The 142,766-nt window shown below is 49.4% G+C and overlaps 3 protein-coding genes and 6 non-coding genes across 12 annotated transcripts; all 9 read right to left on the minus strand.

Annotated features, from left to right (window-relative positions):
* Nucleotides 1-19,791: 19,791 nt before the first annotated feature.
* On the minus strand, nucleotides 19,792-47,245 carry TBRG4 (transforming growth factor beta regulator 4). Of its 4 annotated transcripts, none has more exons than XM_039524429.1 (11): nucleotides 47,113-47,245; nucleotides 44,850-45,341; nucleotides 40,749-41,072; nucleotides 38,029-38,200; nucleotides 34,486-34,643; nucleotides 33,745-33,855; nucleotides 30,684-30,828; nucleotides 28,420-28,665; nucleotides 27,171-27,282; nucleotides 25,240-25,354; nucleotides 19,792-20,078 (listed from the first exon to the last, which is right to left on the minus strand). In XM_039524429.1, the coding sequence occupies exons 2-11, from the start codon at nucleotides 45,270-45,272 to the stop codon at nucleotides 19,977-19,979; spliced, it is 1,908 nt and encodes a 635-aa protein (XP_039380363.1). In that variant the 5' UTR covers nucleotides 45,273-45,341; nucleotides 47,113-47,245; the 3' UTR covers nucleotides 19,792-19,976. The 4 variants fall into 4 exon arrangements, with proteins under 4 accessions (XP_039380363.1, XP_039380361.1, XP_039380362.1 ...); XM_039524427.1 differs by having other exon boundaries at nucleotides 44,850-45,348; nucleotides 47,114-47,236; XM_039524428.1 differs by lacking the exon at nucleotides 47,113-47,245 and adding an exon at nucleotides 46,585-46,957 and having other exon boundaries at nucleotides 44,850-45,348.
* LOC120399728 lies at nucleotides 21,174-21,296 on the minus strand. The gene has a single exon (XR_005595326.1). It is a non-coding gene; the product is annotated as a small nucleolar RNA SNORA5 (small nucleolar RNA).
* LOC120399723 lies at nucleotides 27,629-27,766 on the minus strand. The gene has a single exon (XR_005595322.1). It is a non-coding gene; the product is annotated as a small nucleolar RNA SNORA5 (small nucleolar RNA).
* On the minus strand, nucleotides 29,574-29,711 carry LOC120399726. The gene has a single exon (XR_005595325.1). It is a non-coding gene; the product is annotated as a small nucleolar RNA SNORA5 (small nucleolar RNA).
* Nucleotides 34,959-35,088, minus strand: LOC120399730. Its single transcript, XR_005595328.1, has one exon. It is a non-coding gene; the product is annotated as a small nucleolar RNA SNORA5 (small nucleolar RNA).
* On the minus strand, nucleotides 39,509-39,648 carry LOC120399724. The gene has a single exon (XR_005595323.1). It is a non-coding gene; the product is annotated as a small nucleolar RNA SNORA5 (small nucleolar RNA).
* Nucleotides 43,954-44,091, minus strand: LOC120399725. Its single transcript, XR_005595324.1, has one exon. It is a non-coding gene; the product is annotated as a small nucleolar RNA SNORA5 (small nucleolar RNA).
* An 11,683-nt stretch (nucleotides 47,246-58,928) lies between the features above and the next one.
* LOC120399451 (tigger transposable element-derived protein 4-like) lies at nucleotides 58,929-59,948 on the minus strand. Its single transcript, XM_039527696.1, has one exon. The coding sequence runs from the start codon at nucleotides 59,946-59,948 to the stop codon at nucleotides 58,929-58,931; it is 1,020 nt and encodes a 339-aa protein (XP_039383630.1).
* Nucleotides 59,949-80,571: 20,623 nt separating this feature from the next.
* Nucleotides 80,572-82,137, minus strand: LOC120398984 (cyclic AMP-dependent transcription factor ATF-4-like). The gene is made up of 2 exons (XM_039526811.1): nucleotides 81,779-82,137; nucleotides 80,572-80,816 (listed from the first exon to the last, which is right to left on the minus strand). Exons 1-2 carry the CDS (start codon nucleotides 81,993-81,995, stop codon nucleotides 80,587-80,589), a joined length of 447 nt encoding a protein of 148 aa, XP_039382745.1. The 5' UTR covers nucleotides 81,996-82,137; the 3' UTR covers nucleotides 80,572-80,586.
* Nucleotides 82,138-142,766: the final 60,629 nt, after the last annotated feature.

Raw genomic sequence — 142,766 nt, forward strand, 5'->3', positions numbered from 1 at the left:
TTTGTAACCTGTCCTTTAAATCGGCTTCGGTACCCAATGACTGGAAGTTAGCTAATGTAACGCCAATATTTAAAAAGGGCTCTAGGGGTGATCCCGGCAATTACAGACCGGTAAGTCTAACGTCGGTACCGGGCAAATTAGTTGAAACATTAGTAAAGAATAAAATTGTCAGACACATAGAAAAACATAAACTCTTGAGCAATAGTCAACATGGTTTCTGTAAAGGGAAATCGTGTCTTACTAATCTATTAGAGTTCTTTGAAGGGGTCAACAAACGTGGACAAGGGGGATCCGGTAGACATAGTGTACTTAGATTTCCAGAAAGCCTTTGACAAGGTCCCTCACCAAAGGCTCTTACGTAAATTAAGCTGTCATGGGATAAAAGGGAAGGTCCTTTCATGGATTGAGAACTGGTTAAAGGACAGGGAACAAAGGGTAGGAATTAATGGTAAATTCTCAGAATGGAGAGGGGTAACTAGTGGTGTTCCCCAAGGGTCAGTCCTAGGACCAATCCTATTCAATTTATTCATAAATGATCTGGAGAAAGGGGTAAACAGTGAGGTGGCTAAGTTTGCAGATGATACTAAACTCCTCAAGATAGTTAAGACCAAAGCAGACTGTGAAGAACTTCAAAAAGATCTCACAAAACTAAGTGATTGGGCAACAAAATGGCAAATGAAATTTAATGTGGATAAATGTAAAGTAATGCACGTTGGAAAAAATAACCCCAACTATACATACAACATGATGGGGGCTAATTTAGCTACAACGAGTCAGGAAAAAGATCTTGGAGTCATTGTGGATAGTTCTCTGAAGATGTCCATGCAGTGTGCAGAGGTGGTCAAAAAAGCAAACAGGATGTTAGGAATCATTAAAAAGGGGATAGAGAATAAGACTGAGAATATATTATTGCCCTTATATACATCCATGGTACGCCCACATCTCGAATACTGTGTACAGATGTGGTCTCCTCACCTCAAAAAAGATATTCTAGCACTAGAAAAGGTTCAGAAAAGGGCAACTAAAATGATTAGGGGTTTAGAGAGGGTCCCATACGAGGAAAGATTAAAGAGGCTAGGACTCTTCAGCTTGGAAAAGAGAAGACTAAGGGGGGACATGATAGAGGTATATAAAATCATGAGTGATGTTGAGAAAGTGGATAAGGAAAAGTTATTTACTTATTCCCATAATACAAGAACTAGGGGTCACCAAATGAAATTAATAGGCAGCAGGTTTAAAACAAATAAAAGGAAGTTCTTCTTCATGCAGCGCACAGTCAACTTGTGGAACTCCTTACCTGAGGAGGTTGTGAAGGCTAGGACTATAACAATGTTTAAAAGGGGACTGGATAAATTCATGGTGGCTAAGTCCATAAATGGCTATTAGCCAGGATGGGTAAGAATGGTGTCCCTAGCCTCTGTTGGTCAGAGGATGGAGATGGATGTCAGGAGAGAGATCACTTGATCGTTGCCTCTTAGGTTCACTCCCTCTGGGGCACCTGGCATTGGCCACTGTCGGTAGACAGATACTGGGCTAGATGGACCTTTGGTCTGACCCGGTACGGCCTTTCTTATGTTCTTATTATGTTCTCTGCACTCATTCCTTGTCCCCAGCCAGCCCCAAAGTGAAACCCCTCCAGCTCCTCCTTTCTGGCCTTTGTCTCTTTCCCGGGCCAGGAGGTCACCTGATCTCTTTGTTCACCTTTAGCCATCCCCTTGCAGGGTGAAGGGCCCCGGCCATTTGTTGCCAGGATACAAAGTGTCGGCACTTTATGCACACTGGAGACTTAAGAAATGCATAGGGGAAACTGAGGCACCCACACAGTATTCAGAGGAAATATTAAGAACAGTCCCACTTCGTCACACCCCCTTAGGGGGGCTTGCCCCACAGTTTGGGGACATTGGGTATAAAACTAAAAGCCAGAGACAAAACACACTGGAGCTGACAGCAAACATTCCGGACAACGTTATTATCACAATCGCAAGCAATCAGTCAGCTGGGCCAGATCCTCCCCTGGTGCATCAATGTAGCACTGCTGACTGCAATGGAGCTACCCCAATTTACACCAGTCTGGCAGCGTCTCACAGGTGCACTTCAGATGTGGCGGGAAATGCGTCTGGAAGCTCCCTTGGAATTCAGGCTCTGCTGCATCCAGCTTCCTTGGGCAGGAAACGCGAACGGGCAAGAACCTGCTGGAAGCCGTCCTCGCTGTACAGAGAGCGATGGTGGAGCCCTCACACTCCTTACAGGAGACCTTGTTTTGGTACCAACTTGTACAAGTCACAACCCAGTATTTGGTGGCTGACTTTTACTCAGTTACCTCCTGCTTTGATAGACCCATAGGCTCTTTATGAGAAAAAACTCTCCCCAGAGCCACTCTCCAGCATGGATTATGGTACTGAGCCAGTAAACACAGGTCTTGCAGGCACAGATAACCGGCTGCATGGCCTTTGCTGCTGAGATACTTAGGACTTAGGATCTGTACCAGGTACCTTCCACTGACTGGGCCCACTGAGATGCCCTTTGGCTGCTTGCAGCTCCCAGTACATGTGGGATGGGCCATCTGAACTGAGCAGGACTTGAGAGGTGAGCTCTTAGACTTCTCCAGACTCCTCTAGTAGACTTGAGTTGCTTCAGAGAGGTTCCTTTCTGGTCAGAAGCCCGTAGTGTCACCAAATGGTGGCCAGCTTGATGACCAAGAGCCTTGTCATCCAACCAAGAGGTTGGTCTTTCTTAGCCTCAGCACCCTGCCATGGTGCATGACTTTCCTTTCAAATGTCAATAGCTATGGTTTCCAGCGTCATGTGGCTATGCCAGAGAAACATTAGACCCCCCCTATGGGGGGAGGGATAGCTTAGTGGTTTGAGCATTGGCCTGCTAAACCCAGGGTTGTGAGTTCAATCCTTGAGGTGAGCCATCTAGGGCAAAAATCTGTCTGGGGGTTGGTCCTGCTTTGAGCAGTGGGTTGGACTAGATGGCCTTCTGAGGTCCCTTCCATCTATGATTCTATGGTAGAGAGACCCTTCTTGTTATGTACACACAGACACCTTAGGTAAAACATAGAATACTCTTGCTGGAAGGTTGCAATGTAGCATGACTTTGTTTCTTAGAATCCAGAACCCTAAGACACAAGATCCTAAAACCAGAGAGAGACAAAGAAGGCTGCTCCCTAAAGCAGAGAGGAACAACTCACCCCTCCTTACTCTAGGCTGGTTCTGCAGACTGATAGCAGATGACCCAGATCTCAAGCTTCCCTACAGAGCCCTCTAGCCTTCAAGCAGGATCAGGAAACAAATTAAGACAATACAATAGCTTGTAATTTTAACACAGTTTTCGGTACACTACACTTGTCACCAACATGTCTGTGTGCCTGGACAGGAATGATTTTCTAGATCGTGGGATATCTTTCTTCTTTGCTGGAGGACGTGGCAACCTTCCACTTCTAGAGGAACTGGTTAATGGCTAGAAGAGCCAACGACCATTGGATGAGAACATGATGCCACAGGCTACTGTATTATAGGTCACAAGACCCAATGCATCATTCAGTTCTTGAACCCCCCTTGGTGAGGTGGGAAACTCGCTGAAACAGCTCTTTGGTGACCCTTTGATCAGAGACATCCTGATGGCACATTCACTGGTGCACTCACTTGCACCAGCCCTTCAAGGAGTCCTCATCTGAGTCTCACTGACTCTGCACAGCGACACTAGCACAGAACTGGTGTCTTCATCCCCTGAAGGTGTTGCCTGTGTGTGGAGGGTGCGCTTGGGGTAATGCACTGAGCTAGACCTCGATTCGAGGCCTGGATTCGATTCCTGATTCTGCCACAGGGTTTCCACCTGACCTTGGAAAAGTCAGTCGGTGCCTCACTCCCAATGATTTCAATGGGAGTTAGGCACCTAGATCCCTCCACACTTCCCCGCCTGTAAAATGGGGCTACTAAATCTGTCTTTGACGGCCTTTGTCTAGTCCAAGCATCGGGGTGGAGGGGGGCCCTGGCTATGTGTCTGTCCACTGTGTTGTCACTGCCCCATGTGCCCAGTGTTCTCCTAGTATAATGCACCTCTAGATGCTGCTGGACTACAAGCATTGGCCTGCTAAATCCAGCATTATGAGTTCAATCCTTGAGGGAGCCACTTAGGGATCTGGGGCAAAAGTCTGTCTGGAGATTGGGCCTGCTTGGAGCAGGGAGTTGGACAAGATACCTCCCGAGAGCCCTTCCAACCCTGAGAGTCTATGAACAGCCCCTCATTGTTAAAGGGAATGATTCTCCATTTCCCTGGTGTCACTTGTCACGGAAAACGCCTCATTACTCCATAGCTTTTCCAAGACCGTGTCCGTGATGTATTTCCCACAATCCTCTTTCACTTCGGGCCTTCGCAGTGGCTTTTCTACTTATCTAGCACATTGTAGGAGAGCGTCTCCCACTCCCCTGGTGGGGGGCAGAGACGTATAATCCCTTTACAGATGCGGAACGAGGCACAGAGAGACTTGACTAAGGTCACACTGGAAAACTGATGGCCAAGACAGGAACTGAACCCAGGTTTCGTTCGTTCCAGTCCAGACCCTTACCCATAAGCTTACCCCCGGCATACCTGGGGGTAATCCACCCCTGCGAACTCATCATGTTATTTGAACAACTCTTCATCTTCGACAGTGCAAATCCTCCCCGTTGGCTTCTTCGGGGGGCGCTGGACCCACATCCGCCGCCCCGCATGGAAAAGCCCCATAGCACTGGATTGAGAAGGGACAAGCCAGCGAACAGAACTCGAGAGCAAGGAGCTCGCTGGCTGCTAAACGCTGCAGGGGGAATTCCACCCCAGCCCTGTTTGAAATCAATGGCAAAACTCCCGCCAACGTCAACAGGGACTTTCACCCGCTAGGTTTGTACAGAGGTGGATTAAGATTTATTGGGGCCCTTGGCACGAAGAACATTTGGGCCTCCCACAGCCCGGGGAGGGGGGCCAGATTGGCTGGAGCCCGGGGGCCGCGCGTCAACCCACCACTGTGTACAGCAAGTTCCTTAGAACCTTCTTTAGCTTTGCTGGGGCCCTGCTGGGTTTCATCCCTATTCAACTCCACAGGACTTTCTGACGAGGGACGCGTGGGCCCAGGTTCAATCTCCTCTGCCGACACCCCACCCAGGCGTGCAGGGTCACACGCGGTGTTTAGGCTGGCTGCATTCAATAAAGCTGTTAGCGCTGTAATTCCCACGACGCTCGGCTCTGCCTTGCTCTGGCTTCTGCAGCCCAGCTAGCCACCTCTGCAGCTGCCGCTCCTGCAAGCCAGAGCTGGAAACCAGACATCTGACGGGGCGGTGTGATATTTATGACCCAGTTCTGGTGGATCAGCCGTACCTTCATTCGGCTCTTTCCTTCAGCAGCTCACCCAGAGGTTGCAATGCAACAGCCGCCCCCGTACAGAGCAGTGACGCCGGCGGCTGAAATAACAATGACACGGCTTCCAGTTTATAGTGACAGTTTGGGCTCTTTCACACCGTGATCATTTCATTTGCAGTATGAGCCTCTCCTCACCAAACCGCACGCGCTTGTGCTAAACTGCTGCCTGCCGTCACAGCGTTCGTAAGTGTCATGCCTGAAACTTGGCACTGACCCCACAGAGCACCTTTCAAAATGCTTCCCAAAGGTGGGGCAGTATTCTCATTTTACTGGGGGGGGGAAACTGAGGCACACAGCGTCGAAGAGACATGACCACGGTCACACAGCAGGTCAGTGGCACAACTGGAAAGAGCTCTCAGGCCTCCTGCAGCAGTGGCAGAAGTGCCCCCAAAGTGGGGGCGGGAACAGGTGTCCAAACTGTGGCCCCACCGCTCTGTGCTGGCCCCCCAAGACTCTGTACCGCTTCTTCCCTCGAGGCCCTGCACCTTTGCAAGGGGGGAGGGGTAGCTCAGTGGTTTGAGCATTGGCCTGCTAAGCCCAGGGTGGTGAGTTCAACCCTTGACAGGGCCATCTGGGGCAAAAATCAGTGTGTGGTCCTGCCTAGCAAAGGCAGGGGGCTGCACTCAAGGTCCTTTCTAGTTCTAGGAGATAGGTACATCTCCTATTATCAATTATTTGCTGCCTCTTCCCTGCCCCCTGCTTGCTCCCCCCACCCCCCGATCACTCGCTTTGCATCTGGTAAAAGTGGCAAGGTGGCACTTGCATCTGGTAAAAGTGGCACTGGGAAGTGCCCTGGCTTCCCAGTGCCATGCTCTGAGCACTAAACAGCACTTGCCTCCTTTAATAATGCATCGAGGGCAAATTCCCAACTGATGTAAACTGGTGTCACTTCACTGACTTCTGAGCTGATCAACACCAGTTAAGGAGCTGTGCCATTAGCAAGGGTGGGGGTGGAGTCTCCATCGCTGGCCAGTTTAAAATCCAGACTGGACGATTTTCTGTGAGATCTGCTGTAGGAATTATTGCAGGGACATCCCCTGGCCTGTGTGACACAGGGTCAGACCTTGGGATCTGCAACCTCAAAATCTAGTCAGTTTCAAGCATGAGTTTATTGCTAGTATTTCTCTGACAAGGGCGCCCCACAATCAGGACTGGGGGGCTGCAGGAGCGTGGTCATCGTGGGGTTAACTGGGTTGCCACAGTATGAGAGGATGGAGCCGTGTGCCACCCCCGCCCCTGCCTGTGTGTCAGTCTGTTGGGATGCCATTGACCACCGCAGCAAGGGAGTTAGGTGGAGGATCAGGGCCTTGGTTCCCCAGCCTGCAGTCCTGTGAGCAAAGGGTGATTTTTGTTGTGCCGAGCGGTTCCTTTACAAACGGAGCCCTGCAGCACACACCCAGGAAATCACAGTCCTTGCTCCACAGAATTTACAGCCACAACAGCCCTGAGCCTGGAACAAGCTTAGCCCAGATGGAAGCCAATTAAAGGCAAAAGCTCCCAGATCTCATTCTAAGCCAAGAAGCAAGGCGGTCATAGAGGAGGGAGGCTGAGGGTAAGAGCAATACAGGCATGTGGTTACATAGCTCTTACCCGCTGCTTTTCATCAGCAGCTCTCAAAGTGCCATTATCCCCATTCTACAGGTGGGGAAACTGAGGCACCAAACTTTGCCATGACTTGCCTAGGATCACTCAGCAGGCTAGAAGCTGAGCTAGGACCAGAACCCAGCTTTCCTGGGTCCCGAGCCAGCGTGCTACATTGCTGCCCTGCTGGGTAGGGCTGATTGGCCAAACTTCAGAGCCCCGAATCATTTCCCATTTCCCCCCGTCATTAAAAATGAATCAACATTAGCCACGCCCCTTCCCCTCTCTAGCCCAGGTGCCGCGCGTCCCATGGCGCCTCAGGGCCAGTTTTTGTGGCTTTACAGTGGCCTTTGGCAGTACTTTGCCCCTCCCCCGTTGCTGTGCGAACGACGGTCAAAGCCCCACTCAACCCACAGGATCGTGCAGGGGAAACAAAACCACCAAGTGCTGCTACATGTGCAGAATAAAGAAACGGCGCCAAAAAAATCTGCAGCCCCTCCATCCTCCCGTCTCTTTGAGCCTCTCCGGGGCTGCCTGGCACGCTGGGCGGTAACCAGCGAGGAGGGGGATGTTTGACGTTGATGGGGTCCCTTTGCAAAACGTGCCGCCAGAGGAGGAAATGCAAAGGCCAGGGCAGCGTTCAGGCAAGACTGGGCGAAAGCTGGGGAGCTGACAGAGCAGAGAGCGAGGGAGGCCGTGCTAGGTGGCGTGGGCTGCAGAGGAGCAGGCCCTTGCACCAGCCGTGGGCAAGGAGGGGCAGCTGATTCTTGATAGACTGAGGGAGTGGGGTGGGGGCTGGTTTGTGGTTATGCCAAAGCCCATTTCTAGTCCTCCAGCTGTGCAGAAGGAGCCTTCAAACAGCCCCCGATAATACCCCCTGTGCAGGTGGTTTCTCAGCCCGTGGGAGGGCTCTTTGCTGGCCGCCCCTGGGTTAAGGGGAGTCTCAGGAGGTGGGGCGAGAGCACGTTGCCCTGTGGCTCTTCTCTGAGCCGCGCTGAGGATGGCACCATGCACAAAGCGCGCTGCCGTCCTACCAGAGATCTCACGATGCACCCTCCTGTCTCCGGCGGGCGGGGCCCACGCTCGGCGCTTTGCCTCTTCGCTCCACCCGGGCCCAGCAGAGTCTGCTGCAGTTGAGGGGCTGATGCCATCATGGGGGCCACCGGGGGCCTGCCCTGCCCTGATGTCAGGGAACCCCGGTGGGGAGAGCTGGGTGGGGCAGATTCTCACCCGACGATCACACCAGGGCTGTTTCCGTATGGGGCCTGGAACCTTATCTCCCCCATATGCCCAGCCTGTGGTACATATCTTAATGTCAGGGTTGAAAGGGGGTGGAGGGCTCTGGAGACCGGTAGTGGTACCTCCAGGACCATGAGGCTTAACCATTTCCAGACTGTGGCCTCCTTTTCCTTGCTGGGAACCCCCATCCGCTCTGCTGCTCCTTTCCATCTAGCCAGGGCCCTCCTCCGATTTCATGCCCCCCAGGGTGCGAGCCCCTGCTCTAGGGCATTGGTTCCCTGGAGAGGTTGTTACCATGTGACGGCTGTGCCACAGCCGCCATCAACTGAGTGGGTGGGTCTCCACTCAGACCCAAAGGCCTGATCCAAAGCCTGGTGCCCACCGGGACAGGTGCTCACCGCTCGAACCCATGCCCGCCCCAGCACGGCAGCAGCCTAGGGATGGGTCTGGCTTGGGGTCAGAACTTTCCTGCAGACAGGGGTCCCTCTGTCACAGCGGCTGTGCCTGTGTCTAGGGCTTCATTCTCCAGGGCTGGTAACCTGGCGGAGTTCGCCAGCCCTCGCTGCATCTGGTCCCACGCTGCCGCCCCAGCTCAGCAGCTTGGGGATTGTTCTCCCGCCGCTTTCACCGGCTCACTCATCTTTTGCATCATCCAGGGCCTGCAGCTGCTGTCGGCTCCCTAGCCCGGCTTGGGTTTCTCAGCTCTCTGTTTCCCAGAGCGCAGGGCCTGGCTTCTCCCCTTACCTCCATGGCACGGCAGCGGTGTTTACCCTGGCTGTCTCAGCACTGGGGTGCACTCCCTCCCCACAGCAGAGGGGGGGAAATGGCTTTAGGAAGAAGGGGGAGAACCCTTTCCCTTGGGTGGAGGAGGGGCAGTCTTTGTGCCCAGCGGCTCCCTGCGGCTGGTCTGTCTCCTTTACACAGAAAGGTACATTCCTTGGGCAAGTGAAACAGACGGAAAAACAACCTTAAAGGGACAGTGTCAGGTGAAAAATGAATGTCTTTTACAAACCTCAACTCCCTAGCCTGTGTCACTAACAGGGCCGCCCAGAGGATTCAGGGGGCCTGGGGTCTTCGGAGGCAGGGCCCCCCCCCCCCACCGCTGAATTGCTGCCAAAGACCCGGCACTTCGGTGGCAGGTCCCGGAGCAGAAGGACCCCCCACCGCCAAATTGCCGTTGAAGACCCAGAGTGGAAGAAGCTCCGGGGGCCCCAGGCCCTGCGAGAGTTTTCTGGGCCCCCGGAGCGAGTGAAGGACCCTGCTCCAGGGGCCCCGAAAAACTCTTGTGGAGGCCTGGGGCAAATTGCCCCACTTGCCCCCCACCCCCTCAAGCGGCCCTGGTCACTAACATCCTTGGGCTAGTCTTGAGTAAAGGATTGTAGGGATCTGATCTGATTGTCACTGTTTTTGCTGCAGCTTAACTCTGAGCGTCGGCCAGTTTGAGGTAAGGCGAAGAGACTGGTCAGTTCAGGGGTCGGTAACCTTTCAGAAGCGCTGTGCCGAGTCTTCATTTATTCACTCTAATTTAAGGTTTCGTGTGCCAGTCATACATGTTACCGTTTGTAGAAGGTCTCTTTCTATGTCTATAATATAGAACTAAACTATTGCTGTATGTAAAGTAAATAAGGTTTTTAAAATGTTTAAGAAGCTTCATTTAAAATTAAATTAAAATGCAGAGCCCCCCGGAGCGGTGGCCAGGATCCGGGCAGTGTGAGCACCACTGAAAATCAGCTTGTGTACCACCTTCAGCACACGTGCCATCGGTTGCCTACCTCTGGGTCAGTTTCACTTTTCTAAGGGGTTACTTTCACTTTCCTTCCTAGTCAGTTTCACCTGCCAGTTCACTCCCACTGGCAGGAGGCTGCAAGGTCAGGGTTGCAGAAAATGCCAGGGAAGGTTATTCCTTGCCAAGGGACAGAGCCTGCTTCTACTGACATCAATGGGACAACAGAAGGCCTGGGATATGGGGCCTGATCCTGCAAAGTGCCGAGAGCCCTGAGCGCCACTGAAGGCAAGCCCACCAGCTCCCTTGGCAGTACGTGCCATTGCCACACTGGGCTGGGAGTTGTTATAGGCCTACGCTGCACCCCACAAGAAGGTTTACACAAGTTCTGCTATCGAGGCTCAACTGTATTGGATAACTTATCTCTAGATGACGAGCTTAATTCTTGCATTGGAAAGGCAGCTACCACATTTGGCCAACTGACCAAGCGTGTGTGGGATAACAGGAAACTGACACTGAATGCCAAGGTACGGGTCTACCAGACGTGCGTTTTGAGCTCACTGCTCTCTGGTGGCGAGAGCTGATCCATCTATGGCAGAATGACAGAAGGCGAATCATAGGCCTGGAAGGGGTCATCTAGTCCAGTCCCTTGCACTCATAGCAGGACCAAGTATTATCTAGACCAGGGGCTTCTGTTGAAGTGACTGGCCAAATCCCACGGACGGTGGGTGGGTGCAGCATTGGACCCTGGGTCTAGCCTGCGCTTTGCTTGGGTTGTTCCCTGGGGCGCTGTGTGTACCCATCGCCGGGGCGGCGTCCCTGTAATAATGCTGATTCATAACAACGGTGGCCGGGGTGATGAGTCAGCAGCTGCAGCCAGTGGGGTCTTTTCCTCGAGGGACGATGTTTATAACAAGGAAGCAAATCAGTTAAAGTACGCAAGAAAGGGAAGAGAAACTACCCAGCCTGGGGTTCACCCAGGCCCTATGATTCTTTCCAAAGGCACCTTCCCCTGGCCCCCCCGCTGCTAAACCCTTTGATCGCTGGGGTCTGGATAGTGCCCATGCCCAGATCATCAATACAGGGCATAACACCCCCCCTCCCTGCCCAACCTGGAGTCTCCTGGATTGTGCTACATGCCTGGCGTGCGGGATTTGTAATAACCCATTCAGCGCCAACAAGCTGAGGTGGGCTCCATGTGTGATTAGAAGTGGGTTCCTTCTGCGTTCCTCGGCGGGCGGGCTTGGGGGCGCCGGGGGCTGTGTTATCTGGGCAGGAGAAGCCCAGAGAGGCATTTGCTGCCCTATATGGACGCGCGAGCCCGCCTCGTTTGTGTACAGATCGCCTCCAGCTGCGCGCTTGAGCATTCTTGAGCGCGTGGGCTGCTGTGGCACTCACCACCTCGCGCAGGGGTGGAGACTGCCACCTCCCCGCCATGGCAAGTCTCCGATCCCTGGGGGCCTGCTGGATGCTTGGCATTGTCCACCTCCCTGGGAGGCCCTTATCTGCTAGCCTGATGAGTGCTGCCAGCCCCTGCTGTCATGGGAGCGCCTCCGAGCGAGGGGAGCGGTGCCAGCGTCTGGCTGGGATCAGTAGAGGCGTCAGGGCTGGGAGCCTGGAGTGCTTCCCAAAGCGCCTGCTGGCTATGAACGGGGATGTGCTCCAGTGACTGATAGACAGGGATGGACCCCCGGGGGCTATGCTGGCCAATGCAGAGCACTGGCCACCCGCTCCCCCACCAGCCCCGCACACAGCCCCGAGGACGCAGGGAGCATCCAGCCTTTCAGCGCTAGGCCACTGGGTCAAGCCTACCCGCACCCCTCTAGGTCCTGGGGATGGCAAACGGGTGTCAGGGGCACCCCCCTGCCCTTGCCATATTGCCAAGTAGGGAGGGGCCCTGGCTAGGGAGAAGGTTGAGAACCACTGCTCTAGCTACTGGTACCACGCCCGTCACCGTAGCCGCTGAGCCCCCCAGTGCACGGCGGGAGCTGCTCTCTGACAGCAGCTTGGTGGCCCTTGTGGACCATGAGTCTGGTGGGTGTCAGTCCATTGCCAGTTGCACAGGTGCCTGCATCACCCCCAGTCGCCTTCCTTGCTGGCTGCCTCCACCGAGAGGCCCTGCCGGGCTAGCGGAGATCCTCCTTTAGCTCGAGGGCTGGGCCCTGTGCTTTGGGAACCCAAGGACAGGGGTTCAAGCCCTGGTGCCGCTACAAAGCCCTCGCTGGCCCTGGACTGCTTAGGTGCCTTGCGCGAACTGCCTGGGGGGTGGTGAATTTCGACAGGCTGCCCCTGTCCGAGGTGTCCATTGCAGCCGGGAGTGGGCGTGTAACGCGAGCAGGGAAAATAAACCACTGGCTCTTCCTGGTGTCAACCCAGCCTGTAACCATAGAAACCTTCCTTCCCTGGGTCTCCATGGTGACAGCAAGTGAAATCAGGCTTCCAACAGGCCGATTACAAAGCAAGGAGGGGAAGATGGGAAATCTTTATGATATCCCCCCCCCCCCCAGCCCTTCCTCCCATCAAAGGGGGGGGGGCAGGGGGTGGAGTCCAAACCACATGGCTGACACCTCTGGAGACCACAGGAGGCTGTTGCACCAGCTGGGGGTTCCCCTCTGCTTGGAAAGCAGCTGGTCTGTCTCAGGGGTGCCTGTCCCAGCTCCCGCTCTGCAGAAGGCCAGGGCGAGGCTGGGGAGAGCCCCGTGCACAGTTACGCTGGCTTGGGTCCCTTCCCTCCCCCTGGCCCAAGGCTCAGCAGAGGGGAGGCAAATGGGCCTGGCTCTCTCCTCTGGCCTGGAAAGGAAAGGCCCCCTCTGTCCAGCCAGGGAGCTTTCCCTGGGCCGAGTGAGGTCGCCGCTGCTCCAGCCGCGTGGGCTCTGGTCCCTCCCCAGCACAGCTCCCTGCCGAGGACGGTGCTTTTGGGGTCCCTGGCTATGGCCTGGCTCGTGGGTCTCTCACAAGGAAGTGGTGCCTAGCGGACTGAGCACGGGACTGGGAGCCAGGAGGTCCTGGCGTCGAACGCCAGCTCTGAGAGCGAAGTCACCTCACTGCTCTGTGACTCAGTTTCCCTGTCTGCATGCTGGGGACCCTGACCCAGCCGGGGCTCACGGGGGGGGAGGGGCTTTCCCCAGACAAGCCCGCTGAAGAGAGCAAGCACTAGGGAAGCTAGAGGGTGCACTCTTTGGGGAGCCACCCCCATCCCAACAGGGCCCCCTCGTTCCCCCAGCCAGTTCCCCACCAAGCTGGCCCTCTGCCCTCCTCACGCCAGTCAGAGGGGGCCCCTGACCCCCAGCTCCAGCGGCCCCCCCCCCAGGTGGGCCCCTGGCCCCCAGCTCCAGCCAGCCTGCTCCCAGCTGGGTCCCTGCTCCCCCCAGCTCCAGCCAGCCTGCTCCCAGCTGGGTCCCTGCTCCCCCCAGCTCCAGGCAGCCTGCTCTCAGCTGGCCCCCTGCCCTCCTCACTCCAGCCAGCCCCCTCAGATGGGCCACTCACCCCCCCCAACTCCAGCCAGCCCCCTCCCCAGCAGGGCCCCTGGCCCCCCCAACTCCAGCCAGCCTGCTTCCAGCTGGCCCCCTGACCCCCACCTCCAGCTGGCCTCCCCCGGGGGGTCCCTGGCCCCACCTCCAGCTGCCCCCAGTTGGGTCCCTGCCCCCCAACTCCAGGCAGCCTGCGCCCAGCTGGCCCCCTGCCCTCCTCACTCCAGCCAGACCCCCTCAGATGGGCCACCCCACCCAACTCCAGCCAGCCCTCCCAGCAGGGCCCCTGGCCCCCAACTCCAGCCAGCCTGCTTCCAGCTGGCCCCTGACCCCATCTCCAGCTGGCCCCCAGGGGTCCCTGGCCCCCACCTCCAGCTGCCCCCAGTTGGGTCCCTGCCCCCCAACTCCAGCCAGCCTGCTCTCAGCTGGGTCCCTGCCCCCCAACTCCAGCCAGCCTGCGCCCAGATGGCCCCCTGGACTCCTAACTCCAGCCAGGCCCCGCCCCAGCCAGGCTCCTGCTCCCCCAGCTCCAGCCAGCCCCCCAACTTGGCCTCTGTTTACACTGAAAAAGTTGGCTGCCACAGAGCTCAGCCTCCATGAGGACTGAACTGGGCTGCTGCTGCCGGCGGTATGCAGCAGGGGGCGCCAGCGAACTCCCTCCACCTGCAGCACCCAGTGGGCGTCCGGAGGGCCTGATTTCAGTGGAAATGGGGCTTTTCCAGTCTCTGACTTTCACCCAGATCCGTAGGATTGTGCCCACGGAGACAGACAGAGCCATGCCCTCGAGCTGAGTGTAAGGCCTTGCTTTGCCTGGACAATAACAACAGGGACAGTGCCTCCCCACCCTCCCCGAGCGCTCCCAGTGTTTTACAAAGATGGGCACGCACCCCTACACCTGGATTGCAGATGGGGAAACTGAGGCATGGCATGGCATAATGAGGAAGCGCTGGGGGCCCCATGAGGCTCTTGGGGGTGGGGGCACAGACGATTTACAAATCCAATCAGCTGGAAGATAAATGAGGGAGAGACAGGGCCCCAGCTCTGGGACAGTCCTGAGCTGGGGGAGGGGAATTCTGTGAGATCTGAGACTCCTCACTTGCCTCAGTAACAGCCTGCTGCAGTGAGTTCCACAGATCAACACAGAGAGACGAACCCCTTTCCATGACACAGGATGAATTTAGTCACATGGCCTCTTGTTCTTGTGCAACGGGCTAATCCACAGGCCTTTGCTGTATCTGCATTTCTAATGCACCTGGCCAGATCCTCAGCTGGCGTAAATGAGCATAGCACCAGGCTCTGACCTGCTGGCTCGAGCCACGCTCCTCCTCTCTATGTGGTTTAGTGGGCCAAGTCTGGGGCCAGGAGCCCCCTCCCACTGGACTGACTCACTGTGTGAGCTGGGGTGAGTCAGTTTCCTCAGGGGCCTCGTGTGCAGATATGATGGTGATCCCCGTGCCCTGTTCTAGTGCTGCGCCACCCATGGATTCACACAAGAGCTGTTGCTGCATTGTTCCCCGGCCCCTTCTCAATGCAACCAAACCAGCCCTTCCACCCTTTCCACCCCGGCTGCACGCACACCGGGCGGGTTCACTGGCTGCCCACAATGGGCCCTAGTTCGTGCTCAAGAGGGAACGAACAGAACAGGGCAGTTATTGAGTGGTCCATCCTGTCGCCCTGGCCCAGCTTTTGGCAGTTGGAGGGAGGGCCAGAACAGATGCATGGCTGAACAGCATCCTCAGTCATCCCCTTGCACTGAAAGCAAGGGGCAGAATCCCAAGACAATGGGGCTGAACAGGTGTGACTGGGGGTGGACTTGATGCTGCAGAATTTTTATTGCCAGCCACGAGACAGGCTGAGCCCAGCTCGAGCCTCCAGGACTGGCCCTGTTTTTCCTCTGGAAGTGCCTGGCTTTTTGGTGGGCCCCTTGTCGGAGAAGAACAGCATTTGAACCACCTCCGGGGAAGGGCTGCATCGAAAGCCTTAATGAACAGGAGGCACGTGGTCTCCTTTGTGCACTCCCTAGTGACAGGTGAGCTGCACAGGAAGAGAAGCAGGTCTGGGCCCTTGATGGCGTTAGGATACAGACAGGTGGCACGAAAGGGTTGGTTTTTAATTGTATTTCTGCCTCCTGCCCTCTTTCAAAGACAATTGGCGCTGGGAATGACCGGCCCCCACCTCCTTCTAGCAGGGCTTTCATTTGAGAAAGCGCAGGGCCAGCTGTTACGAACGCAAGCGGGAGACACTGTTGCAATCAAAGGGGGCAACTTTACCATGCTCGTGGACCCACTTTACCTTGCCGGCTGCCTCCTCTGTGTAAGTGTTGGCAGGGAGCACAGATAACGAGTCTGTTTTACCCCATTGTATCTAGCTAAGGATCAAGACTCCTGACTCCCATTGGGGCTGGCGGTAGCCTCGGTCATTTCGGAAGTGTAGTGATTGTGCCCACGCTGGAACTGCAGCAAATGGAGCTTTGTCCAGCGCTCGCCTGCTTCCCTGGCGTGAGACCGGCAGGACCCAAAGCTCCCGCCATCATTCTTAGGCTCTCTTACAACCTGTCTCTTAACAGGGCCTCTGCAATGCAGGATTGGCGCCAAATTGCCCCAGGGCGTGGTCGCTTCCATGCCAGAGCTGCAGCATCCAGGCCAGCGGTTGGTGCCACTAAGTAGCACTGACTGTTGGACCCTCCTCTGTGACTCCTAGCTGAAGCAATTAGGCCATTTCTGTTTGTAACGGGCTCTTGTGAGAAGGGTCCCTGAAGAGGGATGGGGCCAGGGCCGGGGTCGTGGGCACAGAGTGGAGCTGGCTGATGGGGAGCACCATGGACGATGCTCTTTAGCACTCCGGTGGAACGCGGTGGTCGTGTAGGTGCAGTGGTGAGGAAGGTTAGCGCCCCCTGCTGTATCTTGGCCTTTCCTTGGCCTGGTGTTCACCTCCCACGCTGTGGTATTTGGGGGGCGAAAGGGTCAGTGGAATGTTTGCTTGTTTGCATTTTAAAAAGCCCCATTTCCTGTGGGCTTTCAAAAGAAACCCAGGGAGAAAGTTCGACTGAGCAGAGGGGTCATTTACAAATGGGAAGTTCTGGGCCAAATCTAACCAGCCCAATGTCCCTTTAATTGATCTCTGCGGGTGTCAATTCCCCCTGAGCTCAGCAGGCTGGCCTGAAGCCTCGACCCACGGAGACCCATATGAGCCTGTAGGGAAATGGGTGGCCAGTCTGGTATGAATTGCTAGGTAGAGTCCTTGTCTGGGCTCACCCCTTCCTTAGCTGTAGTTGTGCCTGCCGCCCTGTGTTCAAACGCTCGCTAGCGTCTCTTCCCTTCAGCGGTCTTAAACGAGGTCACCCCTTAGCGAGCCCGCCAGGCTGGAGAAGCCCTGCAGCTCCCTGAATCACGCCAGCCCCATGGGGCCCGCGGTGCCTATTTCCTCCCTGTGGTTTCTCCATCTTTCCTCTTATTGCCTCAGAGCAACCCCCACCCACTACTTGCTGCCCAACCCGCCCAAACAAGAGGTCCCGCTACTCCCCCAGTAGCTACAGGGTGCTATGGCAGGCTGAGCACGTCCCTTCTGGAAGGCAGAGCTGGGGGGCACTGGCCTTTCACTGACTCCCCTTTCCAGCCCCAGGGCAGGCACATCCCAACGGCCTCATTGCTTGAGGCATTTGGGAGGAAGCCTGGAGGAGCAGACTGCTGGGGACACCCCTGCACTGACCCTGATGGATGGACATCACCCACCTCCAAAGCCCAGAGGCTGCCACCGCAATGCCAGTTTGTGCATCTCTCCTCTGCCCAGCTGCTTCTGCACAGTAGCTTTTGGACCACGACTGTGCATCCGCACCTGCTACGCGCCATGTGCTTGTACCAGTGCATGCTGGGAAACTCTGGGCAGCTGCCTCAGCAGGGGATGTAGCATGTGACTGACATGCAGACAGAGCAATGCACACAGCAGAGAGCTGGAAGGCAGCTGGGCTGGTTATGCTGCAAATTACAATGTGTTGGACTGGTCCGAGAGAGACCCCCACGGGGCAGCCTGGCCCAGTGGCAGGCATGGAGCATTGTCAACAGCTGAGGGTACCATCAGCAACGCTGCGATTAGACATGAAGCATGTTTTGAGCCATTCATGCCACGAACTGGCTCCCAACTCACCATAGTGGGGGCAGGCGTCTATGGAGACTCAAAGGGTGAAATGCTCAGACAGAACCTATTAGCTTGTCCAAGTCCAGATGGACAAATCCCTCTTGGCTCAGCTGATCTCAAGCCCATTGGAAATGTTTCCAGTCCAGGCCTCACAGGAGCCCAGGGTCCCTGCAAACTCTCCCATGGCACTGCAGCCTGGTAAACTGGGCTCCTCTTCTGGCACCGACAGCTCACCAGGGATGGGAGACGGTTCCTGCTACAGGCTGGCAGTGGGATATTGGTGCGGGGTTCTGCATTCAGCACCCTCGTACGGGGGTTTATTGTGCTCTGGGCATGCAGGAGTGAACGTGCAGCCCCCACTCGGCGCTGATCCAACCCAGGGAGCAGCGCCAAAGCCAACGCTCCAGCAAGGAAAGGATTCTGGATCTGAACGCAGCAGAGGGGGGATAGAGATGTGCTGCCGCTCAGTCAGCTGGAAAGTGACAGCCCCGGGCAGTGATGCTCAGCAGCCCACGGACCCCAGGAAGCACGCCAGGTTATATAAGCCCTTACATAGAGAGAGCGGCTAGTTTGGTATTTCTTTGGAGCATGAGAATTCAGAAGAGCCCATTCCTAAGGACATGTTCTGCAGCAGCTGTGATACGGGAGACTGGGGAGAAATCACCCTCCTGGCTGCTGCTCTCTATCTCCTACACTAACGTGTAACCCCATTTTTTCCACAATCACACACAACTCCACTGGCTTATTTTCAGACCCAGCTCAGATTTACTGTCACACATATCCCTGAAGGCACCTGGGAGCATGGGAGCTGGTCGGGCCACAGCTCTGTCTGGTGGAAAGTGTCAGGGGATCTTGAATGACCACCTGAGCTTGGTTTTGTACTTAATCCACAAGATAGAACCTGCCTCTGGATTCGACTCAGAGGGATGAATGCCATGGGTGCTGGGCCACTACCGGAAACAGGCAAGGATCCTTCTTAGAGGTCTGATCTCCCACTAATAATGCACCCGGACTCTGCTCAGTGCATGAGATCTGCCAGCCCAAGATATACATTCCTGCAGGCCTATCGAAACCTCACTGATTCTGCTGAGGCACTCTGGTTCAGTGAAAGCTACTGATCCTGATTGCTGAGAAGAGCACCTCCATCCCCTTTGGTGGACTGGGTTAGGCCATGCTCATGCCCCCAAGTGCCGATGGCTCCTATCCCCTCCGCAATGGCCACAACCACATGGCTGCTGCCTGGGGCAGGCGGAGACCTTGTCACGGCTTTGTTAAGACGAGCCAGGTCAGCCTGATACCACGGCTTGGCTGAAAAGAGCTTCCAGTGAGGGAAAGTGCCACCTGGAAGCCTGCCCTGCTCAGTTCACGATCTCCAGGGCCTTCCCCTGCTAGCAAGCAGGCGAGCGCTGATTAGGAACCAGAGCAGCTAATGGGCTAGGAATCCTGGGTTCGAATCCTAGCTCCTGCCCTTGACTTGCTGTGTGACCCATGGCAAGTCACTTCACTGCTTTGTGCTGCAGGGGAGATGAGGCTTAGTTAACGTACATAAAGCCGTGAGATCATAACATGAAAGGTGCTAGAGGGCTCCAGTCCAGCCAGGGCTTCTAGTAATACACTCAAAGTCTGGGATAAGCCATTAACAGCAGCCCAGGAGGTAAATTCACTTCTGCTGAGAGCCTGCATAGGACCTCGTGTTTCCCCCCTTCCCCGAGCTGGAGAGCAGCAAGGGAGAAAGCCCAGCTGTAAAAGGAAGCTACCAGTGGAATGGCTCTCAGGCCACAAGCAGCTTCTGCTTCCATTTTACACCGTCACCCAGACAGCGCTGAGGGCGGATGGTTCCGGGCAGCATCCTCCAGCGAGCGGAACAGGAATAAACGAACAGTCAGAAGGTAACGAGAGGAGCTATTCACTGTCTGCATGCCCCTCCCCCTGGCCTCTGATCCAAGAAGTGGTGCTGCTCCCACCAACCCCGTTCACCTCCTGCCAGGGACGAGCCCCCACACCAGCCTCTTGCCTTCGCTGAGAGCTCGCATGGTGCCAGGCCCCTCCTGCAAGCTCATTAAACAGCTCTTCCAGGTCCCATTGTGCTCCCCTGGTGTGCAGGGACTGGAAAGCAGCCCCCATCCGCCCCCTTCACGAGCACACGGCCTGTATGGGGAGCAGCCCGAGAGCTAGCCGGGCGTGCAGGCTGTGACACCCCCCCCACTGGTGAACATGCAGTGGGGCCGCGGGGCCCCATGCAAGCTGGCCTGTACAAGAGGGAATTTATTCCAACACATATTTACATACACAACGCTACCCGCACCTCTGCCTTCCTCCTCCCCACCCCCGAGGAGCATAATGCCCATTCACAGCAGCAGCAGCGGCACTCCAGTCGACTGAGGCAATGCCGGATGCGAACACCAGAGCCCATCGTTCGACGGGTTCAAGGGTCACTTAGCCATCTCTGCCCCCACGGCTTTGTTCATTTTGTCCTGGAGGTAGGCTGTCTTCTGCCACTCCGATTTCAGCTCCAGAAACTCATAGTAGGGAACCTGCAGCGGAAGAGGGCAGGAAGCGGGGTCAGGATTTACACTGGGGCGACCGTGCTGATCTCTCTCAGGGCCAGCTTGCTCGGCCCTGGTGCAGAGTGGCAGGACTGATCAGCAATCAGCCAGGTGATACTGACCAGCCCCAAAAAGGGAGGAGGTCCCTGCAGTGGGGTGTCTAAGGGGTCACAGCCCCAAGCCTGCCAGAGAATCCTCCAGACACTGCCAGGGATGCACAGTGGCCCTTGGGACACCCAAACCCGCTGGCCTGAGACTGCCTGGCTCTCCTCCGGGAGTGTGGTGTTAGCAGAGCACTGGGGGAGCTACAGGAGGCAGCCTCAGCTTGAAAACAGATCCCCCCTCCCTAGCTGCCTCAAGAGCAAAGATACAGCCCTTGGGAGTCTCAGCAGGAGACTCCAGCAGGACCTAACCTGCCTTGAGAGGCAGTTACAATCAGCCAGTGTCTCCAGCCCACTCCAGGGAGGGAGAGCTCTCTGGCCACCTCGCTGTCTGGCGCTGCAAAATGTCCGATGGGAACCAGCGTGTGTGTGGCTGGCCTGGGCTAATGGTGGACGGTATCTAGAGCGCTCAGCACCCTGCAGCTCTGCAAAATCTCCTATCCCAACAGCGGTCACGTAACTAGACAGTGCATGGAGGACTAATGACCCCACATCTGAGTCCTCCAATGGGTGGCAGCTGCACCAGCTAGACTCACTCACCGTGGATGCAACACTCTTCAGCACATACTTTTAAAAATGCTTAGAAATAAAAATCAGGGTAGTGCTGGACGGAGACACGAGAACCCAGGTGCATGTGTGCAGAATGTACTGCACTGGTAGCCTCCGGCCAGCCAGCAGGGAGCAGTCTGCAGTCAGTCCTTGGCCCTTCTGCCAATTCTGCCACAGAGGGAGCTGCTGTCGCGCGTAGGTTCTACAATGCGGACGTGGGTTTGCTAGGAAAGGGGCTCAGATACCCAACCTCCTTTCATGCAGGCCACCAGACAGCTGTAACAGCTTCCGCGTGACGCAGGCCACCCCTGTTCTGGCAGCTGTAGGAACACTTCCTTGTTTCAAAGCAAGATCAATACTGTCTCCCAGCCCACACCGGCTGTAGCGTATTTGTATCCCCAGCACCCAGTGGTAGAGACGTGGGGCCCATGAACTACAGATGTTGCTGTGGCAGCCGACCAGGGCAGGGGTGAGTACTGAATTTGTCAGGGCTGCAGGGCAAATACCCTAATTGAAAGTGACGTTTCCTGGCTACCCTGTGTAGGTTCTGTGTTACTGTATCACTGTCACTGGGAGCATCGCTACTGCTGCTGGGGTCCCCCACCAAAACGGTGCAAGAGAAGCTTGGGAAGTGTGCAGAGCGAGCAGGCTGTTCATTGGCAGCTGGCCGCCTGCTATTATTAACGAGTAGTTTGGTAGCAGGGCCTCTGGGGCTGCCAGCCTCTGCCAAATCAGACACGCTGGAGCCTTTCATATACCTCTCCACACCAGGTGGGGGCAGCGTCCTACCCTGACGATTGAAGGTCGTGTCTGTTGAAGGCTCTGAAGTCATTTGTATAAACGGTAACTTTGCAGGTGGCCTTTATAACTCTTCAGCTCTTTAGAGGCACAAAGTGCGACAACCAAATGCCAACTATTATTAAATGGATAGGCAAACGGTAATAGGGGATCACTGCAGCCACTTCTGGGGTGCAGCACAGCAACAATACACAGCTAGTAGCGATGAATACAATACCCCAGCCAATTAACATCAGAGAGGTAACTATCTAAAGCAGAGGAGCTAAGATGCTGACTCTACAGTAAGAATCGGGAGCTTTAATGAGCACAGGATTAGGATCTGCTCAATTTCATATTGGACACACAGCATTTCAAAGGTTGCATGGTCTATTTCGTCTCTTCACCCACCCACTTTCTTATCCCTTCCCCACAGGCCCGTTCCCCACTACCAGGGCAGACAAAACTCGGATTTAGAAAGGAGGACAGAAGAGATGCTCGGCAGAGAGGGATATTTAAACGTGCAGCCGTGTGGAGAGGGTGGAATGTGTAGCCAATGCCGGGAGCAGCTAGGCCAGGTGGGGATGACACACACTATGCAGAATGCAAGTCACTGGTCTATAGATCTACCAAGGAAACCAGGGCCCACGGCAGCACAGCTAGAGTCAGTGGGAATTTTGGCACTAGTTTCAGATCAGGTCCTGCCTCAGGCTGTTGATATTGGCCACAAACTGGAACGAAGCTGACTCTGCACTTGCTTGCTCTGGGATATGGTCTATTGTCTTGGCTTTAGTAGCAAGTGAAGGTGGCTGGTGGGCCCAGGGAGGGTGCATGAGGGGAGCGCCGTGTCTTGCTTTCCTGAGCCAACATCGCTGCAGTTACTAACAAGCCTCAGAGCGCCGGCTTCCGCAGCGCCTCCTGCTTTCCCAAGTGGGGGCTGCAGATTGCAGTCCCTGGAGCAGCAGTGGGGAAAGGCACTGAGCTGGGACTCCAGTTCCTGGTTGTGCCACCGACTTTTCCAGAGCCCTGGGCAAGTCCCTTAGTCCATGTGCCTCAGCTGCCCACTGGGGCGAGACTCCCTGGCCTGGGCTCTGCAGCAGCTCAGACTCAATGATCAGTATGGTCCCTTCTGGCCTTAAATCGCTGTCTCCATAAGGGGGCTGAGAGAATAAACAATGACTGAGGAGCACCCGAGCGCTAGGCCAGACAGGCACCTTGGCAGAAAGGTATTGAGAAAACAGAATCCTATCGTCTCTGCCTTTGGATCAGCAGCTTTCACCTCCAGCTGCACTGGAAGTGTGGGGACGAGAGCGATCCCTGGGGAAGGGATCTAGTCATTTACACCGGGAGAAAACATTCCTGCTTGGTAGGATTCCCCTTCTATATACAGCTCAGGGGAGCCAGAAGCTGCAAGGAGCTGGAAAGGCCTCCAGCGCGTGGGCAGGACGAGAACAGAACAGGCTGTGGAGAAACAGCAGGAGTTCCGCTGTGCTCCTCAGACACTTGGCGTAAGTGTCGCACCGAAGGCAGGTGTTGCTGCGGTGCCTAGAAAACTGGGGAACTTTGACAAACGTGGGGGCGGGGGGAAGGCCCAGAGCAGAAACGAGCCTGCGGCGAAAGGGGGAACAGGCTAATGTCTGGTTCACAGAAACAGTAATACCTTGTATTCAGCTAGCACAGGAGGATGGGAAACCCTGCGCTAAGTCACACAACAGCCCAGGGAGACAGGAGCAGTCCCACTGTGCAGAAGAGTTGATTCCTGGGGGGTTATCAGCCACCACTGGGGGTAAGAGGCAGATGCAGCGCCCCGGATCAGGCCATGGCTGACAGCAGCGCGGTATGTCTGCACTAGTAGCGCAGCTGCACTGCCCGCGGAGACAAGGCCCAAAGCAGTGACTCACCCAGCAGCACTGAGGGAGAGGAGGTCAGCGCCAGGGTTAGGCCTGTGGCGTTCCTGGCTCCCAGACAAGGCTGATCAAGGGCCAGCTACTTTGATGGGCTCTCGGGTAAGTGCGGTTTATAGACTAGATGTTCTAGCCAGGGACAGGACCCCATTTCTAAGGCACCTGGCACCTCCGCTGTGCCCAATCAATAAACAAAACCCCTAACAGCTTCCTCACGCCCAGGCTCACGGCTGATGCCCAGCGACCCCTGCTGGCCAGAGTTAAAAAGGCAACGCCCCAGCATTCAGCCTCATTCGAACACGGCTTGCAACGGCCCCCCTCTGCTTCCGACCTTTTTGCTGGGAAGTTTACACCTGTCCTCTCCAGAGAGGGGTGCTGCCAGCCCTGGTCCGCAGGCAGGCCTCCTGCCAGATGGATCGATGGGCACGAAGAGGCAGGGCTGACATTTCACTTCACTGTCGTCTCCGCCACTGCCCCATCTTTGGGGTCTAGAACAATGAGTGGCCCCGAGAGGATTGTTTGCTGATCCCAGGGGGCCGGAGCCTGGGCGACCTACAGACCATCTCTCTGGGCACGCAGGGGTGGAGACAACACTGGGTGCCCCACCCATCGCTCTAGTTGCCTTGACAGGCTATGTTTCAGGCTGTATGCTTGGAGCTCTGCCCCTCCTCCGTATGCTCTCGCTATCCTGAAATTAACAGAGTCCCAGCTGCTGCGGCCAGAGGCAGCCTCACTGTTGATTATGGCTATGCAAGTGTCTCCAAACAGCAACAGCTGCAGAACACCCCGCACCTGAGACACACACCGGACCTCACGCAAGCACCTCCGCAGCAGAGTCTTCTAGTCAAAATGCCCCCAAGCTGAGCCAAAGCACCTCCTTGAACCCACTCAGAACAGGGGGTCCCCAAGATCCACTACCGCTTGGAAGCATGCGTGTGGGGGGGTAACTTTCAAGTGACGGTGAGTTTTGGGTGCCCAACTGGAGACCCCCTGCAGAGACTTCATTCTTCAAGGGTGGGTGCTCAGCACTTCCTGGGAAAAGGCCCCTTAAACTGGACATTTGATAACAACTGGCCAAGACAAAGTGTTAGAGGGAGCTAGGTAAGGTCACATCTCCCCAGACGTGCAGCACAAACAGCAGGGCTGCTCCCCTTTGGACGTTGGCCCCTACTGCTGATCTGGGGTCCGCTTTAATATCACTTCCAGGAAGAGACCTAGGCCATATAGCCCCTTCCTTAGTCACCACGTGCAGGATGACTCCCTACAGCCCGGTCACTGGGCTCTGGCTACTCCAGTTTGCGGCTCCTCCCCGTCTGCCTGGGAAAACTAGTCCCCAGATCTCCCTGGCAGGAAGTTCTGGCCTTCATCTCATCTTCCTGCATTAGACTGACCCCCTCTCCTGCACCAACCTAAATAATCCCACCCCTTCGCGCTCATTCTGTCAACCTCTGTCCCCGTAGTCAGCTCTGAGGCCAGGTCTCTTGTCTATCCAGCTCCTAGTCCCCCTTCAGATCAGTCCCTCAGGCCCAGTGATGGTTTCGGCTGCTGTCTTTCAGGTAACTCGTGCAATGAATCTGGATCACGGAACGAGGCCACATTCCTCCCCAGGGGAGAGGGAGACTGGAAGGGCTCCTGGCTACCGTACACCACTAAGATGCATGCTGTGCTGTCTGACAGCTGTCGGGTAACGGAGGTCGAGCCCCCATTCACTCTGGTATTGGGAGCCGGGGGAGAAGGCATCGGCCCTCGCTGGCTACTCACATCCACGATCAAGAACCCGGCGGCTTGCACATGTCGTCGGGCCATGGCGAAGCGGCCCAGCAGGTCCTTGCTTCTGCTGCTGAAGTTTGGGAACTCCCACCTCAGGAAAGCGATCCTGCGAGAGAGACGCACACAGAGGGAATGGGGTTGAATGACTCAGGAGCGGGCGCAAGCTCAAATCTCTCACAATCTAGAGCGCTGTGTACCCTGGGCTCAGCGGGCAGGACACTTCGCTGGCTCTGGCTCTGAGCGGCTGCCAAAGCTCCAAAGGAACAAGCACTTGGCAGCGCTAAGAGGAGCCACTCTAACCAGCTGTGACTGCGGACTGCTCTGGCTCGGACAGGGCACAAGCGCTGGCATGCTGGATCAGAGCCCCGGCCCAGCGACTGGTGTCCATTATCCTGCGTGCAGCGGTCACCAATACCTAACGCTTCAGAGGACAGTAACAGGAGCAGCACAGTTGTGCAGGGCTGCATGTTTGGGGTCAGGAGCAGCAATGGCAGGGGTCAGGGTCGGAGAGATTAGTTCAGGATTAGTGCAGGAGATCAGAGGGCCCTTGTCTGAGCATTTATAGCCACAAGCACTAGGCCCAGGAGATGACTCAGCCCTGTGATTTGTTTGATGTGTGTGTGAATATGAACGCTGGAGAAAGGTGCTAGAGCAGGGGTAGGCAACCTATGGCACGGGTGCCGAAGGCGGCACGCGAGCTGATTTTCAGTGGCACTCACACTGCCCGGGTCCTGGCCAATGGTCTGGGGGGGCTCAGCATTTTATTTAATTTTAAATGAAGCTTCCTAAACATTTTAAAAACCTTATTTACTTTACATACGACAATAGTTTAGTTCTATATTATAGACTTAGAGAAAGAGACCTTCTAAGAATGTTAAAATGTCTGACTGGCACGCGGAACCTTACATTAGAGTGACTGAATGAAGACTCAGCACAGCACTGCTGAAAGGCTGCCAGCCCCTGGGCTAGAGTAATTTAACCACAGAATAAGTCCAGCAACGATGTGAGAGGGCAGTTTAGTCCCCATGGGCTCTGTTGAGGGGCCAGTTACAGCGGCAGACTGAGGTGGACACGGCTCCACGTGGCACTGGACGCAGATCGAGCCAGCCACTACTGCCTGGAGCAGTGCTTCGGACCTTCGCCTCAGCCTCCATGCTCTTGCCGAGCCCTGGGGCGCTAAACCTTGCAGGCCCAAGCAGGTTAATAAGGAGAAAGAAAGGGGCCTTGATGCTAGGGAGCCTGCCCTGCCCGATTAGCATCAGCACCTTCCCATACAGCCCCCGCCCTCTACATCGCCCCCCCGCTTTCCCTAACAAGGGAGGCTAGTGGTTCCGCTCACAGCTGCTGGGGCTGAGCATGGACATGAGCTGGGGGCACACTCATTCCAGCCTGAGCCGGGGAAAGGGCTATGGGTCCCCCCACGATCCCCAGCTGAACTTCTTTCCCAGTGGCTGGGTAAGGGAACTTTGAGATGAAGATGCTGGTTATCCCGATTGGCCTGTATCCTGTGTGTCTGTGGGGACTTCTAGGGAGGAGGGAGAGGTGTGTGTGGAGGGTACTCAGAGGAGCCAGGCAGCTTGAGGAAGGCACCTTCTGCACCAGCAGCTCTGATGTTCCCATTCCCCAGAGTCTGTGGCTGCCCCAGACTCTGCTCACAGCGCCCATCTCCCTTTGCCCGAGTTTCAGTGGTCACGATGCAGCCACTGCTGGCAGTGAGTCTGTGCCATGAGCTGCAAGGGAGTCAATGCACCTGTTTTGCTTTCACGACGGCAAGGTGAGAAACATCTCACCTCATCCTGAGCGCGCACACACACAGCAGCCTTCCCCCCTCACTCCCACAGGGCTGGGGCGGGCTTAGACCCCTTCATCCTGGCCTACATGGCAGCAGCAGGGCCTGATCTCTGCTGTGGCTAGGCACTCACCTCCTGGTGCCGCGGGGTGGGGGTTTTGTCCCTTCTGACTGGAGCAGGTGGGGGGCAGCAAAGTCCTTTATGGGGAGAGGCTGATTATCGCTGTTCAGCATCATCTCGGCGTCTACACAGGAGAGAGGGGAAACCACAGGGACTCCTGAGGCCTGGCAGGCTCCTGATTAGCATCGAGTCACATCCCCAGGGAGATCTGACGATGCACAACGTGCAAAGCCTTGCCTAGGCCCATCGGCTCACCAGTGAGAGGGTGACACTAACTGGCCAGCCATGGGTACAGCCCGTCACCGAGCACCTGCCCGGCTACCAACCTACCCTGGACAGAGCTACATTCTGGCTTTGATTTGCTAGCCAACGGCAGTGGGTCCAGCAGGGCCATTCCACTGTGTCTTATGCTCTGTGTGGACGGTGGGGAGCTGCAGCCACACCCAGCAGCCCCTCTCCTAGCTCACGGCAGGTGTCTGTAGCATGATTTTATCCCCAGGGTCCAATGAGCGGGACATGGGGCCCATGAACTACAGGTGTTGCTGTGGCAGCCGGCTGGGCCAGTGCCCACCATGGAGAAGACAAGCACTGAATTTGACATGGCTGCAGGGGGAGGGGAAGCTGCAGAGTTCTTGGGTGGACCTGACAGCTGCTGTTCACACAGTGGTACGGGAGGATGGGGTGTTTCCTGCCGAGCAGCTCTGCGGGCTGGGACGTAGGGACTGGTCTGGCCGACCCAGAGGGGAGACAATTTTCCATCTGCCTTGTTGCTTCCCCGAGACAGTCAGGCACATGGCTGAGACGCAGCATGTTCCACCCACTGTTAAACCACCAGTGATCCAGAGCCATGGAGCTGGGGAGCACGGCAGGACAGAGCCTGTCACCCCTGTAGCCAGGGGGTAGAAAGGTCACATGCACTGAGGGCCTCATCTTAGTACCCATCACAAAGCCAAAACCGTCTGGCACCATTAGCTGTCTCTGCTCAGGACTGGAATAGCAGAGTGTGCTGGGGGTCCGGAGGGAGGTGCACTGGCAGGGCGAGGGGGCACCTCACACTGATGCCCACGTCGGGAGGGAGGTGCACTAGCAGGTGATGGATCAGTGGGCTAATGGGGGGGCTGCATCAGGACTGCCACGCAGTGGGTGAATGTCAGGGGGGGAGTTTACACGCCATGTGCCCTCTGGACAACGCAGCGGCTGCCCAGTTCATTAGCACTGACGTCACTGCAGCCTTGGGCTCGGGTCCCAAGAACACACTCACCGAGCTGCCAGCCATAAATGGTGTGTACGTTGAACCGCCTGTTAACCTCGTCTTTGGCCACCCCGTTCAGCACCTCCTGCAGGCTGCTCTGTAGCGGAGTGACCTTCCTGCCCCCTGGCGGCTCCGGGGCACTCAGGGCCTCTGGAGGAAGGAAGGGCCCCTGGTAGCCTGGGCACTCCAGCCTGGCGGCGGCGTTGATATGCATCAGTTTGAGCCTGTAGTTCTGTCCTCTGGGCGTCTGGTCATCTGTTGGGTGAGAAGGGCAGCAATGGAGACCCAGCCCAGGGGAGGGGCCTGGACCGAGGGCTCAGCCACTCAGATCTCCTAAAAGTTCAACTCGGTCCACTTCGTAGCAGGAGTCAGGGCTGGTGGGCCTAGCCCCACATCTGCCACTCGGAACCCGACCCTGCAGGGCCCACAGTGACGAGTGGGATTATACGCTGGGACTTGCCTGCGACAGCAGGGACCACATTCGGTGACCCAGCAGGTCCCATCCAGCGCTATGTCCTGCCAGAATGATTAGAACAGGTGCCGAACAACCTCCACCCCCCCACTGACTGCAACGAACGCTCAGTACCTTGCAGGGGGGCACCTACCCCCCGCTGCACCTAGTGCCCGATTGCCAGTGACTAGGCAGTTGCAGCTTTGACAGCACCAAGCCTGTGAGACGGGCTTTGAGAGAGAACCCCCTGGAGCGCGAGGAAGGGACATGCACTCTGCCTGGCACAGGGTCCTTGAGGCATGTGGGGTAAGATCCCCGTGCCCAGATGTGATTCAATGGCACTGGTATGGCACAAGTGTTATCACTGCCCCGTGAGTCCCCACGTCAGGAGAAGCTCTGTGCTACAGAGACCTGAGCACACAGACCCAAGCGTACCCGGCCATAGTTACTCCAAGAGGGAGCGTGCCCAGTGTGTCACGTCATCCCTAGCAGCAGAGCCAGCACCACATGGGAACCCCCCTGGGCAGCACCACTCAAAGGACGTCACCCTGCTAGACAGACGCCCCCTGTGGCAGACTCCGGAAGTGGCTGTTCTAACTAGAGGCCGCTGCCAATCCCCTCTGTGGTGTACTCATGCTGAGAGGGGCTCAGGGCCTTTCAGATTGCTGAGCCGGCAGAACAAAGCTTTGCAGCTTTGCAAACCTCAGAGGCTGGGTGTCTGTAGCATGATTTTATCCCCAGGGTCCAATGAGCGGGACGTGGGGTCCATGAACGACAGGTGTTGCTGTGGCAGCCGGCTGGGCCAGTGCCCACCACGGAGAAGACAAGCACTGAATTTGACATGGCTGCCGGGGGAGGGGAAGCTGCAGAGTTCTTGGGTGGACCTGACAGCTGCTGTTCGCATACGTCCTTCCCAGACTTTAGGATTCAGCGGGAATGGGTGGGTGAGTGCAGGACAGAGCAGCAAACTAGCCGTTCCACATTCTAGAGCTGTGCTCAGACTCCAGCGTCCAGGACAAGTCCAAAATCCACAGCTGGTGGCATCCAACCACGCCTTGGTGAAGAGTTACCCACATCAGGAAAGCATGCCCAGGGCTGGGCCAGCAAGGGGGGCAGTTACAGGGCACCAGAAGGACGATGTGGGGCCAGAACTGGAGTAGCCCAGGGCTGTAGATCATCAGGGATGCCCCCTGGCAGAACACTCTGGGGAGGACACACTCAAGCCAGTGCTATTGGCACTTCATTTTCATGAGCATCACACTCACTTCCACCCCGCTCCCTGTCACACCCACAGACCCAACCGCGAATGCCCAGCAGAGATTAGGAGCTAGTGCTGCTGGGTTCGCCACAGCCTGGCTGCTGAATTATTGCTGTGCAGGAGCCATCAGCGCTTTGATGTGCTTCCCAAAGAAGTGGAATCCCCAGGACTCTCTTCCAGCCTGTCCTGGGGGTTAGAACAGGCAGCAGCGAGGCCTGCTCCCCATATGCAGCCCAGCCTGTGGGGAGGGGAGACTGAGATTCCATCCCTCATTCAATCCTTCACCTCTCTGCTGAGCCTGTTACAACAGGGCCATCTGGTGGTGGATTTCTGACATGACCTCTGTTGGCAATGGAACTGAGACTACATTCATCCCACCCATCATGGGATGGGCAATGACCGTCACCTGGGCCAGCAGGAACTGACAACCTGGAGGACAAAAGTGCAATATTCCCATTCCCGATCCCTTGAGCTCTCAGGTTCCCCTATGTCTTAACCCCCCGCCCTCCAGTCCCCACTGGCAGATGCAGGCACACCCCACGTCCAAGACACATCTACATTTACCTAGAAGCTGGCTATAGAACGGTGGGGCCAGCACGCTTTGCAGGTAGGGAGTCTTCGCCTGCTGCAGCACGCACAGTGACCACACCAGGTCTGTCAGCAGGTGCGGGTCCAGGCTGCCCAGTTGGTCACCAAGCTTCTCGTGGACCTGGGGAAGGAAAGTCACAAGCTGTCAGAGGGGTTTCCTGGGCTGGGTCTTTCTAGCTCTGCCAGGAATTCAGAGGCCACTGGACCGATACCTGGGTGGCTTGGCCTGAGCACAGCTAGTGAGAGACATCGTAGCTAGAGAAACGCTTCTCCCAGCAGAGGGGGTATTTGCAGTCAAGGGATTTTTCTCATTTTGGTTCTTTGGAAATGTGGACGTGGGCTGCCCAGCAAGACTCTCTCTGCATGGTACATGCTCTCTAGGGTTTGTTATTGTAGGGTTGCTACTACCGAGGCAGCACACACCACTCATTGTACGCTTGCTGCTCTCTGAAGGGCCACAAATGCGCTACAACCGGAGATCCATTTTTTGTTGGCCAGACAGAACCAAGGGCTGTGGGATGCTTCAAAGCCACACGTGTGAAGAACACGGCCTTCGCCCAGGAATGAACGGGATGAGAAGCCTTGCGTGCCCTCCCTGGCCACAGTGGAGTGCCAAGCATCATTATCCTGAGAACATCTGGATCACTGTGTGCTGGCAGGATGTCCCTCTGGGTTCGCAGCAAGCAGCAGGGCTTCTTACCATTATACTGAGGTTTTGTAGGCAGAGGCTTTCATAGACTCCCAGAAATGAAGGGCTGGGAGGGACCTCAAGAGGTCATTTAGTTCAGCCCTCTGCACTGAGGCAGGACCAAGTCAACCTAGACCATCCTGACAGGCATTCGTCCAGCCTGTTCTCCAAACCTCTACTGACAGGGATTCCACAACCTCCCTTGGAAGGTACTCCAGAGCTTAACTATCCTTAGAGCGAGAACGTATCTGCCTTGTTGCAGATTAAGTCCATTTACGTCTTGTCCTGCCTTTGGTGGTCAGCATCCTCGTTATAACAGACCTTAATGTCTTTTTAATAAGCCAAAGTTGGTAGTTTATGGCTTAACAAACCGCCTCTTTAGAGAGGCCTTCTAATTCTGGTGTCCGTGACAACCCTGCAGACCAGGGCCCTCGATCAATGCACACAACAGGCATGGGGTGGCAAGGCAAGCTGCCCCGGGTACTGCCCTGCCACTGTGCCTCCCCCTTGCCCTGGAGAGAGACCCCATAAGGGTGAGTGACCCCATGGAGACCAAGCAGGGGCCCCAGAGGCTGGTAAGTGAATATGGAAGAGAGTGGGGGAGCGGAACAGACCAGAGGAGGACTCCTGGAACTACGGACCTCAGACTCCAGGGAAGAGATCACTTTGGTATCTGACAGCTCAGCAGATGGTACAGAGACAGTTAAGCCTGTGGGCAGAGCAGGCCAAAGGACAGTGGGGGAAACTGAGGCGAAGGTGCTGCAATGCCACATCCAGCCAGGAGGGGCTGTGTTGAGGCAGCAGCTTTGCTACCGGGTGGCTTAATGATCTAAGCATTAGGTCAGAAATGCCAAGACTCTCTGAAGCCTCCGGTTCAAAACCCAGCAGAGTCACCTCAGCACTGCACTCCCTGGGGTGAGGAGCTACACATCAGGCCGTTTGCTGCAGAGGTGATGGGACTAAGAGGTAGCTGAGCTCCTGCCTGCTCTGTGGGAACAGGTAGAGAACACGTGGCCTAAAACCTATACTTCTGCCTGTGTGTAACCTGCTCTCATGGTGCACCTGGGAGCTGGGTTAGATTAGCCAGAGAGCGGAGTTTGATTAGCTCGGGGTTAGACTGGCCAGAGAGCGGAGTTTGATTAGCTCGGGGTTAGACTGGCCAGAGAGGGGAGTTTGATTAGCTCGGGGTTAGACTGGCCAGAGAGCGGAGTTTGATTAGCTCGGGGTTAGACTGGCCAGAGAGCTGGGTTAGATTAGCTCGGGGTTAGACTGGCCAGAGAGCGGAGTTTGATTAGCTCGGGGTTAGACTGGCCAGAGAGTGGAGTTTGATTAGCTCGGGGTTAGATTAGCTCTTGCTCAGAATGCTCCTAGGATCATCCATGCCTACCTAGCAAATGAATTGCAGGCACCGTGCTGCCTGGCTTGAGGTGTGCACCTGTCCCAGCTCTGAAGGGCACAGGCAGGCGTAGCAGGCGAATCACGGCATGCCAGAGACCCGCAGGTGAGCGCACAGGCACTGGGGCCTGGTCTTTCCTCTCACTACAGGGGAGGGCAGTAAGACACTAAAAGCTCCAGTCCCCACAGCCCAGATGTGCACCTCTGGAGGGCTGTCATAGTCCCATTGCATTAAGTGATTATGCGCCTATTGCCTCTGGGTTTATTACATACACTGGTCACCGGTACAGGCAGCAAGGAGAGCCACTCTCCCTCCCAGGCACCTGCGTCAGGATGACGTAGCCAGGAGCGGGTTACAGCCTACCTGCCTGTCACGTCTCAGCAGGCGACTTAAGGGAAGGGAGAATCTTTCGGGGGTGGTGGTGGGGGCTTTTTCCTTGCCTCTCTCTGTCCCCAGACAGACGCACCCTTCCTTTAAATCCCTGGCCCAGTCCTATGACAGGCAGGTTTGCCCGTAACCCTTTCCTGAGGATTGTTTTACCCTATCACATCATCCATAGCGTGGGGCCTCCAAGTCAATGCTTGGCTGAAAACACTGAGCCTGGCACTCTGACATACGCAGCAGGACGGAGCACGTGCCGGGGCCCTGCGGGGATGCCCTGCTTCCTGTTGGCAAGAGCTCAGATCCCAGGCCTTCACTGAGCAAACGTGAGCATGTACTCAAGATGACCTGCGGTGCCCCCCGGGTTTGGACAGACTGTGTTCTGGGAGATGGGTGTGTGACTGCGGGGCTATGGCATGGCTGTCCTGTTTCCTACAGAAGTCAGAGCTGGAGATCTTCTGGACACCCCTAAGTCTGCAATCTCAGATGTCTTCAGGGGAGCTGCAGCCTGGCAGACCTGGCCCGGTTCTGATGTAGCCTGAGGGCGTGATGGGGGACGCGAGATATGTTACCATGTTATAGAAGTTCTCGCTGTGGCTGGGCTGGAAGTTCAGGCGGGCGAAAGACAGGATGACGCTGCACAGCTGCAGCACGGTGAATCTGTCGGCATTGTCCAGGGTATACTGGAAAGCAGAGAGGGAAAGCGGTAAGTGTAAACCCGAACGGCTCCAAAGCAAACACTGACACTGACGCTTACAACATCCAACCCACGGACAGCGCTGCCCCGCTGACGCAGGGCGGAAATAAGCCAAATGGCCCCTAGCGACCTGTCAAGGACTTTGTATTAGCCTCCAGCACTATACTGAAGGAGCACAAAGATACGGGGGTGTAAGCATAAACCGAGATAGGCAGAATACCTCAGGTGAGGAAACGGAGGCACAGACAGGTTAATCGGGGCTGAGCTGGGGTTAGTTGCCGAGCAGTCCGGGGCTCCCCTCAATGATCCCCTCAGCGTTAGCTGCTGCCACACCAGGCAGCCGTCTGCAGCGAGCCAGCTATGATGTGCCCCACACTGTGACCTCCAGCATAGGCGAGACATTTAAGCCATTTTTACTGACACCTGCTGTCTTGCACTTAGCCAAGTCAAAGAACTGCGTGCGCTACCACTGAGCAAGGCATCAGCTTGGTACCACAGTGCACAGACTTTACAAATACATCTCAGCATCGTTAACCTACCTTACAGCTGGGGAAACTGAGGCAGAGGGGCCCAACAATGGCTGTTTCCCCCTTTCCTTCCCCACTTGTCTCCTCACCTGAGCGAAGGCCTCGAAGAGGGGCAGGTTGAGCCACTTGAGGTAAGCGAAGGACTTGATGCAGCGCCCCACGTCGCCATGAGCCATCTTGGGCACATGGGCGTGCAGGTCTGACGCCATCTTCTGGAAGACCTGGGTCTGGTGGAAATTCAGCTTTCCTTAAAGAGGCAGAAGAAATCAGCAGCTGCTGAGGAGGAGTCAGCCAGGAGCTCCGAAGCACTAGTGGGAGCAGTGCAAGGGGGGAGCAGGACGTCTGGGGGGTAAGGCACAGGGGGAAAACGAGCAAAAGCATCAAGCCGTATTCCTGGAGGGGAAGAGGCTCTGTGTGAATGCTGTGCCCTCCCCATCTCTAAATCAGATCTTAGCTGCAACTACAGAGAACCAGGCCAGGCCTCTGCCCCAAGCCCATCAGCCTCTCTTGATCACCAGGCGGGGCTGAGACGGGATGGGGACTAATGATGCTGGCCTGTGCTGGGTGTCTGTAGAAGATTTTTATCCCCCATCTCCAGACAGACGTGGCAGGAATTACAGGCGCTTCTGTGGCAGCTATTTGGGTCAGTACCCATCACTGAGGAAGAGCGCACCGCATTTGACAAGGCTGCAGAGTGCTTCACACCTGATGCTAGCCTGACTGTAGGCTCATTAACAAATACCCAGGGGCAGCATAAATCCCGTAGAAGTACTCATGATATCCACATGAATGCTGAGCCAGCCCACCAGGTGAAACTTCCAAGGGGAGAGTCAGACAGACAGCCCCAGAGAGGCGCATGGGGCCCTTGTGTTGGAAAGGATCAAGCAGCACTGTTACACTGATGTTGGTGTAATCAAATCAAAGTACTAGTGGGAAGAGGGACAGTGGGGAGGGATAGTTCAGCGGTTTGAGCATGGGCCTGCTAAACCCAGGGTGGTGAGTTCAATCCTTGAGGGGCCCATTTAGGGATCTGGGGCAAAATCAGTACTTGGTCCTGCTAGTGAAGGCAGGGGGCTGGACTCGATGACCTTTCAGGGTCCCTTCCAGTTCTATGAGATAGGTATAAGCTCCATATATTTATTTCAAGAAGCGTGGAGACAAGGCCCAGGAAGCAGGAACGTTGCAGTTGTTAGCTCAGCTCTCTTGGATTCCCTCTCTGGCACGTCACTTAACCTCCTGGGGCCTCAGCTGCACCAGCTGCATAATGGAGATACTAGTCTATTTCCCCAAGTCTGTTATCAATGTAGTTCAAGTGTCTGCAAGATGAAAATAATTTGAGACCAAAGTGCCAGCATGTTCCTTTGCCTTCCTAATCATATAAACAAATCCACATGCACCATTTCAGAATGCAGAGCTCCAGATAGTCCCATGCCGGTGGGTGAATGTCCCTACAGTTCTGCACTGAGGGACAATACTCATTTTAAATTCTTCATTAAATCCAAACAGCTTTCTTCAACACACAAAGGAATTCCTTGGCTGAGGAATAAATTGGCTGGAAGCTTGAAGTTAACACTAAGCCATATCTGAAAACAAAATCAGGACTTCGGGTGATGGATGCTACAGAAAACAGGGAGCTAAAGAACCATCATCATGGGTGAGGAGTGTTGTGGGCAAAAATCCCCAGAAACAGACAATACCAGGGGAAGTGAAACAGTGTCAGATGGGCCAGGAGAGCTCTCCAGAAGACAGGGAGGGGAGAAGAAAAACCTGTGAAAGTCCATCAGAGTGATACTGAATCCTGCCAAGTTAAAAAGTTTGGAAAAGAACTTAAGTTCAGTTATGGTCAGGGTGGCAAACTGGTACCTAATTACTGAACCGATCTGCTCCAGGAGTTTGAGTTGTACCTAAGCTACATCTGTTATCTCTGCAGAACCACCGCAGCTCTGGGAGGGTGAGCAGGACTCTCTTCTGGCTCACGCCAACAGAACCGTTATCTAACTACATTCTAATGGCAGATTTCCGTGCCAATGTACGAACCAGCAAGAGCCCAGTACGACTCCATGACTGTAGGTATCGTATTTGTTCAATTCCTCACAGATGTTAAGGCCAGAAGAGACTAATCAATCACCCAGTCTGACCTCCAGTATAACACAGGCCAGAGAATTTCAACCCACTCCCCCTGTACTGAGCCCAAGAACTTGTGTTGGACGAAAGCATCTTCCAGAAATGCATCCAGTGTAGATCTGAAGACATCAAGAGATGGAGACTCCACCACATCCCTTGATAGTTTGTTCCAATGGTTCGTCACCCAAATTATAGGCGAGATGATCTAGTCCAGACGCACTGAGAGAAGCAGGGAATGCTCCGAATGCCATTTCTACTGTCGCTTTTTAGAGTATAACCGCCCCATCTAGGTTGCCCTAGTTCAGCCAGTTGGTCATGTGCAAGTCAGACAACGAAGTGGCTGCTCAGCTGGAACCAGCCTGTTTATAGAGGGGCTCGTGTCACAGTTTTACCCGGTAGAAGGATACGCTGCCCATTTGTCTGGACTGTTACCAACACGAAAGCAGCGTTTGTGATGTCCTGCAGAGGACGAGAGGCAAAATGTCTGCAGAAACCATTAGCCAGCAAGCAGAGGCCAGAGAACTAAGACACCCATTATTATATCAATGGGCGTGTTACTTTCTGCTCAAATTAATGGTGTTTATACGTAAGCAAGCTATGAATAGGGCCATTATTGTGACGGATCAGAAAACTCTGATCGACTCTGTAGCTTGCAAACAGAGATATGCAAGTTAAGACTGAAATACATTGGCCCGCCATATCCAAGAGCACAGGCGGAGACCTACTGTACTATGTAGTATATTAGCCACTGGATAAAACAGTATCACTTTACAACTATTCCTGAACTAAGACTCCAATGGGGAGAGATCAAATAATTTTGTGACATCACCCCTTTACGCCTAACTCCATCTGGGCAATCCAGTTCGTTGCCAATCCCACAACCACAGCACTTCTGACCTGTTGAAACAGGCAGATAGTAAGGCTTACACCTTTTGCGGGTGGGGAAACGGAGGCACATAGGTTAAATGACTTGCCTTTGGTGACAGAGGGAATCTGCTGCAGAGCTGGGATTAGAATTTGGGAATTTCTGGCTCCCTACTGTGTGCTCAGAGGCCTCTTTCAAACGGGGTGGGTTTAAGTAGTTTTCTACGAAAGCCTCTGTTGCTCGAAGTCTGTGGTAGGTGTGGATGGTGACACTTAATGCACTATTGGAAGGTGCTCTGATACGAGGGTGATGAGCTTAAGAAACTAAATAGAACAGAATGCAAAAGCTGAGTGTGCTGGTAAGGGCTACGTTGTAACTGACAAAATCAATTCCATTGCGGGTGTGTATTAGAGGTACCAAATAACTCAACCGTTACCTCCCCAAAGCTGGGTCAAGAGAGGTTTCAACCCAGTGGGTAAAGTTATTTGTATTCGAATGTATGAGCTTAGAATTCTCAGCCAGGACGGCATCGCTATGATAGTGATGCGCTAAAGACCTCGTTCAACGCAAAGACTGTGCTGCACTGGACTCTGCTGGTGGGATACTTGACTGAGCAGTTCAGGGGATGGCTGGACTCACTTACCATATGCAAAGGCCAAGTCCACCAGAACGCTAGTGCTGAGGGTAAAGTGCTTCTGAACCAGATGGTAGGAAATGGCCCGGAGCAGGGGGACACAGCGCCGGTTCTGGAGCGCTAAAGCTAACGCCACTTTCCGAATGTCCTCAGCAGTGAATTGCTCGGCTAATTCCAAAGCCTGCCAACAGACATTAAGCACAGAGAGTAAAGGTGGGATAAAGCTATTTACACGATGAATCACTTACATATCTGGCACATTTCAAAGTATCTTACAAAACAGCCTCTCAAAGATCGTCCAGCACTGAAATGCAGCCACCTCTGGAGAAGAACATAGCAGATCACAGTAATAAACAATATGAGGTATGATGTGAAAACCATTGTATCCAGAGGGGAGAATTAAAGGAGGCAGAATTTAATTACTTCTGACTGAATGCGGTCAGGGTATCAGTGCTACACTGATTACTATTGCAAAAAATACTATGGGACCTATTACAACCACAAGTGGCCAGTATGGACTCAATACAGGAGTAACCGGGTGAAATTTAAGAACAGCCATACTGCAAATGGTTCATTTAGCCTTGTATCCTCTCTTCCGACAGTGGCCAATGCCCGATGCTTCAGAGGGAATGACCAGAACAAGGCAATCATCTAACGATCCGTCCTGTTGCCCAGTCCCAGCATCAGTCAGAGGCTTAGGGACACCAGGGCACAGGGTTGCATCCCTGACCATCTTGGCTAATCCCTGGGGGAGCCTGACCATTTATTTCTACCCTTTGTTTTCTGTCTTTTAACCAGTTACTGAGGACTTCCCTCTTGTCCCAGGACTACTTAGCTTACTTAAGAGCCTTTGGTGAGGGACCTTGTGGGACCTCTAAAAGTCTAAGTACTCTATATCCACTGGATCACCCTCGTCTCTGTTTGTTGAACCCCCTCAAACAATTCTAATAGATTGGTGAGGCATGATTTCCCCTTACAAAAGCCATTTTGACTCCTTCCCAACAAATCAAGTTCATCTATCTCTATCAACAAATCATGTCTGATAGTTCTGTTCTTTAATTCAGTTTCAATCAATTTGCCTGGTACTGAGGTTAGGTTTACGGGCCTGTAGTTACTTGGATTGCCTCTGGAGCCTTTTTTTTTTTTTTTAAAAGACCTTTCCTGTGCAGGAGAGGAGACTAGATGATTGAATGGTTTCTTCCGGCTTTAAACTCTCAGCATCTGTTAACATTTCATCCAAAAGACAACAGCACTTTAAGGGTTGATGCCGGGCTCAGTCCCATGGGATCTGAGCATCTAAACCAATGCACCAGCAAAGCGAATACTGACACAGGAGAAAGAGTTCCCTCTACTGAATCACTAACACCATTTCCCGGTGTTTCCCTTGGAATCTCACTTATTACTAACCTTACCCCGGTGTGTTTAATTTGCTATATGGCAAGATCCCAACCCAACCAGTCTAAACTGTGGTATTTTTATTAGCATGTAACAGTGTCTGTAGCAAATATTTATCCCCAGGGTCCAGAAAGAGAGAGACGTGGGGCCCATGAACTACAGATGTTTCTGTGGCAGCTCTTTGGGCCAGTACCCACCATGGAGAAGGTGAGTACTGAATTTGACATAGCTGCGGTCAAACAACCTAGAGACCTCATTGGTGGTTTCAACCTGGGGAGCGTTTCCCCAGCCCAGATCACGTGCCTGAAGGACATCTAGTAAGCATCGGAGCAATGAGCTAATCTGCGGACACAGGCCTGCAGAGCTGTGATTCACAAGCCATCCGATTCAGAACCAGGCTGAACTGGAAGGAGAGCAGAATGGAAAGGGAACATTCCTTTTCTCCCCATCTGTCATGACTTAAAGAGGGGAGTCTCAAGGCAGCCTGCCACCACAATGAGCAGATTCTACAACTCTGTGCTCAGATCTCAGTGGAGCCTGGCCCTGGGGGTGAGGCAGGCTCTCTACAGTCTCTCACTATGGAGTCATTTCAGTAAAGTAAACCACAACAGTTCTCTCCTTAACCTCAGACCAGATGGGTGGTTCGTTTGGCTTGTCATATTCAGGATCACTGCTTTAAAAAGAAATCATTATGGGGATGGTGGTGGGAAACCATTCCACATCAGAAAAGACCTATGAGGCCCCTGAGGGAACACGCTGCCACGGATGCCTGACTTGCTGTATAAATGCCTACAAGGGCTTATTTGTGAGTAGATTTTTTAAATCACTTGACAGCCCTAATTTTGCTAAACTTTTTCCTTATGTATCCTGCACATTTAAGGTAGTTTATTTAAATAAAACATGTAAAGTTCCGTTTTTGTGCATTTGCAATTAAATTTGACTTTCCATCCAAATAAAGCTTGACACAAACTACAAGTAAAAAATGAACCGTCTAGGAAGTGAGAAATGCATCATTCTCATGTAATAAATGTAAAAATTAAGAATCTAAATACACGTAAATTAAGCTGTATCTGGTTCAATATCTGTGTATAGATACAGTTTATCCTCCTGGTTAACAAAAAGAAGCACCAAATTTGGTGTAGAGGTCGTATTTAGTTGCAAATCAACATGTTTCAATGACTACTAGCCAATGAAAATAACTAGGAAAGTACAAAAGGAAAGCACAATTAAAATTGCTGATTTAAATCATGATGAAAATTGGAGATTTAAAAGGATTTATTTAAATCAATCCACGCTGCAGGAGACTCTTAGCATGTCTGAGCTGCTGCCTATACCTTGTCCTCCAGCCGGTCCATCAGGGTCTGAGAGAGGTGCCCAACCTTCACCATCAGTGCCACCACAGCTCTCGTGTCCCCAATCTCCGTCCAGCGCAGCTCCAGGTGCTTCACCACGTCACTCAGCAGCTCACTCTGATCCTCTGCCTGCTCGCTGGTTGCCAAGTACTCTGCCAGGGAAGCAATCTGCCTGAAGTTCAAGCGTCTCAACCGCCAGCGCACCTCCTGCTTCACCGATCTCACCTCTCTCTTATGCCTCTCCAGCCCCAGAAGGTAGAGGCTCTTCAAGAGGGGCAACAAAGAGCTATTCCAGACCCGGGAAAGCTAGGCAGCAAAGAGGAAATATGGGAATATTGTTAGGTACAAAGGAGGCTGTAACAGAGCGAGAAGTGGAGTGAGACACTAGAGGATTTATCGGATGGAATCAATCATCCAGCATTGGCAAATGCCAGACGCTCCGGAGGAAGGCACCTCCCCCAAAGAGTGGTTTTAGTGCTCTCGTGTCTACACTCCACATTCACTGCCCCTTTAACTTCAGCTACAGCCTGCGGGTTTCCCAGCAGCACGAGCAGCTGCTATGTCCAGCCCTGGTCTGGAGATAGCAGTGGTGCTCTAGTTTTCCCAGGGCTGAGCTTTCATCGCCTTTAGGGTCAGTCAACATTTCTCTCTCTTTTTCCTCTGTGTTCAGACCAAACTCCCCCACCCCCTGCCCGTGTACATTCCACAACTGCCTCATGATTCCAAAGGCACAGGGCACTTGCAGTTCTTCTCCAAAGAGAAACTGATGATGAAGCGGCTGACAGGCCATCATTCTTATGCTTCCAGATCTTGACTATATGTGCACGTTCCAATGACCTAGGTCACCTACAGGGCAGCATAGGGCTATCACTGCTGGGCCGTGGGGTCAAATTAGCTTTTCTCACTGGAACTGCCAATGGGCAGCTGGAAAAAAAAATCAGAAGCCCAAAGTTCCACGGATGATACTCTAGATTCTAAAGCACCTTTCATGCTGAAGAATCCCCATGGGTTGTGCGGAAAACAAAGGAAATATCACCAAATTGCAGCCACCTCTGGGGTGGAACATGACAGCTATTTATCAACAGTACAAAACAGTTTAAGGAAAGGGAAGAATCACTTCTCAGCTTGAAGCGGAATCAAGGGAAGTAGAATGTAATGACTCGGATAGAATTTGGCCAGGGTGCTCTACCAGTGCTCTGGTAAATGGTACCACAGACATTGTAATAATCAAGACTTCAGTCTTACGACTTGTCAGAAACTGGGCGTTTTTTAGTAGCACAGCAGCCTCTCAGAGCCACCCTTTGACACTGCCTCAATGACTCAGGGTAATGATCACAACTGTAGAATAGGAATTCTTAGAGATCTCAGAGTGGTTTGCAAAGGTTCTGTAAACAAGTATCACCCATTAGGCAGCTGAAGAAACAGCTCATGACCTACCAAAGATCACACAGGTCATTGGCAAGCCAGGAACAGAATCTCAGTATTCCCACTCTCAGTCTCGTGCCCCATTCAGCCTTTCATTACAAATCACCAACCCCCTTTCTTGCAGCACCTTGATACCGAATTCCATTGAGAGACTTCTGTCCAACTGCTGGCCTGGTCCAATCCTGCCTGTCTTTTGATAGCTCAGGGCTTGTCTACATGGGGTCTTACATCAGCTTCACTTTAGTTTGGTTGCATTAGAGTGTCTTGTGCCCACACTCAACCTTTTTTTTTAATCAAGTTATTTAGTATCATAGTTGGGAGCAATTAATCCTCTTTGGAAGAGAAGTTAACTCCTCACTGCAGTGAGTTTATTTGCTTTAAGGTTCATGTGGACAAATTCTTAACTATTCCGGTGCAGGCAATCCTCCCACTGCCACCCCACAGTGCACTGCTTCACACCTGGATTAGCCTGCCTGTGGATCTGTCTGCGTGCCTTCCATTGCTCCATGGTCATCTCGACCAGACCCTCATTTAATGCGGGCACATTTTTGTCAAATGCAGGTGTGGCACTTTTTGATACCAGTAGTGGGTAGCATAGAGCTGTGTGGCATAACAAAGTAATGTGAATGCCACTCAGTTAATTTACATAATGGCCATACTAGGTCAGACCAAAGGTCCATCCAGCCCAGTATCCTGTCTTCCGACAGTGGCCAGTGCCAGGTGCCCCAGAAAAAATGAACAGAACAGATCATCATCACGTGATCCAACCCCGTCGTCCATTCCCAGCTTCTGGCAAACAGAGGCTAGGGACACCATCCCTGCCTGTCCTCGCTAATAGCCACTGATGGACCTATCCTCCATGAACTTATCTAGCTCTTTTTTTAACCCTGTTATGGTCTTGGCCTTCACAACAAGGAGTTCCACTGGTTGACTGTGCGTTTGGTGAAAAAATTCTTCCTTTTGTTTGTTTTTAACCTGCTGCCTATTAATTTGATTTGGTGACCCTGAGTTCTTGTATTATGAGAGAGAGTAAATATCACTTCCATATTTACTTTCTCCACACCAGTCATGATTTTATAGACCTCTATTATATCCCCCCATAGTCATCTCTTTTCCAAGCTGAAAAGTCCCAGTCTTATTAATCTCTCCTCATATGGCAGCAATTCCATAGCCCTAATCATTTCTGTTGCTCCTTTCTGAACCTTTTCCAATTCCAATATATCTTTTTTGAGATGGGGCGACCACATCTGCATGCAGTATACAGGATGTGGGTGTACCATGGATTTATATAGAGGCAATATGGTATTTTCTGTCTTATTATCTCTCCCTTTCTTAATGATTCCCAACATTCTCTTCACTTTTTTGACTGCCACTGCACATTGAGTGGATGTTTTCAGAGAACTATCCAGAATGACTCCAAGATCTCTTTCTTGAGTGGTAACAGCTAATTTAGACCCCATCATTTTATATGTATAGTTGGGAGTATGTTTTCCAAATGTGCATTACTTTGCAATTATCAACATTGAATTTCATCTGCCGTTTTGTTGCTCAGTCACCCAGTTTTGTGAGATCCTTTCGTAGCTCTTCGCAGTCTGCTTGGAACTTAACTATCTTGAGTAGTTTTGTATCGTCTGCAAATTTTGCCACCCCACTGTTTACCCTTCTCCAGATCTAAGTGCACCAACAAACTAATCCAATTTAACATTCCCGTGTAGGAATGCTCTTAGGGCGAGATGCTTTAGTATTTCTACTGATCTATACCAGGTGTCTGTAGCATTCTTTTATCCCCAGGGTCCAGTAATAGAGACACGGGGCCCATGAACTACAGATGTTGCTGTGGCAGCCAGCTGGGCCAGTACTGAGCACGGACAAGGACAGTACTGAATTTGACAAGGCTGCTGTAGTTTAAGACTAGGTAGTGGAGAACATAATGTAAGGTGTGAAACCCAATCTTACTCTTGTTTAGCTATCCTATCATTTTACTGAGATTTCATTGGGCTCATCCAGGGCTCCATGTGGCTGTTGAGAGCTGGATGTGGATTCACTGAAGTGCCCAAAGGGGGAAACTAAAGTTCTTAACATGGGTACAACGCTGCTGCTGGCACTGATCCGTCCAATTCAAACTTTATTAATCCTTGTGCTGCTGTTCACTACAGCCCTTGTGAAGACAACAGAATTTAGCAGGGCTGTCTGAAGCACCATCGCCTCGTGTCACCAATAGGGGAGGAAACAGCAGGATCTCAATAGAGAGACTGCAGATTGGTAAGGCAATGTAGTGTCTGCTCGGCTATCACCCCAATTCCTGCCTGTGCCCAACCACTGGGACGCATAGCACCCACAGCCACTACAGCCTTTGAACACCCAGAAATAGAATATCTAAGTAATGCTGCATTTTTAGTTGTTTCTAGTGCAATATGTATTCTGCCTTTTCTGAAAGCAGTCGGTCACTCTCTCTCTCCCTTCCATGTGCTCTGTCTCTCACAGATGGAAGTTAGGAGAACCAACATCATGTGACCAGCCAACTCTGCACAGGCCACCAGCTAGGGATCTTTGGGAAATTATGTCTCATCAAGTGTGGTTAAAAGCACCAGGCAAAGGGCACTTTCTACGCTTCTCCTCCCTCTGAGAGCGCCCACCCGCAGCATCATGGGAACGTACCTGGCTATTCAGAACGTTGAGCACTTGCTGGAAGCGACAGTCCTGCAAGATGCTCTCCGTTTCTAGTTTTTTCTCTGCCACGAGTCGGGAGAGTTGGATGACCACTGCGGAGGCCTGGTTCCCATTTAGAGAGTGATGTTCAGCCACGTGCAAGAGATCTTCAGGGCTAGAAGCTGCTTCAATGAGTTCATCAATCTCTCTGTGCTCCGGATATCGGCTGTACACTTGCTCCTTGACTGAGAGTTTGTCTGTTTGCCTGGGGAGGCTTGAAGTGTGTAATGAAGCGAGAGCTGCCTGAGGTAGAGCTCTTGCTATCACTGTCTTGGATGCTGGTGCTAACAGAGAAGCTGGGATTGCCAGGGGCACGAAGGTGGTGCCACCAAAGAGCCGCCGACAACAGCGCTGCACCAGTCTGGCTGCCATGACACAGCTAGATCTCTTGGGAGGGAAGAGGAGGGGGACGAAACTGAACTGGGGTCAACTCCACATTTCAGAGGCCCTACAAAAGGAAAAAACAAAACACTTTAACAAAAGTATATTTAAAAGTTAAAAAAGAAGAGGGAACTGGATGACTCTAGGGCACAGAGTTTTCCACCAATAGCCTGGTTTGAATCTAGCCCAGGCCGGTAGCAACCGAAAATCATGTGTCACATAGGCTATGACTACATTTGTAGTGGTGTGTAGTGTAGACATACTACATACCCCGCTAGTATGGGTAGAAACAGCAGTGTAGACAGTGAGGCACTGCTTAGGTAAGTAGAGTACAGACATGCCAGAACCTTAGGGTATGTACCCTACATAGCTCTCTATACACCCAAGCAGCGTCTCCCACTTCTACTCTGCTATTTTTAGCAGTGCAGCATCCTTGCTGCCAGAGCCTTTCCCTGCTGCCTCCCCTCTACCAAAGCCTTTCGCAGCCATGTGTAGCTACACACCACCGTGGGGAGGCAGCCTGTTTTTCACTATGACACGTAGCTACGTCTACCTCACACGCTGCCGCAAGTGTAGACAAGGCCTTAGGGACATCAACTGCTCTAGAAGATAAAGTGTAGTCTCGTGCTGGGAACTGTCAATGAATTTCAGCCCTGTTTGTTTTACATTCATTCATGGTATTTATATAGCATCATTAAGGTATGCGAATGCAAGAAACACTTCCTTTCATTTTCACTCATTTATCCACAAGTCAGTCTAAGTCTTAGGCACTTTATCAATAACTTATTCTAAATTGAGAGCAATTGGGGGAATAAAACCCATGAAAATTTAAAAGTTCCCATTAGAAGTTACAATGAAAAATCTAAGGTTGGTATTAACTCCCATTGGCGACCACTGACATCCATCATAGGAGTGTATCTACTTCCTATCAGTCACTGCAATACCTAGGCACTGCCACATTACTGCTCCATGGCTTGGCTCGGAGCATGCTCATTTAAGTACCGTATTTTGTCACATGCACATTGCAGGCACAAAACCCCGGTGGTACTTCTGGGAACTGGCTACTAGTCCTGCTGAAGCCAGTTGTGAAATCACTGAGAACAGCCCTCTTCTCCCCTGACGCACAGGCCAGCTCCTCTGGGGCAGCAACAGCACATGGGGGCTCACACCAGGCCCAGTTCTGACGGCCCCCTCTGAACCGGATCGCCCACTTCCTGGCTCCTACTGATAAGTTTCATACCGAGGCCACAGCTACACTGGGGCACTTTGCCAGCCTAGGAAGACCAAGATGTGATTTACTCACAAGTTAGACACAGCTCTAGGGGCGGAACTCTGCTTTACCCCGTATAACGGGTGTCCACCCTCGGGGCTTTTCCCGGCACGGATCGCGCCCCGGAGTGACACCGCTTCGCTAGGGAGAGTCAGTCGTGTAGACACAGCCCGAGAGGACAAGACAGGCCCCACCGGGGAGGGAGCCGGGGCAGGTGAATGGCACCAGGGGGAGGCCCAGGACGCGGCACACAGGGCGGGCGCAGGGCTGTGCCCCACGCGGGGCGCTGAACGGCCTCCCGCTCCCACCGGGCGGAGCGCGCGGGGAGGGAACCGCCTCCCTCGGCTCGGCCACAGCCCGGCCCCCGATTTCTCTGCCCCGGATACACCCTCCCCCGGCCGGGAGCCGGAACAGCCCCACGCGCGGCGGGAGCCGGATCCAGGCCGGTCCGGGGGGGGGACCACCCCCTTCCCGGTGCCGTGACCGGCCCGGCCCGGCCGCCCCGCCCCCCGCGCCAGGGAGGCGGGGCCCCGCGGCCCAGGGCCCGGCCGGAGCCACTCACCGCCCCGCCAGGCTGAGCTCGGCCGCCCGCACCCGGGCAGAGAGAGAGAGCGCGGGTGAGCGGCGCGGGCCGATCGCGTCACTGCCCCCGCGACGCCCCTCCGCAGCGCCCATTGGCTGCCCGTGGCGGGGGAGGGGAGGGGAAACACGCCACGGGCGCCATTTTCACTGAGGGCGGCGGCGGGGCGGAAGCCGGCGAGGGTATTTCCGGCCGCCGCCTGGGCGTGGGCGGGAGAGTTGCGTGTGGGCGGGCTCGGGAGCGCGTCGCTCTGCTCGGGCGCCATTTTGGGCGGGCTGGAGACAGGGCTGGGCGGGTGCTGCAGCAGCAGCTCCCTCAGATGGTGCTGGAAGGCGGGGGAGGGCGGAGATATGGTGCTCTGGGCTCCCTGGGGAGCGGGGAAGCGCCTCTCCCAGGCGCGGGGGGCTGCGCCCGGCAGTTTCTGGTGTCTAGGGTGCAGGGGCGTGGCCGGGCTGCGGGGGCCTAGATGGCCCCAATCGGGGGTGTCTCTCCAGTCTCTGGCTGTTGGGGAAGGAGAGGGGCTAGTGTCCAATTTTGGCTGCAGCAATCCCTGGGATGTTGTAGGGCAGGTGCAGGGCCCTGCAGGCCACCTCTGCACGGCATTGGGGGGGAGAGCTTGGGCTGCCCACAAATTAACTCTATGTAAGGTCTGGCTGCCTATGCCACTCCTTGCCCTGTAGTATCTGCACAGCCGCTCAAGTTATAGATGCTCACGTTCAAAGGCTAGGGAGACGTCCCGCCACCCTCTGCCAGACACATAGAAAAACATAAACTCTTGAGCAATAGTCAACATGGTTTCTGTAAAGGGAAATCGTGTCTTACTAATCTATTAGAGTTCTTTGAAGGGGTCAACAAACATGTGGATCCTTTGGATTTTGAGAACTGTTAAAAGGACAGGAACAAAGGGTAGGAATTAATGGTAAATTCTCAGAATGGAGTATTCAATTTATTGATGGGAGAAAGGTGTACAGTGTGGAAAAAGCAAACAGATGAGGATACTGAACTATACTGACTAGTTAAGACCAGAGCAGATTGAGAGAAAGAAAAAAAGAAAAACAAAAAAAAGTGATTGGGCACAAATGGCAAAAAAAAAAAAAAAATGTGGATAAATGTAAGTAATGCAGTAAAAAAAAAAAAAAAAAAAATACAAACATACATAACACATGATGAGCTTTAATTTAGCAGAGTCAGGACAAGACAAGATCTTTGGAGTGATAGTTCTCTGAGTTCTGTGCACGCAGTGCAGCAGAGTCAAAAAAAAAAAAACAGGAGGATTAGGAATCATAAAAAAGGGATAGAGAATAAGACTGAGAATATATTCTATATTCTAGCACTAGAAAGAAAAGAAAAACTAGAGCAAAAAATGGGTAGGGGTTTAGAGGGTCATATGAGGAGAAAGATTAAAGAGGCTAGGACTCTTTTCAGTGAAAAGAGAGAAAGGAAGGGGACATGATAGATATATATAAAATCATGAGATGTTGAGAAAGTGGATAAGGAAAAGTTATTTACTTATGAGTTTAAAGGGGACTGGAGGGGACTATGACTGAGTACTAAGTCCATGGCTGGCCCCAGGAGATGGTATGGGTAAGAATGGTGGTCCTGTGCCTGTCAGGGAGGGGATGGGATGGATGGAGAGAGAGAGAGAGAGATGCCCCTTTAGATTCTCTCTCCAGGGCACCTGGCTGGGCACACCACTGTCTGACACAGATACTGGGCTAGATGGACCTTTGGTCTGACCTGGTACGGCCTTTCTTATGTTCTTATGAAATAGATGGATTTTGGGGTGGGACACTATGGGAAGCTAGTGATTTTGCTAACGAGGTGGAGGTCCATTTTTCCTAAATGGACACGATCTAATGTGCAGAAAGGAACAATTTTTAGTACTGCCAACTCCAAATGTTCAAAAATCATGTCAGGCTCACCAAAAAATCGTAAGATTAGCTTTTAAGGCATTAGGGTATATTTAAAAAATAGATTTGATGGTCTTTTAATTTGCCTTCTGCCTTTTGAGCCACTAGGATGTACTGGGATCACATTTTGAGGTTTTCTCCACAGCCATGAGGGTTAGATATAACACATTTACATTGTACATAATAAAAAATTATCTTATATTTGTCTCATCTAAAAAAAAAAAAAGCATTTTTTTGGTTAGTGATTGCAAGGTGTCATATCAAACATGTACACAGTTCCTGTCATGTCACTCGCCACTATCTTTGCTCTACAGTCTCTCGTCATTTAAGATTTTTACATGCTGACTCTTGCTAACTAACATTCATTAAGATCTCTTCAAATCCTTGTTAATTATTTACTGGCTTCCACAATATCTATCTTTTTATTTAAGAAGGAAGGTTGAAATCATCACATATCCTACTTGACTCTAGAAACTGGGGCTTTAAGGAAAACAATTATTGAGACTCATGACAAAATCATGAGAGTTGGTGACTGTAAGAGCCTTTCAGCTGTAACTTCTATTATCCCGTGTTCATAATTAGCTGTTACGAGTAGTAGCACTTCATGTCCTGTTTTCAGGCTTCTATCAAGTAACATGTCTGACAAATGTTAAGTGGGGTTGATTCCAACCCTTAGACAGCAGTACTACATAGAAGTACGAGCTGCTGTTACAAGTATTTTACACACTGCTTGCATGCTGCTGGTCTCCTATCCTTTGCACATTTGATTATTTATGTAGCAGTAGCAACCAATGGTGCAAGTCCCCACTGGGGCCCCTTTGTGCTGACAAACAATTAGGCTAAGATTCCCTACTCAAAATTTACAATCTAAAAAGATAAAATCGATTAATGGTGGTCAGAGGGTACAACATTCAAGCAAACCAATAGGTACCACTTGCTATTTCCATTTTGTTTTTAAAGTTCTTGTTTATTTTACATTTAGGGGTGTTAATTTTATATTTTTTCCTGGTGCTAGAAAATCCTGCCAACTGGGCTTAATAAACAGAATAACTCCTGTTCTACACAAACACCTCCCATTTAATCAGCCAACTAAAGAATTTGCCCTTTAAGGAAATTCCATTGACTACCCTGGGGGTAGGCAACCTATGGCATGTGTAACAAAGCTGGTATGCGAGTTGATTTTCAGTGGCACTCACACTGCCTAGGTCCTGGCACCGGTCTGGGGGGCTCTGCATTTTAATTTAATTTAAATGAAGCTTCTTAAACATTTTAAAAATCTTATTTACATACAACAATAGTTTAGTTATATATTAGACTTCTAGAAATAGACCTAAAAATGTTAAAATGTATAACTGGCATGCGAAACCTTCAATTAGAGTGACTAAATGAAGACTTGGCACCCCACTTCTGAAAGGTTGCCAACCCCTGGACTACCCACTATACATCTCATTCAATGTCTGTGATATCAGTCAGTGTTCTCTCATTCTAGAACTGTCTGATTATTTCCTCTAGGGAAGCACGTAACACTTGTTTTTATTGATACTTATATAATTTGTAGTTACACTTAAAAGTAAAGCAGTTTCTCATGTGCCCCCACCCCTCTTTTGTACTTGGCCTGATGATCCTTAGATCTGCAAATTCTTAGCGGGAGGCCAATTCCCTCACTGGATATTACTTAAAATGTGACTTTTAAAGAAATTCTCTTACAAAAGGTGTTTTTTTGGTATTGATTCTGTGGGAAACTTAATCTCATCCTTCACTGAAATCTCCCTCACTAGTTTTAGTTTGATAGGTCTGGATCAGATCGGTGCAGAGCCAACCTATGCAGTGGTAAAGGACTTTTATGTCAGGCCATCAGGAAATCTATGTTTAAAACATCTACCACATCATTAATACATAAATTAAAAAGACATGCTAGAAAAGTAGGGAAAATGTTACTACAGTCTCCATTGACTTTAGTTCTTATATTTGTCATATTGCCCTGATGTAGAGCCCCTAGAATATACAAAAGTCTTAAAGCAATACACATCCTTTGTAGTTCTGAGCAAAGTTTCTCAGTTAATAGCATCAAATGCCATCTTTAGATCTCTGAAAGCAGCATATACTGTGGTTAAGAGCACTAGATTATATTTATACATCATATAAGATAAACCCCTTGTCAAGTCTGGCTCTACCAGCCCTAAAGCTGGACTGCTCTATATGTAGTAAATTAGTGTCTAAAATCCATATTTCAAGTTTAGATGGTAAAAATCTGTAATAAATTTTCTGTGCCACATCTACCAGACTCGTAGGTCTCTATGAAGCAGGATTCTTTGTCCCCCTTTTTAAAAATAGGAACTATGATACTAGACTTCCAGCCAGATAGAATCCATCCAGTGTGATTAATGACAGTAAATAATGTAGCCATGAATGTGGACCACCAATCAAGGGTCTTCCAAAAAACGTCAGAAAAGAGAAATCCTCCTTTGGAGATTTTTTCTGTTGTTGGGCTAAAATAAATGACTGAATTTTATTGTTCATTACTGGAAGACAGAGTGGTAAATCAAAGAGAGGATTCCTTATTACATCAAGTATAGTAGAATTAGATTTAAAAAAGTTGGTAGGGAGAATCATCAAAGACCTGGCCAAAATGTGCTACCAGGCTCAGTCATTAATATGGGGATCCTCAACTGGATCTACCAGAGCTCGAGGCCACCATGTTCCAAAATGTGGAAAAAAATTTAACTTTAGCTGCTTCTTCAAAATCCTTCCACTAGGATATAAAATATTCTTGTTCTTTGATAAAATAAACCTTTATATCATCTTCTGGTGGTTACTAAATTAGGAAGTAAGTTAGGAGAGAGACTGCGTCTTACCCTATTAGCTTTATGCGCTAGAGCAGACTTTTCCTTCACACAGTCTTCATCAAACCAAGTGCGCTTATCTTTGAAAGCATTTTTGGGATAATTAAAACCAAAATCAATTTGTTTAGAGACAAGCGATTGTAAGGACTTTACCAGCAACTCATTCACAAATTTGAGAGGAGTTCTCAGATGTAAATATTACATCTAAAAAACCTTAAGTCTTTCAATCTTCTAGATAATGTGACACAAATGTCTGGGATCCATTTTAGTCTTACAACCATGTTGTTCCAAACAGGTAATCAAGGCATCCTCACCATCAGAAATAATCTCCCTTTTTTAGAGAGAATTTTATCATTCATTATAGAGAGAAATTGGCGGTCGCTATCCGTATGAGAAAGTATAGCGAAATTTCTTTAGAATTATGGGGATAATATCAATAATACTACCAGTTTATGAAATACAAGTAAAATGGCTTTCTCTATCCCCTGCACTCATTCCATTTACAGGTATCCAATTAAATTTAATCTATTAAAGCATTTGGTTTTTGTCCAGAGATGTTAAACACTGGATCTCTAGCGTTTCAAGGAGGAAGTTCAAAAATCTCCTTAACGTTTTCTTCCCCTTATACTGAGCTCATTGGAGAACCTATCTCAGCATTAATTTCCCAAAATAATTAGATAAGCAATTGGGAACTAAAGACCTATATGAGTTTGCTTGTCCAGGCACTCCCACAATAAAACAGGGAGGCTATGGGGGGAAAGTATGTATTTAATAGTAAAATTTGCGGATCAGGAATTTGGTTTAAAATATAGTCTGAATGTCCTTTGATTCCCAAGGCAAAATCTGGGCGCTCAGGTGTAAGAAAACCAACGTGACAAGTTGTCCTGATACACAACTCCTTTTTGATGATTGGCTTCCTTCTTGGGAGAAAGGATTCAAAACCAAGAAAGACTATGATTTTAGATTTAACTAACCATGTTTCTTGTAAAAATCAATAAGTTTTGAAAATGTAAAGAATTCCATATCATTCATCTTATTTTATACCAGGATAAAGTATGTAAATTGTTCTGGCAAAAGTTCTCCCTGGGTAGAGGGAAAGAAATCAGACAATTTAGTCATATATAAGAAGTGGACACAATGGCTTGATTATAAGAATGTGATTAATCTCCAAATACCACATTCTTCTGAAGAGTAATCTATGTTGGAGATTGTGAACACAAGAGGAGGAATTGTATCGCAAAACTCCCATAAAAAGCTAGCACCATTTTTGGGAGGGGGAATGGTAAAGCTGGTGAGCTTAGAAGAGGAGACTGGAAGGTGAAATCAATTGTACAAAAAGTTCTAGAATGTACCTGACAAAGAGTTGCTGTAAAATCCTGAGAGAGAGTTTCATAGGATAAATAACAAGAACTAGCCTCTTTTTGTATACCTTATATCAGGTATAGTCTATTTTTTTGTCAGGTACAGTCAAGGTCCAGACTCCAGAGAAACATTTTTATATCACACATGCCTCTATTAAAAAAAATGCTATTCATTAGTAATATATCCCATTGTTTATATTTTTAGTGCATTAAATTAAAAATATCAAACCATTGTATAACCTAAAAATAACCTCCTAGAAAGATGTAAAAAATTACATTTGAGGCTTTGAGAAAGTACATAAATACAATGTCAGATGCAAAAATTAACATTAAAATGCTTTCAGACAAGTTTTGAGTTTATATTGATTTTGTCAAGTAAAATTATTGTAAGCATATATGTATATAGATGAGCATATTCAAAACTTTCAAGCCTTGTGTGGCTTATTTAATATTAGTATCAGAATTTGAAAGAAAATAAAGGATTTAGGATTCAAGCTTTTCCAATAACAAATACACACCTACACGTGTGTATTAAGCAAAAGAATCATGAATAATTACCGTGAAATACCTGTTACACTTTCAGTAGCGATACTACAGTTTTAATTTTATATGGCAATACAAATTTAAAATAAAATATATGTGAATGTTTACTTATAATACCATCTGTGGACAGTTACCCCAAAATTTGGACCCAAGACACCCCAATAGTGGCCTGCCTATAACTGTAAACCAATTAACAATTTGTCCCGCTTCAATGAATAACAAGAGGTGGACCACCTTGGAGGAATTGCTCGGGTTTTACCAGGGAGTTTGTTTCCTACCCTCTGAGGACTCCCCAGAACAGACTAGTTCTGTTAACCCATGAGAGGACATGAATACAGCCTTCTGCTCAAAAGATTGATGCTCAAGCTGTAATTTTTCGAAAACAAACTAACATTTATTTTAAGAAAATATTCAGTTACCGTACATTTTAATAATTGAGAAAGAATGCACTAGGACCGTGCTTCTCAAGCTATCTGATGTGGCGGACTGGCAATTTTTTTTGCAATGTGCCAGGGACGGGTACCATATTTGTGCCATATTATCGAATTCGCATAGACACATGGCACATCAGATCAGAAAAACTAACATTCTTCACTGTATTAATTGGAATGGGAGTGTGCATACCAGGTGTAGTGTACTCGCGGAGATGTTCCCATTTAAATACATTGAAGACTGACTGAAAGGCTGTGCATCTGTGTGGGTAGTACAAAATGACTATTACTCGTTTATGATCCAAGAAAATATTATTTGAACATTTGTAGTAATTTATATTGTAAACAATATAATGAATATAATAAAAGTTGGCAGACATTGTTTTGTAAACATACAATATTACAATACAAATAAAAAATATTAAAAAAATCAAACCAGCAAAGTCTCCTAACAAAGATACTATAAAATTTTTATATACAAGTAATAAAATAAAAAATTAAAATGAATAAAGTAAAGGTTAAAAAAGATTGAAAGGAATAGGTAACATTAAATTGAAATCATAATAATTTTGAAAATGTAACACAAATATCAAATTGATAAGCTATTTTATTAACACAATGATAGGCATGTTAAAACCTTTAACCTTTACTAATGTGAAAAGTAGCCTGTTTCTTCTTCGTCAGCTTATCCAGTCGTGGTTCAATTGAGGACAGTGCCACGTGCAATGGAGAACGGATAGCCATACTATTCCTGTACTTTGTCTTAATGACACTCCTTGAGAAGCCAGTCTCACAGAGGTATGTCAAAGGAAATGGGAGAAGAGTTTTCAGAGCAATTTCAGTAAGCTCAGGATATTCGGCTTTTACTTTTATCCAAAAGGAAGCAAGTGATGTTGTTTTGAAACTCATCTTCAACCTTTCGTCAGCAGCCAGCTCCAACAATTTATCCTCCATAGTGATGTCCGAGACCAATATAGGTTCGAAAAGTTTTTTATTGGGAGAGGAAAAAACAAGCTGGAACAGAATAAAGTTTAAAGCCGAATGGCTGTGTTTAGTTGGGGGAGAGTTACAACCTGGGCCAGGGAAAGGGGGAATTCTTTAACTGAGATGTTATCAAAATGCAAGCACACCCAAAAAATTGTCAGAGTACAAATTCACCTGAGAAATTATTAACATACAAATTTACACTACTCGCTACTTTACACTAAGTGGACAAACATGCACCAATTGCACAAGAGGGAAATTCGGGTTCGTCAGAGCGGTGCCTGGTGCACAGAAGGAGCCCACAGGCTACTGCCTCAACTGCCCTTGCTTTCACACCAAGGGTTTTACCCAAAGTGTGGTGCGGCTGCGATTGTGCAGATTCCACTCACTTGGACCGCGGGGATAGAAACCCCTTGGTCGGCCGATCCCCTGATGGAGACAGCACCCAAACTCAAACACTCCACACAGAGACAGTAACTTGAAACAGTTTATAACCAATTACTTACTAAAATCCAGAACAGATACACAAAACTGAACAAACTGTGCAAGCATTAACCAGATACTGTAAAATACAACAATTCAACTTTCATATACTATATACACAACTTGATATCAAGTAAGGGAGGGAAAAAGGGAAGAGGCTAGGCAAACAGGATATTACAGAAATTAGAATGCAAATACCGCACTCCAGGCTCAGCTGACCAGCAGTACAGACACCCAGGGCATGACGAATTAGTGGGAAGTAATCCAAAACGACATGACATGAGCCGGCTAAATCTGGAGGAGACCCTGGCTGAAAGGGTGATGAGGCCTTTCAGCTAACACGCGGACACTCCTGCAAATTTTGGTGGGAAGCATGGTTTTATTCGAAGGCTCTTACTCATGTCAGCATCTGATTGGTCCCTGGTTTCTATGCCCTCCAGGCTCCGAGCTGTTGCCCTCTACGTCAACAGGATCTGCACACGGCACACTGGCATTTTTGCACAAGGCACTAGCCTGACCCCCTAGATGACCAAGCAAAAAGAGCGGGAAAATGCACACGGCACTATAATGTTGCACCCCGCACCTTAGGGTTGCACACGACACCACGGTGTTGCTGGGCAAGATTAGGTCTCCGCTTTCTCCTGAGGAACAAGAGCCTGATCCAAAATGGAGGTTGCCTGGTCCTTTTACCAGAACAAGATGGCCACAGACCGACAATTGGCCATACAGAAACCATAACTGAGCATAGGGTTGTGACAAGTGATAGTTAAGTCATCTTTCAATGGAATAAACGGATTTCAGATCCATCCACTCCCTTTCCGTGGATCATCATCTGCTGGAAAGTAAAACTCAAAACGTTCTGCCAAATTCATCAAGTGTTCACTGATGATGTTTGTTAGAGATGTACCATTACGGTCTTTTGCCTGCATCGGCGATGATTGTTGCTAATTTGTGAAACGTCATAACAATCTCTTGACACTTGACTCTTCCATGTTTCTAGCTTTCGTTTCTGTCTGTCGATCTTGTCTGCCATTGTAAGTCACAGAGCCATCCTTCCCTGCATGGAGGTATTGAGATCATTAAAGAAGGCAAAGATACCAGCCAAATAAGCCAGCTTGGCTATCCAATCCACATCTTGGAACAATTGTGACCAATTTGTTTTTTTGTCTTGAAGAAACTCGGCAACCTCATTTCAGAGCGCAAATACTCTTGACAGGACTTTTCCCCTCGATAACCAACGTACATCGGCATGCAATAGGAGCTGTTTATGATCAGCTCCCATATCATCACATAATGCAGCGAATAGTCTCGAATTTAAAGCATTCGCCTTTACATCGTTCACAATTTTTACGACCTCGCTGAGTACACTGTTTAGTTCTGTTGACATTTTTTTTGTTGCAAGACTTTCTCGGTGAAGGAAGCGGTGCATCGACTTGCATTCGGGTGCAAGCGCCTTAATCTGGGTAACCACTCCAGAATGCCGTCCTGTCATTGCGGCAGCACCATCAGAACATACACCTACACAAAACTTGAAATCCAACCCACATTTGTTAACGATGTCGTCGCTCACAGTCTTGAACACTTCAGAACTAGTTGTTTTTGTTGGTAGTGAAGCAGAAAACAAAAACTCTTCCTTCAAATCACCCTCATGTTCAAAGTGCACATACACCATCAGAATTGCCATATTAGCAACATCTATATATTCATCAAGCTGCAAAGAAAAGTACTTTGCTAATTTAATCTGTCCTATGAGCTGATCTTCCATATCGTGAGCCAGATCGTGAATTTGTCTAGCATTAGTGTTATTTGAAAGTGGCACCTGAGCCACTTTCTTTGCCGCCGGCTCGCCCCGCATTTCCATGCAGACATCTTTTAATACAGCCTTTTAATACAGCTTTTTAGCCTTAGCAATGCGAAGCACTACTTTATAAGAAGCTTGCAAAGCACAAGTATTTGTGTGATCTGTTTCTGACAGCCTTTTAAATCAACATGCTTTCTTTAGAAGAACTCTTTCGGCTTTGAACTAATTTCATTATGTTTTGTATTTAAATGCCTCTTGAGCTTTGAGGGCTTCATTGCGTCGTTAGTCAACACATCGCCACAAATAACGCACTGCAGTTTTGGCACTCCACCATCATTCGTGGCTACAAAACTGAATGTATGAGGAGTCATATTTCCGAGTAAAGCCAGAACAAATTTTTTTTGTTGACAATACTTTGGTTTCATTTACATCACCGTCATCTGATTCAGAATTACTTCCATGTTCAGCAACCGGATGTCTCTGCTTGATAATATGTCGATTGGGCCTTGCTTCGCCATCTGTAAATTAGGCATAAAAATAATGAATATGAATTCCATTACCCTGGGTATATACTTAATTTATGATATTAGGATGAAAAATGTATAATATTAGTACAGTGGAGTCACATCTTACGCAGGGGTTAGGTTCTCTAAGGTCAGCGCCTAAGAGGAAAATCACGTATAGTGAAAATTACCATAAAGTACAGTACACACAGTACTGTTTATACACAAGAACAGGGGTCCTAAATCTACAGCATGCGTGCCAAAGGTGGCACGCGAGCCCATTTTTTTTTTAACAACAGGCTGCGGGTCCTGGCCGCCGCTGAGCCCACTGCCTGCCTGGGGTTCCATTCACTCAACCAGCAGCGGGCCGGTGGCTGGGACCCGGGCTAGCCTGCTGCTGGTCTGGGGTTCCATTCATCCAGCCGCCGGCCCCGCTCAGCCCGCACTATTTAAATTACAGTTGAACCCGGTTATGCTGCCGGCCTAGGGGTTTGCCAAAAAGCGTCGAGATAACCGATGATCGAGATAAACGAAAACCAATATGGCGGCAATATATTAACATGTGCTTGAAATTTCTTTATGTACATGATGTGCGTTAATAAATGAGAATGTACATGCATGTGTTTTTGGAGGTTTTTTTACACAACAGCGTTGCCGCGATTTGTTTGATGAAGCGATCGGCATGCTATAAAAATGTACATACATGTTTGCTAACAACAAAAGGCATATGTGCACCAGTATACAATACAAACCACCGTCGATTCTCGATACAAACCTTTATTATATTCTCCAACATTGCAAACACAAAGATCGCTCACAAAATCACAAAAAATGTGCGGGGTGTAGTTCGTTTTTACAAAAAGCTAACCAGTGTCAAAATTAAATTCGTGAGTCATTTCACTCTGACACAGCTCTGAAAAGTATCGTACACATGGTTACTATGGTTTCTTTACAAAGTCTAAAATACTTTGTTGCTTTTTGCCTTTAACAGTCTGCTTGAAAACAAATGCTTCAATATTATTTATGCTGTCTAAAACAGTTTCATCTCCTACAAAAGAACCATACCGTCGAATTTTCTGTAGCATTTCTACCACCTCACCAGCTGAGGGAATTGGTTCCAAATCTTCGTCCGCATCTTCTTCATCTTCTTTGTCATTGCCGCATGCAGATATGCTTGCCTGTGCTGACTGCACACTTGATACAATGTCTTCATCGGTGATCACGCCATCAGTAACGACGTCTTTGTCGATTTCTATGTAATCTTGGAATTCCTGGACAGTGATGGCTAACTCCTGTGCCTCCTCTTCCAAGATAGCATCTGTAAGGCTTGATTTTCCCGCCACTTCCGCGAGTTCTTCTGCGGCTGCACGGCACTGTGCCTGAAACTCATCATTGGAAATATCCTGAATGACGCAGTGCATCCAGCAGTTTGAGATTGTTTCCTTCTTCACGTCATTCCAGGCTGATCTCAGGAAGTTCATTGCATCTAGAAGGGAAGGGGTGTACTGTGCCTTCTTTTCATCATGGAGCAGGTATTGGCGCATCAACATTTTCCTGTAGTACACCTTAAGCACTTGGATTATCCCCTGGTCCATTGGTTGGAGCTTACTCGTTGTGTTAGGTGGGAGGTAAAAGATCTTAATGGCCTTGAGACCAGGAACATCCGGATGAGCTCTACAGTTGTCCACGATCAGTGCCACCTTCCTTTTCTCTGCTTGGAACTTCCTGTCCCACTTTTTCACCCATGCACTGAATAGATCTCCTGTGATCCAGGCGCTTGGCTGGCCATCGTAATCACATTGGAGAACTTTGGTCTGCTTAAAGCATCTGGGATTCTTGGACTTTCCTATAACGTAGAGCGGGAGTTTTTGGCTTCCATCCATGTTAGCAGCAACTAGCACTGTAAGTCGGTCCTTCGACTTTTTTCCACCGTGACAAGCCTCCCCACGAAACGCCATAGTCTTGTCTGGAAGGCATTTCCAAAACACCCCAGTTTCATCAGCATTAAAAATGTTCCGAGTCTCATAGGTATCCAAAATTGTGCGCATTTGAGTCTTCAGCCATGAATCCACTTGTTCCTGTTGAACCGCAACGCTCTCTCCACAAATTGCTTTGAAGACAATGTTGTGCCTCTTTTTGAAACGATCCAGCCACCCCTAACTTGCTTTAAAGTCAGGGTGTCCTAGCTTTGCAGCAAGGATGTCCGCCTTCTCCATCAGCAAGGGACCATTGACAGGAAGGTTTGTTGCTCGCGTATTTGTGAACCATTGAAACAGTGCATCGTCGACATCTTTGTGCTCAGCCACTCTAAGTTTTTTTCTTGCTGGATCAAAGACAGACTTCTCGTACATTTGCTTTATCACGTCGGCCTTCTTTTTCCATCCTGAAATGGTGTTTGCTGGAATGCCATGCTGACGACTAAGGTCTGCCGGTTTTGTTCCTTTTTCTAGCTGCAGTATGATTTCATACTTTTTCTCTATTGACTGATTGTCCAGTTTTCTCTTAACACCTCCAGACATTTTTAGAAGGGAAAAAATAAACAAAATAGCTACAGCATGTTATCCTTCAGACAAGATCAACAAGAGTGAGTGAACTGGCATGGGAGTGAACGAGCATACGGACCGTGATCACGTGCTACGTGAACTCAGCACATGCGCAGTGAACCAAGTACGATCATTTTTATTTATATACTAATATATAAGACGCACCCTGGGTGAGGGGTACGTAAAACTTTGTATAAGACGCGTCTTATATACGCGAAAATACGGTAGTGAGATGGTGAAGTGGCATCGATAACTAACATTTTCAAAAGCCGGCGATTGGTCATGGGATCGAGATAACGGACGTTAAGTGGCAAATTTGGCCCTCTTTTGTGCTCGAGATATTAGGGTACGGCGACATAAAAGAACCGACATAACCGATGAGAAAATGCTAAGACAAAGAGAGAATTTGGCGGTTCCACTTCTAAAACGTCGACTTAATACGATTGGCAAGTTAACCGAGGTCGAGATAAATGGGTTCGACTGTATTGTGTTTTTCTCTCTTTTTGGCAAGCATGACCCTTTTGGTACTTACATTCTCAGATCAGTGGGTTCGGACGGAGTCCCAAATGACAAATGTGCAGAGATCCGTATGACACTCTTTATTCAACTTCTCGATGGTAACTGCCCGTGGGGCGGGAAGTGGGGTAAGCCCGTGCTTGTGCGTCTCATGCAAAACATGCTGTAGCGCTATGGCATAATTATCAATATTATAATATGTGCTTCTGAAAACATAATATTGTCGACTTTATCGACTGATAATTATTCTTGGTGGAATTCATTATACTTCCTTCCTTCCTTTCCTTCCTTCCTTCCTTGAAACTCAGTGCGGACCGGCAGCCAATGGCTCGCGGCATGGCACTGGTCCGCGGACCACCACTTTGAGTGGTGTAACATTCCTTCTTTGCGATTAGTCCATAATCCAGGAAGAAATGCATTTTGAGCAGACCAGAAGCCTTGCAATATGGTATGGAAGGTCTTGCAAGTTAGTCTCACTGTGGAGTGGGATCTTGGACTGCGACCCCCTGCCCTGAATCTGTAGGTCTCCTAGTTGGGCCCCCCAATCCAGGTTTGACGCGTCTGTTACTAAGGTCACGGATGGTTGAGGGGTGCTGAAATTCTATTTATGACAAACTCTTGTCGTGTTTATCATGGAATGTCAAAACAAATTGCACCACAATTTTGCCTTAAAAGATGCAGATTTTTTGGTAACGATTATAAAAAATAAGTTTTTAAAATTGGAATTTTTTTAAACCACTTCATCACCGTTTTTAGAACTTGGAAACATAATTCAAGTCTCTAGCCTTCCACTCAAAGGATTAACACTCCAGCAGTAATTTATTTGAAAACAAATTAACCTTTATTTAACACACAAATTCCTTAATGCAATGAGTCTAATACATATACTAAAAGAATAAACCATAAGCCTTAACAAAACAGGCATATATTAGAATACAAACAACATATATGCGTATTCAAATATCCAGTATTGAGATACTATATAATTAACACAGTTTTAAGTGGTTACATTCTTCATGCAATGGCCAGTCACAACCAGAATGCTGACAGGAAGACATCCAGCTTTATTAAGTGTGGCAAATTGCCGGTACTGTTATGCTGGGTCTCGCGCTTTCTCTTCATTGGGGAAGGTTCAGGGCGCCATTGCTTGCCTCTGAACCGGTATTTTTAATTACCCCACTAGTGTCCTTGAGGAGTGCAGTGGAGAGGGAGGGACCTGGGCCCGCCCTCTTCTCCAGGTCCCAACCCAGGGGCCCTGAGGTTAGTGGTGAACCGCTTGTACTGGTGGTTCCTTCCCCTGGGTTACTTCCCTCTCCTGCCCTTCAGCTTGTGGAGGGGCTTCTTGCTTTCCTTCTACACAAGCCAGGTGCCCCTTACCTAGGGTTTTTGGACTTCTCAGCCCACCGCAGCACTCTTCCAAACTTTCCTTTTGTCTCTCTTCAAAACCGTTCTCTGCTTCAACTCCTTCCTGCTCCAACCAAACCTTCCTGCTCCAACAACCCACCCTGTCTGACCTGAAGCAGGGGTTTATATCATGTGACTCACTGCTGGTACTCTAATTGGCTTCAGGTGCTCTAATTGGCTTCAGGTGCTCTAGTTAATTTATAGCAAACCTTCCACCCCTTGCAGGGAATAAGGCTCCCTGCTAACACTCTCCTGCTGCCCTCTGGCCAGGCTGTATCACATAAGTCAGTCATACCCATACACATTTCAATGGGAGTCTTCTATTAATCATAATGCTTACTTTCTCCGACGTCTTCTCTTCCCTCTGAGCAGTTCTTTTGCTCTGTCTCCTGATGTTGCTCCAAGCTCTGCTCCTTTCTTCTGTGATCTTAGCTCTTCGGAGCTGAATGGAACAGGCATCTTCCGCGGAAATCTCCAGGAAGCTGTCCTGGAGGTAGTCGAAAAGCCTATGGAGGAGGTTCCTGGGGAGAGCTGGCTTATTGGGTGCTCCGAGGTAGCACACTTTTCCATGCCACGCTCTCAGCTGGTACTCCGGGACCAGTGCCTTGACGAGCATCGCAGCATAGGGCCCTGGCTTGTGCTGGCTTTCATTCAGCGTGCGCGCTCTCTCTCTCTGTGACACCCTCCTCAGGGTGATCTCGCGCGCAGACTCCTGCATGTAAGTAGAGTAATTTGTGTTCTATTAGTATTGGTAGTGCTTCACTGTTCCTTAGAACAACAAGAAGCGTCACTTTAGAGCCACGTGCTGGAGGCTACAGAGTGGCAGCATACAGGGATCTTTTCCAAGGCATCGCAGATTCCTCAAAACTATTCCATTGTGCTGCCACAGACTCAGAGCGACTTCAGCAGCGTCACCGCTGTGCCTAAGTCCATTGTTTCAGACCGCAGAAGTTGACTTGTTTTGTTTACTCTTGTAAGAATACTACTCCAGACTGCGGACACAAATGCAGTCACCAGCTGATCCATGGTTTCAACTAATGAGTTTGCTTCTGCTCGTTTTTTGCTGTTCTGCACAGTGTCTGCATCAAAAGTCTGAAGCACGGATTTACAGCGTTGGTAGTTGCATGATAAACTGTGAAGTGCCTCCCCTCGAGCTGACCACCTTGTGTCACTGAGGAGAAGTTCTCTCTTACTGGCCTCAAGATGTCTCCTCTTTCAGAGAATCTCGCAACAGGCCCCAGCAATAAGTTGAACCTGAGGAAAAAACATAGTTTTTGGACAAATTGAAAAAATGTTATTGCATCAGTGCATGACTCTGCAGCAGCAACACCACATAGATGTAGTGAGTGTGTCATGCGTGGGATGTACACTGCTTTCTTGCCGACTGCAGTTACCTGAGCTTGCCCACCAGAATAAATGCCAGACATGTTACTAGCATTGTCGTATGTTTGGCCTCTGCAGTCCTTTAGATTGATAATTACTTCTGTCCAGTAATTTCTTTCTTTAATATAGCCATCTGCTACATGTTTATCAAGGGATTGAGTTTTTGATCAACACATTACATAAGTGGTGAGAGCCTGTTGTTGCTCAGTAGAACTTTAATTGTTCACTAAGTCTGCCAATGTGAGCCCATGAATCAAATCCTCTCATAGCCAGTGCAGATGTGTTGTTTGGGGAAAACAATTTGCACACACAACAGAAAAGACAGCTAGTTGACCGAGAGTATATGAACCATGGGCTTTCAATAATTTCATCATTCAAGGACACTTGGTTGAAGGCTGGATCACAGAGTTTCCTAAAATAATAAACATGTTACTATTAATGCATCCTCTCCAACATTTGTGGGGCATTAAGAGAGTAAGGGGATCATAGTATGGGAGCAAGCAACTTAGAATGAACATTTGTACATTTAAATAGATACAACAAAAACCCATTTTTTTTCAGTTGTCTCACAAAATTAATAGTTAAGTCAACCCCTGCTGGAAAGAGTTGATCTCATAAAATGACTCAAGTAATGTATTTTTTTAAAAAGCATAAGAAATTTATAATTACCTTGTTCTGCCCTTGTGTTGTCTTGATGACATTGCGTATTTTCTATTACCAACACCGGTTTTGGCAGAAACCGGGGCTCATGTCTATGCAGTACTGTTGGGTGAAAGCATCAACAGTCCAGAGGGCAGCATCAGAGGAGGGTAATTCTACTGATATGTTTTGTAGCAGCTGTTCTTTATTCGGTGAAATGATTTCATCAGAAGAAAGAGCCTGTTCTTGAGAGCCATGATCAATGTCGTCTCGACTCGCCACTATACTAGTTTATTACACACTCACCATCATTACTAGTAGTATTAGCATCAGCGGGAGTCTCTATGCTGTACGATTATTAGTGAAGTAACTGCTTATATGACGCATTTTTGCATTCTTCAGTTCTGCTTTATGCTTCCGTTTTTGAGCACCACTTAAATGTTTTTTCATTATTTTGTTTATCACTTGGATTTGTTCGTTCTATATTTATAAAATCCTGCTCTGCACGTCACCCGCACCTGCAGTAGCTTACAGTGCGTAGGTATGCCACTGACACCATGTGCCTTTCCATAAATGACTGCAGGGGCGAAAAATAAAACGAAAGGGTTGAGTGGGTGGAGGGCTCAGGACTGCAGATCAGGAGTGAGGGGCACTGGTAGAGTATGGGGAGGAGTCCAGGGCTTGGCCTATAGGAGACTGCCCAGGTTGGTCCTGTTACCGAAATATCGGGTCTGCCTAGCTGAGAGCCAATAACAGCCTGACAGGGATAAGGAAAAATGCTTTATTCTGCAGAAGAAAGGAGAGCTCTGTAATAGATACAGAAGACTCTGCCTGACACAAGGTTTACAGATTTTTATACACATTTAGACAAAGACCATGCCATGTTAACACTTCATTGGTGGTTACCGGACCCCGTGAAACCGTTATCTGGTCAGGGAAAACTAGCTTGGAGCAAGATTTTTCTGCTTTGTGGCAGCAGAAAAAAGCTAGTTGAAAAGTTCAGGGTACTGAGTACGTGAGGCTTTTGGAGGCTTCTGCCTCCACCTACTGGCCGTTTGCAAAAGTATTAAAAGGGCGGGGGTGGGGTGGGGTGGGGACCAAATAGCTTTCACAGTCCCCCCTTCGGGCCTGATAAGCTCAGATTGTCAGGCCCGTTACTTAACTTACGATCAAGCTGAAGAGACCGGTATTGGGTTGTCTTACGGACAGCAGAGCTTTTGGTTACAGTATTACACAGACATTTTGCACATTGAATCATTATCCAAATAACACATAGGAAGAAGAGACAGAAAACAATCCATTTAACAATTGTACGGAAAAGGCCAGTGAACCAAGACCCAAGGTCTGGGAGGAGGTCCTCAAAACTAAAGGTGTGATCAAGAGATACAGCATGAAATACAACAGCCGCATTCTTAATAGCTTGTAAATCCTTTTCAATTAAGCCAGAGTGATTAACATAAAAGCAACATTTTTCTCCAATGCGAGCACAAGCCCCCCCCTTAGCTGCCCAGTAATAATGCCCAACTTCAGATACCGTCCCGTATTTATTATACTGATATTCCCCTACCCATGCCCATTCGGTTTTTCGTGCTACCTGCAAGGAGAGTACCTCGGAAAGATTCGCAGGAACAGCCCACAACCCTATTCCTTCTTCAGAACGAGTTTGGTGGCACAGCCCGCAATCAGATAGGTGTCCCAATGTGGCCAGTGAGGTTTCAACCGCTGGGTGGGGGTTGGCATGTACAAAGGGCAAACTAAAAGCAAGGAACCATTATCCCACCACCCAGAAATTCATAGTCAGTAAAAGTCTCAGGGCTTATTCCGTCGGAACAGGAGCTTTAGTCCCTCGAGAGGCTCAGCCTTCCAGGTATCTTCTGCTTCAGGCTCTTCCGGGTCGCGGTGGGAAGAGCTGGCGGGGCTCCCTCGAGGTCCGGAGTCGTCTGCTTCTGGCCCCGGCCTAGGGGCTAGCTTGACTCGGGTGAAATGAATCCAAGTGTTATGCTCTCGCACTCAAACATATCCCTGTGGTAGCCGAGTCCAGGTCAGTTGTTTTGCTCTCCCGGTCTCTGGGTCCGTCCATGTAAATGCGAAGATATCCCAGCTGTCTTGATCTAGAGGAATACTAAAAAGGCATTACACAGATCTATTACTGAATAACAAGCAGTACCTGCTAGAATGGCAGTCAGAATTGTGTGAGGATTAGGTACCACATTGTGTCTAGCCTGAACAACTTTATTCACTGCACGCAAGTCCTGCACAAATCGGTATGCCGGTTTTCCCTCTGGATCCAGGTCAGGTTTTCTAACAGGCAGAATGGGGGTGTTGAAAGGGGATGAAGTACGAATAAGCACCCCCAACCGTAGGAATGTGTTGATAAGATTCCGGAGGCCCAGCAGAGCTTCTTGGGGAATGTCAATGTCTGGCTTCAGGGTTATTCGCACAGACTCTGTCCGGAGAGTGCCAAGGTTTGTTTTGGAAGTGCCCCATAGGGAGGCGTGTACCTCTCGTCTGAGTCGTTCAGGCAGGTTCATCGGGCTCGCAGGCAGGATCGGGTCCTCGGTAGCCTGGGTTAATGCGGCACATAGCTGGGGGAGTTGATTCTGAGGCAACCGAAGAATGATTTTATCATCTGAAAAGAAAATCTGAGCGCATAATTTACACAGCAAGTCTCTGCCTAGAAGATTAACTGGGCTGTCAGGAGCTAACAAAAATGCATGGGAGGCTGAGACACCAGAGATTTCTACAGCAGCCTCCTGCAATACAGAACACTCAAATGGCTTTCCGCCTATACCCATTACCGGAATGCTTTTAGCTGTGAGGTTTCCTTCCTTTGGCTTGGCAATAACAGTGGAAAGGGCAGCCCCCGAGTCCAAAAGACAAAAAGAAGCGGTTCCTCCCAGAGTTAAACGGACGTGGGGGTCTGTGGAGGAACAAACATAAGTGGTAAAGTCATTTGAGTAGGTAACAAGTGGACCCCCGGGTCGCCGTCATTCCTCACTATTGACAGCGTCTGTTCTTTCCACTTCCATCTGATATCGAGGTCGGGGCTGTCGTCAGGTACGTCGGTTTGGGCACTCACTTTTCCAGTGACCAAGTTGCTTACAGTAATGGCATACATCATTTGCACGGCTTGGGGGCCCCCCCATTATCTGCCTTTGGTTGCCACTTGGGGGGGTCCCCACCTCCCTCCTTGTCTTTCGCTCCCTGCGTTCACAAGGGCTGCTAGCATTCTCATCTGTTTGGGCTCTTGAATTTTATCTCTTGTGTGATACACACGGGTGGCTACGCTTACCAGTTCCTCCAGGGATTTTCCCTCAGCGCCTTCGAGCTGCTGCAACCGCTGCTTAATGTCCGGAGCTGACTGAGAGATAAAAATAAGCCTGACCGTGGACTGTGTGTCCGCAGCCTTAGGGTCTATATTAGTAAAAGTACAAAATGCTTTACAAAGTCTCTCATAAAAGTTGGAAGGGTGTTCTTCTTTCCCTTGCACAGTATTATGGACTTTTGACCAATCGAGAGTTCTTTCTCCTGCTTGTTTTATACCTGTCAAAACATGGGTTAGGAATTTCTTTAAGTTTGCCTGGTGGGTTGAATCATTCGGATTCCATTGGGTAGGGTTAGTGAGAGCTATCAAATCACGCCTGTCACCGGCAGCCTCCGCTGCCTCCCGGGCCCCCCTTAGGACCTGCTCTTTCTCCTCCGTGCACAGTAGGCAATCTAAAAGTTGACCCACGTCTTGCCAATCAGGATTATGAGACTGAAAAATAGCACGGAATCGCCTGTGAACGACGTCCGGGTCGTCTCTGAAGCGAGGCGTAGTGTTTTGCCAGTTCATAAGATCTGCTGTAGTAAAAGGGACATGTACATAACGGTCTACAACCTCTCCATCCGTAGTGGGTACTGGGATGGTCTGAAGGGGTGCCTGGGTTTTAACTGCATCCTCCCCATAGACTACTCCCTTTCTTGTACGAGACGGACTAATGGCGGTAGACAGAACAGAAATGTACCCACTACCTCATTAACTTGAATTGTGGTTTGCCTCAGTCTTCGGTGAGGGGGCCACTGTCTTGGGCCCCGTAGACAAGGAAACCTGGTCCGCCACAACCTGTGATATTGCTGCTGAGGGTGGCCGCGGTCTAAGACAATACATGGGGGGGGTATCTTCCCAACAATCGGCTTCACTTGGGGCAGAAGCTTTCGGGAATAGAGGGGTCTGGATTTTTATCTTCTTTAAACGACGATGAGCCTCATCGTCCCACAAAAACCAATAGTCCATTTGACCAGGCGCTTGATTCTCTAATATCAGGTGCAAAGGAATATCAAAGGAGCCAAATTCGGGCCATGCAGTCCCCAGGGTTGGCCAGTCCTGGGTGCAAAGTTGTACAAAGCGCTTCCTTGATATACCTTTCTGAACACCGGGTAAAGGCCATTTACTTAACATATAATCTAAAGGGCTATCCTTAGAGGGTTTTTCCAGAGACCCACCCATCTGTCTACTGACACTCAGCCTGAAAAGAGAATTACTCAGAGATCAGTGGGAATTACGGTCTAATCCAGGTTTTCCTACTTCTATTACACTGTCCGTTACAGGGGACGGGAAAGAAGGATCTCAATACAACCTCAGAGTTTCATCGCACACATGGCTTCCACTCTGAGGAATTACGAACGAGAAGTTCAATTCCGCCCACACACCTAACGCCCAAATGAACAGAGCAGAAAAACAACAGTAACCGGTTAAACAGAACAGAACCAAAACCAGATAGTGTTTCCTTATCCTATTAGGGCTCACCTTATCGGAACATGAACCCCAGGGGCCGCGGTGAAGCAGAGAAAGAGGGGCTAAACACCCCGTTGGTGCCGTTCCCAGTTCGCCGCAACCATCCGGAGTCCAATGTCCGAGCTAGGAGAGTCCCGTCTGGAGTCGCCAGAAACTGTTACCGAAATATTGGGTCTGCCTAGCTGAGAGCCAATAACAGCCTGACAGGGATAAGGAAAAATGCTTTATTCTGCAGAAGAAAGGAGAGCTCTGTAATAGATACAGAAGACTCTGCCTGACACAAGGTTTACAGATCTTTTATACACATTTAGACAAAGACTATGCCATGTTAACATTTCATTGGTGGTTACCGGACCCCATGAAACCGTTATCTGGTCAGGGAAAACTGGCTTGGAGCAAGATTTTTCTGCTTTGTGGCAGCAGAAAAAAGCTAGTTGAAAAGTTCAGGGTACTGTGTACGTGAGGTTTTTGGAGGCTTCTGCCTCCACCTACTGGCCGTTTGCAAAACTATTAAAAGGGCAGGGGGGGGGCACCAAATAGCTTTCACAATCCCCAGCCCAGAGCGAGGTAGGGGCCGGGGACGAGCACAGCAGGGCATGCGTGGGAAGGATTGGTCCTCAGACGGCCACAGGAGCGAGGCAGGGGCCAGAGGGAAGAACACAGCAGGGCCTGCAGGTGGGGGAGGATTGGTCCCCAGCTGGAGCGAGCCCGGGGCAAGATGAGCACAGTAGGGCATGGGGGGAGGATTAGTACCTGCTGACTGGAGCAAGGCAGGGGCCGGGAGCTAAAAGCACAGCGGGATGGGAACTAGGGTTGTCCCTGGAGCAAGGGAGGAGCCAGGGCTAAACTGCAAGCGCAGCGGGGCTGGGGGAGGGGTAAATGGGATCCCCCCTGCCCACATAGAGCGAGTACCTACCTTCTCCCTGGTTCTAGCCCATTCTCGTCATCTCTTTCTGTGCTGAGTTGACCCTGCAGCAGCAGCAGGACAGGTGGGTGTTGGGAGTGGGAGGAGCAGAGGCTAATGTGGTTACTCCTATAACCGGATGTGGTGGGGCGCCTGCCCCACCCCTATGAAAGATTGGGCTAGGGCAGGCCAGAGCGGCTGCACGAAGAGGCAGACAATCAGGGAAGGCTTGTGGGAGAGCCAAGGAGGGCTGAACAAGTGACGGCCAATCAGGGCCAGGCTCAGCCCTGTATAAAGACTGCCTAGGAGAGGAGCAGGCAGTCTCTCCCTGACCTCCAACAGGGAAGGTCTGTCTCCTGAGCTAGGAGACCAGCCCCTGGGACAGTGCAGTGCTGGGCAGGCTCGGGGGAGCCGAAGGGAGCTCCAGCCTGCTACTTGCCAGGCTGCAGGCCCTGAGGGAAGGGTGCAAAGGGTCAGAGTGGAAGTGACCCAGGGAGCGCAGACAGCAAGCGAGGGGAGAGAAGGGGGGCAGGAAGGCTCCTGCTAGAGGGTCCCTGGGTTGGGACCCAGAGTAGCGGGCGGGACTGGCTCCCCCTCTTCCCCCTTATATTGCAACTGGCTGTGGGAAGTGGCCATATTGGACTGCACCACACCCCTGAAGGAAGAGGTTAGACTTTGGGAGCGGCTGGCCAGTGCGGCAAGTGAAAGACCTGCTCTTAGCGCCCCCAGCCCCGCAAGGGGGTGAATGGGCTAGGGGGCACTGCTGGAGGACAATATCCTGAAGGGGACGCTACGAGCGGAAGGGAGCGACGTGGGTCCAGGCGCCAACGGAGGGCTGGATGGGACACCACCAGGAGAGGCTGCTCCCCATGAACGGAGCTAATTCCCGGAGCGACCAGCGGGTGGTGCCAGTGGTGTTGAGTCCCAATACCATGACACCAGACTTTTAGTTTCCAGTCAGCACTGCTAACCGGACACTCAGGTCCCATTTTCTACTGGAGTTTCCAGTCTAAAACTGGATACCTGGCAACAGGACTGCCAGAAAAGCCTTGCGGGGGCAGGACGGGACAAGCACTCATTTTTAAAAGTGGGAGAACTAAGCCTTAAGTGAGCGGAGGTGAAGCAAGTGGTGGGTGGGTTTTTGCGTAGTCTTTTAATAATTCAGTGAAATCTAAACTTTTTGAAATGGTACTTTCAATTGAAATTAATGCGAGTCCTGACAAACAATTTTGAGACATGGTGGACCTAAAATAATTTTTCAATAATTTCAGTTTTGAGAAACTGCTCATCAGGAGCCACTGATATTGGTAATGTTAAAAGAATGCGTAAGGCTATAGCAGTGTTTGGAGTGAAAGAATCATTTCTTGCTATAAATGCTAATACTTTTAGAGGAGAAGTTTTAGGACTTATTAGCTCAGATAAAGCTATTAATTCATCATACAATTCTACTCCATGAATGTCAGCAGCGTTATCAGTACTGAGCGCTAAGTGTAGGTTTTGGCAGTGCTTCATGAGATTGTCTTTGGAAAACTGATTTTTAATATTTCCAATATCGTATAAAAATTCAGAAGTTTCACAATGACCATGCAACTGATATAATCCGTTCTTCAGTGGAAGTTATAGCTACATCCAAAAATATAATAGAAACATTCAACTTTAAACCTTTCTTATGGATCAAGAATAGGATCATCATGAGCCTCATAACAAAACTGTCTTTTTTTTTTTGAGGACGACCGAATTGTTGAGGTCCAAACGTTGGTTCAAAATCAAGATCTTCTGCTATTGTTGCTTCTTTGACAGTTTATTCAAATCCTTCATCTGAACGATATTTTTTAAAATATTCCAGTGTTTTATTCAAAATCATCTTTGCCTTGCATATGTCTATGGTTATATTCTGCATAACTTTGCTGGTCAAATTAATTTGATTTAGAATATTATGCCGAATAACTGTGCAACATGAAAATTGAAACTGCCTCATTTTCTGAGCCAATGTTTCAGCTTCATGTCAAAATGAAGGATCATACGACAAGTCCTGGCTTATTTCAAATAGTGCATCGTAAATATCTCCTGATGAATATCGAAAATGGTCTAATAGCGTCTATCCTGCTTTCCCATTTAATTTGACTTAGAGGTTTAAATGTGAATTTTTGTTCAAGATGCTTCTTCAAGACTGCCCAACGATGTGTGGAAGCACTAAAAAAAGTTACATTGCTTGTGCTGTGGTAAAATATGAAATGGCATCTTTAGGTGATTCGGCGGCATCACTGACAACCAGATTGAGCGAATGTGCATGGCAAGGAACGAAAAAAGCTCGATTATGTAAATTCAGTATTCTTTCCTGTACACCTATATGTCATCCTCACATGTTTGAGATGTTATCGTACCCTTGGCCGCACATATTTTCTAAAGGTATTCCATAGTGTTCCAATCTCTGTAGAATTATATCTGTGAGGGCTTTCGCAGTAGTTTCGTTCACTGGTAAATTCTAGAAAGTGTTCACAAATTTTCACTTCTGCATTTTCATCAGTTTTCACAAATTGTAAAACTATTGACATTTGCTCGCTTGTGCTTAGGTCTTGAGTACAATCAACTATAATTGAGTAATATTTGGCATGTTTCAAATCCGATAAAATTTCATTACGCACTCCATTAGAAATTAATTGTATTATCTCATTTTGTGTATTTTTACCCAAATAATGGGTGTGAACCTTTCACTCTTTGTACATGCTCAGCCATAACGCTAGCAAATTTTGCCAATAACTTAACCAATTTCAAGAAATGTCATTGTTCTCATATAAAATACCTGAGGATCAGGCACTGTTTAGCTAGGAAATTAATGGTAGCCAGTAAACGTTCCAACACAGCTTGCCAATGTAGAATTTCTCAATTTAGTAATGTAATCTGTTTGACAGCTCAATCCAATTTGTCAACCAGCATAAATTATTTTTTGATGTTTCATGTTCTTTCAAATGCTGATGCAAATTTAGCAAGTCATTAAAACCTGCAGTTACCAGAAGAATGTCCAAGTTACAGAACAGTTTGCAGCAAGACCAAAAAACTACATCTTTGCTCTGTGAATACACTAACCACGATCTATTAATTTGTTCCCCTGTGACGATGTGGTTCTGGCGGGACCCAACTGAGAGTGCCAATTCAGGACCAATTGCTTAAACAGGGCAGTTACAGCCCAAGGCTGGGGTTTTTCCACCTCTAAGGGAAACCAAACCAGCCAGACTAAGAGGACTTTGGTTTCACCCCACTGGCTAACCACAAGTCACACAAGTAATTTCCTTAGACACTGTAGTCTCCCAGTATCACCACCAGTGCCACTCATGCTGGGGATAAGATCCCAAAATCAAAGCCCAGACCCAGGTCAATATACACATCAGATCTGGTTTATTCATAAAAGGAAAAAAGATAAGAGATGAGAACTAGAATTAGTTAAATGGAATCAATTACATACAGTAATGGCAAAGTTCTTAGTTCAGGCTTGTAGCAGTGATGGAGCAAACTGCAGGTTTAAATCAAGTCTCTGGAGTACATCCCCCGCTGGGATGGGTCATTCAGTCCTTTGTTCAGAGCTTCAGTTTGTAGCAAAGTCTCTCCAGAGGTAAGAAGCAGGATTGAAGACAAGATGGAGATGAGGCATCAGCCTTTTATAGTTTTTTTTCCAGGTGTAAGAACCTCTTTGTCCTTACTGTGGAAAATTACTGCAAAATGGAGTCTGGAGTCACATGGGCAAGTCCCTGCATACTTTGAGTTACAGTGCATATCTGCCTTCTCTCAATGGGTCAGTTGTGTATCTGATGGTCCTTAATGGGCCATCAAGCAGGCTAGGCAGAGCTAACACCAAGTTGTCTGGGATGTCTCCCAGAAGCACAGCACAAATTTGAAATACAGACAGTATAGAGCCAATACTCATAACTTCAACTACAAAATGATATATACATATAGACAGCATAATCATAACCAGCAACCCATAACCTGGTCTTAGACACCTTATATGATCCCCTTTTCCATAAGATTTGATGCCACTATAGGACCTTGGTTGCAACCATGTTCTATATGGTCCAACTTACATCAATAACGTCACATCCCCGTTTTTCATTTTTTTCTTCATACTGGGTGGCATAAATCGACAATTTGACTCAAATGGATATTCAAATCTAGGATCTAGTTTTGAAGGACCTTTTTTCACAGTAATTATTGTCAGCCATGTACTTGGATCCGATCCTATGTCAGTCTCTCCATCTTCCAATAATTGTTCTTCAGTTTTAGATTTGGATAACAGTTCTTCATTTCTGGACTCTTTAGCTGAAGACGTAACTCTTTGGATGGATTGTGATTGTTCGCCTTTATCAGTTAGGGAAGATAATCTTTGGTCGGAGTGTTCATCTTTATCAGTTGATAAAGATAATCTCTGGCTTGACTGGTCTTCATCAGTAGATGAATAATCATTTTCAATGCATTGCTTAGCGCTTTCTCCTTGTCGACTTTTTAAAAATACTTATTTGAAATACACGAGAGTTTTTCTAATTCTTTTTGCCGTTTCCCTTTGTTGCCAGAAGGCAGAACTGGAAAGTCATTTTCGTTTTTGTCCCGGCATTTTAGCCCTATAACCACTGGCACCAACGCGACACGGAAATTAGCATGAATGGCACCGATAGGGTGGCAGAGTACACACAAGTAATTGTGATTCCAGATTAATTAATCAATAACTGTTAATGTTTACACATTTACACACGTTCACATTATGAGTGATCATGTCATGATGTGACACGATTTTTTTCACGTCACGCTCCTATTGCACTACTGGAGATTTGACAGGCTACTTGAAGCTACAGGGGTGAAATGGCAATGTAGTGGATCTCCACAGCAGTGTCACTTCATTTCAAAACAAACTGAGTCTTCAAAAGTGGATTAAATGCTCATAAGTGTGATGCAACCAGTGGAGCACAGATTATGGGCCATAAAACAAACCTCTGTATGGAAAACTGGAACTTGCAGCTTTTATGGAAGATAGTATTGGATATGTTTGCAGTCGTGATGTCATGCAACCATATGATATGTGTTTAAATTGAGATGTAACCCTTCTGCCAGGCCGAAACAATAGCAGCAAGGGCCGGGTTCAATACATATGGGTCCCTTCCCTACAATGTGATGCAAAACCAGCTCGAGCCCCCACCCAGTGACCTGGGAAAACCTTACACACACCCCTGGGCGCCTCAAGGAGGCAATACTTCCCCTCTCGCAAGCACAGAGTCTTGGTGTAGCAGAAAAGATTTAATTACATGAGGTAAACAACAAGCATTAAATTGGGAAAATACCTCAGCTAGAGTTCATAGATCAAACCGCGAGCAAAGACCCACCCAAGGAAATTGGGCCGTGTCCTTCTCTCTGGTCTCTTGAGTCCAGCAACCCCCCAAATCACCCACAGTCCCAAAAGTCCCACAATCCAAAAGTCTCTATCCCAGGTCAGGCAGCCCCAGAGTTCGAGAGTCTACCTGCAGAGGTCCCCCTCCCCAGCCTCGGTAGCAAGGGGCACCTTACGTGGTTTGGGGCCAACTGCCCTGCCTCTTCACGGGGTTCTGCTTCCACTAGTCGTCCCCGCAACTGCTCAGCTCCGTGGCTCCGTGGGCTGCTCCACCCGTCCCACAGCTGCTCCGCTCTACCAGCTGCTCTGGTCCACTAGCTGTCCTGTGAGCCGCTCCAGCCGTCCTCGGAAACTGCTCGCTCCACTCTGCCAGCTGCTCTGCTCCACAGTATAGCTTCAGGCTCCCCCACTGGTTAGCACAGTACTCAGTGCTCTTAGCTCAGCGATTCCAGTGATTTCAACTCTTAGTGATTTCAACTCTTAGTGATTTCAGCTCACAGTAGGGGAGCCCAGTGCCAGTGCACTACTGGTCCAAAGTGAGTTCAGCTCAGTAACCTGTATCTAGATTCTTAAGGGAATCAAAATTAACTCTGACATTCCACAGTGGAGAGACGCATAGGCAAAACTGGGGCCTCTGGCTCACACAAGGAGCCTGCACCACCAAGTACAGATACCTGTCCCCAGCCTCTCTCGAATCACTGGGTTTTGGAACCCATATCCCCTGTCTAGCAAGTACTATTTAATGTAGGTTGAGTCATTTCTGTCATAAAGCAGTCTCATAGTTCCTCATTCACATAATTAAGGTAACAGCACTTTTTTTTCCTTCCTGCCCCAATAACAAAGAAAATAACCTTCCCATGCTGCTGTGTGTTATGCTAAGTGGAATGGGTTTACCAATGCAAATGCACATTCCTAAAATTCCTTTGCCCACTCCTCATAATGTACCACCAGATGTCAGGGTAGAGCTCATCCTGACTCTGCTTACAGAGAAAAGGGAAAGTGTCACTACCAACTAGATCCTTTTTCTTTTAATGGATCTGTAGTTGTGTATATAGGGAACAAATGTGTATGTATTAGAAGTTGGTGTAAATTGTTTGAAGTTAATCATTTGTTTAATATAACACATAATCCTCATGAAAAAAGACGGTTACCCACCTTCTTGTAACTGTTCTTCGAGATGTGTTGTTCACGTCCATTCCAATCAGGTGCGTGTGTGCTGCCTGCATGGTCATCAGAAACTTTTCCCCGCAGCAGCTCCTGTCGGGTCGGCCAGGGAGCCCCCTGGAGTGGTGCCCTCGTGGCGCTTAATATATGTGGCCCTGCTGACCCAAAGCTTGGTATTGAGTGAGGAAAAACAGGCAGGACCAGAATAACAGTGAAAAGCCAAGTGGCTGCGTTTATTTGGGGGATAATTACAACTTGGGCTGGGGGAGTAGGCAACTTTGGCTGAGATGGTATCAAAAGTGCAAATACACCTCAAAACACAGCAATAATACACTTTATACTGCTCACCACACCACACCAAATAGGCAGACACACCAATCACACAAGATGGGAATCGGGTTCGTCAGAGCGGTGCCCGGTGCAACACAGAGAAAGAGACCCACGGGCCACTGCCTTAGCCACCCTTGCTTTCACACTAAGGGTAATCCAGAGTGTGGTGCGGCTGCAGCTGGGCAGATTCCACTCATACAGACCGCGGGGACAGAAACCCCTTGGTCAGCTAATCCTCAGGTGGAGACAGCACCTAGCACCAAGCACTCCAGGCAAAGACAGAGCAGTAACTCACACAACTTAAAACAGTCTACAATTAACTATCTACTAAAAACCCAGAACAACTATACAAACTAAACAACTGTGCAATTATGAGCTCAATAATTCAATCCTTATACACTGTATACACACTTGGTACCGAGTTAGGGAGGGGGAAAAAGAGGAAGCTAGGTAAGCAAGCTGTCAGAAATTAGAAAGCAAATACCGCACTCCAGGCGCAGCTGACCAGCAGAGCAGACACCAGAAGCATGACGAGCTGATGGAAATAGATCCAAAACGATAAATCCAAAGCGATAACGAATCCAAAACGACACGAGCTAGCTATAACGGGAGGAGACCCTGGCTGAAAGGTTGATCAGGCCCTTCAGCTGACACGCGGATACTCCACACTACAAGCTAGCTAGACCGGGAGGAGACCCTGGCCAAAAGGTTGATCAGGCCCTTCAGCTGACATGCGGACACTCCACACAGATTTTGGGGGGAAACCTAGTTTTATTGAAAGGTCTCACTCCCTCGTGTCAGCATCTGATTGGCTCCCTGGTCCTTCCTCCCTTCAGGCTTCGAGTTGTTGCCACCCCACGTCGGAAGGATTTGCACACGGCACACTGGAGTTGACAAGTAAACAAACTTGACCCTTAGATGACTGGGTCCAAAAAGAGCGGGAAAGTGAGTCGCTGGGCAGAATTAACCTGACCTCCAGACGACCGACCCCCCAAAAAAAACAGGTTGCCGGGCAGAATCAGGCCTTCACACACAGAACTAGCCTGACCTTTAGATGGCCCAGCAGGAGAGAGAAAAAACAAAAACACAGGAGAGCATACACAGTTAGTGTTGCTGGGCAGGATTGAGTCTCTGCCCTCTCCTATTCAACAAGAACCTGGTCCAAGATGGAGGCTGCCTTGTCCTTTTAGCAGGACAAGATGGCCCATACAGAGCCATAACTATGTATCGGAAAGGAGGGATGGAGGGTGGGTATTGAAATGACATTCTGTACTTATATTCTTAATTCTGATCTGCTGAAAGTCATTTTTCTACCCATATATGTGTACCATTAACGCATATGAAGTTATGAGAATTGTGTAACTAAGGTCATGAATGGTTGAGGGGTGCTGAAATTCCATTTATGACAAACTGCTGTCATGTGTTTATCACGGACTGTCAAAATAAATTGCACCACAATTTTGCCTTAAAAGATACAGATTTTTTGTAATGATTATAAAAAGTAAGTTCTAAAAACTGGAATTTTTAAACCACTTCACTGTTTTTAGAACTTGGAAAGATATAATTCAAGTTATTTTTATGTCAGGATTATTACTGCTTTCTGAAAAACATTTAACAGAAAAACTGCTCATAGCACTAGGTGTTTGATAGAAGAAAATTTTAAAAAGAGGCTCAAACCAAGTTGTCCTCATCATCTATCACTTAAACAGTAGGTGCTGCTAAACTTGCATTGTGTTTTCCCGCAAACTACTGCAGTCTGTGTGTTCCCCTCCTCCCATCCAATCCTGCCTGCAGCAAAGTACATTTTACCTGCTCCCACCGTTATGGCACGGATCCCACTCTCACTGCAGCACTCTAGCGAACAGGGCCGGCTCCAGGCACCAGCGCAGCAAGCAGGTGCTTGGGGCGGCCAATGGGAAGGGGCGGCATGTCCGGCTCTTCGGCGTCGAATCCCTCAGTCCCTCTTGGAGGGAAGGGCCTGCCGCCGAAGAATGAAGCGGCGGCGGTAGAAGTGCTGATTGCGGCTCCTCCCCCCGCCCCCCGGAGCTGGCCCTGCTAGCGAACATCACTATTCCCTGTAGATCCTGTTTGCAATCCACATAGAATTGCATGATGATATCTTTAATGTGCCAAGGAATGCATGCACTTAACTGGATAATGCCAGCAACTGCATTGTGGCTGAAATCGTTCTGAGATTGAAACAATGTGTAGAAGATTAAACTTTTTTTCCCCTTCCATGTCGGTGCTCTTGTTGACTATCAGTATATGAAATCATGACTTGCGTACAACTGCCATGATCTCACTCTGGACTACTGCATTAATAGACTGTGCACATTCAAATACACAGTCCTTGCTTCTCTAGCTGGTAGAAAGAGCAACATCTGGCTACGTGGCCATGAATGTGCTGTACAGAGAACTCGGATGAATTTATTTTTGTAGTAATGAGTACATTGTCAATTGCTCACTAGTGTTCCCTCTTTTCAACGTATTCTGTTTTCTTTTAGTGACTTCTGCTAGTAAATGCTGAATTCCAAAGCCACGTTTCCAGTTGCATTGATTACTAAGTACATCAACATGAGCCTTCTGAACTAAATGGCATTTTAGATAGATTTCCATTCCATTTTTTACTGGGTGTAAATTCTCCCTTGACTTTAGCTTCAGAACACAATTTATACTCAACCCTGATACTAAATACAGGAAAAAATCTCCCAGTTTCAAGAGGCCTCTTCCTAGGGCATCCCATGTTTCGGGTGCCATGATTTCCAAAAGCCAGTTGTCCTTTAATGTTGAATTTCATTTTTCATGCCGTTGTTTGCACTCCTAGTTTACATGTGGACATGGTATTGTTTGAACATGGTACCTGTTGCACTCTAAACCAGTGGTTCTCAAACTTTTGTACTGGTGACCCTTTTTACGCAGCAAGCCTCTGATTGTGACCCCCCTTATAAATTAAAACACTTTTATATTTAACACTATTATAAATGATGGCGGTGAAGTGGAGCTTGGGGTGGAGGCTGACAACTTGCGATCCCCCACATAATAACCTCATGACCCCCTGCGGGGTCACAACCGCCAGTTTTGAGAACCCCTGCTCTAAACTCTTTGAAACGGACACAACAAAATGTGTGCTACACGTACAGAGGAAGTTGTGAACGGCACAGTTTGTGACATGCGTTCTTACCCCAAAATTCAGACCTAAGGCACTGCATATTGGCCTTTCTACCCTAAACCCAACTGTCAGTTTGGTCTGTTTTGGGAGGTAACAGGAGGTGGTCTGCCCTAGAGGAATTGCCCAGGCTTTACCAGGGAGTTTGTCCCTGACCAGCAGAGGACTCTGCAGAACAGACTAGTTGTGTTAACCCTTGGGAGGATACTGATACAGCCTTCTGCTCAAAGGATTTACACTCCAGGAGTAATTTATTTGAAAACAAATTAACCTTTAATTAGCACACACAAAATCCTTAATACAATTTGTCTAATAGGTATACCAAAAGAATAAACCATAAACCTTAACATAACAGGCATATATTAGAATACATACTCTATCAACATATATGCATATTTAAATATCCAGTACTGAGATACTAATTGGGTCAGTTATCAGTGGAGGTTCCTTGTTGTCAATTTCCTGGGTAGGAGGGTCTAATAGATCACACGTGTCTTCCAACGTGGCCATGAGCTCGTCTGGAGAGACGGTGGCTTCCAAGTCATCCATTCCTAACAGGGCATCAAAGTCAAATTCCTTCAGATCCATCTTCTCCACCATCCAATCCATGCCTGAGAAGGCATCCTCTGCAACACAAGGAAACTTAATTACCACAAAAGTACAACAGTCTCACACACACAATCAACTCAAGCCTTCTGAAAAAACTCCAGATACAAAATATTTTGCGTATTTTTTTTCCTCCATCCATTCCCTCGTTGCTAAACTTTTTCATATGCCAATTTGACAAATCTAGTACTTGCAGCAGATTCTGCCGCCATCACTTTCACACGTTCTGCACAGAAGAGGCCTGCTCAGGCCTAATTTTTAGGTCTGACCCAGACTGGACGCAAGCCCACATAACCCTGAAAGGGTCAAATTGTTTTCTAACCTAACCTCAATCCAGCACCGCCACTGCTTCATGCCCAAGGGGTCAGCTCTCCTTTATCTGCCTCTTGTGGCATGAAGAGGCTGCATGCATCAGCAGCTTCATGGCTCTAATCCTGCCACCCACTAGCATGTGAGAGACTCTGACATGCACACTCACTGTACTGTGGAATGAGGTTTCTGGCAGAACCAAGAAGCTGCACCAACCTGACTCCAAGAGGGTTGGGTTGTTTTTCTACTTGATACTTGTCATTTGTCTTGGATGGGTTACAGGGCTCTACTATACAGGACAAAATAACCCTGAGAGTGACTTATGACATTCCATTTCTCTCTGGCTCCTCCAATCTCTACATTGGAATTGAAGTGTTCAAGGAGAGACTTCTAAGAGATAAGTGAAAGCAAATGACAGCAACATTCCCACGTCTTGTGAGATCCTTCCCCAAAGTATAGGCTTCTGAACCGTATGTGGAACATGGAGGAAGATGCTCTTGATGCTAAACAGACACAGCTGTTTCATCCACTTAAAGAGCTCACTGGTTAATTACAACAATGGCAGAATGTTAAGTGATATGCAAATACTTCCTGACAGGACACCTGATGTGAACATCTAGTCTAAACTGATCCAAGCCGATATATTTCCTGTGTGAATAAAGTAATGCCTTACCCTGGCTGTTATCTATGTTTTTGCCCAAACTATCCACAGCCAGCCAGTTGGAGGAGACTGCCTTAGCCTTGTCGCTGGAGAACCCGTGCGAACAGAGGGGCTTGGCCACCTCCAGGTAGTCGTCTAGAAGTCCTAGGTTTTCCTCAGCCACCAAAGATGACTGGTTGAAGGGGGATAGTAAACCCCCCAACAGCATCTCGTTGTTCAAGAGGTTCATCTTGGTCAAGTTTTAATGCTTTTTTGTCAGAGTGTAGATGAGTAGGTGTCTTTGTCAATTGCCAGTTTTAACTGGTTACATCCTGCATGGAGTGGCCAGTAATAACCAGAATACTAATAGGAAGGCATTAAAACATTAAACATATAGTCACACACACAGACATCTAGCTTCATTAACTCATACATATTTCAATGAGAGTCTTCTATTAAAATCATCATGCTTGCTTTCTCCGATGTCTTCTCTTCCCTCAGAGCAGTACTTCTGCTCTGTCTTCTGATGTTGCTCCAAGCTCTGCTCCTCTCTCCTATCTTCTGCGATTTCAGCTCTTATGATGTTCTCCTTCTTGGCCTTGATCTTAATAATTTTGCTGCTGCTGGCTCCACTCACACCGGTGCTGCCTTCTCAGGCAGATGAACTCACACACACAGTTGAACACAGGCTGCCTGAGGCCTGTCAGCTCTCTGCCTTATATACAGTTAACCCACCAATCAGCTTTAAGCCCTTTGGAACATGGGCCTGATTGAAATGGATGCCTTTAGAGCTGGACCTGTTTGAAGACCTGTGTTCTACCTGACTGGCTCCTCTTTTCAGGTGTTTGGAGTGACCTTTATTTCACCCCAGTCTACCTGCTCGCCATTGGCTGAACATTCTAACGAGTTGCCAAGTCTCACAAGATAACAAAGCTTTCACAGCAAGCCCAGACCAAGCCAATCCAATTTCGGAGGCATTGCCCACTGTCGTCAACCCAGCCAAAAACAAGCCAAACATTTCAGAGGGGGTGTTTTTAATGAAAATTCCGTATTTTATTTTTAGTAATAATGTAGGTACACAGAAAAAGGTATGTTGTAACCATTCTGCCAGATAGTCTGCAGCAAACAGGGCCAGGTTCAATATCTAGGGTTTTTTTCTTCAACAATATATAAGGCCTGGTCTACACTATGCGTTTATACCGAATTTAGCAGCGTTAAACCGAATTAACCCTGAACCCATCCACACAATGAAGCCCTTTATATCGATGTAAAGGGCTCTTAATACCGATATCTGTGCTCTTCCCCGATGAGGGGAGTAGTGCTGAAATCGGTATTGCCATGTCAGATTAGGGTTAGTGTGGCCGCAATTCAACGGTATTGGCCCCTGGGCGCTATCCCACAGTGCACCATTGTGACCACTCTGGACAGCAATCTGAACTCGGATGCACTGGCCAGGTAGACAGGAAAAGCCCCGTGAACTTTTGAATTTCATTTCCTGCTTGCCCAGCGTGGAGCGCTGATCAGCACGGGTGGCCATGCAGTCCCAAATCCAAAAAGAGCTCCAGCATGGACCGTACGGGAGATACTGATTCTGATCACTGTATGAGGAGACAAATCTGTTCTTATGAGAGCTCCGTTACAGAAGACGAAATGCCAAAGCATTTGAAAAAATCTCCAGGCTATGATAGACAGAGGCCACAGCAGAGACTCAGCACATTGCTGCATGACAAGTGTAATGGAAAGCCAAAGAATCAAATGGACGCTCATGGAGGGAGGGAGCGGGGACTGAGGACTCCAGCTATCCCACAGTCTCTGCAGTCTCCGAAAAGCATTTGCATTCTTGGCTGAGCTCCCAATGCCTGAAAGGTCAAAAACATTGTCCCGGGTGGTTCAGGGTATAGCTCGTCAATTTACCCCCTTTCCCCCCCATCCCCGAAAGAAAAGGGAAAAAGATCGTTTCTCGCCTTTTTTCAATGTCACCGTATGTCTACTGCATGCTGCTGGTAGACGGGGTGTGCAGCGCTGAACAGCAGCATCCCCTCCCCTTCCTTTCCTGATGGCAGACGGTACAAAAGGGTTGAAAACGTCCTCATAATCCCGTGAGTGCTCCTGGCTGGCCTCGGTGAGGTTGGCCGGGGGCGCCTGGGCAAAAATGGGAATGACTCCCAAGTCATTCCTGGCAGACGGTACAAAAGGATTGAAATCTGTCCTCATCATAGCAGCTAGCTGCTGAGCTCCTCCAGCCCCCCCGCCCTTTCATGTCTAATGAAGATTCTGTACTGCCTGGACTATCATAGCAGCTGGAGGCTGCCTCCCCCTCATTTTATCTCACTAAAAAGTCAGTGTTTCTTATTCCTGCATTCTTTATTACTTCATCACACAAATGGGGGGACATTGCCACGGTAGCCCAGGAGGGTTGGGGGAGGAGGGAAGCAACGGGTGGGGTTGTTGCAGGGGCACCCCCTAGAATGGCATGCAGCTCATCATTTCTGCAGGATCTCTGGGGCTCTGACCCGGAGCGGCTGTGCTCTCTGGTTCTCTAGTAGACTTGCCCCATATTCTAGGCAGGACTGACTCTATTTTTAGACAAAACATAAAGAAGGGAATGACCTGGGGAGTCATTCCCATTTTTGTCCATGTGCCCCCGGCCGACCTCAGCGAGGCCAGCCAGGAGCACCCATGACAGCAGCAGACAGTACAAAAGGACTGATAACCGTCATCTCATCGCCAATTTCCAGTTGCAAATGGTGCTATAGCTGGTAACCGTCTCTGCTACCTTGCAAAGGCAAATTAATGCTGCTGTGTACCACTGCAGTACCGCGTCTGCCAGCAGCATCCAGTACACATACGGTGACAGTGACAAAAGGCTAAACGGGCTCCATGGTTGCCATGCTATGGCATCTGCCAGGGCAATCCAGGGAAAAAGGGCGTGAAATGATTGTCTGCCGTTGCTTTCACGGAGGAAGGATTGAGTGACGACATTTACCCAGAATCACCCGCGACACTGTTTTGGCCCCATCATGCATTGGGATCTCAACCCAGAATTCCAATGGGCGGGGGAGACTGCGGGAACTATGGGATAGCTACCCACAGTGCAACGCTCCGGAAATCGACGCTAGCCTCGGTACATGGACGCACACCGCCGAATTAATGTTCTTAGTGTGGCCGCGTGCACTCGACTTTATACAATCTGTTTTAAAAAACTGGTTTCTGAAAAATTGGAATAATCCCGTAGTGTAGACATACCCTAACACAAAACTGACTCAAGCCTTCCCCAACCAGCATAACCTGTTTTCTGCATTTCTTTTGTTACACTGAACATTGATTTTTTTTTTGCTTCTTGTCTCTTTTAATTTGTATTTTTCCAATACCTATATAGAGTAATCTTGTGGAAAATTATAAATATATATATATATATAAAATATATTTTTTAGATTTTCAGTGCATTTGAAGGATTTAAGAGAGACAGAGGAAAAAACCCCAACCTTTAAGACACTGGCGTATTTTACAGATTGCTTTGGCTTTTCCACAACCTCCACCACTGTTATCCTAAATTTTAGGGTATTATATTATAAAATTATATTACCTACAAACTTGTCTAATGTTAACAAAAGGGTAAACAAGGTTGTGGCCCGCCCTAAAAGAATTGCCAGAGTATTACCGGGGGGCTTGTCTCTGACCTGCATAGGGCTCCGCATTGCAAGCTAATCTTGATAACCCTGAAAGGACCTGGATATAGCCTTCCGCTCAAAGATAGACACACCAGCTGAAATTCTTCGAAAACAGAAATAATTGTTTTTTTAAGGAATTTGGTAGTTCCAGAAAAAAACAGAAGAAATGATCAAAGCGTGATAGGATATAATGGAATCAGTTTATATTAAAGCGGCATAGAAAATAACAGACACAGACTATATAACAATGTAATCATTCACTTAACACTAATATTAACTTTTTAACATTTGCTATTGTGACAAAGTTCCTCTTCTGCCTTGGTGGGTCTTGCGCTTATTGGCGGATTTGCTTGCCTTGGAGATCTTCCCCTCTGGTGGAACCCACAGTCTGGGTCAACTCCTCCTGTGTCTGATCAGGAGTTGGAAGGTTTGGGGGGAACCCGGGCCCACCCTCTACTCCGGGTTCCAGCCCAGGGCCCTATGGATTGCAGTTGTCTAGAATGCCTCCTGGAACAGATGCATGACAGCTACAACTCCCTTGGCTACTTTCCCATGGCCTCTTCCAAACACCTTCTTTATCCTCACCACAGGACCTTCCTCCTGGTGTCTGATAACGCTTGTACTCCTCAGTCCTCCAGCAGCACACCCTCTCACTCTAAGCTCCTTGCGCCTCTTGCTCCCAGCTCCTCACACACACACCACAAACTGAAGTGAGCTCCTTTTTAAACCCAGGTGCCCTGATTAGCCTGCCTTAACTGATTCTAGCAGCTTCTTGATTGGCGGCAGGTGTTCTAATCAGCCTGTCTGCCTTAATTGTTTCCAGAAAGTTCCTGATTGTTCTGGAACCTTCCCTGTTACCTTACCCAGGGAAAGGGGACCTACTTAACCTGGGGCTAATATATCCTGTAGCCATCTGGCCTGACCCTGTCACATATCCCCCCTTTCTGCTCAATGCCACGGGGTTGGGCAACTTGGGACGTTAGGCAGTGTACCCGTGACAAGCCATCTGCATTGCCATGGTGCCATCCAGCCAGGTGTTGTATGGTGAATTGGAAAGGTTGTAGGGACAGGAACCATCTGGTCACCCTTGCGTTCTTCTCTTTATTTTGCTGCATCCACTGGAGGGATGTATGGTCGGTCACAAGGGTAAACCGTCGTCCCAGAAGGTAATAACGTAGTGTTTCCATGACCCATTTCACAGTTAGGCACTCTCTCTCAACCACGGCATACTTCTGCTCTCTTGGGAGGGGTTTCCTGTTGAGGTAGAGAATTGAGTGTTCTTCATCTCCGACCATCTGTGATAGGACAGGTCCCAATCCTACTTCAGATGCATCTGTTTGTAAAATGAATTGTTTGTTGAAGTCTGGGGCTATAAGCACGGGGTTACTGCAGAGGACTGTCCGTAGATCCGTGAATGCTTTCTCTGCGGCCTCTGTCCATTTCACCATGTCTGGACCCCGGGCTTTTATCAGGTCTGTCAGGGGAGTCGGTTTGGTAGCAAAATAGGGAATAAATCGTCGGTCGTACCCCACCACACCCAGGTTGGGTTGTCCTCCAGCGGCAGTTACAGAGCTGCTGCTGGCAAAGACTGCTGACTTGGTTGCAATAGCAGCTGTTGTCAGGGCAACCTTAGGATTCTCTTGCTGCTGCTTGAGGCTTCTTGCAGGCAGTTGCTCTTCAGAACCCCAAAGCAACCCCCACTCTAAACCTCACAAAACTCCAGCCAAAGCCTGGCTAAAACCCTTTTCATTTCAGGTAGATGTTCTTCAGATGGCTTCTTTTCTTCAGAGGAGTCTTGCAGCTTCTGTTGTTATGCTGATAAAAATACACAGGTTCTTTTCAGGGGACAAGGCAATATGCCACGTTTATTATGAGAACACAATTTGATTTATAGCCAATAGCTAATATCTACATATTACACATACATCAAATATGCACATACATCTGCAGCTGCTGTATAGTTACCAGTCCTGGACATAGCTTGGGTCTGTAGCTTGGGTTTGCAGCTTGTGGCGGCTAACTGGCCAGGAAAGCTGGGCATGAGGAAGAGCAGGGTCTCTGTCGGGCACGCACCGATGCCCTTCAATATCGTCAGCAGAATGTTAACCAAAATCTTCCATCTCACTCATCCTTTTTATAGGCTTCAGTTTGAACAAGAGTCTATGGGTCTTGCTGTGTCACGCTGCCTCTGGGTTCGGTGTGATAGATCACCCGTCAATTGCAGACATGACTTTCAGCCTGGGACCTGACTTTGATCTTGTTTCAACTGCACCTTTGTTCTTTTCGGGTGGACTCTTCTCACTCTTTTGGGGCTGTTGTCTGCGTCTTCAGCCGCTGGTGTTTGCATTTAACTTTATCAGGACAGTCTGGGGCTGGAGGCTGACTCCATTGTCCATGCATACCTCATTCACACATCTGAACTAAGTTAATAAGGTTACAGCAGGGTTTTGCAAAATGGAGTAAACATTTCAAAATGGAGTTTGTTATAATATGGAGTCTTAATGAGCAGCTTTATTGCCATTTATCCGGTTATTGCAATAACCGGTTTTATGAATGAACTGTGTTTCATTCTTAAAACTTTACACATGAAGTCATATTAATAAAGTCTTAATAGTATTAAATAAAAAAAAAATCTCATTCTTCATCTTTACGGTTGTGTGCACCAGTCGGTGTCCTCACTGCACATGTGCAAGTGAGTGACAACCAATCACACCCTCTGGTGGGAAATTCTAAAAAAAAAAAAAAAAAGCAGACCCCCCCCCCTACACCCTCCAAACCCTGCAACCCACTACTATAACACATTAAAAGCAACTTTTAAAAAACCCGACCCAAATCGGCTTATTGTAAGCGTACTGGGCAATGTCCTCCTTGAAGTTTTTGCAAGTGCACCAATATAATCAACCTGCAACCTGGCCCAGGACCTTCTAGTCTTTGATGTCCCAAGGGTCCCTTTACTAGTTTGGTATGGCACTTGTTTATATATTGCTCCACATACTTGGCCACCATCCTGTCATTTGTAGCCTACTAAGGCCTTGTCTACACTACAAGACTATTTCGAATCTACTTAAGTCGAATTTGTGGATTCGACCTTATGAAGTTGAATTTGTGTATCCACAGTAAATACACTAATTCGAATTTCTGAGTCCACATTAACGGGGCCGGCGTCGACTTTCGAAGCGGTGCACTGTGGGAAGCTATCCCACAGTTGCTGCCCATTGGAATGCTGGGTACAGCTCCCAATGCCTGCTGGGGGAAAAAATGTGTCGAGGGTGGTTTTGGGTAACTGTCGTCATTGAACCGTCAATCACGCCCTCCCTCCATGAAAGCGCCGGCGGGAAATCTGTTCGCGCCCTTCTCTGGTCGGTTACAGCGCGGACGCCACAGCACTGCAAGCATGGAGCCCGCTGCGATCATCGCTGCACTTATGGCCGTTGTCAACTCCTCGCACCTTATCGTCCACCTCTTCCACAGTCAGCTGCTGAGAAATCGGGCGAGGAGGCTCCGGCAGCGCGGTGAGGAGAGTGGCGCAGACCTCTCACAAAGCAGGGTACACCGCGCAGTGGAGATCATGGTGGCAATGGGTCAAGTTCATGGTGTGGAACGGCGATTCTGGGCCCGGGAAACAAGCACGGACTGGTGGGACCGCATAGTGCTGCAGGTCTGGGATGAAACAGAGTGGCTGTGAAACTTCAGGATGTGTAAGGGCACTTTCCTTGAACTGTGTGACTTGCTGTCCCCTGCCCTGAAGCGCCAGGACACACGGATGCGAGCAGCCCTGAGTGTGCAGAAGCGAGTGGCCATAGCCCTCTGGAAACTTGCAACGCCAGACAGCTACCGGTCAGTAGCGAACCACTTTGGCGTGGGCAAATCTACCGTGGGGGTTGCTGTGATTCAAATAGCCCACGCAATCGTTGAGCAACTGCTCTCAAAGGTAGTGACTCTCGGAAACGTCCAGGTCGTCATAGATGGCGCGATGGGATTCCCAAACTGCGGTGGGGCTATAGATGGGACTCACATCCCTATCCTGGCACCAGCCCACCAGGCCAGCGAGTACATTAACCGAAAGGGCTACTTTTCAATGGTGCTGCAAGCACTGGTGGACCATAGGGGACGTTTTACCAACATCTTCGTCGGGTGGGCGGGCAAGGTTCATGACGCGCGTGTGTTCAGGAACTCTGGTCTGTTTAGACGCCTCCAGGCAGGAAGTTTCTTCCCGGACCACAAAATAACGGTTGGGGATGTGCAGATGCCTACAGTGATCCTCGGGGACCCAGCCTACACGCTAATGCCCTGGCTCATGAAGCCCTATACAGGCGCCTTGGACAGTGAGAAGGAACTCTTCAACTACCGGCTGAGCAAGTGCAGAATGGTGGTGGAGTGTGCTTTCGGACGTCTCAAGGGGAGATGGCGGAGCTTACTGACTCACTCGGACATCAGCGAAAAGAATATCCCCGTAGTTATTGCTGCTTGCTGTGTGCTCCACAATCTCTGTGAGAGCAAGGGCGAGACCTTTTTGGCCGGATGGGAGGTTGAGGCAAATCGCCTGGCTGCTGTTTACGCTCAGCCAGACACCCGTGCCGAAAGAATATCCCAGCGGGAAGCGCTGTGTATCCGGGAGGCTTTGAAAGCAAGTTTCCTCGGAGAGCAGGGTAACCTATGACTCTCCACTTGATTTTAAGAGAAGCTGATCCTGGGTCTGTGTCTCTATGTGTTGAGTGAGATCTGCGGTTACATACCCCGTTCTCCAAGTTTCCCCCACTTCCAAAACACGTTTTAAAACAAATTAAATGGAACAGTAATTGTTAAAGCAACAAAGAATCCTGTGGCACCTTATAGACTAACAGACGTTCTGCAGCATGAGCTTTCGTGGGTGAATACCCACTTCTTCAGATGCAAGTAATTGTTAATAAATCTTTCTTTTACTTTGCATTTCCATTCAGGGGTTGAAACATGGACGCATACTGTGCTGGGTACGGTGTGCACTGATGTACAGACCGCTTGTACAATAGAGGAATGACAGCCTCCTGCTCCTACATAGGTCTCTGGGGTGGGGGACGGTTGCAGGTGGTTGTGCATGAAGGGGTGGGTTTGCAGGAAGGGGCGAGGGGTGCCGTCTTTGGATAGGGGTTTGGATGACGGCTGTGGGTTTGGGCATAGGAAGGGGTGAGGGGTGTGGGGGAAGGGTGAGTATCTGTCCGTGGATGAGGGCTCTTGTTGGGGCTCAGGGCAGCGGAGAGGCTCGTGGCTACGGTGGAAGTGAATGGTAAGGGCAGCATGCCTTAACATTCGGGGATGGCAGGCGCTAGGACCCTGGACAAGCGTACACATCACCGAATGACCCGGGGCAGCATACACCACACAGACTGACCCTGGTGCCTAGTGACTGCAGTCTGTGTGTGCCCTGCAGTTGACCCTGCCCCCAAGTCTGTACCCTGGTAATGTAGGCTATCCAGTGCAATTAAAAATCCCCTCCCCCCCCACACACACAAAGTCTTCTTACACGAAAAACGTGAAGGAAACAGTGAATAACAGCAAACCGCTTTTAATAATCTACTACACAGTGGGGGGATGAAACTTGGATTTGGGACTGGGTGATCCTGTAAGGGAAGCGCTTCTACAAATTTATAGCGTGAGAGGTGTCTGGTACATTAGCGCTCTGCTGTGGTGCAGTGACAGTTCTCACGGCCCCTACCGCCCCTCCTTCTTGTAATTTTGGGTGAGGGGGGGACAGGACTTCTTGGCGTTGGAGGGCAGTTGCAGATACAGTGCAGGGGGGCTCTCTCCTCCTGCCTGCGGTCCTGCAGAACATCTACAAGGCGCCGGAGCGTGTCCGTTTGCTCCCTCATTAGCCCAAGCAGCGTTTGAGTCGCCTGCTGGTCTTCCTGCCGCCACCTATCCTCCCGTTCGATGTGTGTGCGATGCTGCTGACATAGGGTCTCCCTCCACTGTCTCTGCTCTGCCGCCTCGGCTGTGGAGCAGGCCATCAGTTCCGCGAACATCTCGTCCCTAGTCTTTTTCTTTCGCCGCCTAATGTTAGCCAGCCTCTGCGAGGTGGATGACGGGGCAGTCCGGGAAAGAGCCGAAGCTGTGTGATGGGAAAAAGTAAGTGATTTCCTTGAACAGATACATGTTTGCGAACAATGAACACAGTCTAGTCAGTTTCTGTGAACAAGACCATACAGGGCACCTAGTCTCACGAGATCTCAGGACAAGTTCGAGATTTCGGAATACGCTTTCAGTGGTTGCGGTCTTGCACAGGAGGGATGCCAAGCGGGGAGGGACAGCTGAATCCGTCTAGCAGCCAGTCCTGGTAAGCCTTACAGTAGAGTCTGCTTAACAGTTAATGGATAGCTGTGCCCTCCCGCTAAAGGCAATTTGGAAAGCATAAAGTCTGAGCCTTTTCCAGCCCCTCCCGGCAGTGCACAGGAAAGATCACTGTATGCTTTTCCTCTGTGGCCTCCAACACGTGGCTGTTAAGCGAGGGTCATTCTTATGCAAAGTAAAAGTCTACCATTCACAATAGTAACAGTACACTAATTGCCCTAATTAGATGCAGCACTTCCAGAACGACATTACCCTGAGGCGGGTCACTTGGAGTCAGAGAGAGCGGATGCTAAGAGAAGCCCTGGACAGACCAGGACCATATGCTGCCATGCTTGTGGAGGCGATGATTCCCCTTTACATTAGGATGGCCTGGCGCGGAAGAGTGTGCTTCCACGGAGCACCAAATAAGGCACCTCTCCCCAGGAACCTCCTGCGGAGGCTTTTCGAGCACCTCTTTGAGAGCTTTGTTGAACTGTCCCAAGAGGATTATTGTTCAATCCCTATATGTGTGGACCTATTTTTTATATAGTTTGACATTGAAAATTTTTTATATAGTATTTCTATTTTTTCTATACCTGTTTTTTAAAAAATAAATGTTTCCATGTTTATAGCACTTACCGCCTGATCCTTCCCCTGATTCTGAGTCCGGTTCGGTTGGTAGAGGATCTCTGTGAGGGTGATGAAGAGATCCTGGCTGTCAGGGCAAGCGGTATTGTGTTCGCTGTCGCCTGCGCCGTCCTCCACAAACCCTTCCTCATCTTCCCCATCGGCGAACATCGCCGAGGAACTGTCCAGGTACACTATGCCATCCTCAGAGTCCACGGTCACTGGTGGGGCAGTGGTGGCAGACCCACCGAGAATGGCATGCAGTGCCTCGTAGAAGCGGCATGTCTGGGGCTGTGCTCCGGAGCGTCCGTTTGCCGCTCTGACTTTTTGGTAACCTTGTCTCAGGTCCTTGACTTTCACGCGGCACTGCATCGCATCCCGGCTGTATCCTTTGTCTATCATGGCTTTGGAGACCTTCTCGAAGGTCTTTGCATTCCGCTTGTTGGAGCGCAGCTCTGAGTGCACAGACTCCTCGCCCCACACAGCGATCAGATCCATGACTTCCCGGTCAGTCCATGCTGGGGACCTCTTTCTATTCTGGGATTGCCCGGACTCCTCTGCTGGAGAGCTCTGCATCGTTGCAGGTGCTGCGGAGCTCGCCCCGATGTCCAACCAGGACGTCAGATTCAAAGTGCCCAGACAGGAAAAGGAATTCAAATTTTCCCGGGTCATTTCCTGTGTGGCTGGTCAGAGAATCCAAGCTCGGACTGCTGTCCAGAGCGTCAACAGAGTGTTGCAGTGTGGGATAGCTCCCGGAGCTACTAAGTTCGATTTGCATCCACACCTAGCCTAATTCGAGCTAGCCATGTCGAATTTAGCGCTACTCCACCTGTTGGGGTGGAGTACCAAATTCGAACTAAAGAGCCCTCTAGTTCGAATTAAATGGCTTCCTGGTGTGGACGGTTGAGCGGTTAGTTCGAATTAACGCTGCTAAATTCGATTTAAAGTCCTAGTGTAGACCAGGCCTAAGAGTATTTTCTATTCCTAAATGTCCATTATTAAGAACTAAGGCAACCTTTTTAAGCACAAGATCACTTGTTGAATTTAAGTGAAACCCAGGATCTACCTCAAAGAAAATGTAGAAATAACAGTTTGTTATATAAAGCCGAGATCAAGCACTTAATATGGTATATATAATTATACATTTCCTTACTTACTGAGTCTGTGTGACACTTGTGACTGCACATTATCTGCCAGTGTCTTGAAATTCGGGTTGTAATTTGAAATAGCTAGTAGGATGCAGTCCTGCCGATGAGCATCTCCTGAGGCGGGTGCGATACTTGAACTTGATCATCTTCGTTTGTGAGAACGCTGTCTCACAAAGATAGGTGGAACCAAAGTAAACGTTCACCTTTAAAGCACAGGACAATAGAAGGGGATACTTTTCTCAGTTTAGGAGCCCGCCCCCCAAATTGCTGTCCCTTGATCTGGCTTTCAGCTCAATGTCACTTTGCATGGTAATTATCTCCATATCAATTCCACTACTTTGTAAATCAAACCCCTGATGGAATGTCGCAGCCCAGCCCACCAATGTCTGCTGGAAGGAACGAATTTGAGATCACATGATGATTGGCTCCATCACATCTAATTCTTGAAATCACGTATTGAATTCCTCTGCTAATTTGGCCAGCTGTGCACAGAACTTTTCTGGGTGGAACCATTTTTCTTTGTCTTCAATTTTTTCTAGTATTTTCTCCAGACTCGGGAAGTGCTGCAGCATTTTATCCTTTAACTGGGAGGGCCACAGACCCAGTTTCAAGTTGAATACATTCACCGCTCTGATCATATGTGATCAGTCTCTGTCCTTTCCATAGGTGTGCAAAGCACATGTCATTAGAGTGTGCACCCAGGGAATTTTATTTATTTTTTTAAAAGGCGAACATTTATTGAATAATCATAAAGGACATTATTTTTATTCATCAAACAAACTAAAGAAACTAAAACTTAATGTAAAAAAATTAAGTTTAGTTAACAACTAAACAACTTAAAAACAACTTAAAAAATAAGACACAAAATACCAAAGTTTTGCTGTAGTGATAACCAGGCAGGGCCGTCCTTAGCCATAGGCAGAACAGGCAGCCACCTAGGGCACCACTAGGTCTGGGGGCACTGCTCTGCCGGGAGCCTGGACAGATGGGAAGCAGTGGAGCATGTAAGAGCAGGGCTGCTGGGTCCTAGAGAGAGCCAAATGCAGCACAGTCTGAGGGAAGGGATTGGCTGCTGGGGTCTCTGGGAAGGGGTGGGGGAAGGAACTCACCTGTAGGGTGACCAGATGTCCCAATTTTATAGGGACAGTCCTGATTTTTGGGTTTTTTTCTTATATAGGCGCCTATTACCCTCCACCCCCGTCCCGATTTTTCACATTTGCTGTCTGGTCACCCTAGGTGGGGGTAATTGGTGCCTATATAAGACAAAGCCCCAAATATCAGGACTGGCCCTATAAAATCAGGACATCTGGATTTGGTCACCCTAGCTGGGGAGTGCGTCTCTCCCCTGGGCTGGCAGTGATCCATCTCATCCGGGGGGAGCTGCACAGGGCAGGATGAGCTGCTGGGGCTCCATGGGTGCCCCGTCCCTGAGATCAGATGCTATTCTAACTTCACCATGGTCTGTTGGGCTGGCAGTGGTGCCCATTGGCGTTTGATCGGAGCTGAGGGTTTGCTGCTGCTGTTGCCATTCTGCACCCCAAGAGGTGGATTTTGGGGTCCTGCAGTTTTCCACCTATCTCCTCCTCTACTGCAGCTGTTGGACCAGCAGGTTGGGGGGTGAGCCAAGCAGGAAAGCAGTACTGCATTGCCATTTAGATTCTCATTTAACACATTTGTTCACCAAAAATGCTTGCTAACAATCTTGAATTCAATTTCAATATTATTTTTTTTAAATCAGTATCTTAGCCAAAACCAGAAAATTAAGTTGTTGACAATTATTTGTGACAAGTTTGGTATGGGGAAGGGAGTGGGCCAGTTTTCACCAGAGAAACAAAAAATGTTGACTGACTTTCCTATAGCCCTGTTACTGCTAAATAGAGCCCTCCAACAACTGTAATATGCTCATCTCCTTACTAATGTATAGAGCAGGGGTTGGCAACCTACGGCACATGTGCCAAAGGTGGCACGCAAGCTGATTTTTGATGGCATGCAGCGGCGGGCTGAGCGGCTCAGCCTGCCGCTGCTCTGAGGTTCCAGCTGCTGCCCCATTGCCACCCGGGGTCCCGGCCACCAGGCCCACTCAGCACTCACTGCTGGCCTGGGGACCTCCAAGGAACCCCAGGCTGGCAGTGGGCTGAGCAGGCTAGGGGCTGATACCCCGGCTGAGCCACTCAACCTGCTGTCGGCCTGGGGTTCCATTCACTCAGCTGGCAGGGGGCTGAGCAGGACTAAATTCAAGGAAATAGGAAAACAAGAGCAACTAATGACAAAGTGCAAGAACCTAGAGCAGTGGTTGCCAGAGGAAGGACTGTGGCAGTGGATGAGCATCTGCCGAAATGCCGCCGAAATTATCGGCGGCAAGCAGCATCATCCAGAGGCGTCGCCACTGAAATGCCGCCGAATTTTGGTGGCATTTTGGCGGATGCTTGTCCGCCGGCCAGTACGCAGGCGTACTGAGAGGCCCGTGGGGGCGCCGTGGCACCCGCGGGCACCGCGTTGGGGACCCCTGACCTAGAAAGTCTCCTGAAGCACGGCGATCATTTTGATTTAAATGGACTTGAACTGTATGAAGAATTGAGTACATTGTCATCAATGTTGCCACATGCAAAATCGATGATGGACGTTGTACAGTTTATTCATACCAGCAAACTTGTTGACATATATCCTAATGTGTACATTGCCACTCGTATTCTACTGACAAGTCCTGTAACAGGTGCATCAGGAGAATGGAGTTTCTCAAAACTAAAGCTCATTAAAAACTATCTCCGCTTTACAAGGAGTCAGGAACACTTGACTGGTCTTGCTATTCTTGCAATCAAACAAGACATCACTTTGTCTTTGTCATACAACGATGTGTGACTGGGTCCTTTCCTCTCCCCCCCCTGCCCGCTGTGCTCTTTGCTGTTCCAATAAAGCACTGCGAGCCTTTTCTTGATGCAGCACCCGTGGCTTTTATTCACACCAAGTTCCCACCACCAGTGATACTATTTACAGAGCCTTACAGATCTTACTGTCTCCTCTTTTACAGGGAGTCTCCCCCCAGCCTGGAGACTGCCCCTTCCCTGGCCATTCCCTCTGTTGCCGGCACAAAGGCCTGAGGCGACAGCAACAGTGGTTCGTTGCCCGGTGTGCTTCACTCCAATAAACACACCAAGGTGGAGAAGCAAACAAAGTTTATTTGAGATCTCAAAGCTCGGTGCTCGGAGGCAGACAAGTCTCAAATCGAGCACACACCATACAAACTGCTCTCTCTTTTTATACATGATTTTAGCTAAGCATCTCTATTACCCCCCACTACCTACCCCCCTTCCCCCCCTTCCCCTTCCTTCTTCCTTAGGTTCCCGTACAGCAAGTACATTATAAAGTAGCAATTACACTAAGCAGGTTAAATTATACTTGGCAGCAAACATATTATCTCGTTAGTAACTTTTTTTTTTTTTGACCGGTTATTTTGTTTCACTCCCTTCAGCCAGGTGCAAGCAGGCTTTATAATTGCCTCCTGGTATCAGTGTTGCACTGATAACTAGTTGCCACGCATTCCATTCTCGGTTACTGGCTTGTAAGGTCGATTACAGTTTAACATGGGGCCCTTTAGGTTAACATAAAATAACTTTGGTTCATTCAGGCCTAATACAGATGCCTGATGCCACCAACACCTCCCTTGCTCTGGCTGCCAGCCAGCCTTTATGGCTCTTCAACCGGCAGGCCCACAGGTGCAGCCAGTTCCAGAGGCCAGGCACCAGACTTCTCCCCAGCCCCAATCTGTTTCCCCTGATTGGGGCTGGCTGAGCAGGCGCTAATTAGGTGCCCTTGCAGCAGCACCCTGCTACATACCTCCCCCCTTAAGTTGGTGCCAGGCCTGGTCTCCCTCGACCTCGCTTCCCTCAGCCCAAGGTATTACTATGCGGTGGGGCCCCCTGCCCAGCTGAGGAACCCCCAGGAACAACCCGCTGTGGCTTTGGCACACCCCACCCACAAAAGGTGCATTCAGTAGGGGGTGGGGCACCTCAAAGGTCCACGCTCACCCAGAGGTCCTCACACCATTCACACGGCTGGGCCGGCCGCTCCCGAGGCTCCCAAGGCTCCTCCTCCTGCTTCACTGGGGGTGTTGACTCAGAGCCCGCTGCAACAAGTTGGCCCCCTGGTTCTGGTCAAGGCCCTCTGCCCCTGTGCTGTGGGGCCTCCCCCTGCTGAGCGTCTTCTACCTCCCCGAGGGCTCCCTCCCCCGGGAGCTCCCTGGGCTTCTCAGTCATTCCCCCATTTGCTACTTTGGCTCTGTTGTCTAGGCTGTTCTAATTTTCCCCCTGGAGGTTGTGGGGCCTTCCCTGGCTCCCGAGCCGCCTCCCCCAGGGCCTTGCCCTCCCTTTCCAGGGTTCTCTTTCCCCTCTTTCCCAGTTGCTTCCCCACGGCTGCCTTTCCCCTCAGGGGAAAGCGCCAGCCCTGCCCCAGGACCACGGGGTAAGCTAACCCCTCAATTACCCCCACCCGCTTCCAGGTAAACCGCCCATCCACTTCGAGAGGTACCTGGGCCACGGGACAACATTTCCTATCCCCATGGATGCATTCCATCCACATCCGTCCCCCAGGGATAAGCCAGTGCGGCTTCACCATGCGCCGCTGTATAAAGGAGCGGGCGGAGGCCGTGTCCACCAGACCCCTCTGGGGCCTTTTGCCTACCCGCACCGGGATGGTGGTCAACCCACGCCTCCTTTCCCCCGCCCCACTCCTAGTCCATCCACAAAAGTCCGCCGCTCCACACTCCATCACCGGGCAGTCCCGACACTTGTGTCCCAGCTGACCACACCGCCAACACACGAGCTGCCCTGGGTGGCTAGGGGTCCCCTTGGGCTCCTCTCGTCGCTTGTCCGGCGGCTTCACCCCGTCGTGCTCACGGGGTTTCCTGCCCCCCTCTGGGTCTCCTGGGACTCGATGCTCCCTTGCTGGGAAGTCAGCCTCTGCATACTCCTTGGTCCTTTGCACGGCCGCTTCCAGAGTGGCCGGCTGATGTCACCGCACCCAAACCCGCACACTGTCAGGGAGGCCCTGTAGAAACTGTTCAAGGACCACCTGGTCCATTATCTAGCCCACTGTGTGGGCATCGGGCCTCAACCACCGGGTTGCCCAGTACGTTAACTTTTGCGCAAAGGCCCGGGGTTGCACGCGCCCTGTCCACCGGGCTGCCCGAAGCTTCTGACGATATTTCTCGGCCGACAGCCCGAGGCAGTCCAGGATCGCCGCCTTCACCGCATCGTAATCCCTGGCTTGGGTCTCCATCAGAGCCATATACGCGGCCTGCGCCTCCCCGGTGAGATAAGGGCCCAGCCGCAGGGCCCAGGTGATCCGGTCCCAACCGGCGCCCAGGGCCACCTGCTCAAAGGTACCCAAAAAGGCATCGGGGTCATCGGCGGGGGCCATTTTACAAAGGCTGAGGCCTGGAGTCCGGGTACCATCCCCCACAGCAGGACTCACCAATCTCTGCAGGAGCTGTTGCTGTACAGTCGACTGCTCTTTGATGAAGTCCTGGAGGGCTTTTTGTTGCTCGGTTTGCCAGACAAGGAGAGCCTGCCGCTCCACCTGGTGGGACTCCTGGAAGGACTGTAGCGTCTTCTGCATTTCAGTCTGTTGTTCAGCAAGCCATTGCAGGGTGCTCTCCATGCCCAGGCCGCCACACTGCGTCTATGGCAAGGGTCCCGGACAAGCCCCTATGTGTAACTGGGTCCTTTCCTCGGCCCCCGCTGTGCTCTTTGCTGTTCCAATAAAGCACTGCGAGCCTTTTCTTGATGCAGCACCCGTGGCTTTTATTCACACCAAGTTCCCACCACCAGTGATACTATTTACAGAGCCTTACAGGTCTTACTGTCTCCTCTTTTACAGGGAGTCTCCCCCCAGCCTGGAGACTGCCCTTTCCCTGGCCATTCCCTCCCTTGCTCTGGCTGCCAGCCAGCCTTTATGGCTCTTCAACCAGCAGGCCCACAGGTGCAGCCAGTTCCAGAGGCCAGGCACCAGACTTCTCCCCAGCCCCAATCTGTTTCCCCTGATTGGGACTGGCTGAGCAGGGGCTAACTAGGTGCCCCTGCAGCAGCACCCTGCTACAGATGTTATTACTGATTTTGCAGCCAAAAAAGCCAGAAAGATTGCTTTTAATTAAAAACTAATCCTTGTTTCAATACCTCTTCATATAAATTTCCAATAAAATGTTGACAAATTAAAAAAAATGATATTATTTGCATCATTCTGTCACATCAGAATTTTTTCTATAGTGCTACTTCTTTAGTGCTAGTCCATCAGCATTACAATGTGCTTCATTAACTTAAACTGGTTTTAATAACATGCATGTGGCAAGTTTTCCAATAGTGTAAGCTTCTGTTTGTGTTGCTAAGAGCAAGACAGGCACAGGGACACCAGTTTAATAATCCCGCCTAATGCACCATAAATCCTAAGGACGGCCCTGTAACCAGGTGTTATACAGTCAACTTTCATGGTCTTTATCTTTAACCAGATAATGAGCTAATCCAAATCGACCAAAACAGATTAAAGTTTCTTCATCTTCCTGTCCTGGAGAATGGGATGTCGCTCACCAGGTGTTATGGACTTACATTCCTCAATCACATCATTGTAATTAACTGACGAAGCCAATTCCTGTTCAATGTTGTAACGGGTCAGACTCACCCCTGCGGCGCCTCCTGCTGGTCACTCTGGGGAATTAGCTCTTTCCAGCCCTGGAGCGTCCTCTGCAGGCCGGCGATCCACCTGTTTGCTACTGGCCCCGTGTCCCTCCCAGGACCCGAGTGCCCCTTTGACTGGGTCTCCCCCTCCCAGAGGAACCCCCACCCCACTAGCCCCACTTCGCCTCAGTGCTGGCTACTGCCCAGTCTCTGTCTAGCCCCCGTTCGCTGGGGCAGACTGCAGTATCAGCCACTCATCATCGGCAAAGGGGATTTGGACCTGCTGCCTTGGCCCCCCCTAGGTTGCCCTCTGCAACCCCAGTACCCTTGTTGCCCTATGCTAGGCCGCAGCCTGGGGTTTTCTAGGCTGGAGCTTCCCCAGCTCCTCAGCCTTTCCCCAGCCCTGCTTCACCCTAGGTACCTTGCCTAATTCCCTGCAGCCAGGCCCTTCTCCCTCTACAGGCAGAGGGAGAGTGACTGGGCTCCTGGCTCATAGCCTTTTATAGGGGCCAGCTGTGGCCTGATTGGGGTGTGGCCCAGCTGCGGCTACTTCCCCAATCAGCCCAGCTTTGAGAGCAGCAGCTCTCAAGCCCTGCCAAGCCGCTTTTAAACCCCTCAGGGCAGGAGTGGGTACTCAACCCACTACACACTTCCCCCCTTAAAACTCCCACCCCGGGGAATCAAGGGGCCTTCTGGCCTGTGCGACCCGGAGGTGTCCCGCCAGCCGCGCCTGCTTCTTCTCACTGTCTCTCAGTTTGAAGACCAGGGCTTCCTTCTCCTGGCGGGCTTTTTGGAGCTCTGCCTGTGCCATCTGCCGGGCCTGCTCCGCAGCCTTTAGCCGAGCCCGCAGATCCTGGTCCCCCAGGCAGTCTTCCTGAGCCCTCCACGCCCAGGGTCTGGGTCCCCTTGGTGGTCCGTCCCACAACCACTTGGGTCCATTTTGTTTCTTTGATCTGTCTCTTCTGGGCCCCAGCCTCTTGCTGGGCCCACTCCGTCTGGGTCTCTCTCTCTGTGACTGGCGGGGTGATGGTCTGGGTCCCAGCCTCCTGCGGGGTCCCCACGATTGCCACCTCTGCCGGTGTCACCTTTTCTGGATCCAGTGTGGCCCCTTCCGGACCTCCAGACACCTCCCTTGGCCGACCCTCAACTCTCTTGAGGGGGCAGTGCCTCCTAATGTGGCCCGGCTTCTGGCAGCCCCAGCAGGCTCCTTGCCTCCTCACTGCCTTGGGCCTTCTCCGTCCCTTCGCGGGCCTAGCCTTCCCTGGGCTGCCCTGCATCATGCTCCCTGGGCCTGGACAGCAGGGCTGTAGCAACAAAGAACGTGGCCCCCTCCGAACATATGTCCAGGGCCCCTTACAATGCAGAAACTGGAATGTGGTATTTATTTTATACAATATACAGGGTTCATATTATGTATACATAGGCCTACAGTGTACATGTATTCCGTATTTACGCAAAGCACTTCTTTCGAGCCTTGTTCTCTGCAAATTGGTTAATCAATGCGTCATAGTCCAGAGATCTGGCAATCTTGTTTTTGATTGAGATAACTGCAAGTGCAGAAAGCCTGTCATCTGTCATGGTTGAGCGCAGGATATTCTTGATCAGTTTCATTCTGCTGAAGCTCCTTTCAGCACCAGCGACAGTAACTGGTGTGGTCAGAAGAATTCTGATGCAAATGCAAATATTCGGATATATCTCCTGAAGGCTGTTCTTGTATATGTACGTTAAAAAATTGTTTGCCGTGACAAGTCCTCTCTCTTTCTCGATGACATAAATAAAACGATTCAATTCCATTATGAGTTCGTTGGCATCAATGTCTCCCATTTTTCTTTCAAAATTTTTGCTGTGATTCTCCAGTTCATTTTCTCTGTGACACTGCTTCAGGCTGTTAGCATTGTACAGAAATCCAAACAACTTATACCACTCCACGAGTTGGTCAAATCGCGACGAAACAGAAGATATGGCCTGATCAGTGAGAACAAGAAAGAACTGCGATTTGAATTTTTCTTCGGCAGAAAGACGACTCGAATCATTTGCACATTCGTAATCAAACATTCTCTTCTTACGTCGCACCCTGGTTTCTGGAAACACCTGCTCAGTACCCATATGCTCTGCTATTTCACGTGCATTTGTGACCACAGTTATATCCTGTATTTCGATAGTCTTCCAAAAACTTCATTGTAGCACCGACTTCTGCCTGCAGTACGTCAATTGACACATCTGGTGACTGAATTAATTTGCTGGTTTTATTGACGTGAAATAGTATATCGTACCACGTGTACACAGAACAAAAGGCCACGTAGTAACATGGTCTAAAAGCGCACTGGCTTCTGTTGCTGTATTGCCATCTTTCTTTTCGAGCGTGTGATGGGCCAGGTGCCCCAGCGCCCCCTCGTGGCAGGGGCGGGTTGGGGCCTAGTGCTGCACCACTCGCTTGTCCTTCGGTCTGCCCCTGGTGGGGTAGGGGACTCGGGCCTCCCTCTCCCAAAGCCCGACCCAGGGCCCTGTTTGTGGCAAGTTCTCCTTGCCTCTACTGCAGCTTTAAGGCTGTCAGTCTCTACAATGCCCCTGGGTCACTTCCTACCCTGCCTGGCCGGACGTCTGCGTTGTGGGAGCGGCTCCCCCGTAGGTCCGTCACTGCTGGCGTCCCTCCGCTCGGCTGGCGCCCGGTCCGAGCTCCTGGGCTCTCCTCTGCAGAGGCTGATGGTCAGCCCAGACTGAGCAGACCTGCAGGCTTTTATACTGGTCTGCCAGTTGGAGCATGCCCAGCAGAACTTCCTGGGCGTGGCTTCCTCTGCTAGTAAAGAAGGGTTAACCCCTGCTGTACCAGTGCAGGGCTGCCCTGCCCCGTCACAGAGCGCAACAAAAACAAAAAATGGCATCTTTCTGAACTGAGTACATTAACCATGAATGTCTTATTTTCTCACCATTTGCCATGGTTCGATAGAAATGAGTACTTGTCAACCTCCGTCTTTCCTCGTTAAATGGAAATTCGTAACTTTCATTCTGCTGCGGTGGGCCACATGCAACAATGTCACACACTTGCCTGTCCGATATTATAGACGGCCAATCTCCTGGATCATCAGTCAGTGGTTCAGATTCAGATACTTCTTTCCCAGCAGCAGCTGGAATATCTGTCACAGTTTGTTTGGTAGAACAACTGGCTTCACCTTCGACCTCACTTGAAGCACTTCTGGATACTTCTGGATACGATTCGTCGCTGCTAGCGCTGTCCGTTTCATGTGCCTGTACCTGTACGTTGGATTGCAGCGCAAAATACATTGACAACTTTGGAATTTTCTCAAGTTCCTTCTCAGCATCTTTTGCTGCCTTTCGTTTACTAGCTCCACTCTTATACGTTCTTAGACATCACAAAGCACGCTTCTGCGTTGGAAACGATAAAAAATTAAACAACTAAATTAATAACATTTATCCGCCGACCGCCATTATGAACGCAAATACACATTCTTTGAATGGGTCCAACTAAAATTCGAAATTGACTGACAGACAACTGATGTAGCCAATAGCATTATGATGTATCATAATGACTTCACGGTTTTGTCAGTAAAATCGACATGTCATGGATTGTGCAATAGCATCAATAAATGTCACTTACCTAGTTATACCTTACATTTTTTTTGCCACTTTTAGGGGCCCCCTTCCTTGCGGGGTCCCCTCCGGTTGGAGGGTACAGAGGGCGCTCACTACACCTCTGCTGGACAGTCCCTCCAGAAGTGGCCCGTCTGTCCACAGGTCCAACACGCCGGCGGACTGCCTGAGGGACCTGCCGCTGCCCCTTCTCTGGGTGAGGCACCTTGCTCCCAACCCAGTAGGGACAGTCCCTCTTTATATGTCCTTGCCTTAAACAGGCATGACATGTCCGGCGCTCAGCTGCGGGCCTCCTGGTCCCGGCTCTCCGCCCCTCCAATCTGTCTCCACCACGCCTCCGGAACTCCGTCCTGAGGATGTTTACTAGGGCCCACTGTTCCTGTACCAGCTGGCCCAACTGTTCCTGGAGAGCCCATTGTGCCTCCCGCAGTCCCTGTGGGTCATCAGTCCCCTTCCACTGGGGTGCTGACTCCAAACCCCACCTATGGATAACGCCTGGAGTCTCAGCGAAGAAGACCCTGGTGTAACAGGGATCCATCACCCCCTGCCTCAGTTTCTCCACCGTCTTAATGCCCGGGCATTAGTTCCACTGTCCTTGCCCTGGCCCCTTGTATCGGGGCGGACTGCTAGTACCCGCATTCTCCACCATGTGTAACGGGTCAGACTCACCTCTGTGGCGCCTCCTGCTGGTCACTCTGGGAAATTAGCTCTTTCCAGCCCTGGAGCGTCCTCTGCAGGCCAGTGATCCACCTGTTTGCTACTGGCCCCGTGTCCCTCCCAGGACCCGAGTGCCCCTTTGACTGGGTCTCCCCCTCCCAGGGGAACCCACTAGCCCCACTTTGCCTCAGTGTTGGCTACTGCCCAGTCTCTGTCTAGCCCCCGTTCGCTGGGGCAGACTGCAGTATCCACCACTCATCATCGGCAAAGGGGATTTGGACCTGCTGCCTTGGCCCCCCCCTTGGGTTGCCCTCTGCAACCCCAGTACCCTTGTTGCCCTGTGCTAGGCCGCAGCCTGGGGTTTTCTAGGCTGGAGCTTCCCCAGCTCCTCAGCCTTTCCCCAGCCCTGCTTCACCCTAGGTACCTTGCCTAATTGCCTGCAGCCAGGCCCTTCTCCCTCTACAGGCAGAGGGAGAGTGACTGGGCTCCTGGCTCATAGCCTTTTATAGGGGCCAGCTGTGGCCTGATTGGGGTGTGGCCCAGCTGCGGCTACTTCCCCAATCAGCCCAGCTTTGAGAGCAGCAGCTCTCAAGCCCCGCCAAGCTGCTTTTAAACCCCTCAGGGCAGGAGTGGGTACTCAACCCACTACAAATGTATAAAATCATGAATGAGTCGAGGTGCTGTTGGGACATTGTACTTCTTAATTTGTTTTTTACATGTGCTAGTTTTGAAAAGGCTCTTTCACATGAGCAGCTTGTAACAGGTAAGACTGCAAAGCATTTAATAGATTTGTAAAAGGCCTGGAACATGGAAGATTGATCCAATTCCTTTAGCCAATCACTCTCTGTTGGTGTTTGTAGTGCTACCTTTAGGAACAGATCCATCATAACCCCCAAGCAATCTGACTTCAGCTTCCAAGTCATCCAAGGACACTTTAAATTTGTTGGCAATGTCTAAGGTCAGCAGTTTTCCCATTGCAGTCACAATTTTACAAGTCTTCTGTTCAAATCGCTGGTCAATGCCGGTTATCACTGAGTCTAGGAGTGGGTAAAATGAAGTTATTCTCTCCTGCTCAGTAGCGTAGCTGGCGGGATTCAGTGGAAGCAGCCGCTTCCCGTCAGGCCGGCAGGCACGGAAGCGGCGGCGCCTGCCAGCCGGCGCTGCCACCCACATGGCCAGAGGAGCCGTGGGGCGGCAGTGGCAGCCCGGCGTGGAAGTGGCGCCTGCCGGCCGGTGCAGGCACAGCAAAGCGCTGGGACAGGAGCCGGGGACAGGCGGCAGCGCAGGAGGGAAGGTGAGTGGGGAGGGGGGGTGTCTGGTCTGGGGGCGTGGTCAGAGGGAGCCAAGGGGGCGTGGCCAGAGGGGAAGCCAAGGGGGGCGCCTTTTTTATGTGTTTTGCTCCCCCTACGCTGAAAACCTGGCTACGCCACTGCTCCTGTTCCTCTTTGTATCAAAGTGATGCTGGGACTCAAAAGCGTCATCAATACGAGTGGACGTTTTTCTCTTCTTAACTGGGGGAATCGATATATCATTCTCTACACACATTTTCACACTGTCATTGAAAATAGATGGAAAATATTCTCGGCCACTTCTCATCGCAGCCAAAGCGTTACACAAGCTTTTGACCCGTCATTGCAGTAAGTAAGTTGAGATCTGGAGCTTGCAGAGCCTTACTCGCTATTACCACCATCTGGAGAATAGGGTGCATCATATGAAGGGCAAAGATGAACTTCAATGAATTTAGTTCATGGATAAGGCTCCTGGCTTTTATTTTAGCGTCAGCAAAGCGAGTTGTTTTGATAATCTCTTGTAAAGCTTGTAAAATGATGTAGTTTTGTTTTACAGCAGCCCCTGCTTCTGCTCTGCATGCCCATCTTGTGTTTGACAGTGACTTCAAAGTCTTCAACTGGGATCCTACTTCTTGTGAAATCTTCTCCATTACTGCATGTGGCACAGGACTCCCCTCCGTAAAGGCATAAAGAGTCTGAATAACACCAAAAAAATCAGACAGTTCTGTTTTGTTTACTTGAAGTGCATGCAACTACTAGGACGAGGTTCAAACAATGCACATAGCAGTGTACATAGAGTATTTCACTGTTTCTTTCTTTACGTTTCATTTGAACTCCCACAGTACATCCAGACGTAGTAGCTGTGCCATCAAAACAGACAGACATCATTGATGACCAGTCAATTTTAAGAATGCCAAGGACGTCATTTAACTGGTCAAAAATAGACTGAGCATCAACTGGTAATAGTCTCTAAACATACACAAAATGTTAAACTGGACTATGTTTTTCATTGTCAAAATACCATACCACAATGGACCTCTGTTCATGGTGTCTCTTGTTGCACAACGTTGTGCAAGGCCACAATTAAATCATTTTGGATGCGATTACTCAGGTAGCGTTTCGAGAAGATTGTTGCACATGCTTTGCCTTTACAGGATCATATTTTTGGAGCATAGGCAAGTTTTAGACATAAACCTTTCTTAACTGTCAGCTTTTTCATTGTGACCCCGAATGGTCTCCCACCTTTCGCCAAACACAGAACTGTGTCAATCAGACGCTCCATTACACTTCGGTTATGGCACTCGTTGTTCTTGTTCAGACAGATAAGCCTGCTTGCCCTCATCCAACAATACATCAGTAGATTTCCTTTCATTAAAACTTGACCATGAAGAACAGCTCAACACATGAGATTTTGACAGTTGGTGGTTTTTAAAACATTCGTTAGCCCTATGCCAGTTTCTGAATCCCTTATCGATAAATGCTGGATCAGTGTGACCTTTGTTTGTTGCATCATTAGAGGAGAAGAAATGGCAGTAAAAGCAAAATGCAGTGTCCATTGATGGGCTATATTCTAACCACCTATACTTTTCATACCAATCGGACTTGACCACGACAAATGAGGTTCGAGTGGCTGTTTAATGGGAGAGGAACGATGGAACACGGCAGAGTATGATTTAAAGTCAAATGGCTGTTTTTATTATCAGTAACGAGGGATGAGTTACAACTTGGGCCGGAGAAGGGTAATTTGTCAACTGGAAATATTCTTGGAATAAAACGTGCAAAACCTTGAATTGGAAAGGACGGGGAAAAAGTGAAAGATTAGGCGAAAGTATCTACAGAAATTAGAATTCACGTACCGCACTCCAGATGCAACTGACCAGCAGTATGGACACCGAGTACATGACAGCTCTATGGGACGTGATTTTGACACAACACGAGACGCGCCGGCGAAATCCGGAGGGGACCCTGGATGGTAGGGTGATCAGTCCGTACAGCTAACATGCGGGCACTCCTCCCGATTTCGGCGCACGATGTAGTTTTGTTTGGGGACCCTTAACTTGTGTCAGTGTCAGATTGGTTCTTAGCTCCTTCACCTTTTGGGTTCCGGGCTGGTGCTCTTTACGTCGGCAGGGGGCTGCACCCGGCACGCTATTCCTTTTGCTCCCGGCACGCTGGCATTGTTGCACACGGTTCAGTACTGACCGACAATCGGCTAGACCCGAGATTTGAGCTTTAGGTTTAGGGTTGCGATATGCCCCCGTGGCCGATTATCGGGCCATTACGAAAGGGACAGCCCATGCCCAGAAAGGGGTTTGAGCCTTGAGGAGGTAGAAATTTAGATCGGGGACTCGGTGCCCGACTGGTTGTCAGTTGGCTGGAGGGGGGAGTACTTAACTTGAGTGGGGAACGCAGACACAGTTTTTACAATTAAAGCTTTGGTAATTGCAAGACCTAAACAAAATACAACAATTACAATTGCTGCAATAATTAACCATTGCTTAAGAGATTGTGCCCATGATCCCAGTCCCCAGCCCGACAGAGTGGTATGCCACCAGTCCCAGGATTGGCGTTCGTTGCGGATGCGGATAGCCAGGGATGATAGTTGCTGGGAAATAGTGGAGACGTTGTTCCATCCGGGACGTAGGCGAAGGCAACACTGGCCCTTAAAGCGAGGATCAAGGTTCTCTAGGGCTTCACAAAAGTCCTGGTGTAACAGGGTCTGTAGCATGAGGCGATTTTGTTCGGCATACTCGGCCAACATGGTGAGGGAGTCATCAACCTGAAGAAATCCGAGTGCTGTAAGATTAGTAAGCATCTCTAAAGTTATTGAAAGACTACAAAGTTGTTCAAGAGTAAAGGCATAACTGAGGGAATTAAACTGTACAAAACCCCAGAAGAGGGTCTCAGTAGTGGATTTTAGCCGGGTCCACCAAGAGAACTCGCGCTTCTGTGGGCCGAACGCGGGGGGAGGTCTGTGAAAGATGCCCCCTCTCTTGATAAAAACTTGACCGAGGGCACAAATACCCTTGGGGGAGTGGAGTTGATTGCGAGCGACACCGTCCCCGCACAACCAATAGATTCCGGTGGGGGGGGGCAATACAAGGAGGATGTATTGAGCCACTTGGAGATATAGCCGGAAGTTAAAGCTGAAGCCCAGCGATTATCTAACAGAAGGGCAGCTGTAAACCAGTATCGGCGTGCCCAATCAATGGCCCTAAGGCCGACTGTTCGATTAGTAGGATTAGTCAAAAAACGGGGGGATGACCACCATAAAGAGGAATTAAAAATGGTAATAGGCACAGGTAATTGTTTGAGGGCAGATAGAGTAGAGATAAACTGTTGTCGGTACCAGTTGGGGGAGTTGATGGTAGAGTCTGGAGGCATATAAAAGTGAGAGCAGTTAGGATACGATCCCCAGGAACGAACAGAATTGGGGCCCAAAAACACAAAACGGGCTGGCCAGTGGCTCGAGGTTAATAATGGAGATAGGGGCGCTAGGAGTTACAAATTGGTCCGAATCAGAGGAGTTGCAGGTGAACAAATATCACCAGGGCCAATTAGTTTCATTACACCGTGAGGCGGATTCTTCAAGAGATACGTTATTAATGGGAAAAAACCTGAAGAAAAAGGGGGCCCCCCCCAAGGGTAGACTGGGGGCTAGAACATACGATACAGTGGTGAGTTGAGGGAATGAGAGAAATGTCACTTGAATTAGCGGCCAGGATTTCTTGACGGGCGTAAGCCAGAGTCCATTCCACCAGGGGATCTTGAGGCGGGTGATGCGGTCGCAAATAGACCTGGAATGAAAGAATTGGAGATAGGATGAGCCCTAGGGCGGGTCCCGTTATGATTGCCGGCTGAGCCAGTTGTGATGGACCAGCTGGGTTTCTGATCGACCGGTGCATACAACGTGATATGTATCGGGGAGGTGGCCGGGGCTGGATACAACAGCCGGGAGGGGTTGTGAGCACCTGGACGCTTCTGGGGCACGTAGCCACACTGGCTCCTGGGGGGTGAAAACTGGTTTCCAGGGTGGGGGTGGCTCTGGGTCGAGCTGTGGCCATTGACTATAGGCCGCGTTCAGAGTGACCAGTGCCTGGGGTAGGGCCAGGTGCCAGCCTTTGTAATCTGGTTTTCCAATAATGGTACGGAGTTGCGTTTTGAGAATTCCAATGCGGCGCTCTACGACACCATTGCTATGGGGTTGATAGGGGAGATGAACGTGGAGCCGGACACCCATTTGGTGACTAAGGCCTCAAAACTGCGGCTAGTAAATGGGGGACCTCCATCAGTTTGGATTTCAGAGGGGACGCCCCATGCCGCAAGAGCTTGAAGTAATGCCTTATTGACCGCTGGGGCCGTAGATCGTCTCAGAGGCGAGCGCCTAGATCAACGGCTACTAGACCCTTTGGGAATAATTTGGCTCCGGCGAGGGGGCCAATTAGATGTAATTGCCAATGGTACCCATGTTTGAAGAGCTGGGGTCGTAGGGCCCCGTGAGCGATGGCAGGCCGGGACGTTTGGCGACTTGCCTGGCACTGCTTACAGGCGCGAATGGCCTCATCGCAGTGTCGATGGGTCAGATCCGCTTTACAGTGCCCGTGAGATGTGAGAACTTGGAGGAGGGCTTGTCCAGGCAGGTGTCCCCATTCTTCATGCAGCCATGTTAAAAAAGGATCCTGAGGGCCAGTGAGGGCAATGGAGGACACTTCGGGGTTACTGGGGGTTTCAGCTTTAAAGCCCCAGAGGCATTGGTCAAGGGCGGTATGGAGGGGATTGCTGTCAGGTCGGTGGGAGGGGCAATGGGTGATGAACCAGGGCAACTTGGTCTTATACGTGAGGGGGAGGATTTGATCCCATAGGTCCTCATGTGCCCGCGGCTGTCCCTCGTGAGTGAGGATGGATACCCCGTAAGCGGAGTCGATACCGAGGACAACCCGAGTGCGACGATGGGCACGGGCAAGGTGGGAGGCGGCCAAAAATATACCTTGGACCTCGGCCAGTTGGGCTGAAACATGGCTCGGGAGGAGTTTGGCCTGGAACACCTTACACCGTTGGCAAAAAATACCAGCACGGGGGGTGGGGGCTGTGCCCCCGTCGGATACGATCCATGCGTCAAACGCGCTAAGCTCGGCTAGGCTGGGGTTCTCAGCAGTGGAATTTGAGCATAATACCCATTGACTAAAAGCCTCTTGAGCCGTAAACACCAGTTTCTCCCAAGTGGCTGATGAACCGTGGAACTGTGGGGCTGGAGTAAATGACAGCCAGGGAATGAGCTGCACATGGGGGCCTTGGGGTTTTCCATGAGCCAACTGAGCCGAAGGGGCGACAAGCATGACTCCGAGGAGCATGTGTCCCACTGATCCATACCGATACTCCAGACCGTTAAAGGTGTGAGCGCTATGGTATACTGGGTGGCCTTCTTGAGTGATGGTGGCACTTACGCCGTGAGTTGTGACTGATAACACGATAAGAATTGGGTCCTTGGGTTCCCATCGATATAAGGTTGGGTTAGAGTGAAGCCATGTTGTTAAACTATCCACGGCCTGATCGGCTTCCTCAGTCCAGAGCAGCCTTTTGCTTTTTGCGAATTGCTGGACGATGGAGAGAGCATTGAGCAAGTCGACCGGGAGGAAAGCCCGGTGGTAGTGAAGTATTCCAAGCACTCTTTGAATCTGTTTTTTTGGGGGGGGTGTGAACCCCCACCTTAAATTGCGGCTGTAGTAAATGGTACGAGGAGTGCTGGAGGATCCCCTCTTCAACTTTGAACCCCCAAAACTGAAACGAGGTCGATGGCAGTAGGCAACTCTTTGCCCTGTTAACCTCCCACCCATCATTATCTAGGGCCTGGAGGACCTGATCGGTGAGAGTTTGAACAGGGCTAGAATCGGGGCCGCAGATGAGAATGTCGTCTACATAATGGACGACCTTGACCCCGGGCTGGGGTGAAACGACTTGAAGGGTTCAATTCAGGGCCTTGGTAGCGCAGGCGGGTGAATTTCGGTACCCTTGGGGGCAGACCCGCCACTGATACTGGGCGCCCTCGTATGCGAAATTGAGGAGCCCTTGAGGGTCGTAGAGGGGTATCTGATAGAACAGGTCTTTGAGGTCGAGGGTGCACGCCCACCTGGCCTGACGATTAAGTGGGACGTGTTCAATTGTGGGTAGATCCCACCAACTTGCGAATGCAAGTGCCTCAATATGTTGATTAGCTGAACGGTAGTCAATAACCATACGGAACTCATGAAGCTTATGGGGCTTTGGAATGCCCCATGCGCTGGATAGATATTGGTTGGTGGTAACGCGACAGATACACTGGGTATTCTCGAGCTGGGCTAGGAGTTGACTGATTGAGGCTTTCCCCTGGGTGGGGTTGGAGATAGGCTGATATTTTCACAGGGTTGGGTTACTTGCACGGGGTTTGTGGGGATTGGTGACCAAGGCGGCCGGTAGGGCGTGGACAACGGCCGGGGCTAGTTTGAAGACTTTTAGCTCGCCCACCCCAAGGAGGGCCTGGTCTCCCAGGAGAGCGGTAAACTGGACGGGGGTGCCCCGGAGGGTAGCTTTGACTTTGACCTCGGGTCGGGATTCGATACTGTTGAGCCCTTGGACGTGGACGGTGCTGATAGATAACATGATTTGTGCTTAGTTGTCTGTTCTAAGAAACGATGCTATTGCTAAATGATCCATGACCTGCTTGCATAACTAATAATAAATATTGAACAGTACCATGGTCAAGGGGACAAACGTGGAACGTTTAGAGTACAAGTAAATAGACCTATGTACCCCACGTCTGCAAAATCCTGAAAATATGCTGTATCACTATGGTCTGATATGACGTCAAAAATGGTATATATGTACTCACTGCTCTGTCTCGGTGTGTCACTCCTCTGGTATGAACCGAGGGGGGCACCCGCTCAGCTGATTGTTCTAATAAAGGGCTGCTATCTGTTTATACTCTACTTTGGTCTCTGTGCCTCCTTGGGGTAATTGACTAGCTCCAGGGAGAACGAGCCCTTTTGGCTAACAATTTTGGCGAGCCAGCCAGGAGCCTCCCTGTAGAGGGCGCTATCGCACCGGGGGCTAGTGAGCTGGTACCGAGAGAAAGTGGCCACCTCGAGCTGATTGTGCGGCTCGTGCTCTCGGATCATCTCGGCCGACCGGGGCGGTGGTGTCCTCTCTAGAGAGGGTCCACAAGGACACAGAGATCTTAAATTTGCCCTGTTCCGAGTCTCCAGAGCCGGACGCGGCCACTCCGGGTGGTAAGTGCGTTTGCCTCTAGGTTTGAGGAGTGACGCCCCCGAAGTGCGGGAGGACTCAGGGGAACTTAAGAGGCTGCCTGTATACAGGAAGGTATATTGTAAGTATGTTGTTTTAACCTTCTGTGTTAACATGCCTGCACAGTGGGATTCAACTAGTTTGTGGGTTATCCATGTTTTGGGCTTAGTACTGTTGTTTAGTATATTAGTGCTTTTTCTTTTTACCTTGTATCAGAGAATGAATGTATGTTAGGGAGCTGTCAGTCTTATAGGGACCGGTAAGACTTACGCTGACCTCAGCCGCCCCAAGACTCCTGCTAGAGGAAACTCAATGACCAGGATATCTTGATTGCAAGGGGGGTCAGCCGACTGTCTGAAGGTCTCTTCCCTTTAAGTGTGTATGTGCATGTGTGTATAGTTTTTGATTACGACCATATAAGAAGATGGGATCCACTCAGAGTTATTATGCAGGGACACCCCTTGGTTGTATGCTAAATAATTGGCAAGCGTTTAAACGCCAATCAGACTTTGGTGTCCCGTTAAGTAAAGACAATCTCATAAAATTTTGTACAATAGAATGGACAACATTTGGAGTAGATTGGCCAGACGGGGGTTCATTGAAACTAGAAGTAGTACAAGCCGTACACAATATCGTAACCCGAGACGGGCATTGGGACCAGTACCCGTATATTAATATTTGGCAGGATCTGGTGTCCGATTCCCCGCCTTGGCTACAAAAATGTAGACAAAAAACTTTGCAAATATTAATGGCTCGGATCCCGATGAAAAGACAACCCCGTATACCTATGAAAAAGCCATGCCCGCCCTTAAAGCCCTGTCCACCCCCTGTAATTCCTTCGGCTCCAGATTATGTACTCCCGCCCCCAGTATATCCCAGTTTGCAAGCCTTGGATAAACAAATAATGGCAGGCATGGGCCCTAAACACCCTCCCACTGTAGTAAAAGAGACAAGCCCCACCGAGATAAGGATCCCAGAGACGATCTTGCAGGAGAGGGAGGAAAATGAGGATGAGAACGTGGACGGTGTATATAAACACACAAGGGATAACACAGATAAAACCACAGTGCATACGGCATTCCCTCTCCGCGAAACAATAGGGAAAGAGGGAAAGCCTGCCATGGTATATGTCCCCTTTGCCACAAGTGATTTATATAATTGGAAACTACAAAATCCCCCATTTTCAGAGGACCCGGCCCCCTTGACAGCAATTTTTGAAATGCTTATAACAGCACATAATCCAACATGGGGGGACATGCAAGTAGTATTAAATGTTTTACTAACACCGGACGAGAGGCGTATGGTCTTAGCCAAGGCCCGTGAATGGGTATCAGAAAACAAGCGCACTATGGAAGTTGTAGGCGATATACTGCCTGAAAAGGATCCCGAGTGGGAGCATAGTGAGAAAGAGTTACAGGCCCATCAGAGATACGCCACTGCTATAGTGCAGGGTATGAAGAAGTGTATTCGGAAAACCCCTAATTGGGCCAAACTATATAATATAAGGCAAGAACGTAAAGAAAATCCAGCAGCCTTTTATGAGCGCTTATGCGACACCTGTAGGAGGTACACAGATTTGGACCCGGGGGATAAGAATGGGAAAGCCGTACTAACTCCCCTCTTTATTGGTCAATCTTATGAAGATATTAGAAAGAAATTACAAAAGGTAGAAGGTGCATCAGGGAAGAATATAGAAGAATTGCTAGAGATTGCTTTAAAGGTGTATGATAGGCGAGACGAGGAGGAAAGGAAGAAAGGAACAAAGGCTCTCGTTATGGCTTTGAGGCAAGGACAGGATAAGAATGAAAAACAGAACAGGAGAAATGAGAATGTTTTTATAGGGGATGGAGGAAAGCCCCGACGTCCCCGCTTAGGACGAAATCAGTGTGCTCTGTGCAGACAGGAGGGACATTGGAAGAATGAGTGTCCTAACAGGCACATGATACGACAGGGACGCAGAATTGAAACAATCCCACCCCCAATCCTTTACAATGCAGGAGGCTCAGATAGCGAATCTCCCCAATGAAGAGGCCGAGGGACCCAGCGGCCCCTCTTAGCAGCACAACCTGCTAGACTGGATCCCACGGTAGAAATTAGGGTAGGGGGCCGCCAAATTGAAGCCCTGATTGACACTGGGGCTGCTCTGAGTGTACTTCCCCTTAAATCAGCGCCGCCAGGCAGACCCTCGGGGCATACTATTGTCCAAGGACTTGAAGAACGAAATGTAGTAGTAGCAAAAACCCTTCCCCTTCTAGTAAAAGTGGGTGACCATCATATCGTACACCAGTTTGTTTGTCACCCTTCCTGCCCCATTGCATTGTTGGGACGAGACATCCTTACTAAATTGCAAGCGGAGATCTCGTTCAATAATGGGACGATAGAAGTATGCTTGCCTAAACAGCAAACTTCCAATTATATAATGGCTCTAATGGGTAATAAAATCCTTTACACAGACAACCAGGAGACTGAAGGGAAGTTGACATCAAGGGTTAATCCTGAGGTCTGGCCAGAAACAGGAGGTGTGGCACGAGCTTGTAATGCTTCCCCGATACAGATCCAATTAAAAGAGGGCAGCAGGCCAGTTCGTGTCCGGCAATACCCCCTGAAACTAACCACACGAATTGGACTAAAACCACTCATTCTAAAGTTCATACGATGTGGATGGTTAAGAGAAGGTACCTCCCCATACAATACTCCAATAATGGGGATTCCCAAGCCTGATGGCCAATACCGTTTAGTACAGGATCTGCGACAAGTTAATAAACTTATAGAAGCCCCCTATCCAGTTGTCCCGAATCCCCACACAATCCTCAGTCAGATTCCCAAAGAACATACCTGGTTTTCGGTGATAGATCTAAAGGATGCTTTCTTTTCAATACCTCTGGACACCGAATCCCAGAAACTGTTCGCTTTTGAATGGGAAGATCCAGATACACATTATAAAGCTCAGTATCTGTGGACTGTTATTCCACAGGGACTGACCTGTGGTCCCGAGATTTTTGGCAGCCAGCTAAAAAGAGACCTGGCCCCATTCCTAGTCAAACATCCCACATGTTCCATAGTTCAGTACTGTGATGATTTGCTGCTAAGCACTGAAACAAAAACAGCATGTAAAAAGCAAACTGTAGAACTCCTGAATTATCTTGGCAAACAGGGGTACAAAGTCTCAAAAAGCAAAATCCAACTAGTAAAACAACAAGTGACTTTTCTTGGGTATCAAATAACACAGGGCAGTCGTAGCTTGGGTAAGGAACGAATCCAAGCTATACTTGATAGCCCCCAACCACAAAATCCGCGTGAATTGAGGGCCTTCTTAGGCCTAACCGGATTTTGTCGGCTCTGGATCCCTGACTATGGAGGGAAGGCTAAGCCCCTGTATGAATCATTGACTAAGGACGGGTTGCTACACTGGACGTGGACTAGAGAAATGGAGAAAGCATTTCAAGAGCTTAAAACTGCACTAATTCAACCCCCTGTTTTGGCTCTCCCGGACCCACGAAAACCATTTACCCTATACGTCCATGAGCGAAAGGGAGTAGCGGCTGGACTCCTGTGCCAGCGATCAGGACCAACCTGGCAACCTATTGGTTATTATTCAAAGGTCTTAGACCCTGTCGCCAGAGGCTGGCCTGCTTGCTTGCGTGCTGTAGCAGCTACTGCCCTTCTCGTGCAGGAAGCTGAGAAATTGACCCTGGGTGGAGATACCGAGGTCATAGTCCCGCATGGAGTACCCCAAATATTGGGAACAGGGGCCGGAGCTAGGCATTTAAATCCCAGTCGCCACTCACGATATGAAGTAGAACTCCTATTAGCTCCTAACTTGACCTTTCGACCCATCAGTTCCCTTAATCCAGCCACCTTGTTGCCTGATCCTGGGGACCCCCGTAAGCCCGGACCCATACATGATTGTATTGAGGTTCTGCAGCAAGAGACTAAACCTCGCTCAGACCTCTCTGACGTACTGTGGCCTAACCCTGACATCGAGGGATACGTAGACGGATCTAGCTACGTAATTAATGGCAAACGATGTACCGGGGCAGCAGTGGTAATTAAGAATGACAAGATCTATAAATTTAATAAATCTATAAATCCACATTGGTCAGCCCAGGCAGCAGAATTGGTGGCTCTCATTGAAGCCCTTCGAATGGGCACAGGAAAGATTCTTAATTTATATACAGACAGTCGTTATGCTTATATGGTGGTGCATGCTCACGGTACCCTATGGAAGGAAAGAGGATTCATTACGGCTGTGACGTTATTGATATAAATGGGGACCATATAGAACATGGGTTGCAACCAAGGTCCTGTAGTGGCACCAAATCCTAAGTAAAGGGGGTCATATAAGGTGTCTAAGACCAGGTTCCGGGTTGCTGGTTATAATTATGCTGTCTGTATGTCTGTATCATTTTTAGTTGAAGTTATGAATGTTGGCTCTATGCTGTCAATATTTCAAGTTTGTGCTGTGCTTCTGGGGGAAGCCTCCCAGACAAGCTGGTGTTAGCTCTGCCTAGCCTGTTTGATGGCCCATTAAGGACCATTAAGGACACAATGGACCCATGGAGAGAAGGCAGACACGCCTTGTGACTCAGCAAAGTATGCAGGGACTGGCTCATGTGACTCAAGGCTCCATTTTGCTGTAAAATTCCACAGTGAAGACAAAGGGATTCTTACACCTGGAAAAGTCTATATAAGCCTGATGCTTCGTCTCCATCTTGTCTTCAATCCTGCTTCTGACCTCTGGAGGGACTTTGCCACAAACTGAAGCTTTACACAAGGGACTGAAGGACCCATCCCAGTGGGGGATGCTCTCCAGAGACTTAATCCAAACCTGCAGTTTACTCCAGCACTGCTGCAAGCCTGAACTAAGAACTTTGACATTACTGTATGTAATTGATTGCTTTTAACCAATTCTACCTCTCTTCTCTACCTTTTTCCCTTTGTAAATAAACCTTTAGATTTTAGATTCTAAAGGATTGGCAACAGCGTGATTTGTGGGTAAGATCTGATGTGTATATTGACCTGGGTCTGGGGCTTGGTCCTTTGGGATTGAGAGAACCTTTTTCTTTTATTGGGGTGTTGGTTTTCATAACCATTTATCCCCAGGACGAGTGCACTGGTGGTGATACTGGGAGACTGGAGTGTCTAAGGAAATTGCTTGTGTGACTTGTGGTTAGCCAGTGGGGTGAGACCAAAGTCCTTTTTGTCTGGCTGGTTTGGTTTGCCTTAGAGGTGGAAAAACCCCAGCCTAGGGCTGTAACTGCCCTGTTTGAGCAATTGGTCCTGATTTGGCACTCTCAGTTGGGTCCCGCCAGAATCGCTCCGTCACAGTGGCGTAGTCGTGCTAGGATCCACAGAACCAGGTCAATTAAGCTTTGGGTCAGAACCCCACGCTATCCAAATTTTAACTTTGGGATTGAGAGTTTGGTTGGTTAAAGATCAGTGACAATGAGACAGAGAGCATCAGGAAAAGCAAGGAAACTGCAAGCCTTGAGAGACAGCCTGCAGTTTGATTATGAGCAAGAACTGGCAGAAATTCGAATGGAGAAAGAGGCTGATGAGAGAAAGAAAGAAGTTGCTAAGAGGGAAGAAAAAGCTCGTAAGAGGCGTCTGGAGCTGCTGGCTGCTGAGGAGAAAACTCGACAGATGCAACAGGAGACAGCTAGACTCCAACTCCAAGTCAAAAAAGCAATGGAAGAACAGCAGAGACTGTATCCTCTTGAAAGTCCAGTTTGTAACAATGTTGGTATGTTGTATAACTCTGAGCAGTTGTCTGGGGGTAACCAAATGTACCCCAACAATGCCACCTTTTATGTCAATGCTGTTACTGTGGGTTCAGTAGGGGGTGGCCCCATAAATTGTGGCAGTGCTATGTATGAGAGTGTAAAAGTCAATGGTAAAAGCTGTTTAGGGCAAACTATGGCTTCTAACATCACTCTTGTTAGAGCAGATCTGGTCAAAGAGGAAGATTATTTACCAAATCAGAGTGTGAATGTTGTGATCCTCTGTGAGTTTACTGTCCGTGTGCCTTTAGCCAGAATCCACCTTGAGTGGAATGGGGCTCAGCATGAAGTGATAGCTGGCGTCAGGAAGTTATTGCCTAAAGATCTTTTAATTGGGGAAAATGTTACAGCTTTGTTCAGTCCAGGTAGCCAGTTACAGGAGAGGAATGATCTTAAACCTGTGTCTATTGTGGGCAATGATTTGCCTGAGGAGGGTTGCTCCAAAGGTTTGTCTGTGCAAAAAAGCAGTATTTCTGGGAATGAAGTTTCTGAATGTCTGTCTGATGTCTCAGAAGAAAATCTGGAGTTAGATCAAGAGCAGAAAGATCTCATTGGGGAGGAAAATGTTTCTCAGGTTAAATCCCTAACTGAGGAAGGAGAGGGTAAATTTGTAATGGGTAATGGATTGTTGGCTAGTGCAGCTTGTAGAAGTAAACCTGAAATGGGTAACTGTGATTTGCTAAAAGTAGCTCAGTGTAGTGAAAAGAGCAGCAGCTTATCTGTTGGGAGAGGCAATGTGCCTGGTAGGGAAAGTTTGCAGGAGCCTAGGCAGCCTTGTGAGCTGATGGCTTTGTCTAATCAGCAGTTTGGGAAGGGAGGGATAGTGGAAGATGAGTGTCCCTGTCCCTTACCTGTTTCCTGTGTGGAGAAATGTGACAGTGAAGGGAATGTGCCTGTGTCGGTCAGGGGTATTGACTTGCCTATGAAGGAAGCTACCCCGGTCTCCAAGCAGGTGTCTGTGAACAGCCCTGTGTGCTGGGACAAGGGAAATGAGGTCCCAAGCTGTGTGTCTGGTGAAGGAGAATGTGTCTCCGGCTCTTCTGTGTCTGTGGAGCAGACAGAAGGGGCCTTTCGGCCTGTGATGGGTGAGGGTGATTCAGTTGTCTCAAAGTTGGTTGTGAATACAGCTAAAGCCCAGGAAGGGAATAGTCCTGAGTTTGTGTCTGCTGGGGAGAATGGCACTGTGACTAGGTTGCATCCAGTTAGTGTCTTAGCAAAATCCCAGAGACCAGACAGTTCTGGTGCTTGTAGTTTGCCAGTTGCTAATGTGTGGTTGGAAAAGGGTGCAGCAACTCTGTCTGATCAGGGTGATACCCTAGCCGGGGCACAAGGAGAGCATGAAGGTGATTTAAGTGTGTTACCTACTGACAGTTTGACAACTTGTAGCAAGAAGGAAAAGATTCCTGAACTTGTTCATGGCCAAGGGAAGGAGACTGCTTCGGACCTGTTATCTAGAAAGTCTGTAGGTGTGCCTAAAAGGGGATTGTGTAGAAATCCGCCTGTGGGGCCTGAAGTGAGTCTAAGTGTAAGTGAGACCCAGAAAGCGGCTGTGGTTGCTCAGGGAAGTGTTCCTGTAGAGCAAGCCCTAGGTGGAGAGGGGAAGGGCAGAATTTCTGTGAGGGGTGAATTGCTGCTTAGAGAAGCTCCTAGGGAAAGGAATCCTCATGGTAGCCTGTGCAAGCAGTTTACTGCAACTGAAGGGTGTAAAAGTGATTTAATCAAGAAAGTTTCAGTTCCTAACAGCCAGAAATTTTCTGTTGTGAATGGATCCACTGACTTTCCTTTTGAGAGATCCAGTGTGGGCAGCTTTGAAAAGGTCTCAGGTGGAGTAGAAGCTGTTAAGGAAGTTGAGCAGCCCTATAACCACCTGGCTGTGTGTGGCCAGCTTGTTGGTGGGGAGACAATGCTGTTGGGACAGGAATGTCTCCATGCTGAATCTGTAAGTGAGCAGTCTGTGCTTCAGGATCTGAGGACAGATTCAGTTACTGGTGTTTCAGAGCAGAACAGTTGTATGGCTAAATGCTTGAGAAGGCAGGGGAGAGCAAGCCAGCTCTCACCCTCAGACTCTTTAGATTTGTGTGGTATCTCTGTAAGACAAAGTCCAGCTGTGGAATCCATAGCAGCTAAGAAGTTAAAAGCTAGGGTCTGTGTTGATGCGGATTACTTGGCTGGCAGGGAGAAGACAGAATTGCTAATAGCTGTTAGCACAGAGGGCCCACCCCATCAGCCAGTAAATTCGGTTAAGCAAGAGAAATCAGGGTCTCATCCTGCAGGACAAGAAGGAAAGAAAAGACTGAATTTTGCAAAGGGAAGCCACAGGTTAACCCTAAAATGCCCAATCTCCAATGGTATTGAGCCAAGGGTGTGGCATGACAAATATGATTGTAAATGGACACTTGCAATGAATTTGTTGTTATTGCTAATGCTAATTTCTGTAACTAATGTGTTGCTATTGCCAAGGACTGTAACAATGTACAATGGGCCTAATCTTTTGGAAAATCCCTGGAACATGTTGAAAGGAATACATGAAAACACACTTTATGTTAAAGGGCCTTACTATACTGATGTTTCACAGTTAATGCATGCAAACAGTGTTGGAACTTTTCACAGGGGAAAATACATTCCAGACCTGATGTGCTGTATGAGAGGGGAAACTGAGGCACACTACCATATTGCTTTCATGGCTAAATGCCAAGATTCCTGTTCTATGAACAACATCAATATCTACATTGGTGTAATGTTAATTGGGTTCCAAACATTGGCCAAAGCTGGTATGGATAAAGTAGCTGTTTTCTTTAGCTCTTGGCAAGATCACATGAAACATACAGGAACCATGCTGCAAAAGCTAACCAAGTTATACCTTGGGTTTGTAAGGAGATTCATTCATGTTATTGAACATGACTTTGATAAACCATTTCGGTTATACACTGGTGCGGCCTCTAGCCCAACACTAGCTGTAGTGAGACAGACCCAAGGAAAGGGGGCTCTTGGGATGCAGTCAGCGATGTTTTGTCATCCCTTCCTGCATCAATTTTGCGTTGGGGGTGTGACGTTATTGATATAAATGGGGACCATATAGAACATGGGTTGCAACCAAGGTCCTGTAGTGGCACCAAATCCTAAGTAAAGGGGGTCATATAAGGTGTCTAAGACCAGGTTCCGGGTTGCTGGTTATAATTATGCTGTCTGTATGTCTGTATCATTTTAGTTGAAGTTATGAATGTTGGCTCTATGCTGTCAATATTTCAAGTTTGTGCTGTGCTTCTGGGGGAAGCCTCCCAGACAAGCTGGTGTTAGCTCTGCCTAGCCTGTTTGATGGCCCATTAAGGACCATTAAGGACACAATGGACCCATGGAGAGAAGGCAGACACGCCTTGTGACTCAGCAAAGTATGCAGGGACTGGCTCATGTGACTCAAGGCTCCATTTTGCTGTAAAATTCCACAGTGAAGACAAAGGGATTCTTACACCTGGAAAAGTCTATATAAGCCTGATGCTTCGTCTCCATCTTGTCTTCAATCCTGCTTCTGACCTCTGGAGGACTTTGCCACAAACTGAAGCTTTACACAAGGGACTGAAGGACCCATCCCAGTGGGGGATGCTCTCCAGAGACTTAATCCAAACCTGCAGTTTACTCCAGCACTGCTGCAAGCCTGAACTAAGAACTTTGACATTACTGTATGTAATTGATTGCTTTTAACCAATTCTACTTCTCTTCTCTACCTTTTTCCCTTTGTAAATAAACCTTTAGATTTTAGATTCTAAAGGATTGGCAACAGCGTGATTTGTGGGTAAGATCTGATGTGTATATTGACCTGGGTCTGGGGCTTGGTCCTTTGGGATTGAGAGAACCTTTTTCTTTTATTGGGGTGTTGGTTTTCATAACCATTTATCCCCAGGACGAGTGCACTGGTGGTGATACTGGGAGACTGGAGTGTCTAAGGAAATTGCTTGTGTGACTTGTGGTTAGCCAGTGGGGTGAGACCAAAGTCCTTTTGTCTGGCTGGTTTGGTTTGCCTTAGAGGTGGAAAAACCCCAGCCTAGGGCTGTAACTGCCCTGTTTGAGCAATTGGTCCTGATTTGGCACTCTCAGTTGGGTCCCGCCAGAATCGCTCCGTCACAACGGCCTCGGGCCAAAAGATAGCACATGGAGGCCTAATTAAATCCCTACTAGAGGCTCTAATGCTCCCGCTACAGGTCGCTGTAATTCATGTGCGTGCTCACGGAAAAACTCCTCAGGGAGAGCAGCGAAAATACAATCAATTAGCTGATGAGGCTGCACGAGAGGCAGCACAAGATGGAGTTGCGTGGCTTTTGATAGTAAAAGATACTGAATGTAAAGCCCCGACTCCACAGTATACTACTGAAGAAACACAATATGCCCAAGGCATAGGGGCCCGTTTGCTCCCCTCGGGATGGTGGAAATTACCAGGAGGGGAAATCTTTGTGCCTCAGCCAATTTTAAAGGAAACCTTTCGACTGTTACATAAGGAAGGGCATATGGGATCAGCAGCTATGGTCGACTTAGCTACCCGGACCCTTAAAGGATTAAGGATGCATATGGAGGCCCAACGGATTGTTAATACTTGCCCAATTTGCCAACAAACAAATCAAAAGGGCCGAGAACCTCCAGCCCCAATGGGAGGTCAGCCCTGGGCCACATATCCGTTTCAGAGATGGCAAGTTGATTTTGCCGAAGTACCCCCATGCAGGGGCTACAAGTATTTACTTGTCTTTGTTGATCAGCTCACTGGGTGGGTGGAGTGCTTCCCCACCAGACATTGTCAAGCCCGAGCTGTTGCTAAGGCCTTGATACAAGAAATAATCCCCCGATACCACGTACCAGAGGTTATTAATTCGGATCAGGGTAGTCACTTTATTTCGAAGGTGACACAAGAAGTATCTCAAGCCTTAGGCATCCAATGGAACTTTCATACAGCTTGGTGCCCCCAAAGTTCAGGCCAAGTGGAAAGAATGAATAGAACACTAAAAGAGAGTCTTACGAAAATATGCATGGAGTCAGGATTAAAATGGCTCGATGCCTTGCCCCTAGCGCTAACTCGCCTGCGAAGGGCCCCAAGACGAGGATTAAAACTGTCACCCTTTGAACTGGTATTTGGATTTCCTCCCCGAATTCCTATTTCAGAATTCCGCGAAGATGTGACCTGGGAAGTGGGAAAAGATACCTTATGGAAACAAGTTTCTTTCCTACAGACTGTTTTATCTCAGCTACATCAATACGCAGCATCTTTCCAATCCCTGCCCCTCGACCGACCTGTCCATCCATTTCGAATTGGCGACCAGGTCCTCGTCAAGAAGTGGAAACGTGACCCCCTTACACCACGGTGGGAAGGTCCACACACCGTCTCCCTCATCAGCCATGCCGCAGTAAAGCTCCTTGGGAGCGACAAGTGGACTCATCACACAAGAGTAAAACGGTTTCTCACTCCTGACAAAGGAGCCAAACCACCAGAAGAGGACGACAGCCCTCTGTCCACCCCGGCACCGGAGGCCCGGGGAGGCACAGGCGAAGCCTCAGGCAACTGGACCGACCCTCTGCCTACCTCGGCACCGGAAGCCCGAGGGAGCACAGGAGAAGCTTCGGACTGGACCTACGAGCCCCTGGACGGACTTAAGGGTTTGTTGAAGAACTCATAATGCAAGTATTATTGTTACTTTTAAGTATATACCTTCTTCATTGTAATGGTTGGGAAAATACCTTCCTGGAACTAGGTGAAACAATAGCAAAGTCCTTTAATCTCAGTAATTGTTGGGTATGTGGAGGACCAGGAGACTTAAACGAATGGCCATGGGTAGCCCAACCGGTACAGCCCAAATGGTGGGTCAGTAATTTAAGCATGGTCCGTAACGGAACAGAATTATGGGCCCAGGATAGTAGCCCATGGCGACTCTATTCCTCTGGGATGGGTATACTATGCCTTAATAGAACAAGGGCCAACAGAGTATATGTAGGGGAAAGTCAATGTGAATGGACCTTATCCCCAGGATTTGATTGCTGGGATCCTAATTGTTTACCATACAATTGCTCTAAATATCAGGGGCGATGGAATCAAACCCATGTACAGCTGACTAATGGCAGCTGGATAGCCTGCTCCTATCAACTTTATGATAGTGATGATTTTGCCAGTAGCAGCAGTTGCAACGCAATACAACAGGATAAATTCTTTGATAATTATCTATTTTTACGCTGCCAGCGAGATAATACCACAGCCAAGGATCACGTGATACGACTCTATCGCTGGGCGTGGCAACACTATAATGGGACCCGAACAACCCACTTTAGGCAATTTTGGTCAAGCACTACTCAGCCTAAAGGAGGGGGTTGCAATTGTATATGGAAAATGGGAGCAGGAGCCTGGAAATGTGAACATTGTAATTCTAAAGGCGAATCAGTTATGGGGGGAGGACCGTTAGGACCTGGCGATCATTTGTATTTTGAAATGCCCAAGTATAAAACTAATAATTGGTCCCTGTCACCTAATACAACTACTCCCGACCCCTGGGACGGACCCTTTGCTAATGGGACATGGGCCCTAAAAGGCCACTACTGGATTTGTGGTCAATACGCTTACCGTCGACTACCACCCAATTGGTCCGGGGTATGTTATGTAGGATATATTAGGCCTCTATTCTTCCTACTACCTCTCCTACAGGGAAAAACTCTAGGAGTCAAAGTATATGATGATCTTATTAGAGAACAACGATCTATTGATTCCACTTTAACAGCTGGAAGTTCCCAAAAATGGGGTACACAGGAGTGGCCTCCTGAAAGAATCATAGAACATTATGGACCAGCCACGTGGAACCCCGATGAGCTCGTAACAGGAGCTAGGGAACCGATTTATAACCTAAATCGAATAATCAGATTGCAAGCTGTTTTGGAAATAGTAACAAACCAAACAGCCACAGCACTCGATCTCTTAGCTGATCAAGCTACTCAAATGAGAACTGCAATTTATCAGCATCATATCGCTCTTGACTATTTGCTAGCAGAAGAAGGAGGATTATGTGCAAAATTAAATGAATCAAATTGTTGCTTACAAATAGATGATAATGGTAAAGCAGTTAAACGCTTAACAAAAGAAATGAGGAAGCTAACCCACGTCCCAGTGCAAACCTGGAAGGGGTGGGACACAAATTGGCTCACTTCATGGTTACCACACAAAGAATGGATACGCCAAAGCTTCCTTTTTGTTGTATGTATTATCCTAGCTTTATTAGCCTTAGTCTGCCTTACCCCCTGTTTGGTGACAATAATCCGACGATTAATTAACCAAACTATAAATCGACAGGTCATGGTGTTACTCCAACCCACAAAAGCTGAGGATTGGGGATATTAAAGCTCTTAAAATGCTTTCATAAAAAGGGGGGATTGATAGATAACATGATTTGTGCTTAGTTGTTTGTTCTAAGGAACGATGCTATTGCTAAATGATCCATGACCTGCTTGCATAACTAATAATAAATATTGAACAGTACCATGGTCAAGGGGACAAACGTGGAATGTTTAGAGTACAAGTAAATAGACCTATGTACCCCACGTCTGCAAAATCCTGAAAATATGCTGTATCACTATGGTCTGATAATGACGTCAAAAATGGTATATATATGTACTCACTGCTCTGTCTCGGGGTGTCACTCCTCTGGTATGAACCGAGGGGGGCACCCGCTCAGCTGTTCGTTCTAATAAAGGGCTGCTATCTGTTTATACTCTACTTTGGTCTCTGTGCCTCCTTGGGGTAATTGACTAGCTCCAGGGAGAACGAGCCCTTTTGGCTAACAGTGCGACCCGTACGTTTATGGGGTATAGACGGGGGAATGATGGATACTTGGGCGCCTGTGTCTAACAGAAACTGGACCTCCTGGTTATCGAGGGTAACTAGGGGGAAATACGGCCTGGGGTCACAAGACTGGGTGTTGGCTGCCATTACGCACCCGGTCTCGTGCCGTTTTCCTGATGTGGGCCTTCTGGACGATCTTTCCATCCCAGGGTATGACAAGCTCTTTTTGTTGCGCGGGAGTTTACTTGCGGGCGGCGTCCTTGCTAAGGCCCCCTTTATTTAACAGGAACCCAAAGATTTTTCGCTCTATATAAGACCTCGCGGGGTACTTGGGTTTGGTTCCGGACGCAACTGTTCCTGCCGCTACTGTGGGATGAGGGGTGGGCCACTTTAGGCGGTCCATAGCCTGGAATAGCGAAGTGACCGGCCGCTCCTGGAACCCCCGCATCCATAACAGCGTGATTGTATCCCCTAGGGGGCTACTGTCAAGCGCCATATCTACCCCTTGCTCATGTATGAGGATGGCGGCTGGGTCGGTAACGTAGCAATAGGCCTGGAACGGACGAAGTTGCTGCTGTGCTTGCGTTAAATTCAAAGGAGTTTGCATAGGGTCCCACCAGATGAGGGATGCCCCTGCAACAGTGAAAATTAAATCGCGGGGGGTGGAGATTCCACCGGGAGGAAGTTGAAATGTCACGGGGCTATTCTGTATCTGTAAATAAGCTGCTGCCGGTACTGCGATTGGCCATGTAGGGGCCATTAGAAGCAGTCCGCGGCCCGTTCCCCTGGACCAGGCAGCGCTCCAAGCTATAAGGGTTGCCTCCTCCTGGTTGACTAATTCCTGGCTGTATTCCAGAACGAGCCATCCCAACCAGGTAAATACCGGCTCATTTGGCTCTCGCCCCGTATCACTGATAAATTCCTTCATTTCTGCCTTACTGCGGGTGCGCCACTCGTAGGTAATGTTTTGCGCCCCGGTCTGATCTATCTTAGTATGGGTTACTTGCACTGGTAGGGCCTCCATAGGGCCAGGCTCTGGGTCCTCTGGGTTTACTCCGGACGGGGGTGGTGGTAGGGCCGGATATAAACTGGGAGCCGATGGGTACGGTGGAGGGGAGGGCTCGGGAGGTTCAGGCGATGGTAGTGGGGCATTATCGAAGGTTTTGGGGGTCTCGGCTATCTCCCATGCGGTGGAAGTCAAAGCCGCCATGACTATAGTTAGTTTATCCAGGGCCAGACCTAGGATTTTATGATAGGCGCTGGCAACAGCTTCTAGTTTATACTGATCGGGGCGGAGTTTTTTAGATATTTTCCCGTCCTCTAGCTCCTGGATGAGTTGAATTACTAGCTCATGTGCGGGGCCCCCACTTGGGACCCTCGGAGGGTTGACGGTGGGTGGACAGGTGCCCAGTGATGAGCTGCCAAAATCATAACAACCGGTTCCCTCCTCACCCCAGGAGGGATCATGCCCCCCCACCCAGGGACCCCTGCCCCATCCACCCCCCTTCCCTGTACCCTGAGAGCCCCTGGAACCCTTGCCCCTGACTGCCTCCCACCGCCCCCATCCAACCCCTGATCCTTTCTGACTGCCCCACCAGGACCCTTGCCCCTATTCAATCCCCCTGTTCTCTACCCTCTGACCCCCCCAAACCCCTATCCACTCCCCCCCACCTCTGAATTCCCCTGCCCTCTCTCCAACACCCCCTCCCTGCCCCCTTACCGCGGTGCCTGGACGTGGCTGGCGGTGCTACAGTCCGGCCGCGGCTGGAGCCGGGAGCCCGGGGATGCGGGGCCGTGGCAGGAATCGCGTGGCCGGAGCCCGGAGCCAGGCAGCTGGCCGGCCGGAGCCGGGGAGGGCCGCGGCCAGAGCCACGCAGCTGGAGCTGGAGCCGGGGCCGCCGCTGCGCCCGGACCCCGGCAGCTGGGTAGGTGGGGTCGCGGCCGCCGCCATGCCCGGAGCCGGGCTGCGGCGGGCCAGGACGCTGGGCCAGGCAGGGCCGCGGCTGGAGCCCAAGCCAGGCGGCCAGGGAGGGATGCGGGGCCCGAGCCCGAGCCCGGCGGCTGGGGAGGGACACGGGGCCACGGCCGGAGCTGGAGCTGGGTGGCCGGGCGGGCGCCGGCCGGGCGGGCGCGGCCGGGGCGGGGCCGGAACCGGGCGGCCCGGGAGGGACGCGGCAGGAGCCCATCAGGGCACACGGCCCTCCTCGTTCCCTCTACCCCTACCTGATCTCCGTCTTCCTGGGCGTGAGTGGGAAGCCTGCTTGCTTCTCAGCCCTCCCAGGCTTCCCGCGCGAAGAGCTGATTCACGGGAAGCAGGGGGGGAGGAGAAGCAGGGCGGAACATTCATGGGAGGAGGTGGAGGCAGAGCTGAGGTAAGCTGGGGCCGCAGCAGCGAGCGCTTGTTAAATTTAAATGCCCTTTTAGAACAAGTTGTCCCAGGCGGGACAACCGGTTCGCGTGAACCGGTGCGAACTGGCTGCAGCTCACCACTGCAGGTGCCACCGGCCGCCTTTAGGACCTTTTGGGCATCCCTCCACAAGCGTGCTGGGTTAGTTCCAGCACCAGTCTCCCCAGACTTGGTGCAGGTTGGCCGATAGTTGGGCTTTGGGGGGGTTAACCAAAGGCCCATGTGACACATTAGAAGACAGTCCGTGGCACCGATAGACTAACGGTGTAGGTTTGGCTTGGGTAGCCAACCCCAATAATACAGTTCCAACTAATTGCTTGTGGGTGCTCTCGGTCGAGTAAAACATGATATTGGAGATGATTAAACTCATCGTCAGGGGTCTTGTCGGTAGCCTTGGTTCGCCACGGACAATCAGCATGGGTGGGTGGGGGTGATGGAGAGCAACTTTCCTCACCCAATCCTGTTCGTGACGCCATGACCACGACAAATGAGGTTCGAGTGGCTGTTTAATGGGGGAGGAACAATGGAACATGGCAGAGTATGATTTAAAGTCAAATGGCTGTTTTTATTATCAGTAACGAGGGATGAGTTACAACTTGGGCCGGAGAAGGGTAATTTGTCAACTGGAAATATTCTTGGAATAAAACGTGCAAAACCTTGAATTGGAAAGGACGGGGAAAAAGTGAAAGATTAGGCGAAAGTATCTACAGAAATTAGAATTCACGTACCGCACTCCAGATGCAACTGACCAGCAGTATGGACACCGAGTACATGACAGCTCTATGGGACGTGATTTTGACACAACACGAGACGCGCCGGCGAAATCCGGAGGGGACCCTGGCTGGTAGGGTGATCAGTCCGTACAGCTAACACGCGGGCACGCCTCCCGATTTCGGCGCGTGATGTAGTTTTGTTTGGGGACCCTTAACTCGTGTCAGTGTCAGATTGGTTCTTAGCTCCTTCACCTTTCGGGTTCCGGGCTCGTGCCCTTTACGTCGGAAGGGGGCTGCACCCGGCACGCTATTCCTTTTGCTCCCGGCATGCTGGCATTGTTGCACACGGTTCAGTACTGACCGACAATCAGCCAGACCCGAGATTTGAGCTTTAGGTTTAGGGTTGCGACAGGACTGAAAACTTTTGTTTATTCTCTATTTTACTTCTAGGAAACATGCTCAGTCTAGGCTGATAAGGACCTCTAGATAATTGAGACTGGCGTTCTAATCTATTTTTTGGAATATCACAGACTGGGTCATCAGATGGAATGCTTCAGAGCCGTAACTAGCTATTTTTGTGCCTGAGGCAAGAATATAAAATTGCGCCGCCCCCCCATTGGCTCCTCCAGCCACGCCCCCACGGCTCCTCCGGGCGCGCCGCCGCCATGCTGCGCCCCTCCCACGCTCTTCCAGCCGTGCCCCCCCTCGCTCCTCTGGCCTCGCCGCCCCCCTTGGCTCCTCTGGCCATGCCCACCCCTTGACTCCTCCGGGCGTGCCGCGGCCATGCTGCGGCCCCCCCCCCCCATGCTCCTCCGGCCGCGTCGCCATCCCCCTTGGCTCCTCTGGCCACGCTGCGTCCATGCTGCGCCCTCCCCCCCACTTTTCTGGCCATGCTGCCCCCCCTTGGCTCCTCTGGCCACACCCCCCCATGCTCCTCTGGCCACACACACACCCATGCTCCTCTGGCCATGCCCCCCCTTGGCTTCTCCGGGCGTGCCCCACCTCGCGCCTCGCTCCTCTGGCTGCCCCGCCACCCCCCTCACACCTCGCTCCTCTGGCTACACTGCGGCAGTGCTGCCCCCCCTCGCTTTTTTTTTTTGCTTGGGGCAGTGGCAAAGAAGTTAGAGCCAGCCCTGCACTCCCCGCCCCAGCTCACCTCTGCTCTGCCTCCACCTCCCTGGGCCTGAGCGCGCCGCCGGTTGCTTCTCTGTGCTCCGGGGCAGAGCGTGCGGAGGCGGAGTGGAGGTGAGCCCTTGCGCCCCTCCCCTTTGTGCGCCTGAGGCAAGTGCCTCACTCGCCTCACCCTTGTTACGGCTCTGGAATGTTTGATGGCTTTGAATAGGAACTACACTGACCTGAACTAAGAGACCATGTCTGTTTCTGCTGGTTATTATTCAGTTTATTGCATGCACTGGAACTGGTGGCGGCATTACCTTCATGTAAGTTCTTAACCAAGGAGTCCGAGGTATTTGAACTACTGTCAGCATATTCATTATAATTCGGTTTGTCTGCTCCTTTTCTTATCTAACAATGAACCAATCCATATTTTAAAATTAAAAGGGGGTATCATGCGATTGAATTAAAACGTAAAGCCACAGGCTTGTTGTGCTATTTCAGTAGAGTACATGCGACAAAGATTGTAAACACTGTAGACACTGCGCTGAGCATGCCTGACGCGGCTGCTTATATAGGTCAAAGAATTTTCTAGAATAGTAGTTGGAGGGGGAGGGGAGGGCCAATGGTAATGTGGCACCGCAGCAGTGGGGGACGCATGCTGTGAGCGAACACGGGTTTTCCATACATTTCTACAACATCTATATTACGCAATTCGGCACTTATTGCATAATACAACAATTCATACTTTAAAACTAAAAGAGCGTATCATGCGATTAAATTAAAATGCAAAACCACTTTTTTTTGAGACATTAGGGTGTGCCTGGGCACGCCTGGCACGCCCCGTACGCACGCCTATGATCCTTTCCCTGCAGTTTGCAGTTCAGCTCGTTCAATTTGGACGTTATGTCAGTAAGGAACCCGAAGTCTAGCAGCCATGCATTGTCTGACAGCTCATTGCACACTTCATTCCGTGATAATTTCGGGCATTAGATCCAAAAATCTTTGCAGGTCTTTCCCCTTGCTTGCCCACCTCACATCTGCATGGAGGAGCAGCTCACCATAAGCAGCATCCACTTCAAGTAAAGTTTTAAACAGGCGATGCTGGAGGGCTCTTGCTTGAATCAAGTCTCCATCTGCAAACGATTTCTTGTGTTTGCTAGCAGATGGCAAACATGAAACGATGCTTCAGTTAGAGGCCTTCCCTTTTGCTGCTGGTTTAGTAAAACATGACTGTTGAGCTTTCAAAATGGCCTTGAATTCATTAACTCTCTTTGTACAGAGCATGCTATTCAAGCGGAAACGGTTCTTGAATTTGCTATGCCTTGTTTTGTGGTGGCTTTCTAACTTCCCCTTTTTACTTATTGATATACTTGTGTGACATAGAAGACATACGCACTTATCTTTCACTGTTGCAAACAGAAATTCACTTTCCAATTCCGAAGGGAAGTTGCAGGTTTTCGGTTTCTTTTTAGATGGCCCGAGTTCGTCACTTATTGTCAATGCTAGCTGTCTGAATTAGCTGGGGATTCGTTCAAGCTTGGTATTGAGTGAGGAAAAGACAGGAAGGACCAGGGTAACACTGAAAAGCCAAGTGGCTGCGTTTATTTAGGGGATAATTACAACTTGGGCTGGGGGAGTAGGCAACTTTGGCTGGGATGGTATCAAAAGTACAAACACACCGTAAAACACAGTAATAATACACTTTATACTGCTCACCACACCACACCAAATAGGCAGACACACCAATCACACAAGGTGGGAATCGGGTTCGTCAGAGCGGTGCCCGGTGCAACACAGAGAAAGAGACCCACGGGCCACTGCCTCAGCCACCCTTGCTTTCACACTAAGGGTAACCCAGAGTGTGGTGTGGCTGCAGCTGGGCAGATTCCACTCATACAGACCGCGGGGACAGGAACCCCTTGGTCAGCTAATCTCCAGGTGGAGACAGCTCCCAGATTCATTCACTCCGGACAAAGACAGAGCAGTGATTCAAACACATAAAACAGTTTACAATTAACAATTCAATAACAAGTAGAACAATTATACAAGCTAGCTAAGCAATTGTGCAATTCTGAGCTCACTAATACAATCCTGATATCCTGAGTAGATATTTGGTACCAAGTTATTGGGAGGGGAACAAATAAGAGGCTAGATAAGCTAACTGTCAGATATCAAAAAGCAAATACCGCACTCCAGGCGCAGCTGACCAGCAGAACAGACACCAGAAGCATGATGAGCTGACAGGGATCGGGTCCAAATGACAACGAATCCAAATGATACGACACGAGTGCACTTTACCAGGAGGAGACCCTGGCCGAACGAGTGATCAGGTCCTTCAGCTAACACGCGGATGCTCCACACAAATTTTGGGGGGGAACCTAGCTTTATAGACAGGTCTCACTCCCTCGTGTCAGTATCTGATTGGCTCCCTGGTCCCTCCTCCCTTCAGGTTTCGAGCTGTTGCCACCCCACGTCGGAAGGGTTTGCACACGGCACACTGGAGTTGACGAGTGAACAAACCTGACCCTTAGATGACTGGGTCCAAAAAGAGCGGGAAAGTGAGTCGCTGGGCAGAATTAAGTCTCTGTATACAGTACTCTGAAGTTGCTGGGCGGAACTAGCCTGACCTCCAGACGACCGACCCAAAAAAAAACAGGTTGCCGGGCAGAATCAGACCTTCATACACAGAACTAGCCTGACCTTTAGATGGCCCAGCAACAGAAAAAGAAAGGAAGAAAAAAAACAAAAACACAGGAGAGCACATCTGACTTGGTTATGGATTCCACCTACTACAGCAGTACAATTAGGCTCAGGCCCTCTCCTATACAACAAGAACCTTGTCCAAAATGGAGGCTGCCTTGTCCTTTTAGCAGGACAAGATGGCCGTGGACTGACAATTGGCCATACAGAGCCATAACTATGAATCGGATTGCGACACTAGCTAGCTAGACATGTGTTTTATTATAAAAAGAGAATACTAGCTACCACTGTAATCTGTAGGAAACACTTCTGAGTGGTAGACATGTGCACCACGCACAATAAGCTTTTTTCTTTTTTTTTCAATTTTGCACTTGCAAACAATAAGAAGTGCCGTTTTAAATGTAGTTATGAAGCTGTTTCGAATGTATAACCTGTCACGTTGAGGGGGTCAGCTCATCAGGCCTAGCTAGCAACGTGACTGGTTTGAAAGGGTCTGGTCTGATGCGATCATGCAGGCCACTTTTTTTGATGCCTAACTTTAGCTTAAAAAAACCCAACAAGATGGGGAAGTGAAATCGACTGTCAGAGGCTCCACGATCGACCAGTCAATCACGATCTACCGGTTGGTGACCACTGCTCTACTGCAAGAGTCATTCATGCCCAATAACTCATAACGCACAAACTGGTCCTTAAGTGCCACTGGATTCTAAAGGCCCTACCTACGTACAGCTGTCTGTAAGAAAGACACGTTCAATTCAGACTTCAGACCAAAATCCTGCCATGTGAGCTTCTCTAGCCAAACTGTGCAAATCTCACAATGATACAGTTTCATACCGTGAGTGCAATTCTAGCACTCCCAACATCAATTCTCAAGAATTATGGTCAATGGAAAATAAAACAAAGGGGGAAGATTCCAGGATTTTGACACGCATACAACTTTTTGTCCTATCACAGTTTAAAGCGATTATCAAATTCAATTAAAAAAGACACTTGCTCTGGGGGTGGCCACACGCTCTCAGGCTCTAGGTGGCAGGATTCTTCTTCCCAGCGTCGCCCCTGCCCTGTTAGGGTTACGATCCCCCTCTAAGTCTGCCCTGCAGGGCTTCTTGGCTGAGGCATCTCCCTGTGCTGGGCCCACTGCCCAGGGTCCTCCTCACTCTCTCCAGCTGCTCCCCATACCCAGCTCTGGACTGCTCCACTCTGCCTCAGCACAGCTGCTGCTGCTGCTCTGCCTCCAGCTCCCTGGGCTGCTTTTCTGGCCCCTCTGTCTCTGGTTGCTGCAGCTCTGCTCCCTGGGCTGTGCTCTGGCTTTGGGGCTGCAGCTCTGCTCCCAGCAGCTCAGCTTGGGCCCCTGCTCTCTCCTTAGCTCGGCCTCACTCTGTCTGACCCAGGCAATTCCAGCTCAGACAGAGGACGGGACCCCCCTGCCCTCCTGACTCCTTGATTAGCCTGCCCGCCCTGTCAATCAGGCTGACCTGGAGCATTGGCCGCTCCCCATTGCCCCCGGGGACTGTCAGTCTCAGAGTCCTGATTTCCCATCGACCCTTCCCCTTTTGGTACTGGGAGCTAGCAACCAACCCCCCCCCACTGAATGTTAGTAAAGGGGCAACAGTCCCCATACACTTGCAAGTACTTTCCCAAACAAGAGTGGGGGTTACGGTTCCTTCACTGCAGGCCCACCTCGGTCAGCTCTAGGCACAGCAGCTGTCCCTGCCCTGGCTCCAGTGAAGCCACCAACAGCCTCGGAGGCTCCCTGCTCAGTCAAAGCCCCTGCAGCAGCTCCTGGTATGGAGAGAGCTCCACAGCAGCAATCTCACTCCTTTTCCCAAAATGGAGTCCACCGCCTGCTCCCCCTGCATGAGGAAGTCTCCCCCTCTTTCCCCAAGGCATCATGGGAGTTGTCTCTCAGGGTAGATTACAGCACACAGGCTTTTCCCCTGGAACCCTCCCAATAAGACTCAGAGGCCCCTCTAGTAAAGGGTGCCTACATGGTATTTGACTAAGGTACTCGATTTGCTTTTGTTTCCCCTTGCACTGGGAATCCATTTTAGCAAATGAGTTACAGTACCAGTCTCTAACATTAGCTAAAGATTAGTTCCTTCTTCTCATCCTGCATGTTCGGAACCAAACGCTGGGTGCTCATCCAGCAACTGGAGGAGCCAGTGGGGGCCGGGCCCGCCTGCTTGTCCGGCTGGGGAGGCAGAGGGCACACGGGAGGAAGAAGAAGATCTCTGAGGCTGGGAACGCATTGCAGTGGGATTTGGCATGTTCAGAAATTCAAGATTTCCTGAATGACCAGCTAATGGCCATTCGGAGTGATCTCGAGCACCAGGCGTGGCCCACTGCCCTTACAGGAGAATCCATCTCATCTGTGGCCATAGAGACATACTTGGAGATTTTCTGGGTGGAAGTGCGGACGTTCACAGTGCTTCTTCCAAGGTTACGGACCGTTTGGAGAGGTGTGGGCTCCCACATACCAAATCCTGCCGGGTCCCTGAGGAGGATGCATGTGGGATTGGGTAACTCACCGAGACATTTGGGAAATTAGACTACCTGGTATGCCTAATCGATTTTTAGTCAGTGCTCCTGAAATAACACCCGACGTTTGGATGGGGATAGGGAGTCAGTGGACATTTTGGCTGTTAGAACCTCCACAGCTTCAGTGTATTTGTAAACTGTAGCCAGGAGAAGTTGTCACTTTCATGATGACGTTTGCTGGGAGGATAGGGGACAAGGAACTACCTTGACAGGACACCTACTTTTCAAGCTAATGACAGCTGTGTGTATTGAAGCCACCAAGTTGCGAGATACACATTTTAATCTTACTCCTGCTGCAGGCAATCATATTATTTACTGGCCTGCGGATAGAGTTTTACAAGTAGCCCTTAGGTTTCAGATACCTTTTAATTGGACTAGTTTAGTATCGGATCGGTTTCAGAATTTGCTTTCACTATTACCAGAGGTTCAAAGAATTTCTGAATTACAGGGGCAAATTCAAATTCACATGCTTCAGAATATATATCAAGTTGAGAAGTATGCCTTTCATACAGCTTAGGGTGTCTACTGTATGTACTAAATACCGTGTATTGTGCTTTGTGACTAAACCTGTACAACAACCCCATCATATTACTATGGGAATGTTGCTGCTTTTATTGTTTAGTTTAGGATTATGTTATTGTTGTAAAGGATGTAATAATAGTAATACTTTTCATGTCCATGCTAATCATGCGTTGTCATTGCGTGCAATCAGACTCCCTAAGGTTGTAGCATTTGATGTAGAATCTGAAGTCCAAGGATTGATGCAAATGGAGGTTTAAGAATGTTAGTTGTGCTAGAAGCACAAAAGAGGGGTGTGGAAGTAGAGAAAGAACTGACAGGGATTTGAAGGGGATTCAAATTCAAACAGTCCCCTTATGTAAGCAAGAGTCAGGCTAGCTGTAATCCTAATAATGCGAGATTTGTAGAAGCGAGGATTGTGCGAGGCAAGTGGGAAAGAACTGTATGAGAAGTTGTTGTGACTTTGTGTTAGGCCTGGTCTACACTATGAGTTTAGGTTGAGATTAGCAGTGTTAAATCAAATTAACCCTGCACCCGTCCACACAACGAAGCCATTTACTTCGACATAAAGGGTTCTCAAAATTGATTTCTGTACTCGTCCCCGACAAGGGGAGTAGAGCTGAAATCAATATTGCCAGTTCGAATTAGGGTTAGTGTGGATGCAGTTCTACGGTATTGGCCTCACAGTGTTCTTGCATCACAGCAGCCCCCACAGTAGATTTGCCCACTCCAAATTGATGCCCGACTGACCGGTAGCTGTCTGGCGTTGCAAGTTTCCAGAGGGCTATTGCCACTTGCTTGTGAACTGTGAGGGCTGCTCTCATCTTGGTATTCTGGTGCTTCAGGGCAGGGGAAAGCAAGTCACAAAGTTCCATGAAAGTGCCCTTACACATGCGAAAATTTCACACCCACTGGGAATCGTCCCACACCTGCCACACTATTGCGGTCCCACCAGTCTGTGCTTGTTTCCCGGGCCCAGAATCAGCATTCCATGGCATGAACCTGCCCCATTAACACCGTGATCTCCAAAGCGCCGGGGCTCAGGGTTTGAGAGAATTCTGTGTCCATGTCCTCATCACTCTTGTCGCCACGCTGCCGTCGCCTCGTCCTTGGTTGTGGTTCAGCATAAACTGCACGATAATGCGCAAGGTGTTTACAATGTTCATGACTGCTGCGTTGACTGAGCGGGCTCCATGCTTGCCATAGTATGGCGTCTACACAGAAAAAAGGTGCAAAATGATTGTCTGCCATTGCTCTGACGGAAGGAGGGGCGACTGATGACATGGCTTACAGGGAATTAAAATCCACAAAGGTGGAGGCTTTGCATCAAGGAGAAACACAAACAACTATCACACAGAATGGCCCCCTCAAAGATTGAAGTCAAAAGCCTGGGTTAGCAGGCTGTTGATTTCACAGAGGGAGGGAGGAGAAGCAAATTAATACAAAACAAATCTGGTCTATTTCTTGTTTTGATCCACTCCATCCATCTTTTACATCTTAGGCTGGCAGCAGATGGTGCAGTATGACTGCTAGCCATTGTCATCTCCTGGGTGCTTAGTAGAAGATGATGCATTATGACTGCAAGCCATCATCATCTCCTGGGTGCTCAGCAGAAAATGGGAAATGATCTGGCTGAGTTACTCCCATCTCTGTATGATGACGATGGCTTTCAGTCCTAATGCAGCATCTGCTGCTGTGTAGCAATGCAGCCCCATGTCTGCCAGCACCCAGGAGACTTACGGTGATGGTCAGCTGTGTGGGCTTCATACTTGCTGTGGTATGGCGTCTGCACAGGTAACCCGAGAAAAAAGGCACAAAACAGTTGTCTGCCATTGCTTTCACAGAGGGAGGGAGGGAGAGTGGGGCCTGATGACATGTACCCAAAACCAGCCTCGACAATGTTTTTTTGCCTCATCAGGCATTGGGATCTCAACCCAGAATTCCAATGAGTGGGGGAGACTGCAGGAACTATGGGATAGCTACCCACACACAGTGCAACACTCTGGAAGTCGACACTAGCCTCCTTACTGTGGGTGCACACTGCTGAATTAATGTGCTTAGTGTGGTCGCATGCACTCGACTTTATACAATCTGTTGCCAAAAATCGAATTCTGTAAAATCGGAGTAATCCCGTAGTGTAGACATACCCTTAGATAAGTATGGAATGTAGACTATAGTCTAGCTTGTTAAGGAAAATAAGTTATCAGGTGTTGTCAGTAGCTATCGATGTGGTGCTCTGCTCTTGTTCGATGATGATAACAGTCGGCCGCGTGTGTTCCCTCTGTGCTGCCCCAGCTCTGCGCAGATCACTGACACCGCAGACCCCTAGAGAACCCCCAAAGACACAGACTCTAGTAAGGTACGAAGGCACTGGGCGAGGTTGATTGTCAAATGAAGCACAGTAATAGTTTCCTATAGCCTCTACAGGACATACTACGAATATGTGTCCCCTGGCAATGGACACAGCTCAGTCAGTGGTGAGACTTTCCACTGCCCCCTAGGCTGGACGATGATGTGCGCTCCGGGACCTGCTTCTATACAGTTACAGGGCAGATTACTCATCCCTACTGATGTACTGAGGTACAGCCCCTTGGCTCATTAGGGTGCTGTCTCCTCCTTTGATCATGTTGTTTCAAACAGATCTATCCATCATGCTGTCCTTTTGACCCTGTCTTTAAGATGCACCTGCCTGTTCCTCGTTATCTCTGTGGAGTGTTCTGATGTCATCTTGGCACAAGTTCCTCTTATTAGCACTTATGTGTGGATGCACCTGCTTCTAGCAACCCTCTTCTCACCAGCTTCGGTGGACCTCCCTCAGGTGTGCCTGTGGAGGGTTCGCTGGTCCCGCGACTCCACCGAAGCCGCGGGACCAGCGGACCCTCGCAGGCATGCCGCCGAAGGCTGGCTGCCTGCCACCCTCCTGGCGACCGGCAGAGCGCCCCCCGCGGCATGCCGCCCCAAGCACGTGCTTGGCGTGCTGGGGCCTGGAGCCGCCCCTGATACTATTTACCTCAGCCAAAAACGTCCCAGCTGACACTAACAGCTGAGCTGGCCGAGTTCTATAGGTCTATAGGTTTTGCTGTGTCACGCTGCCTCTGGGTTTGGTGATTGATCACCCGTCAGTTGCAGACTGTGATTTTCAGCCTTGAACCTGGCTTTGATCTTCCTTCTGTTGTTCTTTTGTCCTTTTCTTTTTAGGGTGGATGTTTTTCACTTTGTTTAGGGCTGTTGTCTGCATCTTCAGCCGTTGGTATTTGAACTTTATCTCATCAGGACAGGTTGATTCTATCACCCATGCATAGCTCATTCACACATCTAAACTAAACTAATAAAATTACAGCAGGGCTTGCAAAAATGAAGGCTGCAGCAACAAGCCTTCCACAAACTGGAGTAAGCATTTTCAAATGGGGTTTGAATTACAATAATGAAGAGAAGTTACAATGTAGGCAAAATGGAGTAATGAACTGGTGAACAGGAGTTACAATGATACAATGAATAACTAAAAACAATTTTATTCACATCAGTTCTACATTGTCCCCCTTTTGACCCTTCAATCCAGGGGTATTGAATGGGTTATACTTTATGTAATTGTTTTAAGGCTATGTATTGGGAAACAATGTGAGCTTGTTTATCCTCTTGTAATTGTTTCATCTTAAAGCACAGCCTTTTCATCCAGCTTATCAGAATAAAGACGACAACAATTGGATGTAACATAATTTTTAAAGTTGAAGACCAAGAGGGGGACCATCCCTTTAAAATATCATACCAATGGTGCGTCATGATTTGTTCTTCTTGTGCAGATACTCGTAATATTTCAGATCCCTGATGTAAAATGGCCAAACCGCGTGTCTGAACCTGGGTCCGTGTGGTTCCAGTCAGTTGGCTAATTTGTTTATTTTCCTGCATTAGTTTGTACAGACTTGTCCAATTGACCCCCAAAGAGAAGTTAAAGTCTAGAATATTACTGGTATCCAGTGTGTTAGTTCTTTTATCCTCATGAGTTGGGAAGTAATAGGTTAGGGTGGGAGTTACTTACAGAGTTATATTACACATACACTGTTCTACTGGCGGTTCTGAGATGTATTTGTCTTGCCATACAAGCTTTTCTAATCCAATGGCTCAGACACAACTTTGTCTATCAAAATATACTTTTGTGGTACTGTTATTTAGTTTATCCCAGTAAGAACATAAGAACGGCCGTACCAGGTCAGACCAAAGGTCCATCTAGCCCAGTATCTGTCTACCGACAGTGGCCAACTCCAGGTGCCCCAGAGGGAGTGAACCTAACAGGCAATGATCAAGTGATCTCTCTCCTGCCATCCATCTCCATCCTCTGACGAACAGAGGCTAGGGACACCATTCTTACCCATCCTGGCTAATAGCCATTTATGGACTTAGCCACCATGAATTTATCCAGTCCTCTTTTAAACATTGTTATAGTCCTAGCCTATAGGTAAGGAGTTCCACAAGTTGACTGTGCGCTGCGTGAAGAAGAACTTCCTTTTATTTGTTTTAAACCTGCTTCCTATTAATTTCATTTGGTGACCCCTAGTTCTTGTATTATGGGAATAAGTAAATAACTTTTCCTTATCCACTTTCTCAACATCACTCATGATTTTATATACCTCTATCATATCCCCCCTTAGTCTTCTCTTTTCCAAGCTGAAGAGTCCTAGCCTCTTTAATCTTTCCTCGTATGGGACCCTCTCCAAACCCCTAATCATTTTAGTTGCCCTTTTCTGAACCTTTTCTAGTGCTAGAATATCTTTTTTGAGGTGAGGAGACCACATCTGTAGAAAGTATTTGAGATGTGGGCGTACCATGGATTTATATAAGGGCAATAATATATTTTCAGTCTTATTCTCTATCCCCTTTTTAATGATTCCTAACATCCTGTTTGCTTTTTTTGACCGCCTCTGCACACTGTGTGGACATCTTCAGAGAACTATCCACGATGATTCCAAGATCTTTTTCCTGACTCGTTGTAGCTAAATTAGCCCCCATCATGTTGTATGTATAGTTGGGGTTATTTTTTCCAATGTGCATTACTTTACATTTATCCACATTAAATTTCATTTGCCATTTTGTTGTCCAATCACTTAGTTTTGTGAGATCTTTTTGAAGTTCTTCACAATCTGCTTTGGTCTTAACTATCTTGGGGGGGAGGGATAGCTCAGTGGTTTGAGCATTGGCCTGCTAAACCCAGGCTTGTGAGTTCAATCCTTGAGGAGGCCACTTAGGGATCTGGGGCAAAAATTGGTCCTGCTAGTGAAGGCAGGGGGCTGGACTCAATGACCTTTCAAGGTCCCTTCCAGTTCTAGGAGATTGGTATATCTCCAATTATTTTTTTTTTGAGTAGTTTAGTATCATCTGCAAACTTTGCCACCTCACTGTTTACCCCTTTCTCCAGATCATTTATGAATAAATTGAATAGGATTGGTCCTAGGACTGACCCTTGGGGAACACCACTAGTTACCCCTCTCCATTCTGAGAATTTACCATTAGTTCCTACCTTTTGTTCCCTGTCCTTTAACCAGTTCTCAATCCATGAAAAGACCTTCCCTTTTATCCCATGACAGCTTAATTTACGTAAGAGCCTTTGGTGAGGGACTTTGTCAAAGGCTTTCTGGAAATCTAAGTACACTATGTCCACCGGATCCCCCTTGTCCACATGTTTGTTGACCCCTTCAAAGAACTCTAATAGATTAGTAAGACACGATTTCCCTTTACAGAAACCATGTTGACTATTGCTCAACAGTTTGTTTTTCTATGTGTGTGACAATTTTATTCTTAACTATTGTTTCGACTAATTTGCCCGGTACCGACATTAGACTTACTGGTCTGTAATTGCCGGGATCACCTCTAGAGCCCTTTTTAAATATTGGCATTACATTAGCTAACTTCCAGTCATTGGGTACCGAAGCCAATTTAAAGGACAGGTTACAAACCTTAGTTAATAGTTCCGCAACTTCACATTTGAGTTCTTTCAGAACTCTTGGGTGAATGCCATCTGGTCCCGGTAACTTGTTAATGTTGAGTTTATCAATTAATTCCAAAACATTAACAAGTTGCCAAAGTTTTATGTTGTAAGGAGCAGGGCTCTTCTAATTTTGGTAAGGTAGGACGTACCCATTGTTGTGCAGTCCACCTGGTGCACAAGCGATGGTCTATGATTTCCCCTTGTTCGTTCAAATATGTTC

Source organism: Mauremys reevesii, linkage group 2, assembly GCF_016161935.1.
Source record: "Mauremys reevesii isolate NIE-2019 linkage group 2, ASM1616193v1, whole genome shotgun sequence".
Taxonomy (NCBI): Eukaryota; Metazoa; Chordata; order Testudines; family Geoemydidae; genus Mauremys; species Mauremys reevesii.

Coding starts and splice junctions, on each gene's coding strand:
- LOC120399451 (XM_039527696.1), bottom strand. CDS start 59,948: ATGGCGTTTCGTGGGGAGGCTTGTCACGGTGGAAAAAAGTCGAAGGAC.
- LOC120398984 (XM_039526811.1), bottom strand. CDS start 81,995: ATGAACCTCTTGAACAACGAGATGCTGTTGGGGGGTTTACTATCCCCC. Junction 80,817..81,778: donor AAACATAGATAACAGCCAGG/GTAAGGCATTAC, acceptor CTTGTGTTGCAG/AGGATGCCTTCTCAGGCATG.
- TBRG4 (XM_039524429.1), bottom strand. CDS start 45,272: ATGGCAGCCAGACTGGTGCAGCGCTGTTGTCGGCGGCTCTTTGGTGGC. Junction 38,201..40,748: donor TGGACCGGCTGGAGGACAAG/GTATAGGCAGCA, acceptor GTCTGTTGGCAG/GCTTTGGAATTAGCCGAGCA. Junction 27,283..28,419: donor CATTTATGGCTGGCAGCTCG/GTGAGTGTGTTC, acceptor TCTCCTGTGTAG/ACGCCGAGATGATGCTGAAC.